Genomic DNA, 144,179 nt, shown 5'->3' on the forward strand with positions numbered 1-144,179 from the left:
CTTTACAACATTGGTTCTCAACGCTTTTCGGGCCAAGGAGCCCGGCCCCCAACAATTATTTTTGGCCGCGAAAGTTTCCAAACATCTTTTTGATATTTTTCATAAACTAAATTCACCTCCATGGTTAAGCCTCCACACCACAGAGATCGAATTTCACCAGAAATAATGTTGAGGATTTCACCTTCAACTTGCACCTTGTAGGAGACAGCTTGCGCGATATGCGTTTTCAGGCATTTGGGGGTATGGAGTGGACGGAGATCATTTCTGAAACGGTGCTCAAACATGCTCATATTGGTTTGGACGTGGCTTCAGCCGGAGCCCAAATATAGACAGCCACTTTAGCCAGACCCATTACTACTGTGGACAGTCAGGATAAGCTGATATGACAACAAAGCAAAGTGGAATTCTCTAATTGCGTCCCTCTCTCCCTCTTTGAACCCTGTGGCTGTTTCGGTCTCTCGGTTTGTCTTTGTGAGTCAATGTGTTGTTTTGGTTCGTATACACAAGCACGCAATATAGAGCAATTGTATTTTGGGGTTTTGATGTAATGCTTTCACATGCTTATATGATGTGATGTGCTCATAACAAAAGGCCCCCACCGTCCTGAATAACCCGGAAAGGAAACGAGGATGCAGCATTAGAGCAGACGGGTGTGCAGTCTGTACGTGTGCTTATGCTGCGTCCTGCTGGCAGCTAAAAAGTTAAGCACGACCTACTGTAGGATGACTAAGAGAGGCATTTTGAGTGCCACACTTGAAGTCATTCCATACAGAGGATACTGAAAGTCAAAAGGAAGGTTTTGGGGTTGGCGGTCAAAGAATTTAATTTAAAAAGTTCTCTGCTGAGATACTAATACACAATGTGACACTGGATGTGGCATGTGAATGGGTGACACGAAAGAGAGCGTTCAGTATTCATGTATTTACACACACACACACACCTCATCATTTATTTTATCATTAATTAACAATAAATGCACCGAATCTCTGTACTGTGTACATCTGCAATCCGCGCAAACTCGAGAACCGTCTGCCCCATGAGCGACACAACACACACGTCACAGATGTGGGTCCGTCCGCGGCCAAATGCATATCAATGTGGCGGTCCCTTGGACATGAAAGGGTTTGAGAACCACTGCCTGTGTGTAGCCGCGGTTCTTCTGGCCGTGCGCTCATACAACTGCAGCGCTGAATCTGATCCCATGTATATAAGCGGCTCAACGGGGTCAAAATCTGCCAAAACAAAAAGCAAAAAAAACAAAAAGTAAAACAAAGACGGATGGAAGGTTAATAATACAAAGCGATCCTCGCCGGTGACATTTGGGAGCTGCAGCGGAGGTGAGATCCCCCCGTCCTCGTTAAGAGCAGCTTGGGCTGTCATTCCGATATCTTCTGACATTTTTCATTCCACTGGCCTCACAACTCCCACACGGGTTCACCGCTCCCATGACCTCCACTCTCTGAACGCGCGCGTGTGTGTGTGCGTGCGTACACACAATCACTACAGCCGCGCAAAGCTGTGCCCACGCATGTGTGTGTGTGCTGTCTTACTATGTACCGAATGTCTCCACAGGTACGGTAGAGTTTAAAGGACCACTTCACCACTTTTCAGGTCCTTTATCATGATATCATGATAAAATGGCACAATTAGTTTCTACTCGGTCTGTCTCATAGGAGGGCTGTGGGCAATTTAGAAACCGTCCTCCAAAGCCTGCAGTTTATATTAGCTTGTATTCCCCATCGATGTCGTCACTGGAAGACGGTTTCTGAACTGCCCACAGCCCTCCTATGAGACACAGACCGAGTAGAAAAAAATGTGCGCCATTTTTTCATGATTATTAGTGAGGACCTATTATATGAAGATAGGTTGAAAAGTGGTGAAGTGGTCCTTTAAGAAACAATTTTCCTGGTCCTCATAAGACGAATTGTCGCTGTCGTTGAATGTCCAAAAGCACTACTTTTACACAACAACAAAAATATATATATAATAATATTGAAAAATGTTGAATAATTTGTACACAAATCTTCTCTTCTGGGGGTCCCTGGCACAAAACAGTGTCAGGTGGGGGGGGGGGTGTCATGTATATATATGTATATGTATACATAACATTTAGGGGGTCCTTGACACGAAAGGTTTTGAGAAGGTCTATACAGGCATTCTGTAGAATTGGCCTCAGTACTGAAGTTATGCCTGTGTCATGTCGTTTGTTAATAGACAATCTCCAAGCTTACAACGCGTCAGAAAGTGTTGCAGTGTGTCGCGTTGTGAGCTTGTAGATTGGCAACTTTTGTTTACATTGAAAATGGCAACAACAACAAAAGTCCTGAAATTTCCTACAATGGTGATTTAATAAGTGTCAAAGTGTAAGTAGTACTGTGTGCAAGAATACCGGTCAAACGCGGGTCTGCCTCTCAACACTTACACACTTAAAGGGATAGTTCAGATTTTTTTTAACTTAAGTTGTATGAAATACTTGCCATTAATATAGTGGTTGCAACTGTATTAATTGATTGCCCGAGTCCCGTGGTGGGAGTTCTGCTCTGGTTTTAGTGAATATTAAGTAGTTCTGGTCATTTTGTGGGGGGCACTGGGGCCACGCAGTAAAAGTAAATTAATCCACAAAACTAACGTCATTTGTATTGTTGGCATATTTCTAGAAAATTTGCGCGACTTTCGTTCAACTTTGACCCCTCCATCACATGGAACTATTTTTTGGGCGTAGTGATATGGACACAAAAAACATGGTTCTGTGTGATAGAGGGGTAAAAAAAGAACGGAAGGTGCACTAATATTTTAGAAATAGGTCAACAATACAAATTACGTTAGTTTTGTGGATTAATTTACCTTTACTGCGTGGCCCCCAGTGCCCCCCACAAAATGACCGGAACTACTTGATATTTCACCAAAACCAGAGCAGAACTCCCACCACGGGACTCTGGCAATCAATTAATACAGTTGCAACCACTATATTAATGGCAAGTATTTCATACAACTTAAGTTTAAAAAATCTGAAATATCCCTTTAAGCATTGTTACACTTGTATTAACTATCCCAACTCTCTGGCAGCAGGGATAGATGGAGAGCGCCCTCTAGGGGGGAGAGTGGAGACATGCTGCCCTGCAGTCCCTCCCAGTCAGTTCACTGTCAGCATGACTTCTGAGGGAGGGATGGGGTTAATCCATTAAGACCCTGAGGCCGATTCTACAAATGCCTTCTAAATCAGTAGTTCTCAAACCTTTTTGTGCCAATAAGGACCCCCAAAATTATACGTATCTGGCCGGCCCCCATCTGAAAATGTTTTGTGCCAGGGAACCCCAGAAGAGAAGATCTGTGTTAAAGAAAAGCGAAATTATTCAAAATCAATAAAAAAAAAGAATCAAAGAAAATAATCAATATTTGCAGCCCTACATCTGAATCAAATCTGAGCTAAACGGCAGGGTTTTTTTTGTTTGCTTTTTCATTCGTTCTGCGACCCAATTAATAAATGATGATCCGGGTTGTAAATATTTAATTATATGTGCCAAACACAGACCGAACAAAAGATTGATTAACAATTCACGTGCACAGCGGAGCATGTTCAATATTCTGCCAACACAACGCACCACAGGAGTCGCATTTAGAGAGCACTGACGTCTTTTGCGGTCCCGGTCACGACGCAGACGTTTGACAAACAAAGTAACGGCACTGCCGTTTCTGACGTTATAATATGAAATTGTTGCATGCTCACTTTTATTATTCCAAAAGTAGGCCAGGCATTCACCGTTGGTCCAATATACAGTACACTGCGCTGGGAGATTAGGAGTGTTGCCACAACCAATCGTCCCCCAATCGCTTTTCGGAAGAATGAATAGTGCCATTTTAAGAATCCAACATTTATCGCGATGAATGGATCGGAATAATAATGTTCCAGCCATGGTGAGACTACATGCGGTTATCACGTGCTATTTGACAGATTTGATAGAACACAGTAGTGTATGAGAGTCCCACTGCCATTTCCTCTTTCTGAGAGCCTATTGTCTGGGTATACACAGCTGCAATGTCTCTAAACTTGTAAGTATACCGGTAGGTGATTTTGTGCATGGTGTGTGAGAGGGTTGTCAATGCATTGTTTTGCATGGGAGAGAGTCTCAAGCAGCTGTGCGTATTTACAGACCTTTATCCCATTTAGGCCAGACGTCAAAATTAAGTCTTCTAATCATGACAATTTTCTGAAAAACCTCATGTTGGTGGTTCTCAATATTTCATGTCAAGGACCCCAAAAATTATATGTAATTGGCCGCCATCTGAAAATATGTTATTCCATGGACCTCCCAGAAGCAAAGATTTGAGTTAAAAACACTCGCCCTGGAAGAATATATATTCAAAGATTTGCACTACATTTTCACGATCTTTCAAAAATAGCAGACCTACAAGCTACGAGCTTGTAGATCTGCTACTTTTCAATAAAGTAGAACATAAAAAACATCAAAAGGGGTTCCTGCCCAGAATGGGTTATTGTGTGTAACCACTGTGTTAGGTGGCTTATTTCACGCCCCGTGCTCAAGGTGGGCGAAGCAACTGTGAGAGGCAATTTTGCATTTTTTATTTTTGCCTGTGTGTGTGTGTGTGTGTGTGTTGGTGTGTGTCAATTGGTGGTCGTGTCCGGCTGATGGGGAGGTACGGTAGTTTATTTATACCTGTGTGTGTGTGTGTGTGTGTGTGCGTGCGAGCGTACAGTACCTTATTCACAGTCCTCTCCCGCCAACGGTGTAGTGCTCCCGCACGCGGCCCTGAGGCGTCTCAGCTCGGCCATCACGTTCTTCCTCATCCTGGTCGGGTCATACCTTAGAAAGTAACACGATGTTTACTATACAGTACAGTGTGTGAACTGAGAGCAACGCATGAGGTCTTGAACCCAATCCCTCCCGTTACACTAGGCAGCATCGTGAGGCCAGTGCCAGTCAAATGCGCAAAATACCACAGTAGAAGAAGAGACCCCAGGGCACGCAGGAAGTGTAGCCCCCCCCCCCCCCCCCCCCGCCTCCCCCAATATTGTATTCATAGAGCCTATTAGGGCTGCGGTAGACGGGCGACGAGTTGTTTTCGTCCACGGATGTAAGAATTATTATTTATTTTTTTACCTTTATTTAACCAGTAAAAACACATTGAGACCACGTCTCTTTTTCAAGTGGGAACTGGCCAAGCGGCAGAATACATAATTACACCTTTAAACGCTACATTGTACATTTACAAAAGCCAAATAATAAATCCATGAACAATACCTCCAGAAGCCTTTAGAATACAATACTACAAAATAAAACAATAACAAATAACCGGGTACAAGAACATTTGTACATGTCATGAATACCACAAGTACATGACTGGACGGGAACCAAGACGGGAACCAAGAGGGAAGAAGAGGGGAAAAAACCTTCCAAACACTGGATTTTGGCTCACTTGGAGCAGAAAAAGGACAAATAAGCATGTGCACGTCGGATCCGTTTGTAGGCTGTCTAACATGTGAGTAAATGAAAGAAAAAGATAATCGGTTAATTCAACACATGGTTATGCTGAGGTCAAGATAGAGTCAAGAGACTTTAATGGAATTAGAAGTTTGAGCTTTGAAGAAGAAGAAGAAAAAGAAAGTATGACCAAGGTTGACAAGTTTAACATTGAATTAGTTCTCAACTCTCATACAGACCTGAGTCCTGTCTTTGAGAACCACCGTACTAGACTCATGCAGGCTAGGATCGAAAAGGTTAGTGCTCCATCCCTGTCGGGCAGAAACCTCCCAAGGCTCCCATATCCAAATGTTGTGCGTTAAAAGCATTAAAAGCTTGTAGATTTGCTGCTTTTGTTACATTCCGAATTTGAGTCATGAAAAGTAATAATTAGGTTTCCATCCAACAGACTATACGTCTCGCTGTGACACGTCATGAGCTTGTAAATCAGCTATTATTTCCAACAAATGTTTGGCCTATTATCACATGCCCAGAATAGACAGACACACTAGGGTTTTTGGGTGCTATAATAGACATTTTAGAATGCCAATCTGCTCAAAACCATAGGAGGGTTAACTTCACAGCAGTCACAGCTCCTGCTGCTGTCAATTCCCCAACGCAAGGTCTATATATCCACTAAACTATTCTCTTTGCAGCTGGTTCAACACTAGCATTGATGTGTAGCATGCCTGTACATAGAATGTGACAATTCAATTCTCTTTTAGAGACGCTGACAATAAGAACTGTCAAGATTCGGGCCAGGTGGTCTGCGGGGCTATGATCTGTAATGCTGTTTTGTCTGCTTGAATTGTCTTCGAAAAATCGTCAACACTGTCACCCTGTCATATTAAAGGGTTTTTGGACTGTAGGAAATACTTGCCGTCACAGTTCCATGTGACAGAGGGTTCCAAGTTGAACGAAAGTTGTGCTATATGGTAGAAATAGGTCAACACAGACGATGCTACTGTAGTTTTGTGGATTTTTTTCATTTATGTTTTATGCGTGGCCCCCATACTCTCGCTAAATGAGCTAAATACCTTTACAATCACTATATAAATTGCAAGTTTTTTCCGTAACAAATCATTGCCTAATCTTACTTCAAATCTAATAATGAAACCAAAACAATACCATGCCTAATTAACAAATTCAGGACGGGAACCCCCTCTGGTGTTTTAAGCATTAGGTTATACTTTGGCTATCGTGCCACGCTACGAGCCATCTGCTATTTTTGGAAAATCGTGAAAATGTGGCGCAAATCCTTGAATATATATTCTTTCAGAGCAAACGTTTTTACCTCAAATCTTTGCTTCTGGGGGGTGCCTGGAACAACATATTTTCAGATGGGGTTCCGCGGCCAAATACAGATAATTATGGGGGTCCTGGCATAGAAACAGGAAAAACGCCATTCAATTTGTCAGGGGACGCGGTCTCACCCGGCTGTCATGTTTGCGTTGAGACGGCTGCTGCTGGGGCTGGTCTGATCCCACGGAAACTCTGCTCTAATCATCTCTGGTGTGAGCTGCAATGCTGGGCCTTCTGTTCTGAAAATACACAACAACAACATCATTATTATTCCAATCCAAGTCCAGATCCAAACATGTCTAAAGTAACATTAGATAGAGGTAGAGCAGGTCGTCCAATGATCCCTGGGTCGGCGGTTCGAATCACGGCTCCTCCTGTCCACATGTGGAAGTGTCCTTGGGCAAGACACTGAACCCCACATTGCCTCCAATGAGTCGATCGGTGTGAGCTCGCCACCATTGGTGTGTGAATGTGGGAAGTGAGGACGCTGGCGTCGACTGTTCGCCGCTTCACCTCTCAATGTATGAATGAACCAACAATTGCAAAGCGCTTTGAGCACTTGGAAAAGTGCTATAAAAATGCAATGCATTATAACATTGACAATAATTAGGGATGCACCGAAAGGGAAATTCTTGGCTGAAACCAAAATACAGAATATAGGAAACAGTTGGGCGAAAACCGAATACCCGAATATCACCGTCCCAATATGACGGACCACCATCAAGTCTTTGCATTGGTTCTTCTGCTGCTCATTTATTTTCACGTATTAATTACTTTCCACACGGTTTTAGCCCATTCATTGCATTTAGATGTTACCAGACAGTATCGGTATAGGTGGAGAATCAATCGGACAGGCAATGGAATGCATTGATTCTACACAGCAGGAATTATTGTGTTGATGCGATGTATATTGTGGTGTGTGTGTGTAAGTAGGTGTGTATATGTGCATATGTATATATGTGTTTATATATATATAATATATATGAGTGTGTGTGTGTGTGTGTGTGTGTGTGTGTGTGTGTGTGTGTGTGTGTGTGTGTGTGAATGTATATGTAAGGACTACATGTATGTGTGCACTGTGCAGGTAGACAGATATGTCCATCAGTCTACAACACGTGTGCACCTAAATATGCAAATGGCCTCCAGGGGTAGGAACCCGACAAGCCTGTGGCTTCTCCCTAGCCCTTTTTCGGTGTTTGGACAGGACACAAGCAACTGACACAAAAAGAAAAAAAAAAGAAAATGATGCTTGTTATGTATATACTGTATGTCCAACATTCCGAAAATAAAGCTGAACTGAAGAGTGTTGTTTTTGGCAGGCATTTTTTTAGATTTAGTCAGTCTTAGTCTTTTTGAAAAATGCTTAATTAGTCTTAGTCAGTCTTAGTCATTTGGAAAAATGCTTAATTAGTCTTAGTCAGTCTTAGTCATTTCTATCCTTGATAGTTTTAGTCGACGGAAACTCCTAAGGGTTTTAGTCAGTTTTAGTCATTTTAGTAAAAGGTTTTAGTCCAGTTTGTAAAAAAAAAAAAAATGTCTTTAAATAAAATGTCTATAGCGTACAGGTATTAATTAGAGCTGGGACTCGATTAAAAGAATTTATCTAATTAATCAGAGGCTTTGTAGTTAATTAATCTCGATTAATCACATTTTAATCGCATATCATTATTTGACCCAAGAACTGTGAGAGAGCCATTTTTAATGGATTTTGGTATACTAGTGAATCAATGAATAGTGAATACATAAGTTTAAGCAATAAAACATTGTTTTTGTAGTAATATCTCAAAATTAATAATTTATATAGAGCTTTTCTGAGTACCCAAAAATGCTTTACAAGGAGGACATGATAAATCAAAAACAACTTTATTAAAGGAAAAACACTAAAATAAATAAAAATAAATAGCTGGGGAAAGTAATATTAAAGGTTTGGATGGTGGGGGCATGCCTCTGAGAGTTTTGGGGAATGCATTCCACAGGGTTTGGAGCGGCCTTCAATTGGTGCAGCAAATGTGACATGACCATAAGAAAACACCTCTGTGTTTCTTCCGTGGACATACAGTAACAGCCATAGTAGATTTTACATTTTATTTGGCCATAACCGTTTAGTTAGAAACCATGTCATCTGGTCGGGTACTTGAACTGCTACTGGGAGTTGGAATAACATTAGCTCTGATCCATAGTGTTAGAAGGAGGAAAGTAGAATTTCACATATATTTTTATGTTAAAAACGAGGTGCTGCACAAGTGCACAGCCTGCACTTCCGCGGGTGTGAGTGAGGGGAAAGGATCAAATTAAGTACCATAGAACTCCTGAGTCCTAACTACGCTATCGACCAGAGCTAGGTTAGGCTAGGTGCAACATGTTTCGCATTGAGCCGATACTGGAGGCTTGACGAGGTGCGGTGATATGTGAATTCTTTATTGAATAATTGCACACAACTGTGCTGTAATCCACGCTATCATCGGATATCCTTTTAAATCCTATTTCCAATCCACGGGGACAAGCAAAGTGATCTAAGCGGGTTCCCCCAGTCTGGTGGTGTTATTGTTGTCTGAAGAGGACACGGAGTCGAAATGGGACGGTGTGTGTGTGTGTGTGTGCATGCATGCAGATAGGCGTGACAAACAAGGAAAGTAGAGGAGGATAGCGGCGAGAGCAGTGACATTGGAACATTTTCATGCATTTAAAACTTTGTTCGTCAATCAACTAAAATTTTCGTCTAGTCTCGTCTTGTCAGCGATAACACACACACACGTCTCGTCATTGTCATCGCGTCAAACAGAGCTAATTAGCTCGTCAGCGTCAGTCTTGTCCCGAATTATTTGAGTGTCGTTCGTTTTAGTCCGTTTTAGTCCTGGAAAAAGGGGCGTTGACGTCGTCATTTACGTTATCGTCAGTCCTGACGAAAACAACACTGAACTGAACTGATCATCTGGCTAAATGACATGAGCTATTTATATATGCGACCAGATTTGACTGAGAGCCTGCCATCGTGCAAACTCCAGCTTTTCACCAGAGGAGAAAAACTTTGATTTATTTTTTCCAAAATGAGTTATTAGCACAGGCAGACTCTTCACATACTAGAGCATGTCTGAAATAAGTGCTGAAATCGACATGCAAATATGAAATACATGCTTAAACATGTAGCTATATGTTAGAGACCACAGAAGTGAACATTTCAAGCCTGTTTTCTCAACTCGCCGTTTCTCTGCAAGACATTACTCTATAAGCCATATCTCCAAAACTGGTGGTTCAAACTGAACAACCAATATGTAAATGTGAAGCTATGATTCCCTGCTTTCATATGACATGAAAATAAACGAAAATTCCTCAGTCAAATTCAAATATATATGAAGTGTCGGTGCAGTAGCTTACGGTTTGACCACTAGTTCTGCCAGGTCATCCGGGAGGCCCAGGAGAGGTGGCGGAGCTGTGAGAGGAAGTAGATCTGGGTTGTCGTCCACAGGCCTGGCACGCACGCACACGCACACACACACAAACACACACTTAATTTATTTATGTCCACACAGAGGACATTGCATACAGGGACATAAATAGTTCAGGTGCAGCAAGCAAAGTTAACAGCAAAATCAAGGCATTATGTCCTCGGTCACGATACAACAAGCATGTCATGCCACTCAGCATTCCATGGGCTCAAGTAGTGTAGGCATCCTAAGTTCAAAACCCCCTCCAACAACCAGTATGCGGGCGTGTCTCAGGCTGGACCACCAGAGGAAACAATTTCCCAGTCCACTCCTGTATTGCCGCCCGTTGTCATATCGTTTTCCGTAGCGTGGCTGATCCCATGGGCCCAAAATCCACCCACTGTTGTTCCGGGCGGAACTGTTGTGGGCGGACACACCGCTAGAAGGCCAGGTCCAACGCCTCTCTTCCCGGTAGCTGATCATGGGAAGGTCCACCAAGCAGCACCAGGCTGTTGGTATACTCCATCTGTGTGCAGTGCCTTGTTGTATGCAAGCTCGCAATCATGTTGAAGCACACAGTGTCCACAGAGGTTTCAAATGCATCTTAAATCTGCACACACTACATTAATGGTGGTAGTTACAACAGAGCACGCACGCACGCACGCACGCACGCACGCACTGTGTATATGCCTATATATCAGAATATGAAAAAAATCAGCAAAAAGAGAAAAATAAATAAAATAAACCACCATACAACAATAAAAAAAAACAATCAACCATATACAGGGTGATTCAAACGCGTGTGAATAAAAGAGGCTCAACTAGGTATAATTAATTTAAGACCAGATTCAGAAGGTCACAGTGGCCAGCCATCTGCAGATGGCCGGCCCCCGGCTCTGCATGGAACAACTTGCCCCTTACATGATTCATTCTGCTCAGTCGCCTCACGAATGCTTACTCAAGACCCATTTCTTCCAAGTCTGGCCTTTATCTCCGAAATGCATGTTTTTAGCCCTCTTTTTATACTTCATACTTTTTTTAAATCTATTAATCTTGTTCTTGTTTGTTTTGAATTGACCTTTTGTAGGACACGTTGGTTGAACCTGGTCGTAAATGTGCTTTCTGGGGTGTTCTCTCTTTTCCCGGTGTTTCGCCAATTTGTAAACCTGGCATCCTATAGTGTGTTTCAATGTGCGCACACGCACGCACGCACGCACGCACACACGCACACACGCGCACACACACACACACACACACACACACACACACACACGTTCTCCCGATTGCAGTCCCTTGCACCAGAATGCCATCTCCTCTACGGTGTGTATGCAAATCGTGTCGTTTGTTTTGACAAGCAGACACACACAGTGGCACTGTGCATGTCACTGAGCAGACACTGGCGCTGCTCTGGCCTGACAAGAAGCTGCGCCCAAATCCGGTCTTGTAATGTAAACAGACACATGAAGTGCCTTCACACGCATGCACACACGCAAACACACATGCACACACACGCACGCACGCACACGCACAGGAGCCATGTATCTCCACTGTTTGACTTAAAAAAGAAACATTGGAACAATGTTTCTTTTTTTCGCTCTCCATTCCAGTAGCAACATGTGGCCTGTAGAATAATGTTACCATAGGTGCGCGTAACGCTGTTTGATGACGTTGCGCAGAGTGCTCCTAAAAAAGAGGTGGCTGAAATGTGCCTGAATAAAGCGTTTTATATACAATAAGTACAATATATGAAGACATTGAGGGCGGGACAATAAGCCTACAGTAGATCATAAGCCCGACACACACCGTCTGCGACCGTCGCGCGTACCGCCGCGGCACAGTATTGCCGCGCGCCATAGCTGCACGGCAACACCAACAGGACGCGGCGCGCTACCACGCGGCTGGGGAGTTTTGTTGACTATTCCATATTCCACGCCCACGGATAGCCGGGTGGAGGCCGCGCGGCAACGCCTGGAAAATATAACAGCGGTGCATCGGCGCGGCAGGCAAGGCGTGACCGCGCGCCAGCGCGTGTCGGACGCAGCCGGTGTGCGATAGGTTCATTGAAAATAATGGAGGCGGCTGTGTCCGCCGCGCGGCGACGCGCGGGGAACGCAACCGGTGTGTGGTGGGCTATAGAGAGTCTGTGGCAAATTTAGAGGCAAACGTGTGTGAATAAAGACTTTAGTATTTCCAATTTCTAACACTTATTCTCCAAATATTGTACTTTTACTCCACTACATGTAAATGAAAACTTTAGTTACTATAGTTACTTTGATTATTATTGCAAAACATACATTTAACCACTTCAGCGCTATGAAAATATGGTTGAAAATATGCTATGAAATTAAGTACAATTTGATGCCAATACTTTTGTCCTTTTACTCAAGTACATTTTGAATTCTGGACTTTTACTTGTAACTTGAGTAGTTATATATTGCAGTATTGATACTTTAACAAATGTTGAGTACTTTTTCCACCACTGTTTAAATGTATCCGAGAGTGTTGTTGATATTAGGCCTATCGTACTAACACGTGATTTCACATTTTCCCAGTGAGGTGAAGCGGCCATCGAAGAAAAAAAAAAGTAGATCAACTCACGGCCCCGAACAATATTGTGTGTGATGAAAAATGCATGTTTGTCTGTTCTTTTCTTTACTGGGCCAGGGCTAGGGAGGTTCTTCTTTTGCACACCTGACTGCTAGCGGTTGAGACAGGTGGCAGAGGCGCGAGCACGCATTGTAAAAGTAACACGATGGCTAAGAGAGCTCGGTGCTCACTTCCACATCAAAATACTATCATTAATTCAGCCTACTCGTGCATATCTCTCCAAGTCGTCCTCAGACGAGCCCTCCATCGTCGCTTCCAGTCATCCCGGTTCTCCATACATCTGGCCAGTTCGTTGGTGCTCTGCGCTCCTGCTTATAGCGTTGAATAAATTATTATTTCAATGGGTGTGTGTGTGTGTGTGTGTGTGTGTGTGTGTGTGTGTGACCTGCAGCATATTATTAGCTAAAATGCTTTGAATTAATGATCACTTCCATTGTCATCACTCTCAGGCGGAAACCTTGTATGTCCAAAACTGTTGCTTTTCAGGAGAAATGGGGGGAGGACACCTGTATTCAGCAACAGGAGTCTCCAATTTGAATCCAATCATTATAGAGACTAAGAGAACAGATTAAACAAGTGGAATTGTAAGTGGTGACACAAATAAATGAGCAGACAAATTTGGAACTGGAACACTGTACATTATAAACTAAGCTGGTACTCTCCTGATTGGCTCAAAGTTTGTCACCTACCAGTTTATTAAAGAGCTGGAGAGACAGGGAGAGCTCTGTTACTAAACCAACACTATCAGCATATAGTGGTTTAACCTTTTAAACAAAAAACGTATCAGTTACCCTATACCTTTAAATAGGATATGGGAATGTAAAACCATGTAAAAACCACAGACACACTTAACCACTTTGAAAGTAAAGTTGATTTATGGACAAACCGTAACGTTGTAATGCGGAGATACAAGGTTTCTCTCCGACAGTGACGTCTGACTTTGACACATACGTTGGCGATAAGGACGTTTAGAACCAAATGTGGTCTTCCTGTTAGAGGTTTTGTGGCATGTCCCCTTTAATTTTTTCAATATCAATTGATTACACAGTGATCAACCGTGTCCTTTTTGTGGTCATAACACTCGCGTTTCGGTCCGGTAAAACCAAAACACGTCATTTGCGGCTCCTTTCTCTAAACGATATGATCCTAGCTTACAAAAAGTATGTTTTGGGTGGATTCAATGACAATCACGGGACATTTTTACTTCATGAGCCAAACCGGCTTTCAAACTAATGGTGTTTGCGGTTTGAAAATGAACTTTTGGCGGCGAGAGCCCTCCACCAGATGACGCGGTGACGCTGGATTTTAAAATAGCAAAAACCATTGCGTTGCGTTTTCTAACATTGAGAAGCAGTAGGCTTAGCCTCATTCAATCAAAGTGTGTCCAAAAACTGCTAAAACTCTGCAATCTCACAGCGCGTCATGGTGTGTGTGCTTGCAGATCGGCTATTTTCCTAAGTGGTCGATGCACAGGATATTGTATACTGTGCATGGAATGCAGTGGTTGTAGAAACAATATCTCTCCATAAGAGCGCAGGTATACACACTACTATAGCGGCATGTGTCCTATAGCGATAGCAGCCATAAATAACACTGTTTATCCTCGTCCATTCCTCGTGTTCGCCTCAGCTGTACATTACCGACATGTGAAGGTCAGCCACCCCGGCATCATCAACAAAGCACATACATGAAGAAAACATAAAGGTTTGTTGAAGGGAGCAAGGACACACAGCTTGCTGAAAGAGTGAAAACTGTTCTTGAGGTTTTTCTTCTTTTATCCATGTGGGAGATGTCCGCTCCCACTAATAGGTTGAGAGAACGAACACAGGAACAAAATGAATAGAAGTGCGTATTTCTAGCGAGCGGGGGACAAAAAAAAACATGTTTGCTGGGTGAATGAGTATATTGATCTCTAGGCGGTGTGTGTGTGTGTGTGTGTGTGTGTGTGTGTGTGTGTGTGTGTGTGTGTGTGTGTGTGTGTGTGTGTGTGTGTGCCGCACATTGGAAAAAAGCAGCTTTTTCAATGTTCCACACAATGTTACAAATCACGATGCACTGCAGCCAGCAGGTGCAAACTGCAATGCACGGCAGGTGCTAGCACAATACTGTTTTTCACAACACAGCCATTAATTTATAGCATTGTGGTTGTCAAGTGGTTTCAGGCTGAAAAGGGAACGTTGAACTTAACACTTTAGTTTCCACAAGATCACACCATCATCACATGCAGTGGAAAGTCTTACAGTATATCAAACTGCACTATATGATGACGATACACGATAAGAGAGAAAGAGATGAACTGTTTGTTATTAATGATTGCAAGCATGCAGCACATGTTTTGTGTGTGTGTGTGCGTGTGCGTGTGCGTGTGTGTGTGTGTGTGTGTGTGTGTGTGTGCATGCGTACGTGTATGCGTTTGCGTGTGTGTATGCGTGTGTGAGCGTGTGAGAGAGACAGACAGACAGACATATAAATGGCACTTCCCAATGTTGCTATTTTTGGAATGTGCTCATTTCTTGATAAGCTTGATAAGATGACAGACATGGTTTCATTCACAATGGTGGATATGGCCCCTGTAGGGAGGGAATCAGTTTTCGATTAACTTGCAGTTCCCTTCTCACCGTGATCAGTGAGCGGTCAAGCTGCTTGATACAGGGGAGAAATTGCGAAAATCTTAAGCATGAGGTTTCCACCCGACAGAGACAGTAGGTGGTTAAGAACATATCCAACCCTCTGTCATTTTCAACAAATAGAAAATATTTGGGAGGTTTTGTGTGTCGATCAGAGGGATTAAAGCCAAAACAATCCCAAAACTGAAAATGTTTTTCAGACCATGACCTAATATCTGATTGTAGGAGAAACCCTACAATCCCCAAGCAGGTATTTTTCCAAATTTTAGCAGCATTTTACGCCGCCAGTAATTCCATACATTAAATGACAAGATGGCGGAACGTTCCGTCAGAAGGAATCCAACCAGCAACTGCTTCTGGCATAATTTTAATTTAATTGAATTATTTTTTAATTGAAATAGGCTCGGCAGTCTGCGGTTGGCTCTGCGTCCAGCAGGAGGCAGTATATGGGTTAAGTTCTAACCATGATGATTGCACACACACGATAATCGGTCATTGATTCACATGCATCCTCCCTTGTCATTGATGCGCCCGGCAGCACTGTAGTGTGTTGCAGAGCACCAACTTCATTTAGCTTAATTTAGTCAAGCTGAGCGAGCCCTCCTTTCACTACTAACTCCATGATTATCGCCCGACTGCCTTGAAAACGGCAGAGGTTTGTCCACCATGAATTGCATTGTTGATACTCTGTGTGGTGGTAGCGGCCGGTGCAATTGAGCAATAATCACGGAGGCGTTGGTGGTGAAAGAGAGCTCGGAGCCTCAGACGCTGCTCGGGAAGTTGGGGACCAAATTAATCACCGCCCGATGTGTTTGCCTAATAAATCCTCTCAAATCTCTGATAGGCAAGTGTTCCGCTGTCTAATTTAATGCAAGAGTAAGCACGTTTATTGTCAATTACTGCTGCCTTATTCCGTGTCAACAAATAATTACATCCTATCGGTTACGTGGTGCAATCAAATTGTCTTTCCGTTTCGATTGAAAACTTTAGCGATCTTCCATTCCTGTTTTCACCTTTTGGACACTGATCCATATAGACCAAATCCCATAATAACTTCATTTTACTGAATTATATTGATAATGTGTATATTAACCCCCAAAAATACAAAATAAACAAGTATACAGATGTGATGGAATGGTAACACTACAGGAGACTTACTTTTCACAAAATCTAGAAAGGGAAACTCATACACCCGCATACACTCACGCACACACAGGCACAGCATATGCCTGCCCAGACAGATACTATGGTGGACTATGCAGGCAGGGTCGTCCTCTTCCCTGAGCCAGCTGAAAACCTGACCGCATACCAACACTTGGTGGTGAACAAACGCTACAACGCAATTTTTGTGCTCAGACACAGCCAGGGACAGACCCTGGGACCCAGCCACACATCACACATAGTTGTCTATAGGAGCGGTTGCACCACTCAAAAATAAAATAATAAGTTTGCCTTACCTGTACAATGCCTCATCGCTGGTAAGGGTGGTTAAGATCGAGAGACACAAGGCGGCTGAATCCAAACTCTTCCAGGTCATGATCCCATTGATCACTTCCTGTGACTTCCAGAATACATATACGGTACAATAAATCACAACATCCATAATTGGGTATACAGCCGCACGCACGCACGCACACACACACACACGCACGTCAAAACTCTTTGACCGAACAGTTGCATTAAACGGTTCTCTCTTTACAATTGCAATTGATTTTCGATTTAGCTTCCATTGGACGGTGTGTTTATACATTTGTGTATGTGGGCCCAGGAGGAGTCGTAGGGGGCGTAATGCCCCAGAAAAAAACAGGAAAAGGCTGTTGGGGCGTGAATCTTTGGGCTGACTTTTAAAAGCCTCTCAGACCAGCGCACCTTACGGTCCAGGAACTTCTGGGAAGGCGTCTGAGTGTTGGGGGTGTTGACGTGCCGAGCGCTGCCCTCGGGGACGCCATACCTGCAAATGCACAAGGCCATTAAGTCGTTGATGTCGGATGGATACCTTGTATGTCCAGAACTGATATTTTCAAGATCCTGTAAAGCCATTTTCATTGGCTAAATACTTAAAAAAACAAAACGACACACTTTCATGATAAAATAACAATTGGAAATAGCTAAAATAGTCGAACTACAAGCTTTACACTGTGACGCGTTGTGAACTTGTAAATCTGCTATTGTTTTGCATGACACTCTTGTAGGGCACGGGTCTTCAACAGGGGGTCCGGGACCCCCAGGGCATCCTCAGAGAATACCAAATATTTATTACATTAACCACTTGAACCCTCGCATCCTTATTCTGAGGAGACCTTTAACCAAAAATACCAGATCTACAACCTCACAAGCTTGTAGATTGGTCGTTTAGAGGGAAAAATGTGCAGCGTGAACAAGGTTTACCAGATATTGAAGCGTTAAATGTCTGAACAATACACATTAACATGAATTCAACAAAACACAAGTGGTGTCAAACAAGTCTAAGAAGCCATCTATGAAATCTATGAAAATGTTTAGTCTGCATCACAATGTTATACAATATGTAGTGGGGGGGGGGACCCGCTGCATCTCCTATCTCAGCTAGGGGGTCCTTGGTCTGGAAAACATTGAAGACACCCCCTCACCCGAGTGAAATGCATTCATTTCGAAGCCGAGCGATGGAGATACAAGGATTCTGTCTCGCAGAGGCGAGTCCCATCACGCCACAGTGACGGGAAACATCTTTCACAATGGCTCACACTCACACACGCTCGTCTGACTGACAGGAGCACAGACACCGTCCGTCAACTCAAAACACACTCATGTCGAGGACCGCCAGAATTGAGATGTATCTGGTGGCCGACAATCGTTTGAGAATGTGTAGTGTCAGGGAAGATTTGGATGTAGTAGAAAATCGGTCTCATGGCGCAGGTTTGTTTGATTGATTGAGTACTTTATATTACTCGTCAGAAATGCAAACAGTTCGAGTTGCAATCAGACATTAAGGCTAAAAAGATAACACAAAAATGTCCTCGCACTTGTTTCCATTGTGGTCATAATTATGTATTCAATTCAACATTATTATTATTAGTTTTACACAATACATGGCATCAACAAATTATACAAAACACTATAGGCCTACAGTATGTACAACGTAGGAGAGAAAAGGAAAAACGTGGGCAGAAAACAGTGGAGAGAATGAAGCCTATGATGTCATTCGTTGCAGTCTCTCATTTGGATTGAATTATTTCATCATCTAGCGGTTGATGAAATAACAGGAGGTCGTTCATCATTTTCATCAAGGTGGGAACGATCGGTAGGTCGCCCCTGAGACGCGATTGCGTTTTGGGTTGGAAAGGTCAAATAAATGGTAAATGGTGCATTTATATACACAATCTTTACATAGATTGTGCAATACATTCACCCATTCATTCACACACACATTCATACACCGATGGCGGCGGAAACCATGAAATGCACCAACCAGCACATCAGGAGCAATTAGGGGTTCAGTGTCTTGCTCAAGGACACTTCGACACCAACTCTGGGGGAGCCCAGGTTCGAACTGGCAACCTTGCGGTTTCCATCCAGCCACTCTACCCCTGATCCATGGCCGCGATACATGAAAGGTGCCGTTTAGTGGTCTTCCGCAAAGATCTTTCTAATAGTTTATAAATGTATGTACCGTAAAGCGAAGATAAACAAGTCATTATAATATCAGCTTGCATTCCATTCTCTTGCATAGTGGGGCTTTCTGTAGTGGCGTTTTCAGTCTCTGTGGTGGGGGAGAGGAGAGCGGGCTTAAGGGCAGTCCATACTGTCTCCGACCATCGAACTTTTCGTCGGAAAGCTCCGGTACAACTACAACAACGTCACTCGCAACTTCTGAAAGCTGCACTCCCAGATGTTGACTCGCCGAACTCTACTTCGGAGAAAAGATTTAAGTCTGATCTTTCAGACGAAAAGTTTGGTGGTCGGAGACAGTATGGACTGCCCTTTAGTGTCCCATTGGCCGTGGGCTTAGTGTCCCACTGGCCGTATAAGGCTAGCCTCCCATTGGCTTGACCACGTGACTAGACCAAGGACTATTAAATGAGGACAGGAAGCGAATGTTGCTCCCTGGAAGGAAAGAAACATGCGCAATGGGTTATATGCAGCCAACACTTCCGCGTTCAGCTTCCTTGGTCTCAACTGCGCATGTTTCTTTCCTTCCAGGGAGCAACATGGAGTCCACCGTACGGTTTTCGCTTCATAACCTTATTTAATTAACCTTGGACTAGACTAGGAAGTCTGATCATTGATCAAAAATAGCACCTTTAAAACGTGTTTGGCAAATATGTCATCATTGAAACACTGTGTATACAGTTTAAAATACATACTTTATGGACACACGGATATAAAAGTACATAGTTTGATATATCGATTAGGTGCATCCTGATCCTAAAAGAGAGGGATTGAGTGGTACATTTGGCTGTTACCTGGGCAGTGGACAGAGGTGAAACTCCAGGTCACTCTCCAGGTATTTAGGGGTGATCTTGTAGGTTCGGAGGCCTGGGGCTGGGTTCTAAAAACAAAAGCACAGAGGAATGGGAGAGGGTGGGGACCAAAACACATTGTAAGTGCTGTTATTACAATGCTTACTAAAATAGCTCAAATACATAAGTTCATAAAGCACAAGTAATCTTAATTTCATGATACAATAATAAATATGTGGTTCATAATTGATTTCATGCAAGGTTAAAAATGTAAAAACATGATGTGGCAGAGCAAAGTTCCCTGTCAAGGGCACAGTGGACTAAATAAAACATTGGCATTAATAGGGAAACATCAGTCTGGGTTATGTGAGTGTCAGGAACAGGAGACCGTTGAACATGTTCTTTGAATTGCAGAGGGTATGAGCCAGAGAGGGAGGCGATGAGGTATCAGATGAGGGACATAGGGGTGCAGGAAATAACTCTTTTAAGAATGGGGGAAAGAAGACATGTTAAAATTCTATTAAGGAAACAGGAGTGTTTGACAGGATATAGTTTAGTTAAGGGTGTTAATGAGAGAAAGTGTGAGTGTGTGTGTGTGTGTGTGTGTGTGTGTGTGTGTGTGTGTGTGTGTGTGTGTGTGTGTGTGTGTGTGTGTGTATGGGTTGGGACTCGGGAGATTCATACTGTTGATCCAAGAGATGGATCACTAGATGGTGGTAATGCACCATAAATTGGTTGCCAACTGTAAAACAACAACAAAAAGAAGATAAGAAGTTCCCCGTCTGTCACAGCTGCACTGGACCATGATTGACTGATTGATTGATGCATGATTGCATGGCATTGCACACAGGTGGTACAAACACCGCTCACTCAGGCCTGGGCTATAGGCCTACGTATATGGATCTTTTGCAAAACGGATATTTTCCACACACAAACGCAGAAACGCATTGAACACCGGATAAAATCACTGCAGTAGCAGGTTTCATTTGTAGGCTATATTATATTAGATTGTTTTTTATATTTACACTTACAGTATGAGGTGCCAATCATATTTTTTTATGAAGGAATAAGTACCGCATTTTAAAAGCCACCTAAATTGTGAGTGGAAGTGGAACATGTTTCATTGTCTTTACTTTACCATTGCTCTGGAGACTAGGCAAGTCCTTCAGAGAAAATAATAGCCGAGTCGGGAACTGCACATAGATCCGAAGTCGCGTTAGTCCGAACATGCATTAAGGTTGGCGAACATGCACTGCTCCCGCGCTTGCCGTTGTCACTGTGCCTGCATGCCGACAATGTGTGCGTGTGAACGTTTATTAGCCTACATTATAACGTGACATGTATTATACACCTGGAAAATATAGCCACTCTACAAGCTCACAACTGGTTGTGGACACAACACTTCTATAGGTCTGACTCTGCTGGTGCCGTGTAAATGTCACGTTATAATGTAGGCTAATAAAAGTTCACGCGCACACCTTGTCGGCATGGAGGCACAGTGACAACGGAATGCAGTCAAGGGTGCACCCTTTATTACCTAAACAGGAGAGAGATGTGCCAAATGCGCACGGCGACCCACTGTATACTTTCTTCTGACCAACCACGCTATTAATTTGATGCGATTCCATTCACACCTCTCTTTCTCTCTCTGCACCCTCTCTCGCTCTCCTCACATGACCATGAAACGGAGAGCAAAATACAACAAGAGAATATATAGTTTCACATGCGGCTATGCACACACCACGCATAGACTTGTTGGTGTATAGCTACTGCGCAATGGCATTTGGCCTGGGTCCTTATTGGTAGGTTAATTTCCACAGTTTATCTCTAGCGGTTCGCAATTAACCTATTGTTCAAGCTTTGCACTCGGCACCAATAAAAATGAAATCACCAGTCCGCACTGGACTAGTAGGCTAATATAATTATTATAGTAACAGTGATATAAGTAGAGATAAAGTAACATGAACAATCGGATAGATATCCATGTAGTTTCCATGCAGGCACATAGGCTGCATTTCTAACCTAATTATAGTAAAAATGATATGCGCTTAATGAGCGGTGACGTCATCGTTTCTCAAAAGCTCCGTTTCACATGACTACACAGATCCACTGATCCGGATACTTTCGAAAATCTTCACAAATTTATCCGTTTCCAAAAACCTCCGTTTGAGTGTCCGAAAACGCCGTTTGCAAAAGATCCATATATGTGTAGCCTGGGCCTCAGACTCGTCACTCTGGACTGAACAAGGAAGCGGTACACTTGCAGCAGTGTAGTGTGTTTGCACTGCTAAAGTTATAAAGGACATCTACGTTAAGGAGAAATGGTCAAAAGCAACTCAAGCGGCCCAGGCCGTAGCGTAACGGTCTGGGCACCGGACTGGTAATCCAGTCGCAGTGTGCCGCGGGTTCGACTCCCGGACCCGACACGGCCTTTACTGCATGTCATCCCCCCATCTCTCTCCCGTTTCCTGTCAGCCTACTGTCTGTCCCTTAAAAAACCAATAAAAGGCGTAAGCCGCAAAAGAATATCTTAAAAAAAAAAAAAAAAAAGCAACTCAAGCATCAAGAACCTCTTTCCACATATTATTTTTATATTTTAGATTAGACTGTTGGTTGTGTTTGATCGTCATAACATGTTCAGCTGCGCTTTGCGCATTTCTACTGTACCTGCATTTTCATTTGTTGGTCAATAGTATGTACTGTTATGTAATTTGAGGGATGAGAAGAATGCCTGAATAATTGCCCGTTTATAAAGAACCGACCTGTGTCGTGAATGCTGTGAGAAGAGCTACACACATACTGTTCAACACACTGGCCAGTGAGCACTGACTGACATCTACTTGTTTTTCTTCATCTTTCTTTTTTCTGCTTGATGCAATTGCTTTGAGGTTACAGCAGCACTAGGTAAAAAGCGAGTGAGTGAGTGAAAGGAAAACACGGACACAACAGTGCCCGGGGTCAGCTGAATTGTTCCTTACAAAGATCCTGAGTGGGTGTGTAGGGGCCGATCGGCGTAGGAGGGTTTCGGCGGAGAAGCTCAGGCTGGCGGTGTCGGCGTCGTCCTCCTCGGCCCCCTCCCTCTCGGGCTTGGTCTCCGCCGAGGCCAGGGACTCGCCGGGGGAAGTCAGCCCGGGCAGCAGCAGCTCGTCCTGGGAAGGAAATGCACAGTGCAGTGTATGGCTAAAGAGCAGCTACTGTAGATTTACAGTACTCTAGTAAATGTACTCAGTTATAGTCCACCAAACACTAAAGGGACAGAAGTTCCCGAGCCGAGCGTGCTCTATACTGTCAACTGATTTAGTCCTTGGGCCGAATGAGATGTCGGTACCACTAAAAGGGACAAGACATGTGTGGTATCATTTTGTTCATCTGACATCCAGGAGTGAGAAAATGTGTGATAGCAGTTTCAGAAGGGGAGCTGTACCATTTTAGTTGTATACTGTGATTATGCCAAACCACATAAATCATTGTTGTCTAAACCAGAGGTTCCCAACCACTGGTACTACAAGTAGGTGGTACTTGAGCCCCCCTCTGGTGGTTGCACAGAGTAGAACAAAAAAAGTTGAAAAAAGACAAAAGTGGAGTGAAATATTTATATTACTACAGGTAGTTCTTCTGAGCAAGCAATTGATTGAAATAGGCTATCCAGCCGTGCTGAAATGGGCATGACTGCACCCCTATAGCTTTTAATAGAAGATTTGAGAATGGATTAATCACATTAAAAATATCATCAGTGGTGCCGATTAGTGATTAGACTGAGTTTTGTCAGAGCAGGAGCATTATTGGCTTATGAATGGAACAAAAAGGGCACATACAGTATGCTCCTGTATTTTAACTAAATAAACAAATAATAAATTTTATTTATCATGGTGGTACATGGAGAGCCAAATATTTTCTTAGGTGGTACTTCAGTATAAAAAGGTTGGGAACCAATACTGTAGATGAACGCATGGACTAAACCAAAATTAAAATCTCACAACGCCAAGTCCTAATATGCGATACACTAGTGCTGTGTCTGATAAACGATGGGCTCTATGCACACGCCATTTTGGAAAAAGCTTGGGCCCTATAGGCTGATGCTAATGAAGGCTATGTTCCATTCTGGTCAAACAGAGTCAGGGTGCTGCTATTTTGTGCGTGTTGGCGATCACTGGAAACACTCTGCTACACCAGTGGGTCTCAAAGTGTCCTTGAGTGGGTTCCAAATGACCCATAAGGGTCCATTTGGTTCCATTTGTACACTCTTAGAGTTATGGGGGGTCCTTGAAAATAAAAAGTTTGAGAACCACTGCACACTAAATGGAACAGATCCTTAATTAGTATCATCGGTAACACCTGTGTAGCTGTACAGGATCAAGAATGTCCACGCATGTGTTTGGTCCGACTAGTCATTGGTCCGAAACACGACAACCCACCTCAAACCCTAACCTAACCATAACCGCAAGCACGGGAGCAGGCGCTAGACCGAGGTGCGGACGCATGTCGAACCAATGCTCCGTCGGACCATAGTATGCCTCCCATCATACAGATGTCTGATATTGGTTTTATTTGTCATGCGACTTTCAACTCCTCCAGTCACCACAAGACACCGTGACAACTACAATAAAGAAATAAAGACATTTTGTTCAGTTTTTGAGCCCATACACATTGTAAACAGTAATTAGTGAGTCCACACATGTGCATTCAAATGATCAAACAAAGTCCACAGTTCTACATTACAGCAACATTAGGCAATTCAAAACAAACATATTACACTCAAAAGATGACAATAAAGAATATGTACCGTGTGTGCCTATGAACCATGTGCAGATGACTTAATATTGTCTCTCTCTGATGTTCCCAAAACAATGCAACTTCTCTCCAGGAACTCAGTTCAACCTCTGACCCTTACTGACAGGTGACGTCATGTGACACTCTTTTGCATAGGGTGCATTTTTGCCTTGTGTTGTGATATAACCTTGTAGCTTTTAACATATTTGTTGTTTTTAATTCCGGAAGTACTAGGAAGAGTTATTTGGTGTGGATGTAGCCCATTAGCACAAAATGCAGAATTGTGATGTTTTGGTAGAGAGTAGACACACCAGTTGAAGAAGTTTTGTATTTTCAAACAAAATCCACCCTAGCTCCCTCCAGCCACCAGGAAGAGGCTGTGACAAACATCATCCACCTTCCCTTCAATCTGTCTTGGTCGGCCTGTCATTCTGTCATTCCGGCCTGTCATTCACCCCCATTTTATCGCTCTCACTTTCTTCCTCGTTCTCTCCGTCCCCTTGTGCCTTGATCTCCATCAACCTCTGTCCATCTCAGTCTATGTCCAATCAATCTCTCTCTGTTGTAGCTGGACAGTCTGCCTTTTCAGTAAAGGGAGCTAACTTATGGAACTCCTTGCCTACGGTCTTAAAACTAGAGACGGATGGTAATGTGTTCTATAGAGGTCTCAAACTATGGTTGAAATCAGATCAACTGTGCTCACATGTATAGCTCCTGACTGGTTACGAGAATGATTATGTTTACTTTTGTACTGGAGGTTATGTAATGTACTGTAACCTTGCTGTAAATTTCACTTGAATGTACTTTTTATTGAATGTACTTCTTATTTTTAGATTGGGTGTTCTTTTAACTTTGTATTTTCAGAAAAGTCTCCTATGGACAAGTGGTGAAAACTAGCACTCGTGCTAACACACTGTAAACGATGCATCTACAAGTTGTACAATTGTGCAATGAGCAATGTAATTGTTATGTCCATATCAAATAAATAAACATAAACATAAACATATACCGGTAACTCCACCACCTTCTCGCCCTCCCCTCTGTGCCACAAGCCCACACAAACTCCCCGTCTGTTTGTGAACCAGTGCTTTATAGTTACCAGGGCTCCAGTGCGTAGGGGTCGGGCCAGGGTGGTGGGTATGTAGCCAGCGTACGCCTCCCATGTCGACTCTGCCTGGTATTCCACCTGCTTGTAGCGCTGAGGAACCTGTTAACACCACCACCACACGCCACGTTAACGTCCTGTACAGTACAACAGTGTTGTTTTTGGCAGCAAAATTTAGATTTTAGTTTTAGTCGTACATTTTTCGTCTTAGTTTTAGTCGAGGAAAGCAACACTGCAGTACAACCACGGAGGGAGGTGCTTTGGCGCTTTTATCGAAGTGCAGCGGTTCCGTACAGATGGAACCAAATCCCCCACACTCTCAGAGATATGTGGGGGAAACATTTGAGAACCACTGGTATAGAGCTGCTTATACAGTACCTGGAGGTTGAAGTAGGGGATGTTTGACATGACGTTCACATCGATGGGGTCCACGGGAACTGGCCTCAAATTAGAGGGAACCTGGAGATGAGAAGGAAATGCTGCTTTTTGTATACAAGCCCCAGCCAGTTCTACTGATAGAAATACAAGGCAGAGCGTATCTTGTGAGATTCCATTCTCCCCAAATTAGCGCCTCCGCCTCCTAGATCTATACATTTTAAAATTATATTGTTATTCAATTATCGCTTTGGCTAAAACTCTGAATACCGCAGATAAAGTAGGCTATGTACATATAACTACAGGCTTTCATAACTAGTACAGACATTAATATAGACCGCATAGGATTGTTACTTGGTACAATTATATAGCCTACATTTAACAAACAAGCTTGATTGACATTTGTAAATAGGTCAATACAAAAACTGCTACGAGGATAAAACCAGAAAAAGCACTAAGACTAAGTAAAAGGAAAATTTGACAACCGTATGGAAGAACTGGAAAGCGGCGGAGGCGAGGGGGGTGCACTGTCCATAGCTGTCCCTACCCTCAGTCTTAACTGACCACGTAAGTCAAATTAAAGCCAAGTTGTTGTATTCAGTTTCACATTGGTTTCGCTTCGGTGGCAGTATATAATTTCACTTTTGCGTTTCCTAGTCGCCGACTTGTGGTATGCAGTATGTAGGAAATATCCATATTGCTCCCCCTGCTCTTCCCAAAAGGGCCAATTGAACAATTAAGTGCAGACACATGAGGACCCTCTACGATGCTTCTGAACGTCAAAGACTCTCGTGAGTGGCAGTTGTTTTGAAAAACACCGGCTACGACGACGGACCGCCTAGCTATAGCACATCGCCGGCGGTGATGCGCGTCGTCTTTGCTGTCGGGTTGGAAACCTTGTATGCGACGTCGAAAACTTTTCAGAAAACTGGAGAAAAGAAACTGTGTTCCAATTAATTCCAATGTAGTTATTATTTAGTCACGAGCTATAGTTAAAAAATGCTTTTAACAATAGCAGTAATGAACAGTATGAACTGCTACTGTCAGGCAGGGGATGCTGAAGTGTTAATGCAAATTAACACCCTGAGAAAGGCTGACTTTACCCTACTGTATGTATATCGTTGCTATTGGGCCAAAACCTCTCATCTCCATATTTTAACTTGTTGGGGTTTTATTGGTAAATGAACGCCCTACTGTATCATACCACAGCACCACACAAAAGCATCAAAAGTAGCAGATCCACAAACTCGAACCGCGGCGCTTGTTGATCTAGCACTTTTGATACTTATGAATTTGACTCCTGAAAAGTAACTCTCTCTAGGTCGTCCTCAGACGAGCCCTCCATCGTCGTTTCCAGTCATCCCGATTCTCCATACATCCGGCCAGTTCGTTGGTACTTTGCACTCCTGCATCGCTCTTGAGTACATCCACGTATGTTAGCGTGGGGCGTCCTCATGATATCAAAAGTAACATATGTTTGGAACATATGGGGTTTCCACCCGACAGACGGTAACAGTGCCACACATTTCATGCATATTTGATATCTGCGGCTATGTGATGTCTTCTATTTGCACAGGAGACTGAAGTACTCTGCCTTTATATTTCCGGGTACAGACACTGTATGTATATTTGATATTGCTTTGTTTTAATATAAGATGCCCCCCTCCCCCCCGCCGCCGCCTTCTATTCATATTATTATTTAATGTAACTGCAATTCATGGGTAGCTACTAGCTAGTATATTAAAAAAAATTAAATCTTTCACTGCCCACGGTTAAATGGGTTTTAATCAAGCAAATTATTCTGGCGAGAAAATCTCAGGAAGCCTTTTTTTTCCTTTTTGCTTCGTGTGCTGCTTAATTACATGGAATTATCACTAAGAGGCAGGTGAGGGTACGCGTAATTGTGTGTGTCGTGACTAAGACGCCATCTGGGGAAACCTGTAATATCCGCGAGGTTCGGAAGGTCTCCATAATTTCCATTTTTATTACACGTGTGTTGTGTGTACCGTAGCGCCGGGTGATGGGACTTCAAATCAATATTTAAAAAGTTTGCATCGATTACGATTAATGAACGATGTGTGATTGTGTGTGGGGGGGGGGGGGGTTAATAGTGAAATGTTAAAGCTGTAGTCCGGCAGCCGAGGTGGACGGGTGGGAAATTTGGTATATAGTCTTTTTTATTGGTCTAAAATATTGTCTATATACATACATTCATGAATCCACTTGCTGATTGGGCATTTTTTTATATGGGTTTCTTGTGACCCTACCATTAATCCTATGGCAGGCGAAAATGTAAAACAAATCAAACTTTCCTTTTGCTTTAAGTAGCATGCGACATGTCAAACTAGGGGGTTTTCATGATTCTGAATCCATTCCAAGCATTAGTTTTGCACAAAATAGACTCCTTGGGCTAAAAACGTCCATAGACGTGATGAGGTCAGCACAAAATGTGATGAGGTCACCACATTTGGACACATTTTGTGGCTATGGTCGAAACTAATGCTTGGATTCAGAATCATGAAACCCCCACTATTTTGACACAATTGTCACAAGCTACTTAAAGCATGATGACATTTGGAAAATGTTGCCTTATATTGGTTGTCTATGGTGTGGTATAAAAAAAATGGCCACCATTTATTTCGCAATGTTTCTGGCAGAGCAGTCCTCTCCAAAAGACCAAAAGTGCAGCATGACATCACAGGTTAAAACGATAGTTACGTATGTAACTACGGTTCTATGAGTCCTGAATGACCGCCAGAGGCGGTGCTTTAAGCACTGAATACGTCCCTTCGCGCATGCGCAGTCGAGTATTTTATACCAACAATGTCGGTTGACCCCGTGATGACCCGGAGTCGTCTATAACTTCCGGCAGTCGTCCGGGGCTCAGTCCCTACAGAATCTTCTCGCGAGAACACGAGGATTCTGAGTGACAAGAGTGCCTCTGGCGGTCATTCAGGACTCATAGAACCGTAGTTACATACGTAACTATCGTTCTATTTCGTCCCTGCTGACCGCCAGAGGCGGTGCTTTAAGCACTGAATGACTTATACCAGCCAAGTCACGAGGAATCCTGATTACAGACCTCAAAGGGTAGAACCGGAGGATTCGGGGAAGAGGGCCACGTCCACTGGGTGGGGAGTGGCAACATTCACCCTGTAGTACCTTGAGAAAGTGCCTGCCGAAGCCCATGAGGCGGCGGCACAAATGTCCTCCAAGGGCACCCCTCTCATGGAAGCCCATGATGTGGAAATGCTCCTTGTAGAGTGGCACCGTACCCCTGATGGTACGGGGAGGTTACTTGCCTCATAGGCGTGGCTGATTGTGTCTACAATCCAGTGGGACAGGCGCTGCTTGGAGGGAGCGCCGCCTTTGTTCACACCACTATGGCAAAAGAACAGCTGCTCTGCTCGCCTGATGCGTGCAGTAGCTTCAATGTAGGCTCTCAGGGCCCGGACTGGGCACAACAGCTCCAGTTTGTCTGTCAGCTCCCCAGGTGGGGGGTTGAATCGAGCCAGCCTGATAGGCCGGTTGAGGTGAGCCTGCGACAGCACCTTCGGGAGGAATGCTATGTTTGGCCACAGCGTGACCCCCGAGCTGTCTGCGTTCCACCTCAGACATGATTCGCTGACTGACAGAGCGTGCAGTTCACTGACACGCTTTGCCAATGTAATGGCCAGGAGAAGGGCTGTCTTGCATGACACCCACTTCAGCTCTGCCTGTGCCAAGGGTTCGAAGGTAGGCCCGCACAGGGCGTCCAGTACCCGGTTAAGGTCCCATGAGTATGAGAATGTGTGCTATAGAGCGGAGCGCACCACTTGCCGCTCCAGCACATTGCCGTGTTCGGCCCAGTAGACTGGCATAAACTTCATATGGGTCCCATCAGATTCAAGACATGTCGACACCCGTCTGTCTTGCGTCACGAGGAAGTATGTAGATCGGACTTCCCTTAGTGTGACTGAGGATATACAGCCTCTGTTGCGCCCTTGGGCAGGAGGACACATCACTCCTGGTCTGATAGTAGGGCTCTCGTCATGTTGCTGATAATGGCCATTTTGACCCGCCGGATATGGGGGGCTGGCGTCAGAAGGCACTGCACAGCCCGGAAAGTCACAGTCACAGTCAGGTCCCTGCGTGGGACGCCAGGGAACACGCTGGCCTCTAGTGTGGGCCGGCGGTGATACGCGAGCTCCGAGGGCAGTCAAGATGATTTCATCAATGTTGGAGCTCGGCCCTTTGGGAGGCGGGATGTGTCGTAGGCCTGCAAGCTGCAGCCTGGTCTTCCCCCCCTGGATGGTTCGCTCCGGCGATTCTCGCCCGGCTGAACCACCTAGTGCTCCTGGCTCCTCAGGGAGACTACGGAGAGTTGGCCTAGGCTCATCAGTCAAGCTTGACTGTGAAAACCCGACTTGGCGACGGGCTAGAGATACGATGGACATCAGCCGCCCACGCTCTGAGGACATGACGCCAATGCCTCCAGTGACACACCAAAGGTGACTGAGCCAGTATTAACGTTGCCACTATTAAGTGTGAACGGGAGGCCCCAGTGAGCAGGTTGTCTGTGCTCCTGCACTGGGGTCGAGGTCACCTAGCGTTCTGCCGCCGGGCCTCGTTGGGGAACACAATGAGGGATGCAATGACAGGCTTGGTGGCTGGCATGTAACCCAGGCCAGCCCTTATCGCCTTGTGCGTTCAAATCTATTAAAGTGTCACGTCGCAACGGGTTGTCTCAGGACACTTTTCCCAATCAGGGCAGGGCTGCCAGGATTTCACCATCGGTATAGAGATGGGAGAGGGCCCTGATCGTTCGCCCGGCAGGCCTGTAGCTGTCTCAGGTACAGGCGTGGGGGACGGCGAAGACAGCAAGAAGAAGGCGCTTGGAGGAGCCGACTGCCTGCTTTAGTATGCGTTCCACGGCTATGCGCATGAGCTGAGAAGTGGGAGGCCGGCTCTGATGCCTGGGAGGCACCGCCTTCTGCATCTTCCTCATAGTCATGGAAGTGCGTAGCTTAAGCTGTCGGGGAGAGCACATCAACCTCGAGTCAGTTGTGGCATCGGAGAGGTAGGCGCTTCGGCACCCTCCGAGGTGCCTAGGTGTTATCTGAAGTGAGCATGGCCCTCATGCGGGCCAACTCTGCAGATAGCTGAGCCCTCTCGGATCTGCTGTAGTCAGCGGTCAGACCTTTTCCTCCTGGCACACGGGGCAGGACCAAGGTCGGCTCACGGCTGAAGGAGAGCTTCACACGAGGTACAAAAGTGGGAGCTCTCCATTGTGGTGGCACCGGTTACTCTGGACCGGCCGGTGCACACAAGTCCCAACTAGCCCAGGGCGCGGACGCTACTGGTTGCTAGGTGTTGGCCATATGCTTGAGGGAGCGCATACGCTGTCTGTACCAGCAGAGGCTTTCGAGGTACGAAAGTGGGTGCTCTCCGTTGTGGTGGCACCGGTTCCTTTGGACCGGCCGGTGCACACCAGTCCCAACTAGCCCAGGGCGCGGACGCTACTGGTTTGCTAGGTGTTGGCCATATGCTGCAGGGAGGGGGCGCGTACGCTGCCTGTGCCAGCAGAGGCTTTAACTTAGATCGGCATATAATGACTTAATCGAAAAACTGAATGCTGCTATACCTGCCGCAGCATGTGAATATGCATTTACGTTTATGCAAATGCTCATTGCAGCACTTTGAGATTCAACCAGATGTAAAGTGCATCATAGAAACAGCACACAAACGTTGCTGTTAGATAGACTGTGCGACCTGCATGGTCGCGGTGGGGGAGGGGAGCTTTACGCTACCTGTACCCCCGGCGGAGGCTTACTTATAATTTATGATAATAAAGTAGCCTTCAGTCAAGGTTTGGACGCTGCTATGTAGCAGCTGTAGTGTTTCCTATGTGACCGTTTATCACGGCACTATGACGCTTATCCAAACTCCAGTGCATTATTATTTATGTTTGCTAGTCCAGAGCGAAACAAAAGACACTTCCAATACACTAGTCACGTGTGCACTACTACGCATTCATGCTGGGAGGAGGGAGCGCTACCGCTGCCTACCCCAGCCAGGTTCGGTTAAATAAACCGACACAAGCTAGTTTTGGAGAAAAGGCTACAACCGATAGCTCCACCGATAGGGGCCACCTGCTGAAGGAAGGGAGCGCGTACGCTGCCTGTATCAGCTGCAGCTAATGAACATAACAAGCTATACACCAATAGCTGTTAATAAATGCTTGAGCTAACAAACGATTAGTAGTAAGTAACATCAAGCTGGCCGTATGCTGGAGGAGCGGAGCGCATACGCTGCCTGCCCTGTACCAGCTGGGCCAACAAACAGTAAGGCAAGCTATATACAGATAGCTTTTTATCTTCAATAGTATAATAAGCGCTTGGGCTACAACTACAGGTAGCAGCGCCAGTTAGAGAGCTATGCTGGAGACCAGCTAGGCTACTAAAAAACAAGACAAGCTATAGCCTGTTCATAAACAGCTTTAACTTTAAGCTACTGGTAGCAGCTGTGAGCTACGCTGTCAGCAGCGCCAGATACTCTGTGCTGGGGACCAGCTGGGCTAATAGGACCTACAGGTACCCAGGGGCACTAATCCGACCTGTGGGAACAAACCAGGTTGCACCCACTGTATATGCAAAAAACTGTTAATGGAGCTTTGAGCTCCAGACATACTGGTAGCAGCTTCAGCTAGGCCCACTACTGGGGGCCAGCTGGGTTAACAACCAGACAGGCTATGTACACCAGTAGCTGTTAATACTATTTTGCTACAAACTATACTGGTAGCAACATCAATACCCTGGGAGGACGCAGGAAGCTGCTCCTGTACCGGGCTGATAATAACAACAATACAGCTATTCGCAAAAGCAGTTAAGCTTGAATGCTGCCAATATCGGTATATGGCTTTGGCCAGCAAGGCTCTTGCCATCACCAGCAGGGGCTAAACAAAGCTTAAAAAGTAGCGTGTTTAACAAACGAAGGTAATATGACAGTGTTCTTATCCTTCGGCAAGTCTTATAGTCGCTTATAGTAAGCGCTAGCGTTCACAGTCGAACAGACCTCGTATGCAGAGCAGGGAGGCGGCGCGAACGCAGCCTTTACCCACACACAGGAGGTTATGCCATGATAAGTATATGATATCATATGAACGTCTGTTTAGCGGGGATAGCGCCGCTTTAAACGATAACGTATCTTCTGTCCGGGGAGGGTTTTGTTAGCCTTCATTACCGGCGAGAGAGATTGGACGCTCCTGCGTCCACGTGACATGGGTTGTCACCGAGTGCCTCCCTCAGATGTTGGGGGCCAAGGCACCCAGGGCAGAGGTCATGCCCATCCTCTGGCCGCAGAGGAGCCTGGCAGGAGGTGCACAGGTGGTGGCGGGGTTCGTCCATTGGAAACCCGCAGATGTAGCCCAGAGCGCGGACGCTAGTGGTCGCTAGGGGTGGAGCCGTAAACTGGTAGGAAGGGAGCGCGGACGCTGCCTGTGCCAGTAGAGGCTACTGTAGCTGCTAAAGGCCGCTTAGCTGGAGGGAGGGGGCGCGCACGCCGCCTATGCCAGGTAAGGGGTGCTCTAGCAGAGACCAGTATATATGATATATATATAATGATATAGTTATATATATATAATTTCAGAAAAACCAACCTATAAAGTGGCAATGGCTCTGTGCCGAAATTAAAGTACACTATTTGAGAACAAGTGACTAAATCAGTCAAGCCAATTCATATAACCGGGGTTACTGACGTAACCTCGCGGTGGTGCTATATAGCTGGCCAGTGCCAGCAAAGACTCATTCAGAGAGGCAGAGTAATATAGCAGTAAATAAGTACACTTATAAGTAGTATAAGTATAAGTATAAGTAGTATAAGTATAAGTAGTAAGCAAATAATAATAGCGTCGACTCACGTGCTGGGAGCGGGTAGCGCTAACGCTTGCCGTCACTAGCACTGCGGCGCAGCCTTCGTGGGAAAACAAGACAGCGTAAGCTGTCAAAGAGAACGAGCTATCCGTTCACTTTGACGGGTGCTAAACGGGACGCTCAGGTCGCCGTTTGTAGCACGCGGCGGTGCTATATAGCTGGCCAGTGCCAGCAAAGACTCGCTCAGAGAGGCAGAGTAATATAGCGGTAGATAAGTACACTTATAAGTATAAGTAGTATAAGTATAAGTAGTATAGGTAAGTAGTAAACAAATAATACTAGCGTCGACTCACGTGCTGGGAGCGGGTAGTGCTAACGCTTGCCGTCACCAGCACTGCGGCGCAGCCTTCGTGGGAAAACAAGACAGCGTAAGCTGTCAAAGAGAACGAGCTATCCGTTCAACTTTGACGGGTGCTAAAACGGGACGCTCAGGTCGCCGTTTGTAGCACGCGACCCTGTGTGTTGCAGGGAAGCAGCGCGCACGCAGCCTATGCGAACAGGGGTTGTCTGCTTACCTTGTTCCCACGGGGAAAGAAGACGATGTGAAGCCCAGCTCCACTCGAAAACGATACAATAATAGTAGTATTAAGTCGCAGTCCCTGGAGGGCGAACGCACGCGTCACAGCTCCGACCAACAATGGTCGCGGGACTACCGGCGACTTAGTAGTAGCAAAGCAATAGTTCTGTTATCGTGCAGTTTAATTCTGCTGTAGAACTCTGTGCTATGTACAACTTGCGCAAAGCGAGAAGAAATTAGGGACTGAGCCCCGGACGACTGCCGGAAGTTATAGACGACTCCGGGTCATCACGGGGTCAACCGACATTGTTGGTATAAAATACTCGACTGCGCATGCGCGAAGGGACGTATTCAGTGCTTAAAGCACCGCCTCTGGCGGTCAGCAGGGACGAAATAGAACTCATTCCTTTAGCTTTTGGGCCTGTGGTGACCAAATTTGACTGAGGGTTTCAATTTTCGTTTCATGTCATATGAAAGCAGGCAATAATAGCTTCAAATTGACATATTGGTTGTTCAGTTTGACCCACCAGTTTTGGAGATATGACTTATGTCTTGCAGAGAAAACAGGGTTGAAAGGTTCACTTTGTGGTCTCTAACATTACACATGTTTAAGCATTTATTTCATATTTTCATGTCGATTTCAGTTACTTATTTCGGACATGCTCTAGTATGTGAAGAGTCTGCCTGTGTTATTATTATTAACTCATTAAAAAAGAAAAGAAAAAAAAGTTTTTCTCCTCTTTGGGAGGTGGAAGGTGTAACATCCGTCTTTTTGTATGCTTTTGCCTTATTGACCTGTATGCAATTTGGAATATACCAATAAAGAAACTGTCGATTTAGTGATATAAGAAATACAAATATACATGAAAACCAAAAATGCTCCTCAGTTATTTGATTAACCTACACGATAAAGATACAGTATATGTTGGGGTTAATTGCCCGTGCCATAGTTGTGTGTGTGTGTGTGTTTCGGCAACGCGCTGCACCTACCGGTCGGACATCGTCATGGTGGTGAAACACCGGAAACGAGAATGGAAGCACTCGGTGTGGTGAGACCTTCTTCGGACAGCTTGTCTCCTCTCCCCCCACGCCTGGGAGAGACAGACAGCTTGTCTCCTCTCCCCCCGCGCCTGGGAGAGACAGACAGCTTGTCTCCACTCCCCCTGCGCCCATGGGAGAGACAGGCCGGTGAGTCAAAGCACAATAATGCGGAGAGATGCAATAAAAACCAGGACATGTATTTGTGGGGTCAGTGAGCAAATGTCAGCCACATGCTACTACTTATGTATGAATACATGCAGACGTTGCTATAAATATAAATGGACACATATCCCCTGCAGGAGTCATGTACCATGTTCCCTGAACCCTCCCGGCGCATCAAAGGGGTTCCATTAGCATTGCACCGCTGGATAGAAATTCAATAACATATTTATTGCTGCCATTGCATGAAAAGTCATACTTTGTAGGCTAGTCAATTCTGTAAGGACCGTAAAGACATCATCACATGACCAAATGCCGTATAGTATTAAAATTGGAATGTGGCTAGACTGGTGGTTGGACATCACAAATATAATTGTTACCTGGTGCAAAACAAAATATCACAAATGTCACGTTTCGGTTGATGTAATGCTCTGATCGGCTGATTAGCTGTGTGTTGTTTAAAAAAAATATTGAACTAATGGAAAGTAGTAAAAAGTGCTCTTAACTCCATGATTGGACCCTCAAAATGTCTGCTAAAACAGCTAACTCCACCACCTCTCCCCCTCTCATGGAAGAAAATTGACAATATATAAAGTTACAACACCAACTTTGATGAGGCAGTATTGCTTTGTTTTAAAAAAAGATAAGGTTTTCTTAATTTCCTGAAAAATTTATATTTTTCATTTCCTGAAAAATTTACATTTTGAAGTTATGAGGTTTCCTCCCGACAGCAGAGATATGCCTTTTCCCCAAAGGTTACTAAACTTAACTTCATAATTGAGTCAGTCATGCATTTTGGGTAATAAGTTATTTGAATTAGCCAGACTTTTGGAAATAATCCATTGTAAGACACGCACCACCTTTTTGTGCAGTGGGTAACTTCTTAACACTGAGCACCAGTTTCTTCAAAGAAGCCAGTCTCCGGGTCATACGACATTGGACTGTTACCTGAAAGGGAACAGAAACACATATTTGAACTGGGAACCCCCACCCTGCATAGCCACTATTATCCAGTAGCCGATGTGCTGTCAGTTTTACTGCTTGTACAAATGTAGTGGTTTTGATTGATTGATTACTTTATTAACAGTTTGCAGAAGAAAGCTCAGGAACGTACAGTTCAATACAAGTTCTGCTAAGATGATTTATACCCAGGAAAGCCTATTGGCTTGTTTCCATGTGGGGTCCTTCATACTCAATTCTTCAGTTTTTCCTTTATATCCTTGTCAAATATATCCTTGCGATTTCCTACATTTTAAGAACCCTTTTATTTGTATACAAAGCTCTGAACGGACTACCACCCCCCACACCTACATTACAGACCTGGTAAAGTTCCCACCACTTGGCACCTCAGATCAACAGACCTGGAGCTACAGTACTGGATGACGTTCCACCGACCCACCGTTGCAAATATACAACCATTTATATTTTAATTCATTCATTCTTATAATGTTTTGTAATTTCTTCACCTAAACATCATCATTGATGTTCATTGCAATGCCATTGGTCATATTTGCATATAAATACCCCCCACAGAGGCAGAAATTCACACAACTTGACAAAACTTGATTTTTTTTTTAATCTATGACCTTTGTCCTTTAACCCTGATATAAAAGTAAATTAAATTCCTGTAATATATATTTTTCTGACCATTAGAATGTCTAGAACATGTTTTATTTATTATTGGGAAAGATATCCCCCAAATGTAAATTATAATTTTAATAATTATTATAAATGTGCATAAAATTTGCATTTTCTTTTTTTTTACATACAAAGTCCTACGAAGTCCTAGTAGTAGTAAGGTTGAAAAGGTTGAAATCTCTTTTTTTTGCAAGTAGAAATAGATCCGGGCCTTGCAGGGTTAGAGGGGACGGAGCCTCTAGGCTGTGGAACACCATCCCCTACTGCAGGGTTCCCCAATTAGCGGGCCATCTGCGGCCCGCGGAGCGCCCCCTTGTGGCCCACGGAAGAATTTCAAAAAGAAAAAAACGTTTTTTTTTTCGTTTTTTTTTGGGGGGGGGGGGGGGGGAGGGGTCCCAGATATAAATGGCATTACATTGGGGTCAGTAGCCTCTGCATGTCAAACTGGGGGTCCTTTTCAAATGGGGTCTTGCCCTGAACATTAATTTCAGGGCAAGACCTCGGCCTCACGCGTGCCGACTCGGCCCCCAGCCTGGTACCGTAGTCAAAATATGGCCCTTGAGGAAAATGAATTGGGGAACCCTGCCCTACCGCCTACTCCATTAGAACTTCCCCCCTGCCTCTATTGACGTTTTTAAATCCAGACTAAAACCCCTGTTTTACTCCCAAGCGTTTGATTGCCCGTGATATGTTATTTGGCTTTGGCTTTTTAACCCATTATTATTATTATGATAATTAGTCTGCTTATAAATGTGCTTTTACTGTCGTGTTGATGAGATGTTCTGTACAGCACTTTGGTACAATGGAAATTGTTTTTAAATGTGCTTTTAGGGCTGTCAAATGATTAAAAGATTTAATCAGATTAATCACAGCTTCAAAATTAATTTAATCATGATTAATCACCATTCGAACTATGTCCAAAATATGCCATGTTTTCCTGTTTATTGTTGTGGAAATGGAAATATAAATGACAGAAAGCGGATATACATTTGTTTTTGAATGATTTTTGTTTTCTAATGCATTTAGTATAGACATGATGTGATGTGAGCATTTGTAGGCCTAGCCTACACTTTGAGTTAAATCAACACTGGCTTTTGGCCATGTAGACTGCGGTCCCCCAGGAGGAAGTCACTAATGTTGCTCTGGAAAGGGAAGTCTGGAACACTCTGGTGGAGCTGTTGCCCCCGCGACCCGACTAGGGATAAGCGGTTGAAGATGGATGGATGGATGAATGGAGACTGGAGTCCCAGTCCAGAGATGAAAATCATAATAAAATGGCCTAGGCTACTTTCTATCAATTTAATTTGGGGGTCCTTGAAATTAAAATAGCTGAGAAGCAATGGGTTAAACTGTAGACTATAGTTAATTGAAATTCACAAAATACAATAATGGCACAAGCATTTTTGGAAACAGGGCTTGGTTTAGAAAAGCCTATATTTTGCACTAAAGTAATTATTGAATAACATATAAATGTAGGTTTTAAGGCTAGAATGGCATTGTAGTGGACTGTAGTGAGAGGCGAGATTGTCTCTCCTTCATTGCGGGACTGCAGGACTAGTCTGGAGATAGTTAGTCGTGAATCAGCTTCAGTCAGTGTTTTGGTTCGTACCTGGAGTTGCGCATTATCTCCGCGGTGCACAGCAGCACAGGAGAACTGTCTTTAATATATCCATGGTCGTTTTCAGTAGCTTTCCATGTGCGACACAAAAGTACCATGTGTTTGTTTTGGTAATAGCCTACTGCAGGCGCAGCCATGCTGATTCACGTAATCGCGTAGGACAAAACGAAACCAGCCGGACAAACATTGTCCGGCTAACATTAATTAATTAATTTTCAAAATGTCCACAAGTTGCGACGGACCCGAGTGATTCTTGCAGCGCGCTGATAGCTAACACTAGTAGTGTGTGTGTGTGTGTGTGTGTGTGTGTGTGTGTGTGCAGTGTAGCCTAATGGGGCTTTGCTAGGCAGACAAAGTAACGCAACAGAGTTACAGAATCAAACCACTTTGCAACCAAACTACAATACACAAGCTATCTCTCTGGTGTTGTTCAATCATGACTGTGTGTGCTACACAGTGACAGATTTGTTATGCTCTGGACGTTCCTGAGCCGCGCGCACGGGCGCATGTTAGGGGGAACACTAACATGCGTTAATTGCGTTAAATATTTTAACGCAATTAATTAACGCAATTGAATTGATTAATGCCATTAACGCGTTATTTTTGACAGCCTTAAAATAAACGTGATTTGATTTGATTCGAAATCGCTAGAATTATGTACACTACACAACCTTCAGCCACTAGATGTCATAATGCCGCTCTTAAAATACTTTGGTTGCCTTTAATTGTTACCTGATTCTAGTCTTTAGTCAATTTTATTTATAAAGCACATGTAAAAACAACCAGAGTTGAACAAAGAGCTGAGGAATATTAAATCAAATAACAGAGTGTACTCCCGCAAAGAATAAGGTCACGAATGCAAGCGGACAGAATTAGTTTTCTCCGACGGGCATCTCCCTTAGAGATAGGGTGAGAAGTTCAGTCACACGGGAGTAGAGCCGCTGCTCCTTCACCTGGAAAGGAGCAAGCTTAGGTGGTTCGGGCATCTGGTTATAGATGCCTCTCGGGCATCTCCCTAGGGAGGTCCTGGAGGTCCATTTGCTCACGTTCACGTATGAAACATAGCGCTCACGTGTCATGGGCCCAATAAAATGAACGTGCGCAATGTTAGTCAACGGACCAGCGCTGGCACGAGCTGCAATGACAAATTTCGCCTCAGGGTTTCCTCCGGGTGCCGTCTCTATTAATATAATATATTAACCCATTCTGACCTGAGATCAGATTCATACGAGGTTTCCACTGGACACACACTGGTCTGATTAACCCATTCTGACCTGAGATCAGATTCTAAAAATGTCAGTCGTTCTTCGATTTTTCAAAAATAGCAGACCTACAAGCTCGTAGCGCGCCACTCGGTGGCGCGCTATGAGCTTGTAGATCTGCTATTTTTAAATAGATAAAGCATAACATGATGCTAACACCAAAATGGGTGCCCGTTCAGAATGGGTTAATAGAGACGGCACCCGGAGGAAACCCTGAGGTATATTATACTCCAAGGTAAAAACAGACGCACACATGGATAATGGTGGCTGACGTGTCACGAGCATAATATGTTTTTGGGGGCAGGAACACCAGAGGATTGTGGCGAAACCATTAGTCCATTATCTATTTCATCCCCTATATTGTACTGACCTTGTTGATGGTGAGAAGCCTACTTGTTGTTATTTCACACAACAACTAGGCTTAATAAAACCCATTTTGGCAAAGTATACTGCTGAAACTGAGCACTAGCACTGTGCGCTAAACAACACCAACTTGATACTGTTTATTTATTTTTATTTTTTATGTTTTTTTGTAGCTTTCGCCTTTACAAGTCTGCGTGATTTTTTTTTGTTTAGATAAAAATAATTGATCAATATGAAAAAAAATAGAAACAAGGCATTAGAAAACCGAATGACTGTGTTCTTATGGGCATTGTGGTAGAAAGTAACAATCAAGTAGATTTACTTAAGTACTATAACTGCAAAGTGGAGAGAAGTATTTCAGGAAAGAACGGACGGTTCACGTTCACCTGCACCTCACTCCCAACGGAATGTTTTGACAGTGAAGGAATACGTGACCCGACACCGAGAAAGCCAGAGTTAGCGCTGGCAGGCACGTCCCTATGGGCTGCAAGATATACAGTATATACGCACTGGAAGCTCTGCACTGGAAGCAACCTGAATGACTCATGCATTTATCATGGAGGACTGGAGATTATGACAGCGCTGCCTTAACTTAAAAGCCTGGAGGTCAGTCGCCCATGGGGTCATTGTACAGTGTGCCGTGTGCGTCCGTGTGTGTGTGTGTGTGTGTGTGCGTCCGTCCGTGTGTGCGTGCGTGCGTCCGTGGCACATGCTTATTTATGCATACATGTACATGCATGAATATGCATTTTAAATGCACATACCCTGCGCGCAGCCTGCTGGAACAGCCTGAGTGCCCGGTGTCTGACCTGGAGCAGACCGCTGCCGTAGAGCTGGAACGACGGTGGGGTTCCTCTGGGCTCCTGGAGACGGTAAGACGGTAAGACGGAAAACTGAGTAATACATTAAGTTGTAGGCTATTTGGTTTGAGAGGAGAGAGGGGAGGGGAGGGGAGGGGAGGGGAGGGGAGGGGAGGGGAGGGGAGGGGAGAGGAGAGGAGAGGTTCATATTCACCTGTCCAACTTCACAAAGCACCCTTCTTGTGGAGAGTTTAGTCTGGTCCAAATGCACGTCATCCCTCACATCTCCTTTCTTTACCTGGAGACCATTACAAGAAACAGCTGGAACTAGGAGAAGAAACACTCACAGGGAGTTTCAAACAAACTACCTGCAAACATGTCACTGCCCTATTTAATGACCTATTCCACAAAGGGTATTTTACAGTTTATAGTGCAATATTTGACCTGCAAACTTAAATGCGTTTTATGTTGCGTTCTTCTCACTAGCGGTGACAATTAATGCTACAGCGCGGTTATGGGTTGCTGCAGAGTCGCCGTTGAGGTGTTTCGCAAGCAACACAAGAGTTGGGGTTAATTAGCACATGGAACTGGCTAAAACAGGGCGTACCCCAAGTCGGTCGTCAGAGTTACCACAGGGGGCCCCCAAATCTTTGAGTGATAGGAATGTCTTTTTATTTACACTAGCCCTTACCCGTTGGGGGTAATGGGCCCTGGGTGCGTTTTCGCATTTGTAATTCACTAATAAATTCATTATTAATTTATAATTTGTTAAATTGGAAAAAGGGCTTCGTTAAGACCTCCATCAATGCCTGTGTGAAAGGTGGGAGCGATTGGTGCAGGCAGTGAGGAGCTACGGCAGTTACAGTGACCCACAGACACACATTCATTCATTCAGACAGACAGACATTGGCTTAATTATAGTATGATGATGATGATGATGAGGGAGGCGTTATGAGAGGCGTCTGGAAATGTGTAAACATACAAACAAAAACCGTCACACAAAAGTGATGACAGTGCTGTCAAACAAGAAGCCGTCTATGAAACCTAAAAGAAGAAGTTTATTCAAAACGTTCTACAATTATATATCGGGGGTCCCTGCTTCATCTCTCTCAGGTAAGGGGTCCTTGGCCTGGAATGAGCTTTCTTAAATTTGTATAACAGAGCAAGAAATTGTGTGGAGAGAGAATGAAAAACGATTGATTCATGCTTTATTATTGTAGCCATTGGAGCGGTTAAAAAAAAAGAGATGGTACTGTATCAACCTTGATTTGCAGCACGTCACGGCTTCCATTGCTTGGATACAGTAATGAAAATGGGGTATGGCAGCCTGCGTGTGATGTTTTGTTTATTGCTGATTATTATGCGTGTACCACCATGAGCCAAAATACATCTTGTTGTGCTGTCAACAGCATGATTGAATTACAAAAGAAAATTACTCTTATTCTATTTTATTTTTGTCGCGGCTAGCATGACCGTAGCATTAGCGCCAGTGACAGCAGACCCGTTGTAAATTCTAACTGATCCATGTGGACTAACCACTTTCATGCTAAATACACTGTATGTATAATGTATGTGAACACTTTGGGTACACATTTGTGACCTAATTTGAGGGCCTGCCATTGGATTTATTTCATGAAATATGGCTTATAGAGTAATGTAGAAAACAGCGAGTTGAGAAAACAGGCTTGAAAGGTTCACTTCTGTGGTCTCCAACAGTACACCTATAGCTACATGTTTAAGCATTTATTTCATATGTACATGTCGATTTCAGCTCTGATACTTACAGGTATTTCAGTGAAGAGTGTGCCTCTGCTATTAACTTATTTTGGAGAAAAAAAAAACATTTATGCTCGTGGTTACTGCTGACTTTCCCCACAGAGGTCAATAAATGTCTAATTGTCTAATGTACTCTATCTTCCATGTGCCAAATGACGCGACATATCTCTGAAACCTTGACATTTTGTTTTTAGTTGGTTGAAGTGCTCAATGCTTTTTTGCTTCATTGTTAGTCCAGTTGTTGATTTGACTATCGGTTTTCTTGTCTCAGACATCCTCTGCTGAAGCTTAACTGTACCTCTATCCTCTATCAAGATAACATTGCTTATCTAACATCCAGCACTGATTAATATTAAGTCTATCTTTTTTAGTTCTGTTCAAAAAATGTCCTCACCAAGCATGTAATGATTCACTGAACTCACATTAGGTTGAATCACAATGATTCAATCACGATATTAGGTTCACGATACGATTTTTCACGATTTTTTTAACCGAAAAATATTTTTTTTATGATTTATCTCAAAATGTAGACAGTGATATAATGAGGATAACATGTGTCTCTTTTTTCATTATTTTGGAGGTGGTGGCGTGGGCAATGTGGATTTAGTATTCAGAGCGTAATTTAAAATGCAAAAGAACATTTTATGATTATGGATGGCTGCTGCATGTGCCTCAACCAGTGACCTTGTGCAAACAATAGTGCGTACTGCGTTGTAAAATCCTGAGCGAGCATTCCCACTCTGACTGTAACCAGTGTTGTTTTCGTCGACTAATACTATGACGAAAAATGTTTGTCAACTACCTTTTTTCAGTTCACTGACGAAAACTAAATGGAAACTAAACAAAAATAGGCCATGATGATGGTGACTAAAACTATGACTAAATATATTGGCAATTTTGTCAACAAATAAAAACTAGACTAAAATGTTAGGAAGGGACTAGTGGACACTGGACAAGAGATCTAGTATAAGTAATTCTACACTTGAAAATAGCAGATCTACAAGCTCACAACGCGTCGGGCTGCTTGTAGATCAGTTATTTTCAGCAAGTGTAAAATCAGCCATTGTGATGGCATCAAGGCCTGTCAAAATACACTTTAGTCTAGTTTTAGTCGACTAATCATAAGATTTTAGTCGAATAAATAAATCTACAGGTGATTTAGTCGACTAAAATCTTATGATTAGTCGACTAAAACTAGACTAAACACTAAAACATACTGGGTGACTAAAATGTGACGAAAACTATATGAAAACGTTTCAAGAGTCTATGACTAAAACTCAAATAGAAATGTGCTGCCAAGAACACTGACTGTAACAGTGTTGTCGGGCGGGCAGACAACAACCGTATTCTAACCGCTTGTGTTTCTTCCTAAATTAATAATGCCCTACTTGATTACGCTGCACACAAAAGCATCAAAAGTGGCAGATCTGCAAGCTCGAAATGTGACAGTTTTGGACATATGAGGTTTCCCCCCCACAGAGACGATATCATATATAACTGTCTGAGTCCAATGGTCGTAAATCATCTCAATGTGCTGCAAGCACACCTAACATTGTCAAAGTTATGTCATTGAAATAAACTGCATGAACCCTAGTTAGTGTCGCTGTACTCTGGTCATAACACGGTCATAACAGGTAAACATGAACCCTAGGTAGTGTCGCTGTACTCTGGTCATAACAGGTAAACATGAACCCTAGTTAGTGTCGCTGTACTCTGGTCATAACAGGTAAACATGAACCCTAGTTAGTGTCGCTGTACTTTGGTCATAACAGGTAAACATGAACCCTAGTTAGTGTCGCTGTACTCTGGTCATAACAGGTAAACATGAACCCTAGTTAGTGTCGCTATACTCTGGTCATAACAGGTAAACATGAACCCTAGTTAGTGTCGCTATACTCTGGTCATAACAGGTAAACATGAACCCTAGTTAGTGTCGCTATACTCTGGTTATAACAGGTAAACATGAACCCTAGTTAGTGTCGCTATACTCTGGTCATAACAGGCAAACATTTGGCAAAACGCATTGCATTGTGAGCTTGTATTTGGGCTATTTTCGTTCGACAGAGAGATTTGGTGTAGAAAAGGAACAAGCCCCCCCCCAAGTGCTAAACAATGGTGAACCGTGGTCAACAAAATATATAGGATTTACTAAGTGGATAACTGGAGATTGCAAAAACATTAGGCCGACATTATGTGCCGTTTGTGTACGGTAAAGATAGACAAGCTAGATCTTTGGCTGTGCGTGCGTGCGTGTGCGTGTGTGTGTGATGTGTGCTTTATAAACAGTCAAAGTGGAGAGGAGATGCAGGAGGAAGTACTGTTAAGTGTCCATGTTACTTCTGCCAACTGTTCACACACACACACACACAACCACACGTGCACATGAACAAGCATGTATACACACGCACACACACAATGAATATGTAAATATTTCACCCGCAGACATTATCCTGGCTTAAGATGCTAATTTCCACGGTGGATCTCAATAAAGTCTGTCAGAAAACGAGCAGAGAGGGAGAGCACAGACATCACACCAAGCCTCTGTTCTGGTGGTGGAAAAAAAGTATACCCACATTCTTTACTTAAGTAAAAGTATCAATACTGCAATGTACAAGTACAAAAGTATCGGCATCAAAATATACCCAAGTTCAAAATGTATACAAAAGTATTTTGAAAAAAGATGATGTATATATTTTGGCTATAAAAAGCAGATCTATAGGCTCACAATGCGTCACATTATATATAGTGCTGAAGTGATTAATCTGTTTTGTAATGATAATCAAAATCTACAAAGTAACTAGAAACTAAAGTTTTCAAAATAAATGTAGTGGAGTAAAAGCACAATATTTCGATCCGAGATGTAGTGGAGTAGAAGTCAAATGTATGGAAAATACTCGAGTAAAGTGCAGATACCTCAAAATTGTACTTAAATACAGTACTTAAGTAAATGTACTTAGTTGCTTTCCACCATAACTAATACTGTAATACTGTGCAACTGCATGGTCTTCCAGCAGTATGAGGCACCTTGTGTTACCTCATCCACGAAGCCCTGTTTCAACCAGATGTTTTATTTATAGCTCATTATGTCTGCGGAACAACCTGCCTCGAAACCGCCGCAGCACGCACAGTAAATTAACTTACTAAAAAGAAACTAACACATAAAACGTGGTCACGCGTCACTTCACCCATCTTATTTGTCAGTTCCGCTAGATCACTGTGGTGGCAAAATTCATAACACTATGGTATTGATTAATTGAATGTAGCCTACTAGGAGATGGGAAATTGTAACCCTCCAATTACCACCTGTTCTTCTCTGACAAACTCATTATAGAGCACCGAAGTCTGACGTCACTTTCAGTAGAGGGCGCCAGTCCACAGGTTCGTGTGTTTTTTTTATTTGCATTGAAATCCCCATAGGGGGATTTGAGATCGCTTCATATAAGAACTGTGTTTGAAAAGTAAACCGTTCATCCCAGCCTTTCTGTCAGGGGGTGGCTGTGCTTCGTTAATAGTATGTCATTTATATTTGATATAGCCAGTTTGTGGAGAAAATGGAATTAATGTGGCCGCAAAAGCCTTAACTACAAGGGTATGAAAGCAATGTCGCTGCTAATATACGTCATGCCCAGCTGTCAACACATTGAGTTCCTGAGATTCCTCGTTGACGTAAGCTCAGTGTTTTGACTCGTACTAACCACAAAACATCAAATATTTCTTTTTTTTTAATAATTAACATGTCAGTTTCTGTTGTGTGACGGGCACGTTTTCGTTTCTAGCGCTTATTGTGTAACTCTTTGGGTATATTTGTACATTACCACCTTCAGTCGATGCTTCATATCCATATGAGTGAAAAGGCCGGGATGATCGGTTTATTTTTCAAACACAGTTCAAAGGGGGGCACGGTCCTGGGTTCGATTCCCGCTCGGGACGCTGTGGGTGCTGGTGGCGTGTTTCCTCCTCCACGTCATCAGTGCCCATACCCGATGCGGGGTTGGCAAAAGGGCCTTTCTGTGTGGAGTTTGCATGTTCTCACCGTGTCCCCTAGGGTAGGTACCCTCACAAAAACATGCAGTAATCCTGGTCTCTAAACTGCCTCCCCCTGGCCAGCCTGGGTGCCTGATGGAGGGGAAAGGAACTGGTTGGAATAACATGTTCCTTCAACGCAACTTGGACACTCAGGCATGAAGGAAGCATGAGTCCGTTGCTCTCCCCAGGTCCCCCATACTGTATGTGGGGACTAGGTTGTCGGAGGGTGTGTAGAGCCCAGGATCACATTATATAATTGACACGGGTGAAAAATGGGTTACAAAAACCACACAGTTCACAGTACAGATCTAAAATCCATTGATCTAAAATTGCATTGAAATGGGGATTTCAATGCAAATAAAAAGTACACGAACCTGTGGACTGGCGCCCTCTACTGACAGTGACGTCAGGACTTCGGTGCTCTATAGACTGCCGACTCAGGCAAACCGACTCACCAAATCTATTTACAAATAGCTTAAACTAAACGAGACCCATGTTCATAAAAATAGCAGATCTACGAGCTTGTAGATCTTACCCTGTATTCATAGAGAGCCATCTCCCTCTCCTCCAATATCACTCTCTTGGTCTCCCCCGACACAGGGTCTTTGCCCAGACGAACGTGCCTGAATGAGAAACAAAGAAAATGGCTTTAATCTAACATGTAGGGCAATGAGGATGAAAGAGAGTAGCACGGCAGAAGGGCATTTGGGTCTGTATAGCTGTCTGTTTAGCTGATTGCTCTGGATCGGAACTGCAAGCAACAGATTGTGACCACAAAAAGCACAGTCATTCAGGCACATACAAATACTTAACCCATTTTGGGGCGGGAACCTTTTTTGGTGTTTTAAGCATTATGTTATACTTTTGCTATTTGTTTTTAATCGTGAAAATGTAGTGCAAATCTTTGAATATATATTCTTTCAGAGCAAATGTTTTTAACTCAAATCTTTGCTTCTGGGGGTCACTGGAACAACATATTTTCAGATGTGGGTCGGAGGCCAATTACATAATTTTGGGGTCCTTGACATGAAAATGTTTGAGCACCACTGACACAGAAACATAGGTTTTTCAGAAAACTGTCAGGATTTAGAAGGCATTGGTAGAATCGTCCTCAGGTCTAAATGGGTAAAATTAAAATATAAAATATAAATTGAATAACATGTGTGAACTAATGTTGAAATAATTAGCTAAAACCCCATTATCAATAATCCTAGGTGTGTAATAAACCCATTCCATTTTAACAATGGAATGGCTGTTTACAGTCTCTTTACAGTTGAAATGAAACCCACCATCTGAGGTGGTTGTCTCTCTCCTCCTGGATGGCCTGTTGGACTCGCTTCATAAACAAAGCCTCCTTCAGCTGCCTGCTCTGCACATCGGCCACGATGCCGCACGAAATGGCTGAAGACAAGACACATAGTGACATAGCCATACAATAATACACACATGCTGTGCATGGGGGGGGGATTTTATTTTCACCGGAATAAAAATACTTTTAGTTACTCCACTGCTCCCTCAAAACCTCACAGACAAGATTTTTCCTTCATGTGAAAAAAATCCCATTCGAGCATGGGGCTAAATGGGGCTTTTTTATAGCGATTTCTTTTTTGATTATTTACTATAGTCCTACTAGACCCCAAGAAATTACATCTGTCCACAAAAGATCACTGAATGTGAAGGAGGCCTACTGGGGGGAAGCCACACGGTGAGTCAAAGGCTCAATATGTCAGTTTGACACATTCAGTAGACTATAGTAAATAATAAAAGAAAAGAAATCGCTGTCAATTTTTGTATAAAAATACATATTTAGCCCCATGCTCGAATGCCCACGCCCCCCTGTAAACAGCTAAAATCCCTATAACAACCTAAAACATGAACCTTGGTTGAAAAAAAAACTAAAGTTGTCCTTTAATCATCCTGTAAATGCAGTGGTGCAGTGTGTATTCGAGTGTGGGGGAGACCATTGTTGATTTCGTCGACTAAAACTAAGACGAAAAGTGTTCGTCGACAAAAAAAAATTCACAGAGGATAACTAAACAGAAACTAAATTAAAACTAAGCTATGACGACTATAACCAAGACTAAATATACTGACAATTTCGTCAACAAATAAAAACTAGACTAAAATGTTAGGAAGGGACTAGTGGACAAGAGATCCAGTATACTGTAAGTCATTTTACAATTTGTTGCATGCTGAAAATAGCCGATCTACAAGCTCACAACGCATCGCGCTGCGACGCGTTGTGAGCTTGTAGATCAGCTGTTAGTGTAAAAACAGTCATTATGACGGCATCAAGGCCCAAATACATTTTAGTCGACTAAATCAACTGTAGATTTAGTCGACTAAAAATCTTATGATATTCAGTTGACTAAAACACTAAAATATTCCAGTTGACTAAAATGTGACTAAAACTAAAATCAAAATGTGCTGCCAAAAAACAACCCTGGGGAGACCGACCTTCCCTCAAGTCTCTGGAGGTCAGTGTATGGGTGGATCTGATCAGCATCTTGGCCACTCCCGCAGGGGTGGAGACATCCAACGGAGGCTTCGGTCCAGCGGCCTGATCTCTCACAGCCTAGGTTAGGAAAACCATTAACTCACATGAACCACGTGAATCCCAGTTCCCATGGCGTTCCTCACCAGCTCCACATGAACCCTGACGTGCCCCATCTATTCTGGGCATGTCGTGATAGGCGAAGCGTTCCAGTGGAAATAGACAGAAATAGCTCATAGCTCCGATTTGATTGAGTCGGGAGCGGATTTGAATGGGGAACACAGATGGCGCCTGTGTGTGCGTATTCCCCGTTCAGATCTGCTGCTGCAGAACCAATCAAATTAAGCCGTGGGAAAATGAAGCGGAACAGGTAACGGGTGTGACACCTTCTGGACACCTTTGGGACTACAGCTGTGCACAGAGCCCAGGCGCGCAGATGGGGGGGGGGGGACCGACCCCCTTAGTTTCATGAGGAGGGGGATTATCCGCTCCACACAACCAGGTAAGGATGGCTGGCTTTGCTGTGGCTGCATGTGTTTCGCTGTGTTTTGCCGTGAAATCCGCTAAATTTCTAACTATTTGTGATTTTTTTTTTCTCGTAAATTAACGCCCTGCTTGATTATACCACAGCATCACACAAAAGTGTATGTGCCTAGCCTATATATATTAAGTTATTTATTTGTTATCCTGAAATCCTAGTGAATCCTAGTGACGTTTAAAACAATGTTCACTCTATAAAAGCAAACATGTTTCGACCTCTCAACGTCTCCATCAGTTCTCGCCCTTTAATTATTGTGTGTGCTCGGATCTCTTTTTCCTTTCTTAAGTCTATAATATAGAAGCACCATACACCGTCACATCTCCTGTTGACCACCCGGTTGGCCTCGGTGTGTTTTTCTCAAAACAAGAGTTTCCGTACCTTCAGTTTGTCTGCCTTCCTGGTCGACCTGCGTTTGGTCGGAACCGCAGGGGCAGGCGAGGACCCTCTGCACTCAGACACGCCTTCATCTCCTGCACCACGTCTGCTCTCCAGCTTACTGTGACAGAAACATAAACCGTAACACCCTCACAAAGATACCGAGGTTGAGTGCGATCGAGACATCAGACTTCTGTCCACTCATAATATGCATCGGAGATTGGTTTACGTTTATTTGACATGGAAATATGTATCACAGTGGAGTGGACAAAACCAGGTGCATTGCACCAGTGTTTTAGAATACTTATATGTCCACAGGAGGCTTAGAAACAACAACAACAATCATACTATAATTCTAACAATGTCTGTGTGTCTGTGTGTCACTGTGACTGCCGTAGCTCCTTACTGCCTGCACCAATCACTCCCACTTTTCACACAGGCATTGACCATATGAATATGGAAGCCCTTTTTTCGATTTGACACATTAATGATTATTAATGAATTTATTAGTCAATTACAAACGCACCCGGCCGCAGTACCCCCCACAGCCACAAGGGGGGGGGGCAAATATCTCACAACAGGTAAGGGCTAGTAGGGTAAACAATTAAAGTGCACAATTAAAATACATGGGTGTGGGTGTGGGGCATAAATACAACTATATAGACCAAAAAAGTTTATACTATGTTATATAGTTAATAGTTTGAAAACCATTTGCTTAGACTAGTGCAGGCACTGTTCTCATTAAACACATTTGATTGCACTGTTGGCCCTGTGCTCATTATAATTATAAAATAATAATAATAAAGTATACAATAATAAAGTTACTACATAATGACGCTGAACCCGAGCATGAACCTGAAACAATAAGTCCTAATCAGCCTCCGTCACTATGCAATGTGTGGCGACAACTCAGGAGCAAAGATCAGGGTTGCCTATTCACAGAGGCATTTATCACAGTCAAAGGTAGGTGCTCAACATAAAAGATCATTTCCAGGATAAAGAAAGGGTCGTCGTCGCTGGATGTCATCGGTAAGTTTTGCCACAAGCTCTACACTGGACAGAAACCAAGATGGTCGTTATTTAGAGGCAGCCCATTCTCCAAGAACTATCCCACTCCCACATAGACTTATGTAGGCTACTTGTTTTTTGATACACGAGCACAGATTGCACTGACAACCATACAGTGTGTAGTAGGTTGTGTATAGAACATGTTGATATGACAAAAGCATACAGGCTATATATATACATTTGCATTACCCTGTGCCCAGCCCATGTATTGTACAGGCCCGGTTGCTCACGTATTATCTATATAATATATATCATATTAATCTTATCATTACATATTTTTGTATATTGTATATTTTGATACATATATTTGTTCTTGTTATGTTTTGTTATGTATGAGGAGTGACAAATAAACCACGCTGATTCTCAGGAACAGGACAGACCAGCAGTTGACTTTTCATTCCATCACCTTTTGTCATAATAATATCAAATATTTAATACAGACTTCGCCAGTGACAATATGTTCCTGCATAATGCAGTGTGTCATATTCATACTTTATATGACAAGGAGATGTATACTTCATCCATATTTGATTAGAAGTGCCTGTGTGTGCGTGCGTGTGTAAAAAAAGCTGATAAACCATCTAAAAGACACACATGTGACGTCCCAGACAACCTACAGTATAGGGTGCTGGATCAAAAAATTATAAAAAACTACACACACAGTATTACTGCAATGAAATTGGAAATGTTTCGGGTCATCCTCACGGCCTTTACCTGTGTGTTTACCTGTGTATGTACACACACGCGCACACACGCACGCACGCACACGCGCGCACACACACACACACACACACACACACACACCAACAACATTGCTCAATCTAGTCATAACTCCTCATCTCTCTGATTTTTTAAGATATGATCATCCTTTGATTTGGTGGCGTTTGGGGGAGCAACAACAGTACACCGAGAGGAATCACGGCTCATATTATGCTAAAAAACACACGCTCTAAAAGCACAAAGCATAATCCATCTCCACATCGAACCGTTTGTCATCAATTATTAACTCCTGGCCGAGATAACGCCACAACCAACAGGGACGCATACCACCACTGAGTGATGGATAGCCCCGCGGCTTTCTCATGGGAACCTGGATGAAACGTTAAGCTTTTTATGTGCTGCTCGGTGGCATTTTGATGTCGGGAACGAGTCGTCACTGCAATATAACTGTGTCAAATGGATAGTAAGGTTCGATGTTAAATCACAATATCCAAATTAAATGAAGAACGCTAAGGATTTGGCAGTGTAGTTAAAGCGGAACTATATAAACTTCCCTCTTCTCCCCCGGATTTGAACCAGATTATTATTTTAGGATCATTTTACTCAGGATTTGGTGGTGTAGTTAATTAGTTAAAGTGAACCATAATCTCTGAAGGATTATATTATTATTTTATTTTTTGCCCAGATTGTGTGAACCCTATTCTCTGCATGTCACATTGTGAGCTTGTAAATTGTCTAAGATCAGGGATTTGGTGTGTAGGGCACAGAAGAGGGTTAATAGTTAATATGTTTAAGTTAAACTTATATTATGAACGCCTTTGTCAGCACATACCATTGTGTGAAACAGCTGGGGAAGCACAAGAAACATTCTAGACAAGGCCTTTGGTTTAGAATGAGTTACAGTAGCTTTGGTTGCACAGAGAGCAGGGCCCTAAGCTGTCACAAAGGAAACTAAAATGAGTCGGATTTCAGTGTCCTTCGCATGGCACAGCACAGTCTCAGTTCTCCAGAGGACAACTTAACTGGTTCAGACCGTACGACATGTGGGCACGTCATAACTAATCCAACCGACAGGTTGCTAGGACGTGTACAGAGTAAAAGCGGCCATATCTTCCTGGCACCCCGAGCTTCTATTTTGAAAGAAATCCCGGCGCCGATTGTGCTAATGACCTCATCTCAGCTGCTGATAAAGATGGCGGCTCCAACTTGATTCGCCTTTTGATGTCCATATGGTATTTAGAGGTGACTCATGAGTCATCATGGTAGGTAACAAGTCATTATCTTGTGAAGACAGGGAGGCAACACCTCCAACTTGGCAGAACCCCTGAACTGCCATCTGCTTAAAGGTGGATTGTGTTATTTGTTTTAAGTCATCTGTTTTGTACAATCTGTATGGTAGACTATGGTAGTAGAATTCCCCCCAGATTCGGCACAAACATGGGGAAGAATTAATTCTACTATTATGCCACCACAATAGGGAATGCCCACCAGCCATTTGAAAGTGTGACTCCCTGTCCTCCTTCAAAACCGCCATTCTTCTGTCATAATATTATGTCCTTCAGTTCCGTTGCAGCAAGCCAGTCCAGTGTGTCATTGTCTCGGTCAAATAAGCCGCGATCGCCATTCGGTGGCCGGCATTTGGGGGCAGCTGGTAATCACGTGTTCCACAGTCTGTAATGGATCCCCACATTCACAGTGGGCACTGTCTATGTGTGAGACCCCACAAAAGAGCACTTCAGAAATAGCATATCTACAAGCTCACAATGCTAGACCAGCTACTTTTACTATTCTTCAACATTTAAAGTTGAAGCTGCAATCCATAACTACCCGTGCCAAGTGCCAACATGTCTAATGCTGAGCTACAACAACGGAGTGCTATTTTAGCGACAATGTAATAAAACTAATGTATGGGGGGGGGGGGGGAAATAGCAGACAGTGAAATAGCAAAATAGCGAAAATAACAAATAGAGCGTGTAGATTTTCACTATTTTTGTGCGACACTGTTGTACGACAAAGTAAAAAATACGTAGTTTTTTTGATACATAGTTTTTTTGTGCATTTTGGAACTTCATGTATTGTCTTGGTGTTATGATATGTGACCAGATTTGACTGAGAGCCTGCCATCGCACAAATTCCAGAGGAGAAAAACTTTTTATTTTCTCTCCAAAATGAGTTAATAGCACAGGCAGACTCTTCACATACTAGAGCATGTCTGAAATAAATGTCAGAGCTGAAATCAACATGTAAATATGAAATAAATGCTTAAACGTGTAGCTAGGTGTAATGTTAGAGACCACAGAAGTGAACCTTTCAAGCCTGTTTTCTAAACTCGCTGTTTCTCTGCAAGACATTACTCTATAAGTCATATCTGGTGGCTCAAACTGAACAACCAATATATCCATTTGAAGCTATGATTCCCTGTGGAAATTCAAGTGGATTGGATTGTGCTGTATATGGTTGAGTGTTTTGTTTACAGACTGGGACAATAATCATTAGTATTATTACCTGATGGCCAGGTGCGGGGCGGAGCGGCCAGTGATGGTGCAGAGGTATGGCTTGGTGTTGAACTGGGAGATGAGCAGCTGCATGGTGATCTCACAGGTCTCATACTGCAGCGGACTGAAGATCACCGTGATCTCCAGTGCACCTCTGGCTGGTATAACCCCTGGAACAGAGACACTAACATCAACCATGACTCTCAACCTCCTGAAACCCATTTTGACCTGAGGATCAGATTCTAAAAATGTCTTCTACATCCTGACAGCTTTCTGAAAAAGCTATGATTCTATGTCAGTCGTTCTTCGATTTTTCAAAAATAGCAGACCTACAAGCTCGTAGCGCGCCACTCGGTGGCGCGCTATGAGCTTGTAGATCTGCTATTTTTCAATAGCTAAAGCATAGCATAATGCTAACACCAAAAGGGGTTCCCGCCCAAAATGGCCGCCCATTCGTTCCCCCCGTCCGTCCGTCCGTCCGTCCGTCCGTCTAATGTTTTGTGCCTGCCAGGTACCTCCAGAATAGAAGATATGTGTTAAGAATTGAAAGAAAATGTTTCAGATATACCAGATACTCTCTCTTTCTCAAAAATCACACCCGTGTGAAGTGAGGGGCGCTGATATATTAAAGTCTAACTCACGTTGCCATGATTAGGTGATGTGATGTAAAACAAACGGTGACAAAACAAACATTAAATTCTCTTTATGGTTAATGGCATTTAATGTTTGTGTTAGGGACAAGATGACATAAAATGTTCCTTCATTTTCAATGGCGTTTTTAAAACCAACATTGAACTAAAAACAAACATTAAACCTGTATCTCAAAAAAGGAACCAAATGGCCCCATAAGCAGCCACTGGCTGCTGACCTGGCAGCTCGGTTGGGCACAGCTCACACGCCTCAGGGCCTCCCTGACGGGACACACCTGCCTTGTTGACTTGAGCTCCTTATCTCTGTTCTGGCCCCATTTGTCTTCTGTTCCCCCTTGGGTGTGTTTGTCTGCTGGGGTTCTTTAAATTCCTCACTCTCTCTCTTTCAGTTTCAGTAAAGTGTCAATTCTCTACTCTCTTTCATATTGACATTATTATGATGATTGCACCTTTATTAAAACTTTCCAAGTAGTGTATAGGACGTGCGGTAAAGAGACATGTACTGTAGGAAATGCATGAATCTCTCCTCCTGTACCTACCTATACTCTCATTAAATATTCATTAGAATGACTTTCACTGATCTTTAAAATTGATATTAATGAACTGTCCATACTATGCAGCTCTCACCCCATTGCTCTCATCCTTGCGTGTGTGTGTGTGTGTGTGTGTGTGTGTGTGTGTGTGTGTGTGTGTGTGTCGAGACCCCTGTCATATTCACACTGTGCTTTCTCCTGCTAACCACTTAAACGGTGTACGGTTGAGCGGAGTCCCTCAGGGCTTTATACTTGTGTGTTTTGTATTTGTTTGTTGTTGTTGGGGAAAGTTGTTGTGGGGAAAGCTTTCGCAGAAACTAGCCGATCGACCCATGTCATATACCTACCTAGAGATGTGTGTGTGTCTCTATCCAACGTTTTAGCAAAGAGTGTGCGTGTGTGTGTGTGTGTGTGTGTGTGTGTGTGTGTGTGTGTGTGTGTGTGTGTGTGTGTGTGTGAGTGTGTGTGTGTGTGTGTGTGTGTGTGTGTGTGTGTGTGTGTGTGTGTGTGTGCGTGTGTGTGTGTGTGTGTGTGTGTGTGTCTGTGTGTGTGTGTGTGTGTGTGTGTGTGTGTGTGTGTGTGTGTGAATACAAGAATAGAGCACAGTGACAAGAGAGAAGAGGGAGCCACCATAAGAAATCCTAGACATTGAGGAGAGACAGAAAAGAGACATCTACATCAGGGGTTCTCAACCCGTGGGCCACGACCCCTAGGGGGTGTCGACAAATGTGACCAGGTTTGACTGAGAGCCTGCCAATGTCGTGATCTTCAAAATATGGAGACGGCCATATATTGTCGGCATGACATGTCACGAGGCGGTTAACCATATATGGAGACATGACATGACACTACACGACTGACGGGAAATTCAGGTTTTCATAGTAACCAGGACCTATAGTCGCAATGACACCGATTCATGGTTTTAACCCATTTAGGACTGACGTCGAAATTTTAAAAATGTCTTCTAAATCATGACAATTTTCTGAAATGCCTTTGATTCTATATCAGTGGTTCTCAATATTTCATGTTGAGGACCCCCAAATATACGGTATATGTAATTGGCCGCCGACCCCCATCTGAAAATATGTTGTTACAGGGACCCTCCCCCCCCCCCCCCCCCCCAGAAGCAAATATTTGAGTTAAAAACTTTTTTCAAAAATAGCAGACCTACAAGCTCGTAGCGCGGCACTGTAGATCTGCTATTTTTCAATAGCCAAAGTATGACACACCAAAACACCAAAAGGAGTTCTCGTTTTGAATGGGGTTAAATTGAGTAGAGCAGAACTTGTGTTCTCAAACATCTTTTTATTTATTTCAAGCACCCCATATCTGTGAGAGTATGCACAAATGGAACACTGTAAGTGCAGAGATAGCACCAAATCCATTTGATTCCATTTGTGCACACTCAAGACTTGTATATGAGAGTCCATTTGGACCCCGTTCAAAGAGCCCCCGGGGGTCCCTGGACTCCACTTTGAGAGCGTCCAACATCGAAGACAGTGGCGTAACTAACAGGATTGTCGTGTCGGTGGCATCGCTGTAGTCGACTTCTGCGGCCAAAACGTTAGCCGTGTTTCAGCAACACACACACAGAATGCTGCGACTTTCTAGTCAACTTTAAAATACACTGGAAGTGGCAACTCAAGTGCAGGCTTCCGGGACGTATTGTGATGCTTTCCAGACAAGCTATTATGGGGGTTTTTTTGAGGAGGGAGAACTGACTGCTCAGTGTCAATGTGGAGACATCTGTTGGAACCGGAGGCCATCATGTCGGCGGTACCATTGATTTACTGAGTGCGTAACAGAAGCCGATCCGACGCCTTGAGGAAACACAGCCCGCAGCCTGGCTCCTCTGAAGGCTTATGGGTCAAATGTGTGTGCTGAATTGTAGTATATCAAAGGGGAAAGGCGACCTCTACGCAGAGTTAGATTTTGGCGGCAAGACTAACTGTTTTATCCAAAATTAGTTAATAGCACAGGCACACCCTTCAAATACTAGAGCATGTCTGAAATAAATGTCAGAGCTGAAATTGACAGAATGCTTAAACATGTAGCTAGGTGTAATGTTAGAGTCCACAGAAGTGAACCTTTCAAGCCTGTTTTCTCAACTCGCTGTTTTCTGTAAGACATTACTCTATAAGCCATATCTCCAAAACTGGTGGGTCAAACTAAACAACCAATATGTCAATTTGAAGCTATGATTCCCTGCTTCCACATGAAATGACAAAACGAAGATTAAAAAAATGTCAATGACTTACCCTCAGTCAGAAACGGTCACAAATCGTCAGTGACGTCTCTGATAAAGGTGCTATAAATGCACCATTTACAACTTAACGATTACAGTTAAATTGCAAAGAAACTGTTTTGCCAAACAATGCAGTGATACAATGTTTCTCAGGGAGGTCTCCTACCTGCGAGGGGCTGGACGGAGAAGGCCCTGTGAGGCTGGACGATGTGAACCTGGAACTCAAAGTCCACCGGACAGCTGCAGCTCAGAGGAATGACGTGGACCACACTGGGGACAGATAGGGGACATTAACCCAGCAAGCACGGTCAGGACCTGGACCAATTAGTGACGTCTCGATTGGGGCCAGGTCAAGTCAAACCTAGACTATAGTCAAGATCTGGCCCAGAATATCACCTGATTTCAACCAACATGAATTCTGCCCACTACGACGGACCGGACGTCCCTGGATGAATCAGAGAGAGTCCGATCGAGACCAGATCAACTTAAGTCCTATCATAACTAGTCTGATCTAGCCCAGAATAAGCTATATTATTTCAACTGGTGAAGACGTCCTGGAAATGACGTGATGTACTGTATATGGACCCCATATGTACACTAATATCGAAGACAATATATTGGTTTATCTGCTCTTTTTTTTTTGTATGAGGCTCCAGGTCAGTTTAAAGGGTCGCCGGTCACCAGTTAAATCTGAGGTTAAACCATCCGTGGAGCAGCTGTTTTCCCTCACTAAACATACGACAATGTGATCTTATCTGGGAGAAGCCCTGAGGTGACAAACCAAACAGTTCCCTTATAGTTCAAGTTCCTGTCCAAACAAAAAGAGCCTTTCAGTATCTGTATACCTCCAACAGACAGCTGTCTGTCATATCATTCCACTATTTACTTTAACTGAAGGATAGTTGGTAAGCTGAGCTATTGCTGGAATCAAAAGGTTTGTAGTGTACATATGGGGTCCATATACATCAGACGCAAAGATCATCCCCAAAGGGGCTGTGATCTGGCCTCGTCCTGAACGTCACCGGAGTAACCAGAGGACGTCATCATGACGTCATTTGGCTTGCTGGGTAGGTAATTAGGAGAAGACTGGTCGTGTACAGTACATCTGTGTGACAATAGAATAATACAATAAGGAGGACAATAGGACTGTGGGAACTGTGGAACAAACACGCTCACCTCCGTCCTAGCGGCACGGCGGGCAGGTCGATGTGGGAGGGGATGTTCAGGTCATCGATGACGGGATAGGCATGGACTGGAACTAACAGATTCTCCTCTCCCTGACGAGCGTGTGTGTGTGTGTGTGTGTGTGGGGGGGGGGGGGGGGGGGGGGTTTGGGGATGAAAAGCGAGCGGTGAGATTTACAATTAAACATGACGAATATCTAAAAGTTCTGAGGTTCTATTCTAAATCAGTTACCTGATTGATTCATTTGATTCTCAACCAGACAAGACAAGATAATATTTTAAAAGCACTATAATACCTCAGAGACTAACCACGGTCTTCTAAATATTTATTTTAACTAAATATTTGGTTGTTCTAATCTTGAGCGTAGTACCTCAAAAGCAAGCCAACAAAAAAAAGAGGAAAAAACCAAGTGTTTATGGTTTATGTCTCTTTAAGTGTGTAAACACAGGAAGGATATCAGGAAGGATATCCTAGTCTTCACCACTTAAAGCTCTGTTTCAGCAAATCCCAACCTGTGGGCAGGGGCCCACTATGGGTTTGGCTCTCCCATCGCTTTCCAGATCTCCAAGTGAGCCCCGATTTATTAAAGATTCTGAACCACTGGCCAAATGTATACTTGTTGTTAGTGTTGCGACAATGTACAAACTGCTGCGATGCAAAGCGTTGTGAACTTGTAGAACTGTTATTTTTGCAATTTTTGTTTATCATTCATGAGCCTTTTTTTATGTCTGAAATAGGGACACCAGGTTTAAACACGCTGGGCAAGACCTGTACATGCTGTAGACTAGAGTGTATCAACGAAGGTGCTGGAATTTGGTGGAAGTACCACTCAAGGAAATGATGCACACATCTGTTTACATTCTCTGTGAATGAAACGAGTGTTGTGATTGGCCGAAAAATATTGCATCCGGGGGGAATGCATCCGATGGAAATTCCGGCCTGACACTTTCGGCTATACACTTTCACTGCCTTATACTGTAGGTCGTGGCCAGGCTTTTCTCTTCGCAGATGAGTAAAAGGCTGGGAACAAGTTGAAAGTACTTAACCCATTTAAGGGCATCGAAATTAAAAATATGTCTTCTAAATCTGACCATCAGTGGTTCTCAATATTTCATGTCTAGGATCCCAAAAATTTTATGTAATTGGCTGCCGACCCTCATCTGAAAATATGTCGTTCCAGGGTCCCCCCCCAGAAGTAAAGATTTGAGCTGTGACAGAATATATAAGATTTGTTGCAAGTGGGCCCCCAAATTATTGGAAAAACACATACAATTTAATGATATTATAACATAAAATCTTCCCTCTATACTTTGTTGTCCGGAGGCCCCCAATGCTGTATCCTTGGCCCCTTCTTGTTTCTACACACCAAATCTCTTCACTATACGTAGGAAGCCAATAGCCAGCCTATGAGATCTGAAGAAGGTTTCGCCTAGCATGACATGCCAAGAATAGGGACTCTAGGGTCCATTCGACCAAAACAGAAAGGTGGCCTAAAATAATACTGCATTGCGCTGAAAGGTGTCCCAAAGAAATGACAGCGCAGCAACACGACGTGGCACATGGAGCTCTGACGGATGCCAACCTTGCAGTGAACCCGAATGCAGTCGTAGAAGTAACGCCATTCGTCAGGGTGGAATTGGACCTTCACTGTGTAGGCGAGGCCAGGAATGAGTCGATACTATGATGACAGATATAGGGAAAAAGACAAAAAAAATAAGTTGTCACATTTTTTACTAGTATCAATACCATAATGCAGAATTACTTCTGTTACAAGTAACAGTCCTGTATCCAAAATGTACTTTAAAAGTACAGAAGTATTGGCGTAAAGAAATATACTTAATTTATAAAATGTATTAAAAATCTCTTGAAATTAGCAGATCTGCAAGCTCACAAGAAATCACATCGCGGCATGTTGAGATCTTGTAGATCGGCTATATTCAAATAACCAAAGTTTAAGGATTGAAGTTATGTATGAATGTTTTGTAATTGAAATCTACAAAGTAACTAAAGTGGTTAAATAATAGTAGTGGAGACAATGTTTGCCATGTAGTGGAGTAGAAGTAAAAGTATAGAAAATTGGAAATGCTAAAGAAGACAAAACAAACATGCACTTTATTACGTTCCACCACCACTAAAAAGTCTCAGATGACATATATAATATATATATATATATATATATTATATATTAATATAATAAACTGGAAGGACATAAAGTAATTTCTTTTTTTAATTACCTTTTTTGTATATGTTGTTTTGAAGTACTTGGTTTGTGTGGCAATGATATGGATATTAATCACTTCAGAGGAGATGTTGATTAGTTTCTGCGGGAGGAGGCAAAAGAAAAAAGCAGGCAAGATTCAATCGGTGCGCGTCATGCCGACTCGTGCATATTTGAACAAACACATCATTTCAAAGTTCACAACAGGCCTGCATCCAGAATGCCGTCTGTTCAGTCACATCAAATCCAGCTCCCGCATTACCCAAGTAAAAAATATGATGATAAAAAGGGCAGGTTTTTCACAATCATGCCATTTTAGATTTTGAATAACCTAAACTAACCTAAAAAGTGTGAGGGCCACATAGTGGCCTCACTGTAGTGCCCAAAACTGTAGTATAATATAATGCGTTTTTCTTAACCACTTAAGCCCCATACACTTCCTTGTATAACAAAGAGTTGAGCGGAGTTTTGCTATTTTTGTAAATGTCTTTTTAGTTGTATTTATTTTTACATTTCTGGAAACTTTGCCCTATTTAAGCCAAATTAGAGCCACCAGGTTGAAAGTCATTAAGCAACTGACTGGAAAGGACCCAAAACAAATTATTTTGTTTAAACAAAATATATTTTACCCCTTTTCCTCCCCAATTTAGTCGTTATGCCATTTGATTCCTCCAAACTCCCATTTCTGTGTTGTCACTGCTGTTACATCCTACTGACTCCCCTGACAGAAGAAGCCCCAACCAGGAGGACTCCCCCAGCCCGTAGGAGTACAGCAATGCAGTGTTGTTTTTGGCAGCAAATTTTGATTTTAGTTTTAGTCATAGTGTTTTGCAGTTAGTTTTAGTCACATTTTAGTCACCTGGAATGTCTTAGTGTTTTAGTCGACTAAATCTACAGTTGATTTAGTTGAACAAAATGTATTTTGTCGGGCCTTGATGCCGTCGTAATGACGTTTTTTTCACCTGCTGAAAATAGCTGATCTACAAGCTCACAACGCGTCGCAGTGCGACACGTTATGAGCTTGTACTAGATTGGCTATTTTCAGCATGCAAGTAATTGAATAATGACTTATACTGGGTCTCTTGTCCACTAGTCCCTTCCTAACATATTAGTCTAGTTTTTATTTGTTGACGAAATTTAGTCTTAGTTTTAGTCATCATAGCTTAGTTTTCATTTAGTTTTCGTCAGTGGAAAAAGGTAGTAGTCGACGAACATTTTTCTTCTTGGTTTTAGTCAACGAAATCAACACTGGTGCAATGACAAATATCACCCTCCCTCCCTGCCCGGCTTCCCTCCCCCAAAAACTGCCCAAAACTACTTCTGTCTGACGGTAGATAGCAGGTACCCAATGTGACCACAGCGTTCCATTTTAATTTGTGTGTTTGAAAAGTTAAACAACCACCTCATTCAGACCCACACTTTTCATAGAAGCACAAATTCCATCTGGGATAGAGAATTCAGAAGCGAGCCAACAAGCCAGCTTGTGAAATTCAGCCTGTGCCGTCTGCCGCCTTTTATTAATAGCTTACCATCCAGCCTTACAAAGCTTGCCTATGAATTTGCTCCAGTCTGGCTTTTGAGTCCAAAACAGAGGCTCCGACCCCCGCTCTATTATAGGGAGATGAAGGACAAGGCGGTTCAAATAAATCCCGACAGAAACTTTAAATGGAAAAGGTTTTTTTCTCCTCACCAGGACCTTGTGGTAATCCTTGCCCAGCTCGAACCCGCTGAAGTGGAGCGCAGAGGGCTCTGCTTGGATCAGACCGTTGCTCTTCAGCCTGGAATAGATCTCTAGAAGAAAGACACAGAAATGAACAGTATTATAAAACAGTTATATGATCATAATATCTCAAATTGATATCACACTTTATTATTTATTATCACCCAACGAGTCGCTCTACATTGGGGGGGGGGGGGGGATAAAACAACGAAATAAAATCAACCTTATTAGAGGGGGGAAAAGGAAAATGCTAAGAAATCGTTTGTTTGTTTGTGTAGGGCTACACAGGCAATTTGGACATCAGCCAAGAAGTGGTATCATCGTCCAGTTCAATTAGGCTGCTGACTCCATGTGGTGACTTGAAGAGAGATCAGTGGCAGACACTCCAATCATGTGCAGGTAGAGTTCGGTCTTAGATACTCCAGAGCGAAGTCTGTTGAGGTTGACCCAGGCATTCCGTGGCAAGTCGCACCCAGGAGGGTTGGTTGAAGGAGAGTTGATGAACTTCCTCAACGTGGATATGGATTTGGACCATTGGTTGTTCCAGCAGTCAAGGATCCATCCAGGGTGTGGAGGGCTCGTGGTAAGGAGTCTCCTAGCCTCGGTGGAGAAATCAATAAAAACAGTGAAACAGTGAGTGCCGAGTAAGGCGAAGAAAGCGGGTGGGGGCTTCTCTGAGAGTTTGGGGGGGGGGGGGGGCAAGTGGTCCAGGCGCATGCCACATATAAGCTTTGGCCTGACAGCGTGTTGCGTGTTTGTGTCCCTTTAATGACGATCTTTGCTGCATGTCTCTCCTTCTCTCCCTCCCTCTTTCCTGTCCATCTTCACTTGATACTATCAATAAAGGCAGAAAAGCCTAAAACAAATCTGTAGAACTAACAGAAATGGTGAGACCGGGCCCAGGCCGTAGCGTAACGGTCTGGGCACCAGACTGGTAATCCAGTCGCAGTGTGCCGCGGGTTCGACTCCCGGACCCGACACGGCCTTTACTGCATGTCATCCCCCCATCTCTCTCCCGTTTCCTGTCAGCCTACTGTCTGTCCCTTCAAAAAAAGCAATAAAAGGCGTAAGCCGCAAAACAATATCTTTAAAAAAAAAAAAAAATGGTGAGACCGGAGTTAGGACATGAGGTAAATTAACCACACAAGCCCTAGCGGCGCTATTCTAGGGGCGGACATCGAGCAAAAGTAACAAATCAACAGGCTGACAACACATGCTGTATTGTGAGCTTGCCTTTTACGTTGGCTATTTTCGACGAAGAGATAGAATAGGGAGGCCTAGAATAGAGCCCTGCGGGATGTATGGTCAATGATGTATACACCAATTGCTCGAGCATGCTCGAGGTAGCATGTGACGTGTCAAACTAGGGGTTTATCATGATTAAGAATCCATTCGAAGCATTCGTTTTGCACGAAAAACACTCCTTGGGCTAAATTCGGCCACAATGGAAGGAGTTAAGGCCCGCACACCATTCTTTTTTGTAAAGAATTACGTTATTGAACAAACGACGTTTCGATCTTGATAGATCTTCGTCAGGTCAGTATACAGTAAATTCGGCCATTAGCCACTTGCCCAAATGAAAAGAATCACATTTGTGAAAACCCCCTAGTTTGACACGTCCATGCTACCTATAGCATAATGAAATGTTCGCCTTATATAGGCTGTTAATGGTGGCCATATGGATTTGGCCTCTGTGGTGTGCCGAAGGTCGCCGGCTCGGGCGCCCTAGCTAAATCATTAGCTATATCTGTGCAAATATTTACGCTTTTAGACAAATTAGTGAAAAATATCACTCACGGTGAGCAGGTTGGTGCCTTGCATGGTTTCCGCCACCATCGGTGTATGAATGAGAGTGAATAGATGAATGTAATGCACCTTGGATAAAGGCGCTATATAAATGCATAAGTAGGCCTAATGCAACAAAAGTTTAACTCTTGAGAGCATAAAATGTACTCGTAAAGGGTCGATTTGGTTTCATTTTACACTCTCATATTACATTCTCAAGATCTATAAGGGTCGATTTTGTTTAGCTGAGGACCACCTGGGAACCCCTCAATGACCACTTGGTGTTGAGAACCACTGGGATAAAGTATTCAGCAGGGACAGATACAGTACAGGAGCTTATCATGATGCCTACTCGAATCCAGAAGGTGGTTGTGCACACTGGCTCTCCTGCTCTCCTCCACAAGCTGTCTGAGGGGAGTCGTGGTCCTCCTGAGGGGCTCTGAGAGGCTCTGCACGGGGCCAGACACAGCCACCTCCATGCTGCCAAGTGCCAACTGTCTCAGTCTCGTCAGCAACATGCACAAGACAAGGCTGGAAGACAGTCAAAAAAGGGAGAAACTGTGAATCTGTTCTGAATTAGTCGGTTCAAAACTGATTGATTGAAATATTTATTAACAGTTTGCAGAATTACGGTACATTTCAAGTACAACTCAATACAAAGACTGTTAACTGTGAGTCGAGTCAGCTGACGACACCATAAACTAAGTAGGCTAACACTTGTTTACAAGAGGGTCCACCTTCAATTCAAGACCAAAGACACTTCAGTTCTATAAAGAACAGAAAAGTTTAAATTAATCATAAAAGAGGTAAAAACTCAATGCAAATCTGTTTAGAACATTCTGAATTGACTTATCCAATTCAGTTGACTTAATTTATACGCCTATATTGGCTATATAGTTCATATGAAACCTTGTGGTTTAACAATATAAAATGTCTCGAGCACATACATATGACTTGATGTGATATGGTTAGCCAATAACCAAGTAGGCCTAGGCTAAAAAATAAATTACATAAACTGTAGCCTCGACCACATGCGAAGACAAATGCATAAACAGGACAGGTACCATTACCAACAATACCAAGCTGGCTGATATTACCCTGATTAATTAACGCTCTCGGTTTTTTCTCTTCGGGCGTTAATGCTCCAACGCCATAAATTAACTGTGTTCTATAATTATAATAAGACGTTGAATTGGGTTGTTTTGTACGCAAACGTGTCCATGTTTAGTTGTTTAGCCGACTAACATTCACACACACTTGTTGTTGCTGCTCTCTCTGGCTCTTTGAACACCGCCCCTCCCTCGCCATCAAACACTAGCGTTGTCATGGCGTCGCCATGCGTCCCCTCCCCTCAAGCCCCGCGATACTTCGACAAACGACGGTGTCGCGCGTCCCCCCAAACAAATAGCAGATATATAAGCTCACAACTCGGCGCATCCGCGCCGCGCCGTGGTCTTGTAGATCGGCTAACGCGAGAGAGACGAACAAGGGGCAGGACAGGACGGGGTGTAAACCACCAACGTCAGGAGGGGCGGGGGACTGTGAACTGGAAAAACTTCAACTTGGAATAAAGATTACTTTATCTTTATTTAACACCTCTGTCTGTGTGTGCTGAATTGTACAAGAATCATAGACAAAAAAAAAAAAAAACATGCAATATTTGCCACGTTTACAGGATCGAAGCTTATTTGCTTTTATCTGTGAGACTCGTGAGAGTTTTCTATTTCTTTTTGTTTGTTCGTTTTTGTTAATTATATTTATCTTGATGTGAAACCCGCGAGCAAGAAAAACTAAAGTGAGCTCGTAAAAATGCACAAAGTGGGATTTTTCGGAGTTTTCATGATGTACTACACATACACACAGGTGAGAAGTGTGTTGTTAATATACTGGTATTAAGTTAATTATGTTTTTTTTAATAATTATTTTAGACAATTATGTCGTATTGATAATTGAATGCTTTCATTACAGGCAAAATCCTCCCCAGAGTGTCACCCTCATGCCATTCTTGGGAAAGAGGAAGAAATCTGTTTGAGGGACTTGGTGCTTTTCAATACGTCCAAAGAACCTGGTGAGTCAGCCTAATATACTGATTGATTGATTGATTGATTCATTAACTGATTGTTTTAAGTATTCATAACAGTTTGCAGAATGGGTACATTTCATGAAAGCTCAATACAAAGACTGTTGCTTTCTGTGGACGACACCCTGATACACTTGTTTAGAACAGGGTCCACCTTTTTCAATTCAACAGAACATTTAGAGACGTACGTACTACGTCTTATTTTGAATATATAGGTCTATAATATTTTTTTAAGTTGATATCACAAATTTGCCTCCTAGACTAGGATCCACACTTGAGTATGCAAGCATCACCTGTTTCATGTAATTCTTTATTGGCATCTTGTGGTAGAAAAGGGTAGGGCATGCATATTAGAAATAATCTAATAAATATATGTATAGACTAGAGTTTCTTCATTTATTGATTGATTGATTGATTGATTGGATTTTGTATTAACAGTTTGTAGAATGGGTACAGTTCAAGGAAAGTACAGGCCAATACAAAATCTGCTAAGAGGATAAAACCAGAAAAAGCACTAAGGCCGTTTGACATAAGGGTCCTCCATTTTCAATTCATCAGAACATTAAAGACATACATATATATACACTTCTATCCAAAACAATTATATATAGGCTATATAAAAAACATCATATACAAACACAGTTAGAAAAATAGGGGGTGGGTCTTTAACTTTTTTGCAGGGGGGCAGTCAGTTGTGGAATTAGTCGGCTACCTAAGTAGTAAGGCCACAATGTAGAATTACAAGTAAAAGTCCTGCATTCAAGATTTTACTTAAATGAAGTTTTTTGATTGATTGATTGATTGAAATATTTATTAACAGTTTGTAGAATTTACAGTACATTTTAAGCACAAACTCAATACAAAGACTGTTAACTGTGAGTGGACGACCCAATTAAGCATTACACTTGTTTACAACAGGGTCCACATTGTTCAATTCATCAAAACATTTAGAGACATACAAACATTTAGAGACATACAAATAGACATTTCTATGGCTAAAGAACAGAACAGGAATTCATCATATAGGAAGCAAAAAAGGGAAAAGAGAGTAGGTATTGGTATCAAAATAGTCCTAACATTACTAAACATAAAGGCACTGAAATTCAAATGTTATGAGGTCATCACATTTGGAAAAGTGGCTATGGCTGTTTTTAGTCCAAGGAGTGTTTTTCGTGCAAAACAAATGCTTGCAATGGATTCTGAGTCATGAAAACCCATATAGTTTGACGGTTTGACCCCTCGCTCTGTACATAAAGCAGAATGACAACATATTGGTGAAGAAATGTATTGGTAAAGAATTTATTCCCAGATTGTATTAACCCGTTGAAGACGGGAACCCCTTTTGGTGTTTTAAGCATTGTCTTATACTTTAGCTGTTGAGAAATAGCAGATCTAGAAGCTCATAGTGTGGCACCGAGTGCCGCGATACGAGCTTGTAGATCTGCTATTTTTGAAAAATTGTAAAAATGGGGCGCAAATCTTTGAATACGCCTTTTATTGATTTTTGAAGGGACAGACAGTAGGCTGACAGGAAACGGGAGAGAGATGGGGGGATGACTTGCAGTAAAGGCCGTGTCGGGCTCGGGAGTCGAACCCGCGGCACACTGCGACTGGATTACCAGTCAGGTGCCCAGACCGTTACGCCACGGCCTGGGCCCAGAGCGAACGTTTTAACTCAAATCTTTGCTTCTGGGAGGGTCCCTGCCCCTGGAACTACATATTTTTAGCTGGGGGGTCCGCAGCCACATACATATCATTCTGGGGGTCCTTGCCATGAAAATGGTTGAGCACCACTGACATAGAAACTTAAACTGTATTTGGATTTAGAAGACATTTATTTTAGAATGGGCCTCAGGTCTATCCCCTGACTAAGTATGATAATGAGTGTATTGACCCACGTGACGTCACAGGGACCCTTATACGGAATAAAGTCGGGCAATTACCCGACATAGTCGGGTTACCACTGGCAACCACACCATTGAAGAATTCACAATAGCAGTACAGTCCATAATAAATGACTCTAGACCAACTTGTGACATGATGCTATAATAAAAGCAGCAAAGTCTGTCTCTAAATATCACCAGTAATACGCCCTGATGGTGAGAACCCATCCGCCCAGGTGACGGCAGACTGCTGGGCGAGCGCTGGCGCTTTGGCATGCGGGGTCAGATCAACATATGGAATGAATTGTGCACTGGCCATATATGGAGCGTGTCTTGAGTGTACAGGGTTTGAGGAGGTCAGATCAACATGTGGAATGTCAGAACAGGTCAGCTCCTTATATGGAGATCTAAGGGTGGCAGCGGGGGCAGTGTCTTGAGTGTACAGGGTTTGATGAGGGCCCAGGTAGGGCCGGGCCTTAATCTTCGGGTCTGTTGAGTACTCTAGTTTTCGCCGGCTGCCGGGCGCAGCTGCACAAATAACTTTGGGGGGGGGCCGTCTAGAGTTTGAATGGACAGGTATCAGTCGGAAGGATCAACATATGGAATGTCAGAACAGGTCAGCTCCATATATGGAAATCTAAGGGTTTTAGGTTTGAGGTCAGATGTAGAGTTGCTGGCCAGCTCCATATATGCAGATCTAGGTGATGATCCAGTCTTCTCCATGTATGGCGGGAAATGCAATTCATAGTAAACTGCGACCTACAGTCGCATTAAACGTTGGCCATATATGCTTTTTCAGTAGTTCTCAAACTGGTTCCTGCCAAGGACCCCTAGAATGACATGTAGACTATTTTTCCCATGGACCCCCAGCTGAAAGTTTTTGTGCCTGGGACCCCCCCCAAGAAGAGAAGATTTAAGAGTAATCTTGAGCCAAAAATAAAACAGTATTTTTGATTTGTGTGGTTGTAGACTGCAAGGGCATGTGGGACCACTTGAACTGCTGGCCGCATGCCACTGCCGGGGACATGGTGTCACAGCCCTGTCCAGACTTCTTCAATTCTGAAGGTGAGACACCACAGACACACACCCACGCTGCCATGCACATGCACATGAAAACACACACACACACACACACACACACACACACACACACACACACACACACACACACACACACACACACACGTCAACACAAAGGGAAATGCACAAGGACACAAACATTATGGGTGCAGTTACTGTACTGTATGTTACAATCACAAGCTTATGACATACATGTCTTGGAATCATGATACAGCAAGAATGTCACTCAGCAACGTCTCTAATAGCCATATTCGTTCACACAACGGTGCTCAGGACTATAGGCTTAGTCTCATACGGTGGCATAGACAGTACAACACCTCGCAAGTCCCACACACACACACACACACACGCCTTGCTATTTGTCACCTGTTATCTGCCGTTGGGCTAATCTGTTTCCATTAGATGCTGAAACAGTTTGTCTTTTCAGGGTGTATCTATCCAAACGTTAAGCCATAAAGTTATGTACACAGAGATAGTGAGGACAGATGGGTCATCACACTACAGTAGATTTATGTCAGCAGACGAGTATGATAAATGCCACCAGTGTCTATCTGCGCAAACACAGGCCTTTATTGAAGATCCTAAAAAGGGAAAGTAAATCTGGGTGGCACCTTTTTCACTGGACAATAAGTCATCATCTTCACCAGGGATTCTCTCAAACTGTTTATTTCCAAGGACCTCCCCAGTTTGGAATGCATTACACCAAGGACCCCTTGATGTTGAGAGTTAATGGCTCTCTCACACGCAGTGGTGGAAAAAGTACTCAATTGTTTTACTTAAGTCAAAGTACCAATACTGCAATTTAGAACTACTTCGTTACAAGTGAAAGTACGGAATTGAAATTGAAAATGGTACTTTTTGGCCAAAAGGGGATTTTGTTTCCACCGGAAAAAAAATACTTTTAGTTACTCCACTGCACCTTCTACCGATATTGCCCAGAGAATTGCCTCATAGAGAATATTTTTCCTCCGGTGAAAAAAAATCCCTTTCTGGCCAAAAAGTACCGTTTATCCGTGTGGTGGGGGGCTCAGACTCCTCAGAGTGCGTAGACTAAGGAAAGTAGACTTTCTCATGACACAACCCGCCTTTGTTTTGATGAGTTTTTATTTACGCTAAAGAGGAGGAGAGGAGGCTGGTCTGCATTCATGCGATCGGCGGAAATTGAGAGTAACATAGCTCTAAATGAAACGCATTAGAGCTATGGACCAGAGCTATACGTGCGTACGTGCGTGCAAGTGCATTGATAGTTTTGTTTGTGGTTCGTTCCTCAGGGAAGGTGTCTCGTAACTGCACTGTGAAAGGCTGGTCAGATCTTCTGTTGCCTCATGAGGACGCCTGTGGATTCACCTTCAATGAGATGTTCCAGTCTCCGCCAGAGGTTTGATTTGATTTATTTCATATTATTCAAGATACAATTCACCAAAGTGCATAGTACAGAATTATCAGGATTGCACAACAAGTCATGAGGACTTCATTCCATTGTGATTCAAATAAATAATTACAGCATATGATCTCACTCATAAAACATGTGTTAAAATGCTAAAATCACAGTAATAACAACATTCACAATAAATACCGTCATAAATCAGTATACAAAAGACAATAAATAGAACACTATTCTAACTTGCCCATCAGCCAATTCTTCAACAGATTTTGAAAAATGTTCCAAGACTGGGCAAATTAAATTTCCCTTAGGATCCTCCACCCCTGTAAATTTCAATGAGCTTCTACCTACTGTACCTTGACACCTTTGTAATGCACACGGGCATGTGTGTGTGTGCGTGTGTCCTCACATGTATAGTAGAATTTGAGAAAACAAATTTTGAGTTGGGGTTACGGTTAGGATTAGACGTTAGGTTTATAGGGTTGAAATTATTCCTGGGTTTTTTTTTTTGTGTCGCCGTGCCGGGAAATGCCAGCTCTACAAGCTCACAACATTATATCGAGCACTGTCTCTTTGACTATCTTATCCCATATCGACTGAGACCGATTCTGCAAATGTCTTCTAAATCATGACAGTTTTCTGAAAAACCAAATGTTTCTATGTCATTGGTTCTCAAACAATTCCATGTCAAGGACCCCCAAAGATATATGTAATTGGCTGCCGGGCCCCATCTGAAAATATGTTGTTCCAGGGACCCCCCCTCCCCAGAAGCAAACATTTTAGTTGAAAATGTTCGCTCTGAAATTATATATATTCCAAATTAGCGCCATATAGATCTGTTATTTTTCAACACCAAAAAGGGGTTCCCGCCCAGAATGGGTTTAAATACCAATCCCATATAAGGCATCAGTCTGTTATTGTTTCCTTTTCTGCAGTCTCCTGACCACATGTACTTCTACTACGTGAAAGCTATGTACACTGTGGGATACTCCCTGTCACTCATCTCTCTCACCATCGCCGTGGCAATCCTCTGTATGTTCAGGTAAGAGTAAGCACTATAAGCAGTCTATGTGTATAGGATCATATCAGAGTACACATCGGTCTTTAATATCGGCCTGGTCAACAGTGGTGGAAGTACTAGTAACTAAGTTAATTTGCTCATGTAGTGTATACTTTAGTAGAATTGTTGAGGTACTTTTACTTTACTTGCATGACTATGTCCATATAATACTTCATACTTCTACTCCACTGCATCTCAGAGGCAAATATTGTGCTTTTCACTCCGCTGCGTTGCCTGACAACTTACGTTACAAGATACTGTCACGTTTTTTTAGCGCACCAAGCTGGAATCTCACTTGGAGGAGCAAGTTACGGCCGGGTCTTTTTGCAGGGTCGTTATAATACTTTGTAGATTAGCTCATTAGTACTAAACATTTACAGCTGAGCTGCATCTGCCACAAAACCATGGAGTAATATTTGACTTGGCTAGATCTTTTGAGGACCAAATCAAATGTGAAATTGGCCTACTATTTCGGCTCAGATTCTAAAATATGGCATTTTCTCACCTCACTCAGTTTAGAGATGTTCTGTCATGCTTTTATTTCCTCTAGGTTAGGATTATTGGAATTCATCATATATACCACTCTCAATCAGCAGGCCCTTGAACTTCTCCAACTTGTACAAAATGTGTCTGCAAGACTTTTAACCAGAACTAGACGGAGATACCATATAAAAAACGAACTGTTTTGCTGAATAAGCTCCCTGTCAGAACATCTACTTAAGGCCTTTCTGTGGCTTCATACATTTCTGAGCTTTTAAGTTTAACGTCATAGTAGCAGTCTGTCTCGCAGCCTCAGGTCGGAGAGCAGACTTTCTTTTAGCTGTTCCACTCAAGGGACACATCTAAAGGACGTGTGCTCTTTAATGCTTAAGCTCCTCCACTTTGGAACAGCCCTGATACTCTCCCAATGGCAAAATGTCTCATGTTTTATTAACCCATTTAGACATGAGGACGATTCTACAAAGTGTCTTCTAAATTTCTGAAAAACCTTGTCGTTCTCAAACATTTTCATGTCAAGGAGCCCCAGAATTATCTGCATTTTGCCCGCCGACCCCAATGTCAAAATATGTTTTTCCAGGGACCTCCCAGTAGCAACGATTTGAGTTAAAAACGTTCGCTCTGAAAGTATACTCAAAGGTTTGCGCCACATTTTCACAATTCTTCGAAAATAGCAGACCTACAAGCTCGCTATGCAGAAAGAATCAATATTAAGCAGACTTGGCAACCTGACTGTAGACAGTAACAGTACAGTAAAGAACCTGGGGGTTATTATTGATTCCGAATTGAATTTAAATTCACACATTGGCCCAGGCCGTAGCGTAACGGTCTGGGCACCGGACTGGTAATCCAGTCGCAGTGTGCCGCGGGTTCGACTCCCGGACCCGACACGGCCTTTACTGCATGTCATCCCCCCATCTCTCTCCCGTTTCCTGTCAGCCTACTGTCTGTCCCTTCAAAAATCAATAAAAGGCGTAAGCCGCAAAAAAGAAATCTTAAAAAAAAAAAAAAAAAAAAAAAAGAAATCACACATTAATCATGTTACCAAGATTGCCTTTTTTCACCTTAGAAATATTGCACGAATCAGAGCCTATGTGTCCTTGGACGATGCAAAAACGCTAATCCACGCCTTTGTTTTTTCTCGGCTTGATTACTGCAATGCACTTTTTTCAGGACTGCCTAAGAAAACAACTGACAGATTGTCCAAAATGCAGCAGCCAGAGTTTTAACTAGAACTAAGATGAGAGAACATATTACTCCAGTTTTGGCATCACTGCACTGGCTTCCGGTTGTTTTTAGGATTGATTTTAAAATTATTTTACTTGTCTATAAAGCTCTCAATGGTCTCGCACCTTCCTACCTACATGACTGCCTGCCTAAATATGTCCCAAACCGCCCGCTAAGGTCTTCCACTGCTGGCCTGCTCGCTTTGCCTAAAAAAATGGCAACTAAAAAATACGGGGAAGCAGCTTTTTGCTTCTACGGGCCGTCGGCATGGAACAAGCTCCCACTGTACCTTCGTCAGGCAGCCTCTGTAGACATTTTTAAAGCTCAGCTCAAGACCCACTTCTACAACATTGCTTTTAAGTGATCTTATTTGTTATTCATGTCCTCACTGTATTGCATTACTGCTTGTTTTTTAATGTCGTTGCCTTGCTTTTCTTTTATTCTCCATTGTTCTGTAAAGCACTTTGAGCTGCATTTGATGTCATGAAAGGTGCTATACAAATAAAGTTTTATTATTGTCTCCACCAGGCCGAAGGCATGTGGGGAGAGTATGTTTTGCACTTCGTCCGTCCGTGTGTCCGTCCGTCCGTGTGTGTGTCCGTCCGTGTGTCCGTGAACAGCTAATCTCGGCCACCGTTAACCCGGTTGATGCCAAATTTTGCACACACACTCCCTGGATGCCAACGATGAACCTCTGCCCCAAACTTTCCAGAACGGCCTGTTATAGCGCCACCAGGAGGCCGCTTTGTGCAAAACAAGTTTTTTCACAGTACACCTACAGATTTTGTCCAAACATCACGCAAATTAGTACACAGTCTCTCTAGAGCCATTCAACGAAACGGGTCTTTCAGATTTCTCAGACTCCATCCTGATTGGTTAAGATTGGCTTCCAAAGTTCACAGGAGTGCTCAGTTTCAAACAAAATGCTGCAAATCATGAACACATCGCGTGATTTCCGTGAAATTGTGCACGCACATTCCCACTAGGCCGAGGACGAAATGCCACATGAACAATTTCAACTCAGCCTCAAGGTGGCGCTATAACTGGCCGAAAAGTGTTTTTACCTCTAACTGCACGGATCTGTGGATAACCTGGTGGAGACCTGTGCCCAGAAGGGCACTTTTTCTAGTTATTATTATTATTATTGTAGATAGCTTTTCAATAGCTAAAGCATAACATAATGCTCAAAACACCAAAAGGGGTTCCCGCCCAAAATGGGTTAACATGCTTTTTCTCTCTGTGGTTCTCTTATTTTAGATTATCTTGGACGCTCTAATTGTTCAGCACTTAACGATAGTATGTCATCATTATCATATTATCATATGGTGGGCGTTGAACACGACTGTGTAATAATATTATTGTGAGATTCAGTTTAGGTAAGGACACTTTTGCCGATATGTTCCAAACTTTTGTATTCATCCAGATACTGTATAAATATACTAAACATCTGTATCCAGGAAGCTCCATTGTACCAGGAACTACATTCACATCCAGCTGTTTGTGTCCTTCATCTTGAGAGCCATCTTCATCTTCGTCAGAGACTCTCTGCTCTTCACGGACGAAGAGTTCTACCACTGCGACTATTACACAGTAAGAAATTATTATTATACTACCCGTAACACTTAGCATAGCACGGCACTTACTGTACACACCATTTACAAATAGAGCACCGAAGTCCTGACGTAACTCGCTCATCCCTTCGATTCCCCTGGCTGTCTCTGCGTTATTGTCAGGGAGGTGTCTCTGTATCGTTTGCAACAGTCAGTCACTCATATATGATACAGTCTGTTTCTAGCGAAAATGTAACTAATTCAGTAGCAGTAACATTAGCGTTTTCTCTCAGTCAGTTGATTCTTCATATCCATAGGAGTGAAACGGCCGGGGTGACACAGTTCTTATATGAGGCGATCTAAAATCCCCCTATGGGGATTATAATGCAAATAAAAAGTACAGTACATGAACCTGTGGATTTGCGCCCTCTACCGATATTGACGTCAGACTTCGGTGCTCTATTGCCTTATACAAAGACATAAAAAGGGAAGAGTAAAATGTATTTGTCAAGGAAGTACACTCGAAGACAAATACTGCTGAAAGTGCTTTTACCCTCTAAAGCGGTGGTTCTCAAACTGGGGTTCGGGAGTCCCCAATTATTATTATTATTATTTGTTTTTTTGGGGGGGGGGTCCTCAGATGATTAGCTTAATGTGCAACATTGTTTTCGCACTGAACACTATAGTATAAACAAACCAACATACAGTACAAGTGTATACAGTACATGGTCTGCACATTTCTAAAGTCTCCTTTTTTATTTTTTTATTTTCCTCACACATAATGACATGGCCAGAACAGGAACCGCTAGGAGTCATGTGGTTAAATCCTAGATATTAATGAACATGAATAAGACTGTTTGCAATTTCCTCAAGTCAAGCAAAGTACATTGATTGATGTAAGCAGCACAGTACTGTCGACATAACACAAAAACGTCCCGTGGACTCGTTTCCATTGTGCTCCTTGTCCCTGGCCTCGAGCAAGCAGGCAGGCTCTATAAGTTAGATTTTTAAATAATTTCAGCAAACCGGGTTCAAATCCGGGGTAGAATAGGACAGTTACGTAGTGTTGCTTTAAGTTCTGTGACAGTCCATATAATTGCTCAAGGGCAACAGTGAAATCTCCTTTTGTGAGCTGCTCAACTCGCTTGTAAAGTATGAAATGAATCCTCTGTACTCCCGGCACGCAGGCGCAGATAAACAACCCTAAAATGGATTGATTTACGAGTAAAGACTGTGCTTTGGAGCGTGTGTGCTTTGACAAGCTAAAACCACCAAGTAATGACAAACGCCATAAAGTCTTAACCATGACGAGCTAATATGACAAGCGTAATGCCTGCTGTAGAGGGATCTGGAGTAGACCACCGTTTCCCAGACACTGGGTCGGGGACCCAATTCGTGCCCACAAATGGGACTCATTTGTATGGGTCACTATAGTAAAAGAAATGCACAATCCATACATTGGAAAGCAAATGTTTAAGAAGCAGTGATCTACAGTAGAAGCCAGTTGTGGAAAGTGACTAAGTTTTAACTTTTAACTTTTACAATTTCCAATTACTTAAAATGTACTTTGCCGATTTTAATTTTGATTAGAAAATAATATACATTAACCACTTCAACCCTATACATTTCGGCCATTTGAAAATAGATGTTGTACACATTTTGAACTTGCGAAATGGCACATTCTGCACAATGAGTGCTTTTACTTAGTACTTTAAGTACATTTTGATGCCAATACTTTTGTACTTTTACTCAAGTACATTTTCAACTATGTACTTCTAAATTGCAGTATTGGTACTTTTACTTAAGTAAAACAATTGAGTACTTTTTCCACCACTGGTAGAAGCTCACAACGCGGATTTAGATATGTCATTTCTGCCCCGTGTGTGCAGTGCAACTTCCATTTGAAAATAGCCGATCTACAAGCTTGTAGATCTGCACAATGACTACTTCTACCTTTTGGTGCTTTAAGCACATTTTTTGATGCCAATTATTATTATTTTATTCCGGCCTTTTACCTTTTATAGAGGATTTCTATGTTGCAGTCAGACAGTATTGATGATACTTATTTTTTCACCTAAACATCATCATTGTTTAGTCTTGCAATGCCATTGGTCATGACATTTGCATATAAATACCCCCCACAGAGGCACACATTCACACAACTTCAAAATCTCTGGACTCTGCATTTTTTACGATATTTTTACCTTTGACCTTTAACCCTGAAAAAAGTAAGTAAAATGCCTGTAATATATATATATTTTTGTGATCGTTAGAATGTCTAGAACATTTACATAATTTCCTCTCCAAAGTCCTAGTAGTACAAAGTAGTAAGGAAGGTTGAAATCTCTTTTTTGCAAGTAGAAATATATCCGGGTCTTGCAGGGATTTTGGGCGGGAACCCCTTTTGGTGTATTAAGCACTGTTATATTTTAGCTATTGAAAAATAGCAGATCTACAAGCTCATAGCGCGGCATTCGAGCGTGTAGGTCTGCTATTTTTGAAAAATCGTGAAAATGTAGTGCAAATCTTTTAATATATATTCTTTCAGAGCCAACGTTTTTAACTCAAATCTTTGCTTCTGGAGGGTCCCTGGAACAACATATTTTCAGATGGGGGTCGGCGGCCAATCACATATATGTTTGGGGGTCCTTGACATGAAAATGTTTGAGAACGACTGACATAGAAACACAGGGTTTTTCTTTGTCATAATGTTGAAGACATTTGTAGAATCGTCGTCAGGTCTAAATGGGTTAAGTACAACATTTGTGTACCTTTCCCCCACTAGGTGGCGTGCAAGGTGGTGCTGCTGTTCACAAACTACTCCATCCTGGCCAACTACAGCTGGCTGCTGGCGGAGGGACACTTCCTCTACACACTGGTCAGCAGGTCCTTCTTCTCGCTGAGGAAGCACCTGGCCTGGTACGTCGTCCTCGCCTGGGGTACGTACAGGGACAGCACATAATTAATTGCATTTTTATAGCACTTTTCCAAGTGCTCAAAGCGCTTTACAATGGTTCATTCATTCATACATGGGGTGGTGAAGCGGCGAACAGTCGACGCCAAAAACAGAAAGTAGCAAAAACTTTGCAGATAGAAAGAGGATAATTCAAGCTTTTCGTACAGCTGCAATGTTGGTGAGTTTAACATTGTTTAATGCAATCAGACAGGACTTTTCTGTTTGGATGAATGGGCTGTCTAGGCCAGAAAGTAGTTTTTTGCCACTCAGTGGGCGTTCCCGCATAACTTACAGGTACGATGATGTCACGTGCATACCCTCTATTGAAAAATAGCAGATCTACAAGCTCATAGCGCGGCACTCAGTGCCGCGCTATGAGCTTGTAGGTCCGCTATCTTTTTTAAATCATGAAAATGTGACGCAAATCTTTGAATATACCTGTATATTCTTTCCGAGCAGACGTTTTTAACTCAAATTTTAGTTTAAGTTTAAAATAATGCTTAGAAGCTAAGGAAAAGGAAACTGTTTGGAAACCGCTGTGCTATATAAGTTATCTTTAATTAGATGTGACTGACACTTTATAATTTTGCTTAAATGTACGTTCCGATTTAAAGCCGATTGCGTTTCTTTGCTGCAGGTATGCCGTTGATTGTTATCATCTCCTGGGGTTGTGCCAAATATTTTTATGAAGATGAAGGGTAAGAATAATGAACGTTTCACTTATATTTAGACCATCCTCTTGGTTCTTAAAATTTAATTCACTCAGAAAACAAAGTGCTATAGACAGTCATACACTGTATTACAGGAAAACAAAGTGCTATAGACAGTCATACACTGTATTACAGGAAAACAAAGTGCTATAGACAGTCATACACTGTATTACAGGAAAACAAAGTGCTATAGACAGTCATACACTGTATTACAGGAAAACAAAGTGCTATAGACAGTCATACACTGTATTACAATCAAAACAAAGTGCTATAGACAGTCATACAGTGTATTACAGTCAAAACAAAGTGCTATAGACAATCATACAGTGTATTATAGTCAAAACAAAGTGCTATAGACAATCATACAGTGTATAGAGCACCTAAGTCCTGACGTCACTGTCAGTAGAGGGCGTCAGTCCACAGGTTTGTGTACTTTTTATTTGCATTGTAATCTCCATAGGGGGATTTTAGATCGCCTCATATAAGAACTGTGTTTGAAAAATAAACCGATCACCCCGGCCTTTTCACTCATATGGATATGAAGCATCGACTGAAGGTGGAAATGTACAAATATACCCAAAGAGTAACAAAATAAGTGTTAGAAACGAGTCAAACAACCCAGAGACTACATTTCCGGGTAGACTGTGTTGCTGCATCTGCCCGTCGCACAACAGAAACTGAATGTTAATTACATTAATTTTTATTTTTATTTTATTGATATTTAATGTCTCGTGGTTAGTACGAGTCGAGTCACCACCAGCTGAGCTTACGTCAACGAGGAATCTCAGGAACGCAATGTGTTGACAGCTGGGCGTGACGTATTATTAGCAGCGACATTGCCTTCATATGAAGTTTAAAGGCTTTTGCGGCCACATTAATTGCATTTTCTCCAGAAACTGGCTATATCAAATATGAATGGACATAATTAACGACGCACAGCCACTCTCCTGACAGAAAGGCTGGGGTGGTCGGTTTATTTTTCAAACACAGTTCTTATATGAAGCAACCTAAAATCGCCCGGCCTATGGGGATTACAATGCAAATAAAAAAATAAATGAACCTGTGTATTGGCGCCCTCTACTGAAAGTGACGTCAGACTTCGGAGCTCTATTACAGTCAAAACAAAGTGCTATAGACAGTCATACAGTGTATTACAGTCAATGCAATGTTACACGACTAGGTATATTAATACATTGTATAATACACAACAGTGTTGATTTTGTCGACTAAAACTAAGACGAAAAATGTTCGTCGACTACCTTTTTTCACTGACGAAAACTACAGTAAATGGAAACTAAGCTGTGATGACTAAGACTAAATAAACTGACAATTTCGTCAACAAATAAAAACTATTGGGGGACTAGTGGACAAGAGATCCAGTCCAAGTAATTTTACAATTAGTTGCATGCTGAAAATAGCCGATCTACAAGCTCACAGCGCAGCGCGACGCGTTGTGAGCTTGTAGATCAGCAATTTTCAGCAAGTCATTACCACGGCACCAAGGCCCGCCAAAACACATTTTGTTCGACTAAATAAACTGTAGATTTAGTCGACTAAATTCCTATGACATTTAGTCGACTAAAATTAGACTAACCCTAAAACATTCCAGGTGACCGAATGAACCAAATGAAAACTATTCAAGAGACTATGACTAAAACTAAAATCAAAATCTGCTGCCAAAAACAACACTGATACACAACAAGAACAGTGTCGTTTTCTTTTTCGTCCCATTGCCATAAAGCTGCTGGGAAACGAGGAGACATGAGTGGATCTGGTGGATTCTTCGAGTGCCAGTGCTACCCTTCATATTTGTGAGCAAAACTGTAAACCTTGTTCCCAGTCTTTTCTGCATGGTTTTATTTATTCATGAACTTGTTCTGAAGTTATATTTGACCAGTAAAGTAGCATTCAGATATCATTCCAGATGAACCTGGTCTTTTTCATCGGCATCCTGAGGATTCTGGTGGCCAAACTGCGTCAGTCAGACGGACCCAGGAATGAATTCAGTCAATATAAGTGAGGCTTCTGATGATGTACATTTGCTACATTTACTCAAGTACTGTACTTAACCCGTTTAGGCCTGACATCGGAATTTAAAAATAAATGACTTGTGTCTGAAATACCTATGTTTCTATATCAGTGGTGCTCAATATTTCAAGTCAAGAACCCCAAAAATTATATATAATTGGCCGCCGACCCCCATCTGAAAATATGTTGTTCCAGGACCCCCCCCCCCCCCTACATTTTCACAATAGCAGACGTACAAGCTCGTAGCGCAGCACTCGGTGCCGCGCTATGAGCTTGTAGGTGTTGTAGATGACCCCCAAATTGACACTCATTAGCCCGCGGACCCCCATTAGACAATATATGCCAAGATTTTCACCGATTTTCATTTCAAGGACCCCCAGGTTTGACCTGAATTACAATGTATACTGTAAAATCAACTCTGAGTGTACAAATGGAACCAAATGGACACACTCTGAGTTACAGATCCATAAAGGGCCCATTTGGTTCCAAATATATCATTTAGCTGGGGACCCCCTGGAACTCTCTCAAGGACCCCTAGGGGTCCCCGGACCCCACTTTGGGAACCACTGATAGCTTGGGTTGTTAAAACGTTTTAACTTCAAGGATCACTCCATAACACGGATCTGTCTATATTATCATATCGGTATTGATACCTTTTTCAACAAAGCAACTGAATGTAAGGAAACCCCCAGATCACTTTAATCTGTTTTGGTGTTTTAACGCGCTACGAGCTCGTAGTAGGTCTGCTATTTTTGAAAAATCGTGAAAATGTGGCAGACATTTTATAAATTTCGACATCAGGCCTAAATGGGTTAATTGTATTGTTCTACGGATTGTTTTCTTTGAGCAGGAGACTGATCAAATCCACATTCTATTGTTTTCTTTGAGCAGGAGACTGATCAAATCCACATTCTTCCTGGTGGCACTGTTTGGGCTGCACTACATCCTGTTTGGCTTCTTACCCGTAAAACTCAACGGTTTGGTGTTCAAGATATGGAACTTTGCAGAACTGGCTCTGTCATCTACACAGGTACGACCGTGTGAGTCCCCCAAGTGGGCCAAAATGTTCTGATGTTTCAATATCTGAAACAGCCTCTAGGTGTCACCACTCACCAAAACATTACACAAGTGCTTGTGATGTGTTTTTGCCAGATATTATCCCTAACGTTCTCTCTTCCATTTCTCAAAGGGCTTTGTGGTGGCTGTTCTCTACTGTTTCACAAATGGAGAGGTAAGAAACTATATGTGCATTTGGGGATTGTATTTATTCATTTCAAACCAATTTAAATATGAGTCATATTGGATGATGAAAATACTATGATCTTGATCCAGTGTTAATTTTGACAGCAAATTCTTATTTAGTCGTTATGATTAACAGACCATTTAGTTTTAGTCCCATTTCAGTCATCTGAAATTATTTAGTCATTGTCTGGTTTTAGTCGACTGAACATCTGCTACACAGATGCTTTCCCGGTTTTAATTGGTTAACTTGAATATCCGTTGGCAAAGAGAGGCTGAAAAACAACAGCATCGACATCTATAACCTAATAGGCCGGGCGTCTGAGGAAGAGCTTTGGTCTCGAAACATTACCATTTAAGAGTAAACTGGGAGCAGAAAACGGTGCGGGCTCTTTTTAATCTTGAACTAAACATGAATATCCGCCCATCTCGTCACATTCTCTGCCCCATCCCAGAGCCATAGAGTAAAACAGAGTTACGACATTGAGGGGGCAGGAAACTGAGCGCTGTTCGTGCAAGCCTGGAGAGTGACAAGCTGGAGTTTGAAATACATTGTTTTCAATGAGGGCGGCGCAATTAAGAGACTATTGTAGGCATGTGTGCAACATGACGACTGTTTAAAAGTATTGTACAGTGACAACTAAAGTGTCTGTAATGTTTATGTTGTACTATTACTAAAATACGATCTAAAATGAAGGGATTTAAGATAATTTAAGCAGGGCTGTTGCCTGAGTCCAATGCATTCTGGTCCAGGACTTTGTCACTGTTTGCAATGCTCTTCGGCAACAGAAGTCTATGGAGAAGAGGCGCCATTGGACTGGCCCCGGGCCCACGAAGTGAACGGAGTCGTCGTATAACTCTATGGCTCTGCCCCCCCCCCCCCCCCCCTCCTCCTCCTCACCTCTCCCCATGCAGGTGCAGCACGAGATCCAGCGACGCTGGAGGAGGTGGCGTCTGAGGCAGAACCTTCCCCACCACCGGAGCCCCAGGAATTACCACGGCTCCATCAGCCAGAGCGGCGGCGGCTCTGCTCTCACACAGGTCACCACCAGCCTGCTGCTGCCCTGCACGCCTCCGTCTCCTCTACCTCCTCCTCCTCCTCCTCCTCCTCCTCCTCCTCCTCCGCTCGGCGCTCCGCCCGCAGCCAGCCAACGCCCGCTGGCGACAGTGTGCCCGCTGGCGACACGTGTGGACGACAGTGTCGTCCACACGTGACTCAACTCGTGTGAGCTTGTAGATTTTTTGGGGTGGGTGGTGAGCTATATCTCACAAGAGATGTGGGGCCCTATTTTCATCAGTGCCCCGTATCCCTTAACGTCTTTGACTTTTTATTTATTTTTTATACCCATTTTAAATACATTTTAAAATTGTTCAACTAGACGATCTACATCGAGACGTGATCAACTATTTGAAACAATTCAAAAGAAATAATGGCAAAGAAGTTTAGGGATAATTGGGGTAAGGCAGGAGTACTGGTTCCTAAATGTTTCAAGTCAAAGACCCCCAAAATGATGTATTTGGCCGCGAACCCCCATCTAAAATAATAAATGTGTGCCAGGGAGGTACCCGCAGAAGCAAAGATTAGAAAGTTAGAAATGTTCGCTTTAAAATATATAAAGATTTGCAGAAATTGTCAAGTATTTTTGTTCCAATGTGGAACATTGCTTTCTCACTGAACAGTGAAAAAACAACAACATTAGTTAAGTGTATTATTTAAAGACTTTAATTAAATTTAAATACCTTTTTATTAGGCCCAACTCTACAATGAAATAAAAAATGAGTAGATAAAATAAGTCGATTACTATGTCAAAAGTAAACAAACTAGACAAAAGAAATTCCAAACCTACCTGTTAAATATTTAAAATATCTATATCTATTAACCTATTTTCACTGTCAAAACTTAAAAATTAAAACTGTCCAAATGTTTTTTTTTGGGGGGGGTGGGGGGGGGCATTATTTTGGGAGGTTGTTGCCTGAAAAGGTTTGAGAATCATTGGCCTAGACGAGTAGACGTACACAGTAGTGTGTGGTGGACAAAAGGAGAGAAACATCTGCCGGAGTGTTACAAATGCATCTCTAAAGGAGAATGTGCCATGAACACAGTTGCTGGAATAAAAAGGAGCCTGTCCATTCCGTCCCATGTGTCGACTTCTCGCCGGCGTTGTGAAACTCCAGACTCTCACTGACAGATGGCTTTGAGCAGAGGAGCTACTTGGGGGATTCACAACGTATACCACAGAATCCCCGATATTCTAATAAAACGGTATCTCTATAAACCATGGCATGTTGGGAGAGCCCCCAGTCAGCTCAGGGTCAGCGGGATCTTCTTTGCAAACTTTTCACCCTTGTATGCAGAGAACTCTGCACGGCCCATCCATGTGGCCATATGGAGGCATTTCTCTGCAGAGAAACAGTCACCTAATAGGGACTGTGAGGATTTCAGACTGTTCCCACAGACCTTTGGAAGCAGTGTTTATCAAACCCTTTTGAATTTCAAGGAACCCCAGGTTGATATTAATTATACCACGGGCCACCGGATTGTGTTCAATGAACTCCGACAGTATACACATGGATTAAAGTCCTCACGACTGATTTCAGTTTGTTATGGCATGTTGCATGGCATGTACCACAGCGATAATGCTTTGGACAATCGACAGAGTAGCCGCGGGTTGTGTGAGATAAGCAAACTATGCTCTTGTCTTTACCGATTCGGGTCTTCATGCCATGACCATGTCATCCTATACACACACTACATGTTTTATGACTGCACTTGTTTTCCTTTCAAAATCAATGCCAGATATGCACTACCTTTAGTCAAAACGATTTATTATTGCACCATGCAATTCATTGTGTATGGATTAAATAAATTACATCAAGGTTACAGGGGGTTGGCAAATCACTGACATTTTGTTTTAACCGTTACTTGGAAAACCAAATGGCTGAGTGTCAGGACTTTACTACTACACAGGTACTGTCAATGTGAAGGTTTCTCATGTCCACACAGAAAACCCTGTCCATCAGGTAGTCCAAGAAATACAAAACAGCCACCAACAAATCTTAGCAAATGCAAATAAATGTTCTTGTTGGCAAAGGACCATGGCAAAGACTTTAGGGTGGGTTACTGTTATCTGTGAAAACACTAGCAGGCCATTGTTAATCCAGCGTCAAGAGGATTTACAGGCCATATTTTTCCTTCAGCTCCTCCACAAAATCAATGTAGGCAGTCATCGCTACGTCTTTGGACATACCTGGAAAACACAAACGCCTGTTAGTCTTTCAGTTATGTTCCTAATCCATTAAGAGCTGAGGCCGGTTCTACAAACGCCTTCTAAATCCAGCGAATTCCAGTGAAAGTGCAGCGTCAGTAGTGGGCAAACTTTGACAACTAATGCAACTCCACAAAACGTCTGGAGAACTGTCCCGATAGAACTGTCTGATAAAGTGACATGGAACCATTATTATCCAGGCGTTTTATTTAGCCTACCTTTCTTTTCATTCCAGGCATCCCATTTTGCACGGCCAGCAAAGTCCAGCAGTCCTGGACGATCTGGAAAAAAAACATTAAAGTTTTATCTAACATATTGTTATCTAGGAGTGGGAAACATTTCACTCCCGTCTCCATCAATGTCTCTCTCTCTCTGAAAAGTCATATACTGCATATCTGGCAAGTACATAGAAACATACTTTTCGCACTTTTGTTTTGGACAGGATTTTAACCACATGAAGCCCAGCACCTCTCTTTATTCTGGGCATGTCTTAAGGGCCGATTCATACTCCCATTTTACCGCTGTAGTGCCGAAATGATTTCGGCTCGTCAGACATTTTCAGTAGCACCGAAGAGCCGACTTTAGCACGGTACCCGGCCCCACCGAACCGGCTCAAATGACGTCACATTGTAGGCTCTACAGAGCCGAGCAGACTTTTATTCGGCTCTAAAATAAGAGTATGAATCGTGCCTAATACAGGGGTTCTCAACCCATGGGTCGCGACCCCTCGGGGGGGTCACCAAATTATTTTGGGGGGGGTCCACAAATTATTAAAAATAAATAAAATATTTTTTGAACTGAATGGCTGGAAAAATGGAGTTTACATAGTACATGCATAAACTTTCCTTTTAATGATTATATCTGATTTCAGTATTAATTTGATATATTTTCTCTATTATTAAAGGAGAATGCAGTGGGAGCTTGTTCCATGCTGACGGCCCGTAGAAGCAAAAAGCTGCTTCCCCGTATTTTTTTGTTGCTATTTTTTTAGGCAAAGCGAGCAGGCCAGCAGTGGAAGACCTTAGGGGGGCGGTTTGGGACATATTTAGGCAGGCAGTCATGTAGGTAGGAAGGTGCGAGACCATTGAGAGCTTTATACACAAGTAAAATTATTTTAAAATCAATCCTAAAAACAACCGGAAGCCAGTGCAGTGAAGTAAGGGAAATAGCACAGAGGTTTTGCACAAAAAAACACCTGGACCTCTTTGGTGGGGACGTAACAACTACAAAGAAAGGTAAGAAAGCCTTCTAGCATGGAATTCTCCTTTAAGGTTATTTTGCGGGGGGGGGGGGGGGGGGGGGTCGCGAGACATGGCCAAAGCATTTCCGGGGGTCCCATGCAGCCAAAAACGTTGAGAACCCTGGTCTTAATAGACATGGCAAAAATATACAACTATTTTCACTAAAGACCCTTTGGTGTAGAGGGAATAAAAGAGGGGACCCAAGTGCAGACCCCTGGGAGTTTTACGAGGTCAAGTCAATGCAAGATTCAGCATAGTCTGTCGGGTAAAACCTCATCATTTCCAAAACCGTTTTTTTCTTTTCTTTTTAAAGCAGATCAAATTCAAGAGCAGCAGATCTCAAGTTCGAAGAGATGTGGATCTGCTACTTTTGAGCGACACTGTAGTAGCCCATGTATAGTATCAAATCATTTACAAGAAAAACAGAAAGTTTGAAAATGGACATAAGAGGCTTGGTTTCTGCCCAACAGCAACGGCAGGCTATATCAACAATATCAAGTCCATATAGTAGAACAGCTCACCGAATGTAAGGTCTCCAACGGTGGTCTGCTTGTACAGGCCGTAGAGCGTCGACATCTCGGAATTGCTTGGCTTAGTCTTCAGTCTGGTCGCCTCGTCCGCGGCTTTCTCAAAGGCCTAAGATCACACACAGACATGTGTCACCTCAATCTGAGAACCCATTGTCAACAAATAAAGGAATGACAGTGCCCTCTTTTTGATGGAGTGGAACAGTCCGTACGTAGAGAGAGAGAGAGAGAGAGGGACTACCCCTTAGGAAATGTGCCCTTTTGTTAGATTGTGTAACGAAAGATGGACACGATTAACTGTAGCAGCACGATTCAGAACCTGTTGGGTAAGAAAAGTAGGGTTAATGTATTCACCTTATCCCAGGACAGGTAGGAGAGTAGGATTTCTGGTTTACCAGTGTTGCCATGTCTGCTTATACGAAGCTATGTTGGGCTCATTTTCAAATTGTAGTTGCTCATTTGGGCTTGTATTTTTAAACCAGTGGTTCCCACATTTAGTAACTAGGGAAGAAGTGGACAGATATTGAATGAGGCAGCACACACACAGGAAAAACCTGATGGCGCCGCACTAGACAAGGGGCCAAGAATAAGGTGAAACAGAAGGATGTCAAACACCTCCTCTCTTGTGAAACTTTGTGCTAGCGCTGAAACTAGCACAGAGTGATTTGTAATGTGTTGTCCTGTACACCTGCCTCACCATTAGATTAGCAAGTGGCCTTGATGACACTGATCCTCAGCACCTGAGCTGATCTAGAGCCCTATAAGAGCAACACGTCTGTCTGTGGATCCACTCTTACAGCACTGTTTAAGCTGGTCCTGTGAAGAAAACTTTATGAGCATGTTAACATAAAAATAAAAACTAATCTTAGTCTCTGTCCATGTAGTCTTCCTTGAAAGTCTTTTGCTGCCAGCGTTCCAGTGGTGAAATCAAATATCTTAACGATTATAAAAGATTACTTTGGTAAGCTTCATTATAATTGACAAAAGCGATTAGTCTGATTAACCACTTAAGCCCTAGTTTATACTTTGTCATACTGCAGTCACAGTGCTGCCCAAACAGGGGCGTATACGTTTGTCAGACATACGTCCGACAGGTATTAGTTCGACAACACCATCGAGTTCAGAAGTCCTAGAATGTAAGAAACAAAATGTATCATAACTTAATAACCTTCTGGAGATAAGGGGAGGAGGATAGGAGAGCCTCATCTTCATCTGCACTTGATCCTGAGCACAACATCATGTGTGTGTGTGTGTGTGTGGCAGCACACCCAGCAAAGAGTTCAGACTCAGGCCAGGTGTGACTGATTAAATCAACCATCCCTATACTCACACACTCACACTCACACACACACCTTCACCAAACCAACACCAAAATACTGTACGGTAAGAATCAGGTTCTGCCAAATTAGTACCAGTATGTTATGATAGATAGATACCCATTTCGTTCTGATCAAATAAAAGTACCATTTAGTATAGTGTTACATTTCATACACTGCAGTCAAAACGAGAGCTGATGCTCAACACACCATTTTCCATGTTGTGTTACTAAACAGCACCGCACGGTGCGACCCACAACACTGAGACTGTAGTGTAATGCAAAGCAATTCCTGTCAATCACATGAAAGGAATCAGAAATAGATGGGGTCACCTAATTAGTTGTAAGTTTGTTGGATAACTTTAAAAACATCACACAGACATGGAACACTTGCTTTAAACTCATAATATTCTCAAAACAACAGAACAAATACTCAAGTCATACAATAACCAGGACATTACTTACAGTTAAAGATGACATGTTGATAGCTAGACAGACTGGCACACCTTGCAGTGCTGTGTCCCACACTTGTCCCCAAGTAGGCCGTCCAACCAGTCCTGCAGCTGGAAGACGTTGGCTCGAGCTGCGTTCCTATTGGATGGATTATAAGAAAAGAGGAGGAGTCTGTCAAGTCAACAGACGGGTCAACCAAATGAACCTGTATTTGTGCAACTCAGTGAACTCACCACCACTCCTCGTTTGGGTCTGGTCTTTTTTAATGTTGAGCGTAGCATTGTCAGGAGAGCAACCACCAGCAGACATGCAGGCCAATTTCATCTAGAGGTTGGTGTACACTCCATTTTATTTATTTGTAAGGACACCCATAATTCTGAGAGTTACAGACCACAATGAGAACCATGAGTACAGGTCATGCTCTATTTGAAAATAATAAACATCTGAACTGATCCTAGTCTTAGAATGGCCGATATTCCATCTATTGTATATGTATTATGTATTCCATATACAGTACAGTATACAGCCATAGAACACAATGGATGGATTCATATCGGCAGAATTCTAATGTGTAGCATCCAAACCCGATAATAAACTGCTGTAGTCTTGGGTCAGCTCACCTGGGCTGGGTGTCATTAATTATTATTATTCATTATTAATCATTAATTAATTTGAAGGTTCTGGCAGAAAACATGTACCGGTATTTGAGTACTATAGACGAATACCAGTCTAAGGCCACACTAATTATCCATAATGTATAAATTATGGATAAGGGGTCAGGACAACGAGGCCTTTTCGTGGAGGGGTCAGAATAAAATTTTGACTTAAAACTGTTATTTGTCTATAATATCTCCACTGAGAATGTGGTAAGTTCACCGCATGTGTCACAAGAGTTCATTATTGGGCACATTACTGAGGCGAGAGAGAGGTCATTGCAACTGTGTCACCTGGGATTCAAACCATGTTCATATGAACCATGTGTCCCCCGTGTGGGAAAACGAACATCTACAATCTCTCAATCAAGACTAGAGTGGAGATATTGGGCTTATGCGCTTCAGGTGGGGCTACTTGTTGTCAGCCAGTACTATGTGTCCTGCTGTGTAGACCACGACCACCACCAACCACTGCAGATGTGTTGGTTATGTTGCATTATGCTACCACCAACCATACAGATTAGTTAAAATTAGGGACGTGCCGATAGAGACATTTTGGCCGATATCCGAGATAATTAATTGCCGTTATGGCCGATAACAGATATTACCGATGTTGATATGATATCATTCTGTATTGAAAAATTATAATAATTTTGTTGGCTTAGGCAAGTCAGTTTGAACTTTAACCCATTCTGACCCGAGATCAGATTCATACGAGGTTTCCGCCGGACACACACTGGTCTGATGAACCCATTCTGACCTGAGATCAGATTCTAAAAATGTCAGTCGCTCTTCGATTTTTTTCAAAAATAGCAGACCTACAAGCTCGTATCGCGCCACTCGGTGGCGCGATATGAGCTTGTAGATCTGCTATTTTTCAATAGATAAAGCATAACATGATGCTGACACCAAAATGGGTGCCCGGTCAGAATGGGTTAATACTTTAACCCATTTTGGGGCGGGAACCCCTTTTGGTGTTAGCATTTTGTTAGCTATTGAAAAATAGCAGATCTACAAGCTCGTAGCGCGCCACTCGGTGGCTGAGCTTGTATGTCTGCTATTTTTGAAAAATCGAAGAACGACTGACACAGAAACATAGCTTTGTTCAGAGAACTGTCAGGATGTAGAAGACATTTTTAGAATCTGATCTCAGGTCAAAATGTCATCTGTGTGGTCTCTTGGACAGGTTGGGCAGATGTATGCAGTACCGTACTGGCAGCGTAATTGTTCCCATACAGTAAGCTTACCCACCCAGGGCCAGCACACTCTTTGCACACAGTGTGGAGAGGGTTTGTACCAAGCCTGGAGGAATGCAAGTCACGTTCGGTATGCTTTAAAAGAGACAGGCGTCATGCAGTAAATTAACTCTGACTGCACCATCTACTCGTGGAGCAGTGGTTCCCAACCTTTTCTGGATTGTGGCCCACTTGAAAATCTCAAAAGCGTTCGCGTGGGCATATTGGCAGACATACCGGTTGCAATGAATCAAACACTATAAATAGAACAAACACTCCTTGGGCTAAAAATGGCCACTTGTGATGATCTCATCACATTAAGTGAAGACGGCTATGGCCGGTTTTATGTCATGAATAACACCTAGTTTGACATGACACATGCTACTTAAAGCATAGTTCAAATGTATATAGGTTTTCAATGGTACCCCAACGTTCAACGCCTGAATTTACCATGATCCAAAATGTAATATAATGTAATCTGGATGACCCTAAGGATCATAGAAAACCTTGAATGATTACTATTGAAATTTATTTTGGGTCAAATTAGATTGACTGGCCTATTATATCACCCTCCCCACCAAACACCAATTTTGGAAGAAAAGAAATCTGATGACACGAGCTAAATCTTTTTCTACCACAAGATGGCAGCATTCACAAGGTAATAAGGAGAAATAAGTCACATAAGAAGGCACTACACACTACAAACGTTTCATTATGTTTTCATCCTAAACCAATATGAATAAAGTTCAGACAAGAAGGTTAGATATACAAAATAAGGTTTATTCTAGGTCCAAAGAAATGTCAATCATAAAAAAATAATTTACATTCACTTCGTTAGGATGGAGTGCCTGACGAGGCCCGACTTTCATCATGATCTGAAACAAAAATGACAACCCCGTCTTAACACCTTCAGCGACGAGTCCGAGTTTATACTCCGTTGCACGATGCTGTCCCGTGCCAAAAAATAAGATCTACAAGGCAGTGCAGTGGTGGAAGAACTAAAAGTACTCGCATGTTTTACTTAAGTACCAAAAGCAAAAGTACTCATTATGCAGAGTGTCCAATTTTCGAGTTAGGGGTGGATTGGTTAATCAATGTTTTGTAATTATAGTAATATGCATAAGTTTCCAAATGATTGTAGTGGAGTAAAAAAGTAGAACATTTGCCTTTTGAGATGTAGTGGAGTAGAAGTAAAAGTATAGAAAATTGTAAATACTCCAGTAAAGTAGAGTAAATGTAATTCCTTTTCCTTTCCACCACTGCTGAGTATAAACTGGGCTCTACGTTAATGAGCCCAGTGTCCTCTACGTTAATGAAAGCTTTATGATTGTCCATCGAATTCAACAGGTTCTCACAACAGCAGTTCAGTTTAGTAAACGGCTAAAGAACCAGTACAAACCAGTTAAATTATTACTCTTTTAAAATTCTTCTTAAATAACAGCATAATAGACGTCAATGTGACACAGCGCTTTGTTCGAGTCTGTCTGCGGCAATGATTATTTTGACTTTGGATTTCGTTTTCAATTCATTTGGCGTTGGCACATTGGTGTTTGATAACACAACACGTACTTTGTATTGTTAATATAGTGACAGGGAATTATTATAGTGCATTCATGTTAGGCTATTCAATTATATAAATTGAACAATGAAATAAAACAAAACAGACTAATTTCTAAAAATGTCTTCTACATCCTGACAGTTTTCTGAAAAAGCTATGTTTCTATGTCAGTCGTTCTTTGATTTTTCAAAAATAGCAGACCAACAAGCTCGTAGCGCGCCACTCGGTGGTGCGCTACGAGTCATTTAACCCAAAATGGGTTAAAGGACAACATAGTTTTCTTTCAACCAAGGTTCATGTTTTAGGTTGTTGAAAAGTAAAAGATGAGTGTTATTTTTTTATTTTTCTAGTTTAGTTTTAACAATTTTAGCTCTTTTTGAGCAAGTGGCTCAATATCTTTTTACTAAATTTTACAGCGATTTATTCAACCGCAAGGCCGCTATTTCTTTATAGTCCTACTAGACCCCAGGAAATTACATCTGGCCACAGCAGTTGTGTTCCTAGCCCCATATGTGCCCTCTCCCTACGCTCATTCTGTAGCTCCGAGATGAGGTCACACACTGGGCCCCTCCCACCGCGTTTCAGAAACGGCGCAAGTTTCCGAAAACATAGTCTCTTATCCTTACCAGACCATTAATCCAAAACGTGTAGGGCCGATCCTGGTTTACACTAATTCAAACCTAGGATCGGCCCAGAAAATCCAAGTCGCCATTTGAACTGAGCCTTTACGTCCCGTCTTTTGTCAGTCGCTTCCATGTTTATCAAGGAAGTTGAAAAGCTTTAGCGCCTCCCCGGCGCCTCCCCTGGTCGAAAATTTCCAACTGACTTCAGTTCACTCGACATGCACGCGCACACGCACACTTCCTTGATAAACATGGAAGCGACTGACAAAAGACGGGACGTAAAGGCTCAGTTCAAATGGCGACTTGGATTTTCCGGGCCGATGCTAGGTTTGAATTAGTGTAAACCAGGATCGGCCCTACACGTTTTGGATTAATGGTCTGGTAAGGATAAGAGACTATGTTTTCGGAAACTTGCGCCGTTTCTGAAACGCGGTGGGAGGGGCCCAGTGTGTGACCTCATCTCGGAGCTACAGAATGAGCGTAGGGAGAGGGCACATATGGGGCTATTGTGTTCCGTGTGTCTGAATAAACAACTGACTACTAAGGGGCTGCCATACTGTGTGTCATAGGCTCAATATGTCAGTTTGTCACCAACCTTCAATAGATCCCGTGATCTTTTGTGACCAGATGTAATTTCCTGCGGTCTAGTAGGACTATAGTAAGCCTTGCCGAGCCATGGGGCCTGTAAGAAATCTCCTGTTTCTGTAGCGTGAGGCAGCTTGATGTACAAGTACACCCCCTGGACATGATGCTAGTATGCCGCAGGGACTTACCCTTGATGCTGAGTGCCAAGCAGGGAGGCACTGGGTCCCATTTTTACTACACTGTAGTTATTTACTGTAGTCACTACAGTAAATAATAAAGAAATTGCTGTAGAATAAATATTTAGCCACTTCGAATCCCTCCTGTCAAAAATAGCTAAAATCGTTAAAACGAAAGCAAATGAAAAAGGTTTAACACTAATCTTTCTCCAATAATAGCGTAAAACATGAACCTTGGTTGGAAAAAAATTAACAAAAGTTGTCCTTTTAGACATCAACAATGCTTAGCTAGCCTGGAGAGGTGCGGGTGGGAAATGCCGTCTCCCTGGTGGCATCTTATTTTATTTTGGGACTTTATTATGTGTCTGGTGTCGAAGCCTCTGGGAAACATTTTCATGGTCGGTGACCATGAAATCAGAGCAGGCTCACTACAGGCAGAGACGTGGTGGTTGTACTGTATTGAAAGTGTCGATGGCGAAGGACTAGTTACAAATACCCTTTTCTTAAAACAAAACATGTTTCAACCCTAACCGCACGCGAAAGCCACGGGTAATTTTTTAACCCACAGCACAGGTTAGTTTTAACCCGCTGGGGTGCATGTCGTGGCAGACTAATGACTAGTGTAGGACTACTGGTATGTCTTTATTTTTATTATTTTTATCCCACGATTTTGTAACCCATTTTTCACCCCTGTGTCAATGATCTAATGTGATCCTGTGCTCTACACACCCTCCGCCAACCTGGGGAGAGCAACGGACTTGAACTTCCTTCATGCATTGAGTGTCCAAGTTACTCCTTTACACCTGACAGGGGGGAGTTTCCCTGGTTGGACGTAGCGTGTGGAAGGAACACGTTACTTCAACCAGTTCCTTCCCCCTCCATCAGGTGCCCCGGCTGGCCAGGGGGAGGCAGTTTAGAGACCAGGATTACTGCATGTTTTTTGTGAGGGTACCTACCCTAGGTTAGGGGTAGGTATTGGTATGTCTAACAAACGTATAACGTTTAATTCTACTGCTCAGTAAGAGAACATAATATCTATTCTACCACCCCTCATTACTGATGCTGTTAAAAACGTTTGGAAGAAGCTTGACGACACCAGACTGACGATGAAACTCGACGGACCATATCCAGGCCACCGTTCTCACAGAGATCACAACACCAAAAGCCGAAATGCATCAGCATAGAACAAAAGAGCTGTTCCGACAGATAACGAAGCACTTTGCGATTTAAGGTAGACTTAAGGCCACGTGTGACTCTGCCACGAGCCACTGTAATATTTGGGTTAAAGAGCAGGATGTATTTAGTATGAAGACCGGAGGAGCCCTCTATAAACAACTGCAACAAAAGGCAGGGCGTCTATGAACACTAACAACAATGTACAAAAACATAAAGAACTAAAGGAAAATTATTGATAAGCTCAGTTATTTAAAAGAAAAGGGATTCACAATAACAGAGTCAATGTCAGTGATCTACTGTACAAAATGACTATGCGTCGCTCGCAGCCTGCAACTAAATCGAGCCTATATTATTGTAGTCTGACTTCCTTAAAGGAGAATTTCAAACTAGAAGGCTTTCTTACCTTTATTTATAGTCGTTACATCCCTATAAGAGGTCCAGGTGTTATTTTGCGCAAAAGTGCATTATTGGCTATTTTCCCTACCATAAGCCCTCAATGGGACGTTGGGTTTTTGTGCTAATTCGCTTATTTCCATCGAAATAAGTAGTGAAGTGTGCCGCTTGGGATGCTACTTAGATTTTGAAGAGAGGATATACAGTATACCCAAAAAAAGCGATGGAATTAAGCGAATTAGCACTAAAACCGCCCAATTGAGGGCATATGGTAGGGGACATAGCCAACAATGCGCTTTTGCACAAATGAACACCTGGACCTCTTTGGTGGGGCCGTAACAACTACAAATAAAGGTAAGAAAGGCTTCTAGTCCAAAAAAGGCAGGAGTGTCGCAAATAACGCCAGTCTTCTTCTAGTTCTAGAGGGAACCATTAGAGAAGCAGTGCGACAACGTAAAGAAATAAGAACCAACAAGTATTTTCCCGCCTGACAACAGTAGAGCTGCTATTGTGGCTATTTAACCCATTAAAACGGGGGAAAGCATAATGTGTCATTTTAGCGTTGGCTGTTCGAAAATAGCAGATCTACAAACGTATTTTTTGAGGGGCACTATAGCCACCTCCTATGTCCAGCTTTGAGGGTTTGTGTAAACACAATCCCCGACCCACCGTTTGGGAAACGGCGTCTGTTCCGTCTAGTACCACAGCATGGTAGGGCTTTAAGCCTGTTACACCGGTGGAACCGGCTACGAAAGGAAACAGAATAAAAGCCCTCCGGGCAATCCATTATAAACAGAGGCTGAGATTATTTTTCAATCTAGACCTTTTTGGGGGTCCTTGGTGCCAACAAGGACCCGTAAACTGACTTTATTTGGCCCTCGGTGGAGGGCTTTCGTCCTTAGCAAAAATTTGTGTTCAAAGTTTTGCATTGTGGGCTTGTACATCAGCTATTTTTGAACAGCCAACAAATGGATAAAGTGGCTAAAATGATTGTCATGCTACATTAACTACTCCCCCCCCCCCCCCCCAAAAGACCCCTAGCCCTAACCCTGACCCACTTTTAGAAGCACCGTTCTAGTGTGTGTGTGTGTGTGTGTGTGTGTGTGTGTGTGTGTGTGCGCGTGCGTGTGTGTTTACGCGCTTCCATTATTTCTGCCTTCCCAAACAAGCACAACACACACAGTACTGTACATACACTGTCTGTCACAGTTCCAGGGCGCACTCCCTCCCTCCCTCTCTCTCTCTCAGACGTCCGTCATGTCCTCCAGCGATTGGCCGTTGCAGCCGTCGCCGCCGGGCATGGTGAAGCGGATGTGTCGGCCGCTCTCCTCCTCCCAGCCGCGGCGGATGCGCGCGAGGCGCAGGGCGGCGCAGGGCAGTGCCAGCGCGGCGCGCCCCAGCAGGACGGCGCACGGCAGCGCCAGCACCGTCATGAAGGTGGGCGGCAGGTAGAAGTGGTAATGGGCGCCGTCGAACGCCCTGTCCCAGCCGAACAGCAGCGTGTGCAGGGTGCTCAGGACCAGCGCCGCGTAGCCCAGAGAGGACTGCAGAACCAAGGATGATAACAGTACGTTAGGCCAGTGGGTTCCTAGGGCATTCACTTCTAATGTAAGGATGATAACATTACGTTAGACCAGTGGGTTCCAAGGGCATTCACTTCTAGTCCTTTTTACTAGTTAACTAGTTGCCTAGTTTACTAGTCGACTAGTAATCAACTAGTTATCAACTAGTCAACCAACAAGATCGACTAGTGGATTCACTAGTCGACTAGTTGAATAGTCGACTAGTTGAATAGTCGACTAGTTGAATAGTCGACTAGTTGCTTAATGCCCTAGTGGTTCCCAAACTTTTTTCATGTCAAGGACCCCCAAAAATGATACTCATTAATCCGCAGACCCCCCTATTTGAAAATATATGCCAAGGAGTGGACCCCCATAAGAGAAGACGTTTACAATTTACAATTTAGGCATTTAGCAGACGCTCTTAATCCAGAGCGATTTACAATAAGCAAGAACAAAAAGAATCATGGGAATACATCACATATATAAAAAGCATGTATCATGAAACATGCGTAAGCTAAGAACGTAACAGTGGAATATCTATATAATGAAACTATACATATGGCTCTAGCAGTGATTTTCAACCATTTCCATCGCAAGGGCCCCCCCTTTTTCCTGAATTAGGCTACGGTCCCCTATTTAATGGCATTTCTATCTCTTAATTTAACTCTGAGAGTGTACAAATGGAACCAAATGGACCCGTCCATTTGGGTCCATTTGTACACTGAGTTACAGAGGGTTGATTTGCTTCCTAATAGGGATGCACGATTAAATCGGTAGCATAATCAGAATTGGTCATATCGGCTATAAAAATGCCATATCGGTATCGGAATGGTCTCAAAATAAGCATGTAGTCATGTATAGGGGTGGGTCCCGAATCTCGGGACCAAGTATGTACCGAACCGAACGTGCCAGGGTACCGGGTAACCATTACAATAATTAAATTTCGGTTCTCTCTATCGGTTCCCACAGACACGCAGTCACACGATATTTATTTATTTTCTTCCCTTAATAGATGCGCAGGGAACAGAGCTGATCTACAAGCCTACATTGCGTTGCATTAGCGAGGAGTTGTGGGCTTGTGGCTTGCAGAGGCGGAGCCATCTCTCTGCATGGAGTTAGTTGTCGAGGAGTCTAGAGACAGCGACACGCGCTGCGCCTGGCACTGAGGCAACATCATTATTAAAGTTTCTTAAACGTAATTTTCAAGTGAAGTTTATGGGAGGAAACTTTTAAGAGGGGACAGGAATCTTGCGCCTTGTCTGAGTCTTCACTGCATACGTGCGCAGCACGCTGGCTGCGCAGCATTGAATCAACATGAGACAAGGAGAGAAAGCGTTGGTGCACTCACTTCGAGTGCGCACCCGTGTGTGTGTGTGACTGTGTGTGTGTGACTGTGAGTGTGTGTGTGTGTGTGTGATCACGGCGTAGGGTCCAGATACCCAGTCTAACTTCGAGAGGTGGCGAAAAAACAACAAAAGATAGCCTACTTTGGGCAGCCCGTGTGCATGCACATTTCTGTTAGCAGCAAACCACAGCATGCAAGCCGCCTTTGTTTTCAATGATCCCCCATTGATGCGCTGCCCCCTCCCCTTCATTAGCGATGCTAATTTACACAGTCAATCGTGTGTGTGTTGCTCTCAGATCTCAGACATGCTTTTATTTGTTATTGGTAATAAGAGAAGTAGCCTACAACACTATTGCCCTGGGTAAATACAGAAACGATATTATATATCTATATTATATATTTAAAAGAATCACTATATTATCCACAAATGGCTCAATAAAGGAGAAGATGTTATACTATTCATTATACATGTCTTTAGTATACAGTATACACTCTGCTCTGACATGCCATGCAGACTGTGCACCACATGAGACTACATGAGACTATCTTTTTATTTTTTTCTAGATTTCTGACTTTGTGTTGCAGTGATGTTTATGTTGTGTAGTCTCTCAGGCATGTTTGTTGTCATTGTCAGTAGTAGTAAGAGGTAACTGTAGTATCCACAAATGGATCAACTGTTAAAGGAAAGGATGTTGGTCTATACTCTATTCATCTGTCTTAAATCAAAGTCTTAAAAATAAAAGCTTTGTGAAAAACAATTGACCTTAAGTTTATACCATTTATTTTTTTACTATATTATCCACAAATGGCTCAACTGAATGAGGAGGAAGAGGATGTTACACTATTTATTCATTACATAAACATTTGACCTCTTTTATATCATTTTGGAACCGAAATAGGGAACCGTTAAGAACCGGAATCGATAAGCAGAACCGGAATCGGTACCGGACTCGAAAAAATCCTAACGATACCCATCCCTAGTCATGTAGCTTGATTAGAATGATAACAATTCAATTCCATTAGATGTTAAGACAGTCTGCAGCTCAAAGTGAGTTATAATGATAAAAACTGCACGGCCCTCTTGCAAATATCCTCACGGCTTCACAGCCTTCGTGTGTGTGTGTGTGTTTGAGTCATACACTACTTACAGCAAGAGGCGGTCTAATTATAATTTCCATGCTTGAGCAGTGTGGTGGCCATTAGGCTATATATACCAGCACACCCCCCCCCACCCCCCCAACCCCCTGGTGTCAACCTCAGCCGGCAGCGTCGAGGTGCTCAGAATTATGATGACTCTCCGCCCAATAATAATGAAGAGCTCAGTGCTCACGGCGGCAACTCTTAATTAGCGTACTGTCTTACTTAGACACCGTTTTTTAACACGTTCAATCCGGGAAAGCATCTGTGACAAATCTTTATGGATTTTAGCTATACATATAGTGATATATAAATGTGATATGTATATGTTCTCAAAATGGGGTCCCGGGTGGGGGGTTCAGGGGGTCCCCAGCTAAAGTAGTTACATATGGCTATCGTTAAAATGTGTGCACATCTTTCAATACACTATATCAAATGGTAAATGGTGCATTTGTATAGCGCCTTTATCCAAGGCGCTTTACAGAGATTGTGCATTACATTCACACACACACACATTCACACACCGATGCCGGAGGAAACCATGCAAGGGCCAAGGCACCAACCTGCACATCGGGAGCAATTAGGCGTTCAGTGTCTTGCTCAAGGACACTTCGACACTAAGTCTGGGGGAGCCCTTTTTTTTGCCTTTATTTTATATGTTTTTATAGAGACAGACAGTAGGCTGACAGGAAATGGGGGAGAGAGATGGGGGAGTGACATGCAGTAAAGGCCGTCGGGATCGGGAGTCGAAATGGGTTAACTCGTTCAGTATGCAGCAGTAATGCACGTTACTGTAAGCCCGGTGTCGAGGTCCACGAGTTCCCCCATTCCTGCTGTGCATTTATGGTGCGAGATAATAACTACGCCGACACTCATTGACAGGCTGCGTGCATTTGAGTTCAACGTATCATTCTTAATTGGTCCTACACAGTGAGTTCAACGTATCATTCTTAATTGGTCCTACACAGTGAGTTCAACGTATCATTCTTAATTGGTCCTACACAGTGGTTCGTGAGAGCATGCACAATGCACATCATCCACACCATAACATGGTAAGTGCTGGAGAGAGAAAAAATAAACGTGTGAAGTGGTGCAAGTCTGTGTGGGGGTCCACGGGGGGGGGACGCACCCAGGGTGCCGGCCCGATTCCGGCGAGCCGCCCCACGTCCGAAACGGTTGAGAAATGACAGAGTTACCGTGTGGGGGTCCCTCTACCTACTGTAACTAGGGTTGGGATTCGGAACCGGGTCCATTTCAGACCCGGTTCCGACATTGCGGATCCGGAGCCGGTTCCATCGTTTTTTTATTAACGGTTCCCCAAACGGATCTCATCAGTTGTCATTTAGCTCCGCTGTGTCTGTGCCTGCATGCAAGCAGAGCCTGGGGTGACGTCACCCCACCTACATGAGTGAGTGGGGTCGGGGAGGATACGCCCACTGTTCTGTGCATTCAGCGACCGCTGTGGAGCGAGTGGGACAGTATAAGTATGTCGCCAAAGTGTGGTTAACAGAGAGGGAAATGACTGAGGCTGAGCAGTGAGCATGCAAAGTGCAATAAATGCGAGAGTTGCTAGCAAAGGTTGTTGCAACTTGTACCACGTGAACATAGAGGAAACATCTCAAAATCAATATGCCTACACATCGCGTTTGAGAGCCATGCGGAAAGCCGTGCCTGCTCTCCCCGCAGCTTCACCACAGCCAGCGGGGGACGATCTGATGCAAGGCTGGTTTACTTTCCCCAGGCTAGTAACGTAATGGAAAATAAAAACTACTAACGTGCTTTTAATTTGGCTCTAAATTAATTGCGTGGCTGTTGAGAGCCCAGCGTTTAGGTGCATATACCGCCATAGATTGATTACTTTATAAACAATTTGCAGAAAAAAAGCACAGGAACGTAGCCTACAGTTCAATACAAGGTCTGCTATAATCCAAGAAAGCACTATGGCTTGTTTCCATTAGGGTAAGGGGTCCTTCATATTAAATTAATTTGAACATTAAAGACAACATTTGTCACTACAACAATATCAATATTGTGTACTGTATATTTAATATACAGTACAAATTGCAACAATGATATTGTGCATTTTCAATAATTTAATTAATTAATTTGTGTTTATTATGTACTTGGTTAGGTTAGTTATAATATAAGCATAATCTATGTCAGAAAAACGGGGAAAAAAATAATATTAGGATCCGTTAAGGGAACCGTTAGGAACCGGAACCGTTAAGAGGGATCCGGGAAGGATCCGGAACCGTTAAAATCCTAACGAATCCCAACCCTAACTGTAACCTCCACTGTACTGTAGTGTACTGTACTGGCACACCCGAAATCACCATAATATATATACAGTTAATATGTGCGTGTGTTTGTGTGTGTTAAACACACAATTATTAATTCACTAATAAATTATTAATAATGAATGTGTCAAATCGAAAAAAGGGCTCCGTTAAGACCTCCATATTCATATGGTCAATGCCTCTGTGAAAAGTGGGAGTGATTGGTGCAGGCAATGAGGAGATAAGTGTTCTGACAGACAGAAAGACAGACATTGTTAGAATTATAGTATGATAAAGTAGCAGCTTTAACCAGCTCTTTTTGAAACCAACTCCCAGAGTGGGAAACTTTGGAGACGTGACTTTGTCGTCTCCGTGTAGAGAACGCCGCCCATTTGCTGAAACGGTGACGCCATGGTCCCCTCGCCCCCTCCAAACTAACCTCACGTCACCAGGCTTTCCACCTCCAGTATCACAGCTATTTTATATTTGCACATAAGGTCTATAAATCTGTTCTCCGAAAATAGCAGAGCTGCAACCATGCAGGTATAAATTATGGTGGTTACCAATCTGGAAAGACAATAAAAAAAACGATGATCTTCTACCTTATTGTTACTAATGGTGTTGTGTACAATAGATTATTATGTCGGCTATAAAGATAGACAGCACGCAACCACCACTGTCTGTCTGTCTGTCCGTCCCTCTCTCCTGCCCTGCACAGTGCACAGTACGCATGGACCTCGTCAAAGTGCTTTGTCTTCTTGGGTTGAAACTAATCATTCTGAAGGTGCTATCCATGCTTCAATTTGCTCTTCTTTGCAAGCAAGCAGACAAAATGTCACAGCAAAGCCTTTGTCTAACTACTAAACGGCCTGTTTTCACTGTTTCTAATTCCTCTTTTTTATACTTTTGTATAGCCTATGTGCAATTTCTCTTGTTAACTAGCTGCAAGATTTATAGGCAAAATGTTTAGCGCTGTGCAGGCAGCAGGTGGAATCAATCTATTAACGAGCAATTATCTGACATTCAGCTGTGTTGTGCACCGGTGAATATATTCACTCCAAAGTCAAACTCATAAATTCACAATGCATCACGCTGCCTTGTGAGCTTTAAGATCTGCAAACCATGAATATCATGCTTATGTAATATGTACAGTATACTTTGTAGCCTACTTCTGGCAGAAGAGGGTAGTTATGAGAATATTAGTATAGGCCTATATGTAAGTAATTAAAATTGTAATGATTTGTAATGAAAAGAAAGAAAAACATCAACTACAGTTGATTATGCCCAGTAGCCTACTGAATGATTATGCCACAATGCCACATACTGTATGCATTTTACAGACCATGCATATAATATAGCCTACACTACACGCAGCTGTCTCTGGGTGTCGTCTGGACTACATGCAGGATTAACATAAATGCAAGGTGGACGCTGGAAGCTTTAATGCCGTTTTCAAACTTCTCCGTTCTCGTGTGGAAGGCCTCTTAGCCCGTAGCACTTGCAGTAGTACTTGCCCTAGCCTCGACCTCCTACAGGCATATGCATAGGCTCAACTTATGTAACTTAAATAGCACTTTGTATAGACATAGCACTCTATAGTGTATAGTTTTCATTAGATATATATTCCACTGCTAGGTTCTTAAGCTTACCTAGGATTCATGATGACTAGTTTTGATGTATTACCATGTTTTTTGTTCTTGCTTACTGTAAATCACTCTGGATTATGTAAGAAATTAGAGTGCTTTTTCCACCACTGGTCTATTGGAGCACCACAGTCCATTTAAAGATGTGAGATGCAGGGTGTCCGCGCACTCCCCAGCCAAAATCACATTGAGCTCTCCTTGACATGACGAGGTTTGAGCATTGCTCTGTACTGGCCGTGTGATTCCCACGTTGGTGGAAGCTACTGTAAGCTTCCAGTAGCAAGAAGATCGTTACCTTAACAATACCCGCGGCAAATAACCACTGTTTACTCGCCTGCTTCAGTACTTCTGAACTGACTGGATTGGATTGAGCTCTGTGTACTTCATTATTATGTACGGTGTGTATATGTGTACACACTGCCGTTCTCATGCAATGTGTTATTTATTTTGTCGTCGGTGTAATGTTATGCTTACATGCTGCTGTGCATTGGAAACATCAGGTAGCAAATTAGCAATTATGCCCCGACGTCGTTGCTGTCGGGGCGGAAAACTCTTATCTCCTTTTTTTTCCCCGGAAACCGACTGCTTACATCAGGGGTTCTCAATGTTTTTGCCTGGGGGGGGGGGGAACCCCCGGAAATGCTTTGGTCTTGCAACCCTTTTTGGCAGCAATCTTTGATTTTAGTTTTAGTCATAGTCTCTTGAATAGTTTATTTAGTTTTAGTCACATATCAGTCACCTGGAATGTCTTAGTGTTAGTCTAGTTTTAGTCGACTAAATATCGTAGGATTTTAGTTGACTACATCTACAGTCGATTTAGTCGACTAAAATGTATTTTGCCGTCGTAATAGATCGGCTATTTGTGGCTATAAGTGTAAAATGACTCATACTGGATCTCTTGTCCACTAGTCCCTTCTTAACATTTTAGTCTAGTTTTTATTCGTTGACAAAATTGTCAGTATATTTAGTCTTAGTCGTCGTAGCTTAGTTTTCATTTCGTTTCCATTTAGCTTTCATCAGTGGAAAAAGGTAGTCGACGAACATTTTCCGCCATAGTTTTAGTCGACGAAAACAACACTGACCGGTCGGGCAGCCTACTGTACCTGAAAGCAAACTGCCATTTTTTACAAATTGCAACATTTAACTCCGATTTCATTTTATATGGTTATAATTAGAGATGTCCCGATGCTGTATCGGTATTGGGAAAAGTATATCGGATCGGCCATTATTCGTCATATCGGGTCATATCGGTATCGGTGAATATGCCAGTCTAACCACCAATCCGACACAGGGGTAAGGGGTTGACACTATGGCAGGTAAATAAAATGCTGGGACATGTGGAGTTTGCTTTGGAGTTGCCCAAACGGCAAGTGCACATTTGAGTGAGGAGTCTGCGATAAACACAACACGAGATATATAGCTAGATAACTATAAACACAACACGAGATATATAGCTAGATAACTATGAACACAACATGAGATATATAGCTAGATAGCTATAAACACAACATGAGATATATAGCTAGATAGGAATAAACACAACACGAGATCACAACGCTGGCATTAGTATTCAGTATCGGTATCAGGCAGCTAACACAGAAATTGAGGTATTGGGATAATAAAGTGTATCCCTATAACAAAATACACAGAAATGGATGCACCTGGGACGTATCCTCAGTGATGTATCCCAAGGTCATCTGGGTTTCGGGTCTCGCAACATCATACCCCTCACTCAGGTGACCCAGCCGGGAGTGATCAAGTCCCGACTTACGTCCCAGTAGCTACCCTCGATAAGTCCCATTAGGGAAAAACCAGGGCCACACAATCCATTCCTCCTGAACTACTCTGCCGGGACTGGGAGGTACCATTCTGGCACATGGAAGGACTAGGCTCTGTGGGTTGACACCTGTCCGGGCCCCTCCTACGTCTCACCAGGTCCACTCCTGCTCTCACCAGGTCAGGCCCTGTGCGTTGCACCAGACTCCCAGCACCAGGCACTTTATTCAGGAATGGTGGATTCTCAAGCCGCAACGGTTCCGCAGGCCCCACCCTAGTTATAATGTGGTTATATTCATGTAGAAAACAGAAAAATAAGTGATTATTTTAACTAAAGTTAGCAAAATAAACTAGAATAAAAAACAGTAGTAGTAGTAGTCCCATGGATGCAGAGGTCGTTGTTTTATTGCGTCACTTAACTATAAACTGCGTTTTGGGATGCAACATGCACCCTATTTTAATCTCTGGTGGCGAAAGGCCCTTTCTGTGTGGAGTTTGCATGTTTTCCCCGTGCCCCCCAAGGGTAGTATAGGTCACCCTCACAAAGAACATGCAGTAATCCTGGTCTCTAAACTGCCTCCCCCCCCTGGCCAGCCGGGGCGCCTGATGGAGGGGAAAGGCACTGGTTGTGGTTGGAATAACGTGTTCCTTCCACGCACTACTTTTCGTCTAAACTGGAGCGTTGCAGAGTTGTCTGCTTCGGCAGTCTTTGTTTCTCTCAGTACAGGACACATAGGCCCTCATTTATCAACCGTGCGTACGCCAAAATATGGGCGCACGCCGAAATTACCGACATTTTCGGCATTTAACATTTCCGGCAAAGCTTGAAATTGAACTTGACAACGTTCAAAACTCACGTCTGGTCGGCAGCTGGCGTAGCTTTGTCCTTTTCTGTCGTAGAACAGCGGAGCAGCATTGTTTGACCAGCTGAGAGGCTGTCACAGGCATCTAAACATATATGTATTCACTCCTAAAAGGTATGTATAATGTATATGGGCTACATGTAAAAAATAAATAAATAAAAATGTTAAGGAATACATGTGTCATATGAAATTAGTAGGAGATAAAATCGCGCAATTAAAAACAATGTTGCAAGAGATGCTTAAGCCATTTAAACAGTGTTTTGCATGAGCGCATACATGCGAGGATTTGGGCTGTCTGTGCTGAAATATTTCCATGACGGGACGTTGGAGAGTATAGTGCAGCAGTGCTGCAGCTCAGCTGCGGAGAGTCCCAACGTGGTATAGCCTACTGTAGCCTAATCTACAGCAGGCCGATGTCTTTCTGGAGTTACGGTATATGTGCAATATAATAAACCCGACGCGTCGCTCGAATGCCAAATGTACCGTGCCAGGCTGCCAGCGCAAGTGGGAACTGCATCGGAGATATAGGTATATTACCCAGCCAGCCCACCACCAGCCACATGAGGCTATATACGGTTTTGGCTGCACATTCATATAATGACAGTTGACAGCCCGGCCACTGCAGTGACTAACGACTGCGAGGCAATCTAAATAGACTGTTGAACGTGCATGGTCACTTGGTCAGTTGGTCACGGACGGACCACTGTGATAGAGAGACACAGACAGACAGGACAGGAGGAGCACCTGCAAAACAGCAGCGTGTGTGTGCCTATTTGTTATTTAATTATGGTTCACAGGTTCAGGTTTTCGTTCACTAATATATATATATTATATCTTGTTGTATATTCAATTAAAAATACTTGAATAATTTAATATACAACTAACAACACACAGTGAAAGTTGCTTGCAAATAGCGATATGTGCGTGCGGGTGTTGAGGCGGGCAGCAAGGGAGGAGAGGAGAAACAGACAGCTTTATTTAATGTGTCATGTAGGTGCGTGCGTGCATGACAGCAAGGCAAGCGAGGTGAGAGGGAAACAGACAGGGTAGGCCTACAACTTTATTTAATTCATGCAGGTGTTCGTTCTTTATTTGTTTAACAACACACCAGTTAGTTGGGCTTGCAAGTTGCGTGTGCGTGCTGTGCATGTGTATGAGAGAGGGGGGTGAGGCACGGGAGAAACCTATTTTTTCATGTAACCATGGTTTCAGGAAACATATTGCCGTTGTTCATGTCGCAAAAACGAGGGCGAGGCTAGATTTAATAGGGCGTGCCAGATAGATTTCAGCCGTGACATTTATTAACGTCAGAACGAAATTAGCTGTTTGCGATCACTTTATAAATGCCGTGGCGACGTGGGTGTACTACGAAACCTGCACTCGAATCTGTGGCAGAATTTACACTTGATTGATAAATGAGGGACATAGTGTTGTTTTTGGCAGCAAATTTAGATTTTAGTTTTAGTCATAGTCTCTTGAATAGTTTTCATTTAGATTTTAGTCACATTTAGTCACCTGGAATGTTTTAGTGTTAGTCGACTAAATGTCATAAGATTTTAGTCGACTAAATCTACAGTTGATTTAGTCGACTAAAATGTATTTTGTCGGGCCTTCCGTGTCACAGTGCGAAGTGTTGTGAGCTTATAGATCGGCTATTTTTACTGGATCTCTGGTCCACTAGTGACTAGTCCCTTTCTAACATTTTAGTCTAGTTTTTATCTGTTGGCGAAATTGTCTATACATTATAGTCTTAGTTTTAGTCATCATAGCTTAGTTTTAATTTAGTTTCCATTTAGTTTTCGTCAGTGAAAAAAAGGTAGGAAGGACCCCACTCTCAGAACCAATGATCTAATTCTCATGAACACTGGGACACAAATTAATAGCCAGAGAAAAGGATCATGTACTAGTGTGTGTGTGTGTGTGTGTGTGTGTGTGTGTGTGTGTGTGTGTGTGTGTGTGTGTGTGTGTGTGTGTGTGTGTGTGTGTGTGGACTTTACTTGTGTCTTATCCTTCATAATTGGTGCCAAGGTACACACAGCCTCAGGTTCCCTCAACAAACCTGGAAACCCAATGCCATTAGTGTGGCACATCTTTGACTTAAGACCCAGTTCCGGGTGCCTGACGGCTGACACACGGTGTGTGATTATTTATCTATCATTGTGTTGGGATTATTCATTCATCTCCGTCCATTATGATTAGAGTTCACGCTTACTCCCGTCTCATTACGATATCGCACTTGTAAATCAATCCTGAATGATAACAAAGGGTGCATTTCCGTTCCACAGCCGAACCGTGTGAACAACAAGTGCATGGCGTGTTGATTCCACTCTGCAGGGCACAGACAACCTCCCGCTGCTGGCTGAGGCTCAGATGGGGAAGCGTGGAAGCGCAGAGGACAAAGACGGAGACATTTTTTTAACCAACTAAGACTCATCTGTGTCGCCGTCATCATCATCATTTCATACTTTAGCCGTTGGAAAAATAGCAGATATGATCTGCTGTTTTAGAAAAATCGCTTTATATCTTTATATCTTTGCTTCTGGCGGGTCCCTGGCTGGAACAACACATTTTCAGATGGGGGTCGGTGGCCAACAACATATCATTTTGGGGGCCCTTGAAAGAATTTCAAGGACCCCCAGAATTATCTCTATTGGGCCACGGACCCCCATCTCAAAATATGTAGTTCCAGGGACCCCCCAGAAGCCAATATTTTAGTTAAAAATGTTCGCTCTGAACCTACAAGCCACTGAGTGGCGCGCTATGAGCTTGTAGATCTGCTATTTTTCAATAGCTAAATTATAACATAAGGTTTAAAACACCAAAAGGGATTCCCGTTCAGAATGGGTTAATGGCTTGATTCTACGAATGCCTTCTAAATCAGCATACAGTTCTCAAACGTTTCCGTGCCAACTAATGACCTCCAAATGGCTGTGGACCCCCAGAAGAGTAGATTTGTGTTCGCAGATGTACAAGCTTGCAGCACCGCACGGAGTGACACACTGTGAGCTTGTACATCTGCTATTTTTGAGAGCCACTGTTCTAAACCAGAGTTCTCGAGAATCCTGAGAGTTTTCTGAAAAAACATTAGGTTGCTAAAAAAATAAAAAATAACACAGATCCTTTCCTGGTTTCAACGCGTTAAGAACGACTTAAAACGTGTCCTTGGGCAACATCAAGTCATCCACGAGAATGACTTAACCCATTTCGACTGAGACCGATTCTACAAATGTCTTCTAAATGTTGACAGTTTTCTGGAAAACCCTGTTTCTATGTCAGTGGTGCACAAAGGTTTTTATATCAAGGACCCCCAGAATTATATGTAATTTGCCGAAAATATGTAGTTCCAGGTGACCCAACCAGAAGCAAAGATTTTAGTTAAAAACGTTCGCTGCGAAAGAATATATTCAAAGATTTGCACCACATTTTCACGATTTTTCAAAAATAGCAGACCTACAAGCTCGTAGGGTCCACAAACCTATGAGCTTGTAGATCTGCTATTTTTCAATAGCTAAAGTATAACAATGCTTAAAACACCAAAAGCGGTTCCCGCCCAACATGGGTTAAGTAGTCTGGTTTATTCCTACACCAAAAGGGGTTTCCGCTCAGAACGCTTTTTCTCTGTGTTCACAGAGCCCCTTTTCAGTCGGTCGCTCTAGGAAAAACAAAAAAAAGACCACACAAACACGCCGCTTATCGCATACACACTCTCCCGGGGACTCTGTTCTTTAGCATGGAACGGATGACGATAGATCAATCGCACTAGAACACACACAGTACACCAGAGGAAAAAGAAGAGAAATCCTTCACACATAACACACAATGACAAATGCATACGCACACACTGCACTCAAGCTATTCATAGTAGACAGACACTAATATGCTTAAATATAGCGCGCGCGCACACACACACATCCCTCAGGCTGTGTGGGTGGCGGTCCTACACACTCTGACTGGGACAGAACGCCCCTTTTATCATGCTGCCAGGTGGCACGTGACAAATCTGTGCAAGGCCAGATTAGCCCAGCAGAAAAGATGAAAGCACCCCCGACGACGCAGACAGATGACAAATCCCTGGGAAATGGAAAAGTTGTCGCTTGTAATTCCACCCCACAGACGGGGATGTGGAGGGGAGGGGAGAGGATGTGAGAGGGCAGGAGAGGAGAGTGAAGTAGAGGGCAGGAGAGGAGACGAGAGGAGAGAATGTGAGAAGGAAGGATGTGAGAAGGCAGGAGAGGAGAGTGAAGTAGAGGGCAGGAGAGGAGAGGAGAGGAGAGGAGAGGAGAGGAGAGGAGAGGAGAGGAGAGGAGAGGAGAGGAGAGGAGAGGAGAGGAGAGGAGAGGAGAGGAGAGGAGAGGAGAGGAGAGGAGAGGAGAGGAGAGGAGAGGAGAGGAGAGGAGAGGAGAGGAGAGGAGAGGAGAGGAGAGGAGAGAAGAGAAGAGAAGAGAAGAGAAGAGAAGAGAAGAGAATAGAAGAGAAGAGAAGAGAAGAGAAGAGAAGAGAGCGGGGGAGGAGAGAAGAGGAGAGTGCAGGAGAGGAGATAAATTGTGCAGTGAAGATGGTGATAGTGATATATGAGGTTGTGTCCATCAGGTGCAACACTGTGCTGCGTGTCTGTGTTTCACTGCGAGTGACACACACTCACCTACACAGAACACATCCTCCAAGCTGCTGGCAGCGGGAACTCATGGGAGCAGATTGAAAGCATATCCACTCGTCATCCATCCATTCATCCATCCATATACCGTTACCATCTTGTACAATCAAAGCTGCTATAAGCAATAATATGTCAAAATTGTAATGACCTTTTTTTTCTTTGGTATTCAGACAGTCAGCAATGGGTAGAACGCTCCCAAAAAGATGTGTCTGACTGTGACAGATCTAGGGGCCGCAATCTGCATTCAAAGATTGTCCTAGATGCCTGTCCACTTCCTGATTGGACCGGGTTTATTTTTTTCGACCAATGACAAAGCTTCTAGGAACATTTAAATGCAGATTGCGGCCCCTAGATGTGTCACAGAGACTACATTTTTTTGGGAGCGTTCTACCCACTGCTGGCTGTCTGAATACAAAACAACAAACCCATTTTGGGCGGGAACCCCTTTTGGTGTTTTAAACATTATGTTATAATTTAGCTATTGAAAAATAGCAGTTCTATAAGCTCATAGCGCGCTACGAGCTTGTAGGTCTGCTATTTTTGAAAAATCGTGAAAATGTGTCGCAAAATTGGAATATATATATTTTTCAGAACAAACGTTTTTAACTCAAATCTTCTGGAGGGTTCCTACTTCCTGGAACAACATATATTCAGTTGGGGGTCGGCGACCAAATACATATAATTTCTGGGGTCCTTGACATGAGAAAGGTTGAGAACCACTGACATAGAAACATGGGTTTTTCTGAAAACTGTCATGATTTAGAAGACATTTGTAGAATCGAACTAGTCTAAATGGGTTAATGAATCCTCAACTGAAACGGTGCAATGGCGCGGTATAGCCAGGTGTGTGCGGTAGAGCCCTACCTGTATGAAGCTGAACTCCCTCCAGTTGAGGCTGTTGGACACGGTGGGCAGCGAGGACACGGCCAGCAGCGACAGCACCCCCAGGGCCATGACGCCCACCGACACGTACAGCTCCATCCTCCACACCTGCTCCTCGTCCCAGGACACAGCCGGCCCCGCTTTCGCCTGCAGCAACACACACACACACACACACACACACACACACACACACACGCCGCCGCCGTCGTCAATGGCGGCCATGTCAGAGCAGTGTGCGTCCTCAAACACTGGGGTCGGGACCCGCTTGTGGGTCGCGGACACATTTCTTTTTTTATATATATATAATTTTTATCCCACGATTTTGTAACCTATTTTTCACCCCTGTGTCAATTATCTAATGTGATCCTGGGCTCTACACACCCTCTGCCAACCTGGGGAGAGCAACGGACTTGAACTCATGCATGAGTGTCCAAGTTGCTCCTTTACATCTGACAGGGGGGAGTTTCCCTGGTTGAACGTAGCGCGTGGAAGGAACACGTTATTCCAACCAGTTCCTTTCCCCTCCATCAGGCGCCCCGGCTGGCCAGGGGGAGGCAGTTTAAGAGACCAGGATTACTGCATGTTTTTTGTGAGGGTACCTACCTTCGGCGAAAGCCAACAATAAAAAAAGTAACTTATGACCGAAAATAGCCTCACAACAGCTCACAACACGTCGCGCTGAGCTTGTAGATCGGCTATTTTCGGTACGCAGCATGCTTTCACGGAAAACACGCTGTGGCTTCTACGTAATCCAAATGACTGAAATCAGTTGGTGGCGAGACTGAGAACTTCTCTCCACCACCTATCTCTCTCTCTCTCTCTCTCTCTCTCTGTCTCTCACCTGCTTGTAGGCGTCGTTGAGCAGGCCGTAGCGGTGCGAGCGCGTCATGGGTATGGCCAGGCTGTAGACGGCGTGCAGCGCGGCGCACGCGAAGCTGCACAGGCCCAGCTGCTTGCGGCGCAGCAGCCAGCGGTCCAGCCAGGCGGGGAAGCAGCTGTACTTGGTGCCCCGGCGCAGCTGCAGGCCGGCCGCCAGCAGGCCGGGCAGGTAGACCAGCGCCAGCAGCACCAGCGCCACGCTGGGAAGGGTCACGTTCACCGTGTCCACCTGGTCGGGGGAGGCATTTTAACCCATTCTGACCTGAGATCAGATTCATACGAGGTTTCCACTGGACACACACTGGTCTGATTAACCCATTCTGACCTGAGATCAGATTCCAAAAATGTCAGTCGTTCTTCGATTTTTCAAAAATAGCAGACCTACAAGCTCGTATCGCGCCACTCGGTGGCGCGATATGAGCTTGTAGATCTGCTATTTTTAAATAGCTAAAGCATAACATGATGCTAACACCAAAATGGGTTCCCGTTCAGAATGGGTTAACCCATTTAGGCCCGACATCGTCATTTTTTAAATGTCTTCTAAATCATGACAGTTTTCTGAAAAACCTCATGTTTCTATATCAGTGGTGCTCAATATTTCATGTCAAGACCCCCATCTGAAAATATGTTGTTCCAGGGAACCCCCCCCAGAAGCAAAGATTTGAGTTAAAAACATTCGCTCCGAAAGAATATATATTCAAAGATTTGCGCCACATTTTTCAAAAAATAGCAGATCTACAAGCTCGTAGCTTGTAGCACGAGCTTGTAGACCACGCTTTTTTTTAGGAAAGGAATTCATTCACTCCTCCGTTAATACTCCCCACGTCGACTCACCGGCATCTTGTGGAAGTGGCGCTCGCCCTTCGTGACGAAGGGATGCAGGACGCCGTGCGCGAAGTTGTACAGGTAGAAGAAGGCGAAGAGGGCGAGCGTGGTGAGGACGGGCACGCGCCACGACGGGAACAGGTGCAGCGGCTGGTTCTCCACCTCCAGGGAGACGGAGAGGAGCCCGGCGTCCACCGGCAGGAAGCCCGCGCTGCGGCAGATCTGCGCCACCGCCTCCTTGGACTGCCGGCTGTCGCCGCACAGCAGCACCTGGGGGGGGGGGGGGGGGGGGAGCCCCGTGAGCGCATGGTTTACAATTTTACAATGGTACATTTATATAGCGCCTAAATGTGCATCAATTCACCCATTCACACACGCATTCACACGCCGATGACAGCGGAAACCATGCAAGGCACCGACCAGCACATCAGGAGCAATTAGGGGTTCAGTGTCTTGCTCAAGGACACTTCGACACTAACTCTGGGGGAAACTGGCAACCTTGCGGTTACCATCCAGCCACTCGACCCCTGATCCACCGCCGCGACAATAAGGGCCAGTTTATATTGTGTTTAGGATCCAAGATGGCCGCACCAATCGAAGTTTGTAGCTACAAACTACAAAGCTACAAATTTAAGCTGAGTTGGGTTCAACTTCCAGCTACAAAGCTACAACTGTGGCTGCAATGACACACGTCACTACAGACGCACGCTTCATGAACTAAACGCACTAAACTAAACGTGTGAGCAACAGATTTTACAAAGCGACAAATGATGCTGTCATCTTTGTATCTTTTGCATCTGCCCGTGTGAACGCAGCATAGGTCTTTTCTGTTGCTCCTTCCATTTGCTGTGGAAATATGGGATCGACTGTAGAATATAAGGCGATTTAAAGCTGGACGCTTAATGTGCCGCTGTGCCTCCAAGATGAACAGGGCAGATACAAGACTAAATGAACAAGACAGATACAAGACAAACGATTTTAGACAAGCGGAGACTCTCTGTCTCTCTCTCTGTTCTGCTGCTGTTGCAACGAACAGATAACTGGGCAAGGTACCAAAGAATATCACTTACTCATGCGCACGCACGCACACAGTACACACACAAACGCACACACAGTCACATCCTCCCACTCCTGCTATCCGATCCCATTTATCTCACACTGGATAACCCTGTTGCTGCTGGTCATGTGAGAATGTGTATTGTATGTAGTCTTTCACAGGTGGCAGTGGCTTGTAAAACAACAAACAAGCTGGTTTAAAAACAGCTCAGACTTCCACCACTGCAACACCAACAGAACACACACACACACACACACAAACACACACACACACACACAGCCCTTGCAAAGCAGCACATATTGTATACATTTCATGTTTCAATCCTTCTGAATCTTCAGACAATTTAAAATGATGAAGATCAGAGCATGATCAAAAACTTCAGTACTTCAATACATGTGACAAAACAAAAATCTTTGAATGTCTATATTTTTAAAGCAAACAATTTTAACTCAAATCTTTGCTTCTGGGGGTCCCTATTTGGAACAAAAAATACTGAGATGGAGGTCGGCAGCCAAATACATGTTTTTTTTTCTAACGAAACGAAAATAGTTTAATAATCAGAAGACACTTGAGCGTGGAAGGACAACTAAACAGCGCTCCTCCCCACCTACCTGTCTGCTGCCGTCCATGGCGCCCATCTGCAGCGTCCAGGCCGACACGGTGTTGAAGGCCTTGACCACGGAGCTCTCGGGGAACATGTCGGCCAGCAGCTCCGCGTTGGACGGCCCGGCCAGGTTGAGCCGGACGCTGTTGCTCACGTCCACCAGGACCTTGCCGGCCAGCGGCGCCTTGAGGCCCGCCAGCGTGGAGTAGTGCTCCGGGAACAGAGCCACGAACACCAGCCGGGCCTGGCTGGCAGCCTCCATCTGAGTGGTCACCTGGTGGTTAGAGGTAGGCAGTGTGGAGGGAAAACAGGTTTGGGGAAACGAGTGCAGTACTTTGATCCGACGGAGCATTGGTCCCAACGACAACCTACCTCAAACCCTCACCCTAACCCTAACCTCCCCCGGGGCAGACACCTAAACCTAACCGCAACCCTCCCCCGACCCCCAGCGCACCTCGGAGCATAAACAAGGTCTAAATCAGTGGTAGACTGGGACTCACCTATGCTTTTTATGGCATAGGCAGCTCCCGGTAGGATCCGCCGGGAGAAACTATAGGCAGAGCTGCTGGAAATGAGACTAATTAATTAGAGCGACAGAGAGAGAGAGAGAGAGGAGTGTGTGTGGCTACATGTGTGCCTGTCTGCATCAATTTAACAAAGGTGCAGATGATCAGAAATCAGCAGAAAGTGAGCGACGTTTGCGCCGAATTGAAGTGGACTCGGCCCCAGACTTTTTTTCTCCCTGGAAATAAAAACGTCTGAGTTTCCGAGGCTAGTGGTCCGGGGACGGTCCTTGAGGGTATTCCAGGTGGTCCCCCAGCTAAATGATGGGGAGTTGGTAACCAAATGGACCCTATCTTTAACTCTTGAGAGAGCGTAAAATGAAACCATTTTCCACTTTACAGTTAAAATTATTGTTCTACAGATTTAGAGAGAAGAAGCATTTTTATTTTGATTAATGTTTGCCATAGTTTGCCATACTTTATAGAGAAATTCAAATAATTTTAAGATTTTTTTTTAAATAAAATGTAATCTAAATTTAAAAGAAATTTCATAAATCTCACAAATGTCACTTCTAAACGGATGTGAAGCGGTCAAGCGGAAGTGAAATATAGCATGATATAGCAATCCTCACATATTTTATTGCGAGTACATCCTTTTGGTCCAACTTCAATTGTACCAAAATGTACTCTCGATAAAATGCTTTGTGAAGACAGCGTGCTCTCCATTTTGTCCCCCGTCTCATGCATTGACTGCCTGCTTCTACGCATCTGTCCCAGTAGGGGTGAAAAAACAGTTTTTTTGCCCTGAAACAGAAGTTGAGCCCAAGATGGTTTCAATGCTTTCTTACCACAGGGGTTTTCCATAATGCAATACCCGAGTTTTGTTTTGTTTTATGACATACATTACGCCCATTAACATTGCAACAACTGTGAATTTTGAAGCCGTTACGTTTATCTTCTTGGCAAGCACTTCATAGTGCAGTCGCTGCAGGCTCGTGTACTGTACCACGAGCCTGTTATCAGTGAATGCTAATCATATAGTACGTGCACAACACTTAACAATCAGAAGTGCACAGGTCAGCCGCTGATGATCAGTTCCCAACACATAATAGCAAAAGAAGAGTGTGTGAGAGAGAGAACGTATGGGTGGGTGGGTGTGTGCGTGCCACCCGTGCGTCTCACCTCAGCTTCTTCAGGGAACAGGGCGACGGAGCGCTTAGGGTTTCGACTCCCCACCACCAGCTGGTAGCCGGAGGCCACCAGCCTCCTGGCCAGCGAGCGGGAGAAGTCCCCCGTGCCCAGGATGCCGACCAGCGGGGCGCCGGGGTCCGACATGGAGGAGGCCTCCAGGTGCCTGGAGCCTCCTCCGCCTCCACGAATCAAGGGCTTCTTGTCCTGGAGAGGCATCGCGTCACAACAGAACGCGCGTCCCGAAGCCCCGGCGAGGGACGACACTTAGTCGCGCTCTGCCCGTCGCTTTATTTGGATCCGTTGTCGGGCCTGGCGTCCAAGTGACACCACAATGTGACACAGGATGAAAACATGACGTTAGTGACATGACAAGAGAACTGACATGAACTGAAAATATTGACTTTTAGTTAATATTAACTAGAACTATATGCTCAACCTTGGAGGACCCTCATGCAAACAAGTCTTCTCTGGTTTTATGCTCGTAGCAGTTTTTGTATTGACCTGTACCTGTTTTTTTAACTGTATCCATTCTGTGAATTCAATTTTCAATCAATCAATGTATATCGTTGATGTCGGGCAATGTAATGCCCTTTTTCATCATACTACAGCTTCACACAAAAGTATTAAAAAATTGCAGATCCGAGAGGTCGGAAAAACTGTGATACAATTTGAGATTGTAGATCTGCTATGTTTGTCATTTTTGAATTTGAGAAAAGTAAAAGGTTTACATAGGCTTAATCCATGTCCAGAGATTAAAATAGGGTGCATTTTGCATCCCAAAACGCCAAAACGTTTATAGTTAAGGGATGCAATAAAACAACGACCTCTGCATCCATGGGATGCACTAATGTACTACTGTACTGTTTTTGAGTGGTGCAACCACTCCCTTACGGAGCTATGTGTGTGGGTGGGTGGCTGGGTACTGGGTAGATGGGTAGCTGGGTAGCTGGCTGGCTGGGTATGAGCATGAAAACAAAATGGTTGTTTTTCCAACACATGTGTGCAACCTCAACGCACACACAAACACACACAGTGACAGTACAGTAGAGGGTACAGTAGAGAGACTGCCGCACGGTAACTGTCATTTCTTAACCATTTCGGAAGTGGGGCGGCCCCCTGGGCGCGTCCCGCTGGGGGTCTGGAACTCCCCCCCGCACACACACACACACACACCCCTGGGGACCCCCACATGGTAAGTCTGTCATTAGAAAAAATAGAAGATCTACAAGCTCATGGCGCTGCACCGAGTGCCACGCTATGAGCTTGTAGATCGTGAAAATGTGGCACAAATCTTTGAATATTATATTCTTTCAGAGCGAACGTTTTGAACTCAAATCTTTGCTTCTGGGGGGGTCCCTGGAACAACACATTTTCAGATGGGGGTCGGCGGCCAATTACAGATATTTTTGGGGGTCCTTGACATGGAATCTTTTGAGAACGACATAGAAACATAGATTCTTCTGAAAACTGTTTTTCTATTTAGAAGGCATTTATAGAATCGTCCTCGGGTCTAAATGGGTTAAAACCCAGCAGTAGTTCTGTGGAGACAGAGACACATCCAGATCCTGTTGTTGTTCCAGCACCCACTGCGTTGTTAGAAACATTAGGCCAACTGTTCCATCTCAATGTCGGGCCCAGAAACCACGATGAGTTCCACCTAATGGACCCTTTATAATATGTTTATATTGTAAATGGGGGCCATATGGGTCTGAATAATATGTTTATATTGTAAATGGGGGCCAAACACTGTAGCCTACATTCATTTGATTTCATTTCATTGTCTTTTTTTGTGATGCTTTTAATTTTATTGTTGAATTGAATGCCCAGGACAAGTGTTTGACTGTACTCTGTACTGTTTACATTTCTGCCTAATAATAAAGTATTCAATCAATCAATCAATCAATAAATCAATCAATAATTTGTGAGCTTGTAAGATCTGCTATTTTCAATAGCCAAAATGTATAGGGCTGAAGCTAGTACTGTAGTACTGTTTTGTAATAATAATCAAAATCTACATAGTAACTAAAGTTTTCAAATAATTGTAGCGGAGTTAAATAAGTACAGTATTTGCGGAAGTAGTGGAAGTAATAAGAAGAAATACTCCAGTAAAATAATACTTAGTTATTATCAGTGGTTCCCAAGTGAAGTAAAGTGTACTGATCTATCAGTGGTTCCCAAAGTGGACACTCTCAAGAGTTAAATTAACATTGATTTAAATTTTACAATATAAATTACAGGGTCCCAGTCCCAGAGATAGAAATGCCATTATATGGGGGTCCGTAGACTAATTTATGTCAAACTGGGGGGGTCCTTGAAATTAAACTGGTCAGAATCACTGCTAGAGCGTAAAAATCCTCTCTTATGGGGGTCCCCTCCCTGGCATATCTCTTAAAATGGGGGTCCGCGGGCTAAGTAGTGTCAATTTGGGGGTCCTTGACATGAAAAAGTTTGGGAACCAGTGCTGTGTTGTGTAGATTACATTACAGACAGTTGAGAAAGAGTGTCCTAGACCTAGATCCTGGTTATAGATGTATGTCTCGTTGTTAGAGACACAGCCTGTGTTGTTAGATAGATGACACCACTGACTGCGCTGGAAGATAGTCGTCATTTCATTTCCCAGCACTCACTCTCACACACTCACACACACACACACACACACACACACACACACACACTAGAAGAAACCACCTTGTGCCCTTGGCTGCCTGCTGAACTCCCCCGCAAACCTTTATCACTCGATCTACTTCAGACAGTTTCCCAACAACCCCACAGCCAGCACAAGGGAGAAGCAAACAGCCATGATCCGTCGCTAATATCAGACTGATCCGGCGATGTGATAGATTCGATTATTTAGTACTTTGTTCGCTCGTGTAGTAGTTGTAGTTGTGCTTACCTCTCCACTTCAACAACTCTTCCCTTCCTCACTTCCCTGTGATCGCTCCGTCCTCCATGTGACGCACACAGTCAGACACACACACACACACACACACACACACACACACACACACACACACACACACACATGCGTCGTTAGGCCCTGCCCTCGGGCTCCACCCCCTCTGTGTGAAGGCGATAACCGAGGGGGGAAAAAGGGCCATTCCGCTCAAAATGGCACTCACGAGAGAGTGAAAGACAAAGTCACTCTAGTTCTAGGTTCTAGCACAATTTCAAGGTGCTTTTACTTTAGTAGGCTACTTGGATATTTCCATTCCTTGATACTTCCGTTCAACTTCAAGCCATTATAAGGACCGACCACAATGGAAACAAACCATAGGCTTTCTTGGGTTTAAATCCTCTTTAAGCAGACTGTCTGTAGGTCTACTGTACCTGAACTCAGTGAACTGTACATTACTGTGTTGTTTTTTGCAAACTGTTAATAAAGTAATCAATCAATCAATCAATCAATACCAATATAAAATATCAGCAGTAAGACGCCCTGGGGGCGAGGCGAGGTCGCGTGCACACATCCGCCATGGGTGACGGCAGACTGCAGGGCGAGCACTGGCGCTTTGGCATGGGGGGTCAGATCAACATATGGAATGAATTCTGTACTGGCCACACAGCGTGTCTTGAGTGTACAGGGTTTGATGAGGTCAGATCAACATATGGACAGGTCAGCTGAGCTCCATATATGGAGATCTATGGGTGGCAGCGTGGGAAGTGTCTTGAGTGTACAGGGTTTGATGAGGGCCCAGGTAGGGCCTGTTGAGAACTCTAGTTTTCGCCGGCTGCCGGGCACAGCTGCACTATTAACTTTGGGGCAGGCCCATCTAGAGTTTGAATGGACAGGTATCAGTCAAAAGGGAGACATCGAACAGGAAGGACGGGCGGGGAATGATCAACATATGGAATGTCAGAACAGGTTAGCTCCATATATGGAGATCTAGGTGATGATTCAGTCTTCTCCAATCTCCATGTATGGCTATCCAGGGGTGGATGAGGTCAGTGTCGTGATCTTCATATATGGAGATGTGCCGGACTGACGGCCATATAAGGTGGCGTGACGTGTCACGAGGCGTAAGATAGCACCCCTTTTCAGCACTGAAATGACATGTCAACTTTTAGTTAGTGAGCCAATAACATTTTAAAATGACACGGATAACAAGGGATATTGAAAAGATGATATTGTTCTCCCCAACAACCTCATTTATTTATCTCTAATACTTTTCATTGTCGTGTAGGTTAACCATGGGGTTGTGATGGAAAATGAAAGGAAAAACTATGTTTAAAAAAAAAGAGAATCCGCTGGCCATATACTGTCAACATGACTTCATCACATGTGTCTTTGCCACAGGCAAGAGGTTGAATCCCCTAGGCTCACACACACACACACACACACACACGATCCCTATTTGTCTCTCCCCCTTCCCTCCAGCTCACTCAAAACTGGGCCTGTGTGTGTGTGTGTGTGTGTGTGTGTGTGTGTGTGTGTGTGTGTGTGTGTGTGTGTGTGTGTGTGTGCGTGTGTGTGCATGCGTGCGTGTGTGTGCGTGTGTGTGTGTGTGTTTTATAAAGCCCAAATTCCAGATTTACACAATGTGCCTTTTAACGTTACAGGTGTTGATTGCTGAGCTGCACTGTCCATGTATGTTTTCTGATCCGATGGTTGATTTCAGCATTATATGGATTCATCTAACCTGCTCACCAACACAAGCTGAAACTGCAAAACAGACGCCAACCTTTCGGATTAATCTTCACAAGCATGACCTGGCTGATGTGCTAATATCCTACTGGCACGTGCAGGATCATAATTAATTTGACATTTATGTTCTATATTCCTATCAAATCAGAATGTAATTCTCTAGAATTCCAGATGAGCCACAGTAAACACACCCAGCCACACACACACACACACACACACACACACACACATGATCACATGTATGATCAGGCGAACATTCTGGAAGAAGAAAAAAGAAGCTCACTACTAGTTTCAGTTTATTTTTTGAAGTGTGACACGTTTTTCATCCAAAAATCTAATGAGTACAGTTGAGAGTGAAAAGAGTAGTCAAAGAAGAATGGAAGAGAGATTATGGCTATACATGATCCTACCTATAGCTGGGACTGTTGTTCAGATATATCCTAAATGATTATTCTATTCATTTACAAAATAATTTCCTGGGCCGGATCAAAAATCAAGAATGAATTGGTTTACAATTCAAAAAAATAAATAGAAAATAAGTGGGTGATTTGGTTTTGTGTAATCTCCGTGGTTTTGTTGTGTTCCAAATCCAGACAAGGTGAGGAAGAAAAAGGAGGGAGGACAGGGCGAGCGAGAGCAGGGAGAAAAATCATTAAATAAGCACGTCAAAGAGGAGATAAGAAATAAAGATAGCCTATATATATATAATTCATTAATATTGTTGTTCTTGTGCCCACAGGCTGCCTGTTGTCTACCACTGTTTTTAAGTGGATATGGAGTTCAGCTGTGACACATGCATGGGGCCTTCCAGACACCTGTGACTTTATAGCTATAACTGCGATGCATCTTAATGAGCAGAGAACTGTAACAAGGCGTGGCAGGGGGGCCCTGAGTTTGTTCAACGTTAACAGAGGGGGAATTACGATGATGAACTATAAAAATGCCAACTCGGTATAGCCGGCCATGCCTGCAGACCTCTGGTTGGCTGTCTGGCATTTGACTGTCAGTGTTTCTCTGTCCATGTAATCCCCACCAAGGGCACGGCGAATAAATCAGTAGTAATAATGATTCTGACTGATCTACTGATGTAGCCTGGAGTAGAATGTGTGAGTCATGCTCTGTCTGTCATTGACCTACCCCCCTCTCCTCTCTCTCTCTCTCTCTCTCTCTCACACTTTCTGTCCCTCTATCCGTCTGTGTGCGTGCGTGCGTGCATGCGTGTGTGTGTGTGTGTGTGTGCACGTGCGCTTGCTCTCTCCACCCCGCCTGCACTATCCCCATGTCTCTCCTCACTTTCTCCTTCTCTCTCTCCAGACACACACTCTTTCTGAATCAGAATGATTTAATATTTCAGTCTGGAGTTACTTGCACATAAAATGTTTTTTGCGTCAGCGAGGTCACATGCATTCAGCACACTGAGTAGTATTTTACCATAATATTGCTATAAAGTCAGGGGAAGGATAAATATAGCGCAGGTATACAGAGTCTAATATGGGGAAATAAAATCGACAATGAATCATTGCACTGCTTTTATGTACACAGGAGGAACAGTGGAAACAACATAATAGTGGTAAGACCAGGGGTGTCTTAGGCAAATGTTTCAGCAGAGAGCAGAGAGGTGGAAAGTTCCCCCATTTCTCTCTGCGTCTTCGAAGGCTGAGGTGCATTTGGTTAGTTCTCTTCAGGTGGCGTGGACTCTTGGTTAGTTCCCTTCAGGTGGCATGGACTCTTGGTGGAAAACAGTAACACCATGAAAAGTAATGAGTAAAGTCCACACACTAGAATAAATGCCAACGACCATGACGTCTTATGCATATATTAAAAATATAATTTAGATTCCAATTTTTGACCTGGCATCCTACAGTTTGTATAGTTTTCAATGTACAGAATCTTTCTTTATATTACTGTTTAGAGTAGACTGATGCGACGTTCTTGGTTTACCTGCTATGATCCTAGATTACTGTGTCTATGTGCATTTGATTTGTAGAGTATTTGCCTGGCTTATTGTCGCTCTGGATTAAGCGTATCTGCTAAATGCCTGAATTGTAAATTGTATGTGGCATCCCCATTTTGGAAAACAATGCCAAATATTAAAAAAAAATCTATTTGTTTGAAATACAAGCTGGAGTTGGAAGCTGCTTTGTGGACACAAGAATAAGCCATGGTTGGCTCTGAATGTTTAACCATATAAGAATTTGAGTTAGGCTGTTGAAAAAAAGAAGCAGGCTTTAGAGAAACCTTTTGCCTCTCATGTTTGTCCCTTTTTGATCTTGGATAAATCCTTCTACGATTCTCCTCAACTGTCATCACTATAATATAGTTTAGTTATAGTTATACAATTTGCATGTTATATATTATATAACATGCAAATTGTTCACCAAAGTCTTTGCTGATCGAGTCACTGGCCTTGTTTGGTGTTTTACGATAGTGGCATAATAATAACACAGTGTGACTAGAAGAAGAATAGTATTAAGACCATGGTGCAGTATAAGATCACGTGTACTTGTACATGTCTCAACACTGCCTCAAGGTATGCAGTTCACTTGTTCTAATCCACAGTAATGAAGCTCACTTCCTTTAGTCAGGTGGTGTAAGATTATAGTGGTAGTAGTAGTCATCAACTGGTGCAAACCATTTTGTGTTGATACTTTATAGACTAGGGCCTAGTCTATAAAGTATCAACACAAAATGACTTTGAGGTATAGCCTAGTCACTAGGCTATACCTGGCTATTATGGCTTAAATTTAAACTGGATTTGTACATGAGAATCCAGAATCCAGACCGAATTTTAATACATTTTTGGGCCAAAAATGTCTCTTTTGATAATAAAGGTTGCCTATACCCCTATGCTAAATTGAGCAGCAGGGAAGGAGAGTGTGGAGCTGTGTGGTACAAGGCTAAAGTTGAGCCCTGCTTTGCCTCTCTGACCTCTGAGTCTGAGGAATTCTCCACACTACCTTGAACTCCAAAGCTTCTTAAGAGAATGTGTGGCATGCACCCCATTCCAGCTGCTTCGCGCGGACAGCCAAGTGCATCAGCGGATGTATAATCTAATCTTCCCTCCATCTACGACGATGAACACTGTGTCAGAAAAACTCATGGACCCCAACCATGGACTGTTTCAGGTGATGCCAAATGGAAAGTGTGTAGCCACAACACATCAAGGCCACTGGCAATAGACCATGAGATGAGGAAATAAATGTGTCTTCATGCCTTATGCCTCATGGAGCCAGGTACTACATATTTATGTCCCTTATTGACTTAATTTACTCCTTAATGACCTATACCGTCATTATCATTGAAAGAACCGTTATTTCGGCTGTTTGTTTTCGCTGAAGTTGAATGGACCGCTTTGATCATGTCTGATTTTTTGAGGGGCGCCAGCACCTCTATACACAGGTTTAATGTTTGTCTTTAGTTCAATGTTTGTTTTGTATAAACGCCATTGACAATAAATGGAAAATGTACGTCATATTGTCTCTTTATTGTTAATGGCATTTAATGTTTGGGTTGGCACCGTTTGTTTCACCTAATCAACATGAGTTAGACTTAATATATTAGCGCCCCTCACTTCACACGGGTGTGATTTTTATGTATTTATTTAGTTTTGTTTATTTCAAGACTGCCTGTTGTGAGCAGATTGTGGTTGCAGGGGCTATAGTGAAGTTAATATATCATTATTTTACAAGGGGATCTGCCCTTTTATGTTTGGTCAAACAAGTTAACCAGTCATGGGGGACCTATATGGTATCTCTTCAGCCACGGACTGAGACATATACAATAGGCTGTAGGCTTGTAAAACCACAGCTCCTGCAGGGACATTAGTCCTATAAATGGATCAATTATGAGACCGTCATTTCCATGAAGAAAAGAAGAAATTGTTTGAATGATAATTTTGTATAAATGTAATAAATATCCAATGCTATACCGAGGATTATAACAACTGAGAGAATAATATGCCTACATTGAGATTCATGAGATAGGCTATATTCAAATATATTTCATTCAAATGCCACTGTGCACACAGGCCTTAATAATCAGTGGAGCTGAAAAGCTGAGAGTCATTTACGTTTCACTTCCAGTACCGGAGGCTAGACTGGCATTGTCAAGAGACAGGCTTATAGAGACACAATGTCACTATAGCTTCTGTAGACGTGTTGTTTTTGGCATAACATTTCTATATATATATTTTTTTTAAACAATATATTTATTGAATTTTCTTTTTTTTTACAGACAATACAACAAAACAATACATAATACAGACAATACAATACAATTACTTAAAATGAAAAACAAACAAAAAACAAAACAATAACATACATATATAAGTACAGTATAATAAAATAATGGCACTTAGAATGGTAACAACAACAACAGAGTCCTTATGGCCACAAGACCAAACAGCTGCAGAGAATACAATTAGACAATTTCCACCATTAAATAAGATAAATCATTAACCGTAATATATTGGATAAACCTTCCCCATATCTTATCAAACATCTTCTGTTTATTCTTCAAAGTATAAGTGATTCTTTCCAGAGGAAGACACAATGATAACTCCCTAAACCACTGAGCAATACTGGGTTTGCCTATCTTTTTCCACGATAAGGCTATAGCCCTTTTGCCTTGTAGTAAACATAAATCCAGGAATCTTTGTTCGCTACTCTGAATCTTATGGCCAGGTGGGTAAAGAACTAATAGAACCAGTTTTGGGTCAAGCTCAATATCTATCGACAATATCTTCTGAATCTCCCTCCTCACTTCTTCCCAGAATTCTTTCACTCTTGGACATGCCCACAGACAATGGAAAAGTGTACCTTTGTCTTTACCACATCTGATACAAGTATCTGGAATGCACATTTCTATTTTAGTTTCAGTCATCAGTCTCTTGAATAGTTTTCATTTAGTTTCAGTCACATTTTAGTCAACTGGAAAGCTTCAGTGTTAGTCGACCAAGTCTACAGTTGATTTAGTCGACTGAAATGTATTTTGGCGGGCCTTGATGCTGTCGTAATGGCTGTTTTTACACTTGCTGAAAATAGCCGAGCTCACAGCGCGTCGCAGCTTGTAGATCTGCTATTTTCAGCATGCAACCAAGTGTATGAAATTGTCAATATATTTAGTCTTTGTTTTAGTCATCATAGCTTAGTTTTCATTTAGTTTCCATTTAGTTTTCTGCACTTTTCATTTAGTTTCCATTTAGTTTTCTGCACACAAAGGCCTAATTTTACACAAATTCCACGCTGCGACGCGTTGTGAGCTTGTAGATTTGCTATTGTCAGCATGCAACCAATTGTAAAATGACTTATACTGGATCTCTTGTCCACTATAGTCCCTTCCTAACATTTTAGTCTAGTATTTATTTGTTTACAAAATCTACAGTTTATTTAGTCATAGTTTTAGTCATCATGGCTTAGTTTTTATTTAGTTTTTAGGTCGTTTTTGTAAAGGTATAGTCGACAAACATTTTTTGTCGACGAAAACAACGCTGTGTCGTATACTGTACATAATTGAGAGGGGTGTCAGGTGACAGTGAAGTGACAACTTTAAAGACCTAAAACATAATAATAATAAGTAAATAAAAATAACGAAGAAGACCATTCTTGCATCAAAAGCAATCATGCAGGAAACCTACATGGTCAAACATTGGCCAAATATAGTCAGGAAATAACATCAGAATAATGTCAAATCTGGGAATACATTTCTTACCAAGAATATCCAATGTGTAAAGGTGTCTACTAACTGTAACTAACATATCCATAATCCCACATTGGTTTCTATTCAACCACCCTACGGGAATTTTTGACAGCTGCTGAAAGTTGGGGTACCATCAACAACCAATATAAGGGAAAATCCTAATATAAATGTAACTCGAGAACCGTTTCACACACCGACTTCACATTCGACACACACGTTCCACACCCCCACAGGGAGTGCAGTGCCAGGTATCGAGTCGGTCGGACCCACGGTTCTCCAGAACCACCACAAAAGGCTCTGGTCAGGCTCTGCCAGTATAGGCCTAATGAGGCCAACTCCTTTCACCTGGGCCAGCCTCTGCCAGTGGGCCTAATGAGGCCAACTCCTTTCACCTGTGCAATTTTCAGCCTCTGCCTCAGCCAATTGAGGCTCAACCAATCAGGCTCTGCATGCCAGTGGTCACAGGCACATACACAGATCTCCATGTGGGACACCGGCTGACAGTTAAAACGGGTGCTATGACAACGTGAACGTATATCATTAGGTTCCCAAGTTGCATCGTTCCCAAGTAGGCCGGTGGCCGACTGCGACGGGCACGTACAGGTCTAGTGTTCTAAATTTCATTATGCTTTAAGTAGCATGTGACATGTGACTTTCATGATTCTGAATCCACACTAAAAACGTCCATAGTTTTTCGTGCGAAACTAATGCTTGGAAATGGTTCAGAATCATGAAAACCCACTAGTTTGACACTCACGTGCTACTTAGACTAGAGTATAATGAAATTTAGAACATTATGCTATATATTGGTTGTTGATGGTACCCCAACTTTAAGCAGCTGTCAAAAATTCCCTATAGGGTGGTTGAATAGAAACTAATGTGGTAGTGATAGTAGATACTAGACACCCTTACCAACACATCTGTGAAAATTCTTGGTCAGAAATGAATTCCCAGATTGCATTGTATTAATATCCTCTGACTAAAGAAAGAAGAAGTATCTGCTATTTTCACAATATTTATCTGTGGAACCAAAAACTAATACCTCAACTCTAGGCTATACTGTTTCATTTCCAGCAGGTGTGTGCGTGTGCGTGCGCGTGCGTGTGAGTGATGCGTCACGACCAGCCCTCCCTCCCCAGCGCGCAGCGCTCCGACCATGCGCACCCATAGCAGCACCGTCCGGGGGAAACACCACAGCTGTAGCCTGTTATATTAGATGGAAGAAACTAAAAAAAAAGGACGGGTGTGATTAATTGATCGTTTCTTTGTCTTTTCGCTTAAAAAAACCCATCACGATTCCCTCGCCAAGCGGCTCGACGGACTTGCTGTCGCCCGTGGACGTGCAGGGACAGGGTCCCCGTAGTGTCACGCGGAGGAGGAGGAGGTTGTTGTTGGCTGCAGTGGCGGTGGGCATGTCGCTCTCCTCCGTGGTGCTGGCTCTGGCCATCGCCGTCCCAACTCTGCTCCTCCAGAGCTGGGCGGCGTCCTCGGCTCACCATTACGAGATGATGGGGACCTGTCGCATGGTCTGCGACCCGTACAGCCCCAACAACAAGGCGGGAGGAGGAGCGGGACCCACGGCCGTGCAGGTGACACAGGAGCTCAACGGGATCCTGCCGCCCGGCGCCGCCACGACCAATATGGCGCACGGGACGCGCGGGGAACCGGGGCGGCCGGGTAAGCCCGGCCCCAGAGGTCCTCCGGGGGATCCCGGCCCCGCCGGGCCGAGAGGACCGCCCGGATACCCGGCGTTACAGGCGTCGGGGTCCGGGAGCGCAAAGGACGCGCCGGGGGGACATCATGGAATGATGCTGAGGAACGCCTCGACTCATGGTGTCAAAATAGCGTTCTACGTCGGGCTGAAGAACCCGCACGAGGGCTACGAGGTGCTGAAGTTCGACGACGTGATCACGAACCTGGGCGACCACTACGACTCGTCCACGGGCAAGTTCACGTGCCACGTCTCCGGGACCTACTTCTTCACGTACCACGTGCTGATGCGGGGAGGCGACGGCACGAGCATGTGGGCCGACCTGTGCAAAAACGGACAGGTAACAAATCAATCATTGTGTACGTGCCGTGCGTTTGGGGTGCCATGACGCACCAACCTGTCCTCCGCGCTCATTTTAGGGTCGACCATTACGCACCAAACCGTGCGCCACATCACCAATGCGCTTGACTGCTGGTTTAGGTTAACATATGAGTTTCAAGACTATGTCTTTTATCCGAGTGGGACTTTTTACTCACACATGCAAATGTCAACATCGATCAAAAATACATCTATGATTGATTCCAAGGCTATATATATTTGTCCGAAAAACATAATTCACTTTCAGTCGACTCTTCGTCGTGCGTAATGAAGACTTGGAACTTATATACCGTCTATTATTCTGTTAGGCACATGATGTGCACCTTCAAAAGAGGGGGGGAGAGGAGAGATATTTTCTAAATATTAAAGGTATTGGAACATTTTGCATACATTTGAATGTTTTAATACAAATATTTCCGTGCGGTCCCTACATGACACAAAACGTTTTCAGATGCTAAATATCAATTTGGGGTCCTTGGCACTAAATAATTCACTTTGAGAACTACTGCTCTATTCTATATAAATTTTCGGTGAAGACCTTCATTTTCTATGGTGAAGACATGGTGTGGGCCCAAGCAGGCCTACACAGTATAGCCTACAGCTCAGGTCCTTATAATCCTATACATTTCCTCAGGCTTTCTTTGCTTTGTTTTCATGGTCCTCACTTACAGTAGTTTTGGTATTTCGTGTGCTGATGATTTTCAGATCAAGTGATCAAGAAAGATTGGAGTGTGGTCGGGCCGAACTAGCGGTCCGGGCACCTATAGGCTGCAAATCCAGCCTGACAGCGTGTCGCAGGTTCCACTACAGATCTCGACGACCTTTGCTGTGTGTCTGTCAATCCCCATCTCTCTCCCCCATGTCCTATATGTCATCTACTGTGTAAAGTGTGTATACTATCCAACAAAGGCAGAAAAAGCCCCAAAAAATATCTTAAACAAAAACAAAAAAAAGAAGAAAAAGAAGAAGAAGAAGATTCAAGTGAAACTGCATCATTGCACTGCATGCTGTCCTTCCCTAATACATTTACTTAAAGGGACACTTCACCCTTTTTGATAAAGATTTAGAACACGTTCCTGGGGGTCTAATGTGTGTAATATGTGGTTTTAGATTTTAGCAGTGAGCTCTGCAGTGTCTCTGATGTCATGGACACTGGGCTCACTTCTTCCTGGACTACAGTAAGACAGCCCTCCCCCTATCCACAAGGAGGAGCAGTGCACCAAAGCATTATGGGAAATGTAGTCCAGGGAGGAAGTGAGCTCAGTGTTCATGACATTAGAGACACTGGGCTCACTGCTAAAATATCTAAAACCACATAAAGACCCCCAGGAAAGGGTTCTAGATCTCCTAAACGTAATTATTATTATTATTTTACTTGAGTATTTCCAATTTCCAATACTTACTTCTACTCCATTACATCTCGGGCAGCAGTGGCTCAAGGGTAGAGTGGCCGGTAGAATGGTCGGGTGGGAAAACAGTGAGGTTCCCATTTCGATCCAGGTACATATATTTGAAAACATTAGTTACTACTAATTACTTTGTACATTTTGATTATTATTACAAAACATACTCTATAACCACTATCCATTTGAAAGTTTTAAAACGAGACATTCTGCATAATGAGTACTTTTACTTTTGGTACTTTAACAGGTTCCGTTCATAGGACGTGTCCACACGTCATAGGGAATCCAATCGACGGATGTACACACGTCCTATAGCGCATCCTCAATGATATCAGGCGAGAGAATAATATTCAGAATTTTTTCCTTTTTTTATTTTTGAGTGAGCCTCTGTCTAACTGAATAACTGACTGAAGGCTTGGCTCTTCCCGTTCACTAGCCTGTTAGCGCGGCAGAAAGAATGCCTCATATCTGCTCATATAGGGCGCTCTCCGTGGTTTTGATCTGATGGGATATACTACACGCTTCATTTCTTCTCCTCGTCCGCCTCTCGTTCAAAATATGAATGCTTTGGAGCTTTTAGCGATATAATAGAATCGAGAGCAAGGTAAGCTGGGGGGGTGGGGGGGGGGGGGAGTTTCAGAGTAAAAGCGGCCATGTCTTTTCGGCACCCCAGAGCTCCTATTTTGAAGGAATCCCGGGAATGATTGTGTTAAGTAGGCCTACATGTTTGAGGGCAATACTTTTGTACTTTTACTCATATCGGGTACATTTTGAATTCCGGACTTTCAGTATTTCTATATTGCAGTATTATTTACTATTAAAAAAAAAAAACATTCTAGTACCTCCCCCCCGCCCTGCAGGTGCGTGCCAGCGCCATCGCTCAGGACGCCGACCAGAACTACGACTACGCCAGCAACAGCGCCGTGCTGCATCTGGACACCGGAGACGAGATCTACGTCAAGCTGGACGGGGGGAAAGCCCACGGCGGTAACAACAACAAGTACAGCACCTTCTCCGGATTCATTTTATATCCCGACTGAAAGAGTATATATATATATATATATATACACCGTTATCAGTCGTTCTAAAACCTTTTCATGTCAAGGAAACACCCCCCAAATTTAATGTGTTTGGCCGGCCGCCGATATACCCACCTGGAAATATTTTGTGCCATATCAAAAGATTTGTGTTCAAATCTTTTCACTTCAAGATCGTTTGAAAATCACAATCTACAAGCTCATAACACATCACATTATGAATGATGCGTTGTGAACTTGTAGATCGGCAATTTTCAAATAGCCAAAATGTAGGTTTCCATTGACCCCGGGGGGGTCTCCGGCCCGGACCCCACTTTGAGAACCATGCACTGCACTTCAGTTTCAGTATGGACAATGACTGCTGTACGAGGTGTCTCTTCTTTTTGGAGACCAATGCCATCGCTGACAGGTTTACTTTACACTGTGTTGTTTTGTTCATCGAAAAGGTGCCAAGATGATTCTTTATTTTTATTTTTATTGAGACATAACCATTGGTTTGAAGTCATTTGCTATTCATGTGTGAATGGTAGCCAGAAATTACTTTAAATCAAGAGTTCCCAAATGTTTCTGTCCGTCCGCAATTCCCCAACATACTCCTATTTGAACCCTGACAAGCACTTGGAATTGTAGCCATTGAATTTAGTTTGACTCGGCTCCACAGATAAATATTGTGCCAAACTACAAGCTTACAATGCCTCGCAATTCCAACTACTGCAAAGTAATATTTGACAATTTGGCATTAAAAAGGTCTTAAAAGTCATTACATTGTAACTTTAGAAATAGATACCCTGTATACACTTATACTGTTTCTAGGTTTGTTTACTGCAGAGTGTAGAGTAGGAGACTAGCGACAAGCTTTGATCTCGCCGCAAAGCAGGTGCCTATGGGCTATAGTTCCAAACATTGCTCCTATGGCTGGAACTATCCCAATGAGATAGAATGAGCACTTCCGCATTCCACTGTTACAATGGGAGTCAACGCTAGTGTCGCCACTCTTACTAGATTACTCTGGTTTACTGTTGAGTGAGAAAGCAATGTTGCACATCAAGTTAATCACCTGAGGACCCCCCATAAAATTATTTGGGGACTCCTGACCCCCAGTTTTGAAACCACTGCTTCTTCAAAGAATAAACTACTGCTTTTCAGCAGAATGTGAATGGTATTGTTTTCAACATGATAAAAGTGGATAAAGGTCCAAAGCAGATTTAGATTATATTGTTGACAGACATAAACAATGAGAACACGTCAACGTCTTTCTTCAGACATTCGTAATGCATTGGAGTCTAGTAGGCCAATGTTCAACATGACTTATACGTTTCAAACGATTTACAAAAATGGGCTCAAAAGTGTATTTACTTTTGAGACTTTGAATGCATAGTTGGGAATGTACGCAAATGGTGCAATGAAATGACTTGTGCACAATTTTTAATGATGTATACACTATACACTGTCCTATTTCACAGAACCTGAACCTGAATTTAATTGATTTTATTGAAGAAGGCCTTGGAAGTGTGCTGTAGTGCATGTGCCAAAGCTCTGGCCATATTCACACAGTGGCCATTTTGATCTTCTTATGGCATATGTCATACACCCACCCAGCCCTGAGGGGGCGCACTGTCAGGGCACACAGTCATGTGGATAATGTTCAATGGACTTAATATTGAATCCAATAGATGTGAACAAAACTTTATTCATGTAGGGGTTATTTATTTTAATTGTTTGTGCCAGATTTTACAGCAATGCTCTGAAACAACAAACAAATGTGAAAGATATAAATGGATGTCTTGCTATATATTTTGTCCTAATATATATACAAATAAAAATTGTTTGAAAAAAAAAAAGCCTGAGCTTGATTGTACTAAATGTATGAAATAGTGGGACCACTATGTATAACCCAGAGTAATATAAAGAGAGTGTCGCCGCAAAGTGGGTGCCTAGTTACAAACATTGGAACTATCCCATTGAGATAGAATGAGCACTTCCGCATTCCACTGTTACTATGGACCATATGAAGACCGCGGCCATCTTACCATACAAGTAAGACGCGCAAACGCGGGAAGCGAACGCAGCTCGTGTGTGTGTGTGTGTGTGTGTGTGTGTGCTACAGCTGCGCCCTGTGTGTGTGTGTGTGTGTGCTACAGCTGCGCCCTCTGGTGGCGGGCGGGTGGTGTAACAGCGGGACAGACAGACACACAGACACACACACACACACACACACACACACACACACAGACATTCAGCCCTTGCTGTCATAGTAAGTGGCTCACTGCGTTCGCAATAAGTTAATGGCAAGGCGCTAACAAGGTGCAACTTCCCATTGGCAGCCCATTCATCCAAACAGAACAGTCCTATCTGATTGTATTACACAACGTCAAACTCACCAACATTGCAGCTGTACGAAAAGCTTGAATTATCCTTTTTCTATCCTCAAAGTGTTTGTTTCATAAAAGGCCACCGTAGACATGTTATGAGTGGTTATGAGCTACTTTCTTTCCCTGCAGGTCATTTGTTTTCTAAGTGTCGAAGTGCTCGTTAGATGTCACTCAACTGCCCTGCGTACCACCCGTTTTGAATTTGCACATAATGCAGGAGGCAGCAGGACATTACTTTACTGAAAACGAGTGCTTCCAAACTAGATGACTCTGGTATAACCAACCCTCAATACTGGTCAACAAATACTTAGTTGACCAGGTCAACTAATACTGTCCAGTGCCGGCTCTTGGTCCGCTCTTATCTCTTTGCCGAAAATAGCCAATCTAAAAACTCTAAACATATTGTGGCACATATTGTAAGCTTGTGGATCTGCTATTTTCCTGCAAATGTTACCCCAGAATAGAGATGATGGGTGGGTTCAACTGGTTCATAGGATAAAAACCTTTCATATTGAACATCCCAGCACCGTATATCATGTTATGTGTGAGATCATCTACTGACAGAATGAGTGCAGGTATATGATCTCTTTTAATCAACAACTTCAGTGAGGAGGAATGTTATCTGAAGGAGAGGAAAATAATTACAGGTCCATTTCGATCAATTTGTACACTCTCAGAGTTACATTTGGAACGCAGTCAAGGACACTTTGGGTGTTTTGGCAGTAGCCTGGCTAAAGCCATATACGCCAATCAGCCGTTGCCAAAACAAAAATTGCCTGCCGGCACGACAGTGTGATTTGAGTCTGGCTTATTAGCCAGGCTATTTTGGCAGTGCCTTACCCCTTATCCCTAAACTAAATAGCTGATGTACAATCTCACAACGTCTCTGCTAGTTGAACAATTTTTAAATGGAAAGAAATGACTTGAGTTACAATTTACAATTTAGGCATTTAGCAGACGCTCTTAATCCAGAGCGACTTACAATAATCAAGAACAAAAGCATGGGAAATACATCACAAAAGCATTTATCATAAAACATGCGTAAGCTAAGAAAGTAACAGTGGAATATCTATATTATGAGACTATACATATAAACTATATATATATACTACTATGCTATACATATGTACTATGGCGTGCTATGACTATATACAATGCAATTATAGTGCCGTCTACATAACATGCTATAAGTCTGTATCAGATGCTATCTAAGTCTACAGAAATGCTATCTAAGGGGGTAGGGTAAGTGCTATGGGCCATGATGGAGTCTAAAAAGGTGGGTTTTCAGACTACGGCGGAAGATTGGGAGTGATGCTGCAGTTCTGACTGCAATGGGAAGTGCATTCCACAGTTTTGGAGCCAGAAGGGAGAGTTAAAAACGAGAGTTAAAAACGTTCGGTCTGAAAGATTCAAAGATTTGTGCCACATTTTCACGATTTTTCAAAAATAGCTTGTGCATCTGCTATTTTTCAATAGCTAAAATATAACATAATGCTTAAAACACCAAAAGGGGTTCCCGTCCTTAATGGGTTAAATTAGTATCAACGGTAACACCTGTGAAGGAAGAATATAGGGAAGAGGCCCATGAAGTTATTTCCAAAATGGCGTGTTATTTCCAAAATGTGCATAGAGCCTATTGAGGAAAAGTTGGAGACCCTGTGCTGTGGGTATAGGACGGTCCTGTGCTGTGGGTATAGGACGGTCCTGTGCTGTGGGTATAGGTAGGTGGGTATAGGACGGTCCTGTGCTGTGGGTATAGGTAGGTGGGTATAGGACGGTCCTGTGCTGTGGGTATAGGTAGGTGGGTATAGGTAGGTCCTGTGCTGTGGGTATAGGTAGGTGGGTATAGGTAGGTCCTGTGCTGTGGGTATAGGTAGGTGGGTATAGGTAGGTCCTGTGCTGCGGGTATAGGATGGTCCTGTGCTGTGGGTATAGGTAGGTCCTGTGCTGTGGGTATAGGTAGGTGGGTATAGGACGGTCCTGTGCTGTGGGTATAGGTAGGTGGGTATAGGTAGGTCCTGTGCTGTGGGTATAGGACGGTCCTGTGCTGTGGGTATAGGTAGGTGGGTATAGGTAGGTCCTGTGCTGTGGGTATAGGATGGTCCTGTGCTGTGGGTATAGGTAGGTCCTGTGCTGCGGGTATAGGTAGGTGGGTATAGGTAGGTCCTGTGCTGCGGGTATAGGTAGGTGGGTATAGGATGGTCCTGTGCTGTGGGTATAGGTAGGTGGGTATAGGTAGGTGGGTATAGGTAGGTCCTGTGCTGTGGGTATAGGTAGGTGGGTATAGGTAGGTGGGTATAGGTAGGTCCTGTGCTGTGGGTATAGGTAGGTGGGTATAGGTAGGTCCTGTGCTGTGGGTATAGGTAGGTGGGTATAGGTAGGTCCTGTGCTGTGGGTATAGGACGGTCCTGTGCTGTGGGTATAGGTAGGTGGGTATAGGTAGGTCCTGTGCTGCGGGTATAGGACGGTCCTGTGCTGTGGGTATAGGTAGGTGGGTATAGGTAGGTCCTGTGCTGTGGGTATAGGACGGTCCTGTGCTGTGGGTATAGGTAGGTGGGTATAGGTAGGTCCTGTGCTGTGGGTATAGGACGGTCCTGTGCTGTGGGTATAGGTAGGTGGGTATAGGTAGGTCCTGTGCTGTGGGTATAGGTAGGTGGGTATAGGTAGGTCCTGTGCTGTGGGTATAGGTAGGTGGGTATAGGTAGGTCCTGTGCTGTGGGTATAGGTAGGTGGGTATAGGACGGTCCTGTGCTGTGGGTATAGGTAGGTGGGTATATGTAGGTCCTGTGCTGCGGGTATAGGACGGCCCTTGTCCAAAGTGAAGTGCACCCTTAAGCCCTCATTAACATGACGGCTGTGTTGTCTTGTATTCCATTTGAATATACAAGTACCTGGACGGCAAACAGCTGTTTACACCCAGCAGCTGTCAAATTAAAAGGCAATCACAGGGAACAAACATTTGCACGGCTGGTTAAATAAGCTTAAGCTGTTGGTTTATTTTGTTGTTGTCTAAATTAAAAAGGTACGAGACCTCGCCACCCCCACACACGGGCGCTCGCGTCCTTCACATTTCCGAGACAGACGGCTTTACGGCTATGTATTTGCATAACACTGATATCTAACAATATAAACATGCCCCCGAGCAATGTCATTTTGCCTATAAGAAAAGAAAAATTAGATAAACCTCAGAGGTATTCAACCAAGTACATTTCTGCAATGTGTACAGGGCAAAGTAGTACTTCAAGGTTAAAACATGTGCCTACTTGTTGAATACAATTCAAATGTGTTTTTTACAATAAGCAGAAGCAATGCAAATATTTAAGGGTGGTCCTTTGTGTCGGGGCGGTGCCATGATTGGTTATAATCCACCACTCCTGAATGAAGTGCCTGGTGCTGGGAGTCTGGTGCAACGCACAGGTCCTGGGCCTGGTGAGAGAAGGAGTGGACCTGGTGAGACGTAGGAGTAGCCCGGACAGGAGTCAACCCACAGAGCCTATAGTCCCTCCATGCGCCAGATTGCTGATCCTCAAAGTGCCGGCAGAGTAGTTCCGGAGCAACGGATTGTGTGGCCTTGGTCTTGCCCTAATGGGACTGATCGAGGGTATAGCTACTGGGACGTAAGTCGGGACTTGATCACCCCGGCTGGGTCACCTGAGTGAGAGCAGGTATGATGTTCGCGAGACCCGAAACCCAGATGACCTTGGGATACTTCACTAAGGATACGTCCCATGGTGCATCCATGCGATGTATTTTTAGTTGTAAATGGTGCATCTGTGCATTTGTTTCGAAATGCATGACGTATACACCGCATCTCCAGTATAGATAAAGAGTGCAGAGTTGCGCCCCGAAAATAGCTGCGATGCGTTGTGAGCTTGTATATCTGCTATTTTCGCTATTTTGGGCCGAAAGTGCCCTCTATATGGAATTTCCGCCCCTGCCTCTATAACTCTCTGCACGTGCCTGATGCTGTCCCCATTTATTACTTGGAGAGTGATTCTATCTTCTCTATCAGGTGGAAACCTCACACTATGTCCACTCCGACGCTGTTACTTTTCTGGATTCAAGTTAAAAAAGTCACAGATCGGCAGGCTCGAAACACATCACTTTCAATGCTGTCGTTTGACACTGTGGGATGATCAAGTATAGGGTGTTGGAAAAAAAACACAAGATCTTGTGAGAAAAAAAAAGCTCAAGATAAATACAGAGATCGACAACAACGATATGTTGATTGGATGCACCCTTAGTTTTATTGTAGTTTGGACATTGGTGCTAATACTCTGTCTCTCTGGATGGAGACATACTGACATATAGGACAACTTGTGGGTTGTAACTTTAGAAGCAGTGAGGAGGGATGTTGGTGTGATTGCCTGGAGCAGCCTCCTGGAAGCAGACACATTTAGGATGAAAAGTGACGCCGCTGACACCAAAGAGACATCAACAATACTGCGTGTCATTGGCTGCTAGACAGATGGATGGCCGCACGTGCACGCACGCACGCACGCACGCACGCACTGCACGCACCACGGACACAAACACTTTAGTACATGCGTGTATACTGCATACACATTAATGCTTACACACGTGCAAACTTCACACTCAAATGCACACATGGTCAAATCTATACAAGCATAATACATAGATATGTGCACACTTGTCTCGCACACTCACGCACACACACACCAAAATCTCTCACACATACACACACACACACACACACACACACACACACACACACACACACACACACACACATACACACACACACACACACAGAGACCAGGATAGATGGTGTGATTTAAACCCCCTGCCAGTATGGATGAGAGTTAACGGGTGATTTATACTTGGCCGCGCGCCAGTGTCGTGCGGCCAAAACAGCCAATCTACAAGCCCACGCCGCGTCACAGCACGACGTGTTGTGGACTTGTCGATCGGCTGTTTTGGGTGAGTGACACTGACACCAACCCAAGTATAAATCAACCCTGAAGGGTTTTGTCTGACTGAGCAGTCAGACACACTGATAGATGAGAGGAGGTGAGGAAAGGTCTCCCCACACACACACACACACACACACACACACACACACACACACACACACACACACACACACAATGTTTGACAGGTTATTAGTAACAGATTGCATGGTGTGTGTGTGTGTGTGTGTGTGTGTGTGTGTGCCTTTCTCTCTCTCTCTCTCTGACACTGGTCATCATTCCTCATTCCTTGTATCCGACAGGTAATCGTTACAATTGTGCCATCTTCAGTTTTAGAGAAATCAAACGCTTCTGTGTCACACAAGGGTCTTTATCTGGAGTGTTACTTTATCAGGGTCAAAATGGACCCTCTGGTCCATGTTGTGAGCTTGTAGATATCCTATTGTCATCGCGTGACACCGCATGGTACGACCGACTACAAATTTGGCAGGAAAGTATTCACAATTTCCTAACTTGTTGGGCATCTGTTTCTATTTATTGACTTGACAGATTACATAAGGTGGAAACGATTTGCAGATTTAAAAGAAAAGTGACATTTTTATAATCACATCATTACATGTATCCCGTTACAGTTTACCCATGTGGTGTTATATTATATTTTACTCTGACACAGAAATGTTTTTACTCTCAAAGTTAAGCAAACAATGAGGATTTTGCTGAAAATACATGTCAAGTTCATGTACAACAACAACAACAAAAACAACAACAAAGTCAACGTCTCTGTCCATTATTAAACATCTGGTTGTTAGTGGGGTCCCTAGACACACCGTCATTTACAACTCATGTAAAAGTTTACCTTTCACTTCTAATTTGTAGATAATGGCCTATAGAACAATTTTAGTTCGAGTCTACAAATTAAAAGAAATCCAAAATGACTCTTACAATTGCTGTTTTTTCTTTGTTTTCTTTTGCTATATCAATACAATACTGTTTGAGGAATTAACTAGATTTGAAATATTCATGTTTTGAATATTCTGATATGGAAAACAAATAAAGATGGCTGCTAATTTATATGGAATTACTTCAAATTAAACCTAACTTCTATTCTGTTGAACCTATAATGGTGATGTGCCTATACCTATGTTATCATGAATGAGTAATTGTATAAAAGTAAATACAAAATAAATTAGACAATATAGTATGTGGGGAACTAAAGTTAGATATTGGAATATAATACCCCACTTAGCCCAGCGCCAAAATCGTGCACTTTACGATAAAAGTATGACATTTGGCATACAGTCTGTTAAAGCATGCCATAAGGACATTTTTTGGCTATGGGGCCATCGCAGAGTTGTCCCATGGTGACCTGGCCGCCATTTTCCAAAATGGCCACCACCTGCTGTTATTTTACATTAACTCAAGTTCTAGACCACATAGGATCTTGATTCTGGTGACTAATCCTGCATTTTCAAGGATGAGGAATACAGTGGTACTATTTACAACATGCTAGATAATAGTCAAACCATCAAAATGTGTAGTATCAATGTAGTACTGTATATGTGTTCAAACTGACATGTGAGAGTCAACTCACAAACCAGCTCTGCCCCTGAGTCTTCAGTTTCCAGTGAGGTCAGATCAGAACACCAGTCTGTGTACTCCTAGCCAGAGCCCCATCCTGCTCGCCAACCAGAACACCAGCCCTTGTACCAGATAGCCCCCCACCAGATAACACAGTGGAGCAGCAATACAGGGGGCCACGACCTACTGTACCATCCCTGACTTCACCAACAAACCCGAGCGAGTTGCCCGCCTCAAATTATCACTCGAACCCGCTGCCATCCAACGCCATCTAGCGGTTTAAGTATCAAGTCCTAGTTGACCACCTCAAGCTTGAAGAGGCTTGCCTGGTGGCCGACGCTTACCTGAACAAAACATTGGTTACCTCAGAAAATGGGCAGATATCATGCCACAATTCTGCATGGTTCTGAAGACGGAGCTGAGTATGAGGCTGCAGCCCCGTCCTAAGAGACACGGAAAGCGAATGCCTACTGTCCATAACGAACACTTCAGTGTACTAGAGACTCACGACAGAACAGATCACAGAATGGATTCGAAACCCAGAAGTGGTGCTGGCGTGGTAGATCATACCTATAGCTGACCAGTGTGATCTCAGGAGGCCATGTAGCCTGTGCCTTGGCAAACACCTTGTTGTCGGAGAGAGACACCCATAGATGAGACCTGCATGGTGAACACCACTGCCGAGGTGCTCTACCTTGAAAAGCCAAATGACGGGAAAAGAATCCTACTCAAAGTATAGTTAGTTATATTGCGCCACAGTGGCCGTTCCCTCGACACTTATGCCTTTCTTGACGATGGGTTAGAACGCACAATGCTTCTTCCCACTGCAGTGGAAAGACTCGGCCTCAATGGAACACCTGAAGATCTGCCCTAAGAACTATATCAGGCAGGATGTGCAGACACTGAAGGGGGCATCAATGTCGTTCTCTGTGTCTCCATCATCTCAGCCAAAGCGATGTTACCAAAACGAAGGAGCCTTCACTTCAAGTCACCTGGGGCTAGTTGAGCAATCGTATTCTGTATCTAGCCTCAAAACCAACCAAATGCAGACACTCGGCTAGACTGTCGCAGTTTGAAAGGGTCAAACCCCTCATCCTGATTGGGGCAGACCACCCCAACTATAATCACACCAACCGAGCAAGTGAGGTTGGGGCCTCCAGGTGTGCCAGCAGCCCAGCAGCCATTTGCACAAGACTGGGTTGGACCCTGCAGGGCCCAGCCAGAGCCCTGGAAAGCAACCTCCAGCCAAGACAATGTATGTTGACTATAACAGAGCCCCAGAACACAGAGCTCATGAGAAGTATGGAGAAACACTGGCAGGAGGCCGCCAAGATACAATGCCCCAGAACAGTGGGGCCAGAGTGTGCCACTGCCGCACAACGATGTCATGATGCCCCACAACACCAGAGGGAGTGCAACAAACCATGTACAACCCAGATTCGGCACAAACAAGGGACTAAAATATTTTCGCTCCTATGCCACCAAAATGTGGAACGCCCTACCAACAGTCATTAAGACATGTGAATCCCTTGACTCTTTCAAAACCGCTCTCAAAGGGCATTTAAAAGTGATTGGATCAGACTTCCTTCGGATACATGGCGAATGCATTCATTCCTTGCATTGTGCTTACACATGTTGCGACATGTGTAGGCACAGTGCACTGAAGTCTTTCTGTGCCCCCCCCCCCCCCCCCTTTTCCCCTCACTGTATATGTTTCTTTTCCCTTTTTGCTTCCTTTATGATGAATTCCTGTTCTGTTCTTTAACTATATAAAAGTGTCTATTTGTATGTCTCTAATTGTTTTGATGAATTGAACAAGGTGGACCCTGTTGTAAACAAGTGTAATGCTTAATTGGGTCGTCCACTCACAGTTAACAGTCTTTGTATTGAGTTTGTGCTTGAAATATACTGTAATTCTGCAAACTGTTAATAAATATTTCAATCAATCAATGAGAGGCAAGTCTCCTGCTCCAAAAACACTGTGCCTGAAAGGAACGAGTCAAAGGTCAGAAAGCCCACCTCCTGTATGTCCTGTCAGTAGCAACTCAACCTGCACCTGAAATAGACCCTCACCACACCTCATCCTTGAAAATGTAGGATTAGTTACCAGAATTAAGATCCTATGTGGTCTAGAACTTGAGTTATTGGTAAAATACCAGCAGGTGGCGGCCATTATGAAAAATGATATGTGTAATATGGTCTAAGTACTAAATGCTACTCCTGATTGTGAATCCTTACATAACTCATGTGTTCAGATTGGATAATTCAATCAAAAACAGTTAACATATTTTGGTAGGGCTAATGGGGGGTACGCCCCCTAGAGGCCAATTATTTTATCTGGGTGCTTGCCACTCGAACCAAAAAGGTTCTATAGACCCTCACCTTCACATTAGTAGTGAAAGTTAAACTTTTACATGAGTTGTAAATGACAACTAAATGTAACATGGAGATGGAGTCTTTAAGGCCTGCATGATCCCTCCACTGGTGACAGTGACATCACTGACATGGTGTGTGTCTGACACCTATACAGTACAGTGGTGGCTAATGACTGAAGATGTTTAACTTCACACAAACAAAGTGACAACACATATTGTAGAAGTAGATATAGCATGAAGTGCATATAGACTTCACAGGTTGGCCTGAAACTCTTGCTCCTCCATTTTGTACGTACAGCATTATCCGCAGTTCAACGTGCACCAAATAATTCACATGCACTGGAGTGACTTTTAAATGCTCTGGTGTGTGTCGGACAAGGTGAGACTGGAGGGCCCGGGCAGCAGATGTTATCTCTGGACAGGACCCTCGAGGTTCTGTCAATCAGTCTCCTCCAGACAACCATCCTGCCATCTTCACCACATGAGCCCCTAGTGTCCAGTAACTAAGTACATTTACTCAAGTACTGTACTTAACCCGGTCGATGCCAAACTTTGCACGCACACTTAAAAAAAAAATATTACTCCACAAATTGTTACACACTATCTCTATAGTCATGTGTTCAAGACGGATCTGTCCGATATTTCATATTCGTGAAATCTTTCACGCACTTTCCTACTAGGCTGAGGAATATA

The 144,179-nt window shown here is 43.4% G+C and overlaps 5 protein-coding genes across 6 annotated transcripts; 2 read left to right on the forward strand and 3 right to left on the reverse strand.

Annotated features, from left to right (window-relative positions):
- Positions 1-4,720: 4,720 nt before the first annotated feature.
- Positions 4,721-65,748, reverse strand: cfap221 (cilia and flagella associated protein 221; the record flags this gene model as incomplete). The annotated part of the gene is made up of 24 exons (XM_083758365.1): positions 4,721-4,823; positions 6,914-7,021; positions 10,158-10,250; positions 16,899-16,996; positions 17,311-17,392; positions 19,884-19,969; positions 22,859-23,029; positions 25,750-25,857; positions 26,134-26,214; positions 35,548-35,648; positions 36,615-36,705; positions 41,403-41,501; positions 41,653-41,736; positions 47,776-47,863; positions 48,530-48,641; positions 49,698-49,815; positions 50,654-50,771; positions 54,944-55,103; positions 58,528-58,631; positions 59,538-59,638; positions 61,129-61,224; positions 61,781-61,867; positions 63,455-63,555; positions 65,622-65,748. 24 exons carry the CDS (start codon positions 65,746-65,748, stop codon positions 4,721-4,723), a joined length of 2,517 nt encoding a protein of 838 aa, XP_083614491.1.
- A 1,330-nt stretch (positions 65,749-67,078) lies between these two features.
- On the forward strand, positions 67,079-84,179 carry LOC310853895 (secretin receptor-like; the record flags this gene model as incomplete). The annotated part of the gene is made up of 13 exons (XM_083758366.1): positions 67,079-67,132; positions 67,238-67,337; positions 70,202-70,297; positions 71,584-71,690; positions 72,632-72,738; positions 75,939-76,071; positions 78,817-78,970; positions 79,625-79,685; positions 81,439-81,508; positions 81,622-81,713; positions 82,617-82,755; positions 82,915-82,956; positions 83,880-84,179. 13 exons carry the CDS (start codon positions 67,079-67,081, stop codon positions 84,177-84,179), a joined length of 1,455 nt encoding a protein of 484 aa, XP_083614492.1.
- Positions 84,180-85,769: 1,590 nt separating this feature from the next.
- On the reverse strand, positions 85,770-89,338 carry LOC310854426 (acyl-CoA-binding protein-like). The gene is made up of 4 exons (XM_083759066.1): positions 89,167-89,338; positions 87,993-88,107; positions 86,449-86,511; positions 85,770-86,212 (listed from the first exon to the last, which is right to left on the reverse strand). Exons 1-4 carry the CDS (start codon positions 89,314-89,316, stop codon positions 86,139-86,141), a joined length of 402 nt encoding a protein of 133 aa, XP_083615192.1. The 5' UTR covers positions 89,317-89,338; the 3' UTR covers positions 85,770-86,138.
- A 441-nt stretch (positions 89,339-89,779) lies between these two features.
- On the reverse strand, positions 89,780-120,324 carry LOC310854423 (metalloreductase STEAP3-like). Of its 2 annotated transcripts, none has more exons than XM_083759062.1 (8): positions 120,256-120,324; positions 117,354-117,671; positions 115,676-115,942; positions 114,017-114,277; positions 113,145-113,411; positions 112,286-112,450; positions 97,361-97,709; positions 89,780-89,904 (listed from the first exon to the last, which is right to left on the reverse strand). In XM_083759062.1, exons 2-7 carry the CDS (start codon positions 117,576-117,578, stop codon positions 97,410-97,412), a joined length of 1,485 nt encoding a protein of 494 aa, XP_083615188.1. In that variant the 5' UTR covers positions 117,579-117,671; positions 120,256-120,324; the 3' UTR covers positions 89,780-89,904; positions 97,361-97,409. The 2 variants fall into 2 exon arrangements, with proteins under 2 accessions (XP_083615188.1, XP_083615189.1); XM_083759063.1 differs by lacking the exon at positions 89,780-89,904 and adding an exon at positions 92,414-92,529.
- An 8,685-nt stretch (positions 120,325-129,009) lies between these two features.
- LOC310854424 (complement C1q-like protein 2) lies at positions 129,010-132,233 on the forward strand (the record flags this gene model as incomplete). Its single annotated transcript, XM_083759064.1, has 2 exons — positions 129,010-129,752; positions 132,054-132,233. Exons 1-2 carry the CDS (start codon positions 129,114-129,116, stop codon positions 132,231-132,233), a joined length of 819 nt encoding a protein of 272 aa, XP_083615190.1. The 5' UTR covers positions 129,010-129,113.
- Between the last annotated feature and the right edge of the window lie 11,946 nt (positions 132,234-144,179).

This window comes from Protomyctophum parallelum, assembly GCF_964188405.1.
Source record: "Protomyctophum parallelum genome assembly, chromosome: 23".
Classification (NCBI taxonomy): Eukaryota; Metazoa; Chordata; class Actinopteri; order Myctophiformes; family Myctophidae; genus Protomyctophum; species Protomyctophum parallelum.

Excerpts from the sequence above, each read along its gene's own strand:
- LOC310854426 (XM_083759066.1), bottom strand. The coding sequence starts at position 89,316 with ATGGTTGATTTAATCAGTCACACCTGGCCTGAGTCTGAACTCTTTGCT. Across the intron at positions 88,108-89,166 it reads CCTCCCCTTATCTCCAGAAG|GCCTTTGAGAAAGCCGCGGA; the intron begins GTTATTAAGTTA and ends GTGTGATCTTAG. Across the intron at positions 86,213-86,448 it reads TGCCTGGAATGAAAAGAAAG|GTATGTCCAAAGACGTAGCG; the intron begins GTAGGCTAAATA and ends TGTGTTTTCCAG.
- LOC310854423 (XM_083759062.1), bottom strand. The coding sequence starts at position 117,578 with ATGCCTCTCCAGGACAAGAAGCCCTTGATTCGTGGAGGCGGAGGAGGC. Across the intron at positions 115,943-117,353 it reads TGTTCCCTGAAGAAGCTGAG|GTGACCACTCAGATGGAGGC; the intron begins GTGAGACGCACG and ends TCTAACCACCAG. Across the intron at positions 97,710-112,285 it reads GGGAGTTCAGCTTCATACAG|TCCTCTCTGGGCTACGCGGC; the intron begins GTAGGGCTCTAC and ends TTGGTTCTGCAG.